General features: G+C 36.1%; 21 protein-coding genes and 1 long non-coding RNA gene across 22 annotated transcripts; 8 read left to right on the top strand and 14 right to left on the bottom strand.

Annotated features, from left to right (window-relative positions):
- Positions 1-7,447: 7,447 nt before the first annotated feature.
- LOC139089721 (2-acylglycerol O-acyltransferase 1-like) lies at positions 7,448-14,276 on the bottom strand. The gene is made up of 3 exons (XM_070639320.1): positions 14,263-14,276; positions 8,294-8,539; positions 7,448-8,030 (listed from the first exon to the last, which is right to left on the bottom strand). Exons 1-3 carry the CDS (start codon positions 14,274-14,276, stop codon positions 7,448-7,450), a joined length of 843 nt encoding a protein of 280 aa, XP_070495421.1.
- Positions 14,277-32,664: 18,388 nt separating this feature from the next.
- LOC139089702 (leucine-rich repeat-containing protein 15-like) lies at positions 32,665-35,886 on the bottom strand. The gene is made up of 2 exons (XM_070639295.1): positions 35,777-35,886; positions 32,665-33,926 (listed from the first exon to the last, which is right to left on the bottom strand). The coding sequence occupies exons 1-2, from the start codon at positions 35,785-35,787 to the stop codon at positions 32,669-32,671; spliced, it is 1,269 nt and encodes a 422-aa protein (XP_070495396.1). The 5' UTR covers positions 35,788-35,886; the 3' UTR covers positions 32,665-32,668.
- Positions 35,887-38,185: 2,299 nt separating this feature from the next.
- Positions 38,186-41,767, top strand: Vhl (von Hippel-Lindau). The gene is made up of 3 exons (XM_070639291.1): positions 38,186-38,544; positions 39,639-39,786; positions 40,202-41,767. Exons 2-3 carry the CDS (start codon positions 39,646-39,648, stop codon positions 40,556-40,558), a joined length of 498 nt encoding a protein of 165 aa, XP_070495392.1. The 5' UTR covers positions 38,186-38,544; positions 39,639-39,645; the 3' UTR covers positions 40,559-41,767.
- A 513-nt stretch (positions 41,768-42,280) lies between these two features.
- LOC139089698 (O-glucosyltransferase rumi homolog) lies at positions 42,281-47,181 on the bottom strand. Its single transcript, XM_070639290.1, has 2 exons — positions 44,515-47,181; positions 42,281-43,433 (listed from the first exon to the last, which is right to left on the bottom strand). The coding sequence occupies exons 1-2, from the start codon at positions 44,630-44,632 to the stop codon at positions 42,367-42,369; spliced, it is 1,185 nt and encodes a 394-aa protein (XP_070495391.1). The 5' UTR covers positions 44,633-47,181; the 3' UTR covers positions 42,281-42,366.
- A 4,517-nt stretch (positions 47,182-51,698) lies between these two features.
- Positions 51,699-55,306, top strand: LOC139089706 (putative leucine-rich repeat-containing protein DDB_G0290503). Its single transcript, XM_070639304.1, has 2 exons — positions 51,699-51,753; positions 53,197-55,306. Exons 1-2 carry the CDS (start codon positions 51,737-51,739, stop codon positions 54,839-54,841), a joined length of 1,662 nt encoding a protein of 553 aa, XP_070495405.1. The 5' UTR covers positions 51,699-51,736; the 3' UTR covers positions 54,842-55,306.
- Positions 55,307-55,835: 529 nt separating this feature from the next.
- On the bottom strand, positions 55,836-59,458 carry LOC139089720 (alkylglycerone-phosphate synthase-like). The gene is made up of 5 exons (XM_070639319.1): positions 59,226-59,458; positions 58,533-59,116; positions 57,689-58,299; positions 57,485-57,630; positions 55,836-56,151 (listed from the first exon to the last, which is right to left on the bottom strand). The coding sequence occupies exons 1-5, from the start codon at positions 59,456-59,458 to the stop codon at positions 55,836-55,838; spliced, it is 1,890 nt and encodes a 629-aa protein (XP_070495420.1).
- Positions 59,459-59,655: 197 nt separating this feature from the next.
- Positions 59,656-63,833, bottom strand: LOC139089719 (cathepsin L-like). Its single transcript, XM_070639318.1, has 6 exons — positions 63,777-63,833; positions 63,182-63,512; positions 61,287-61,435; positions 60,917-61,220; positions 60,180-60,328; positions 59,656-59,808 (listed from the first exon to the last, which is right to left on the bottom strand). The coding sequence occupies exons 1-6, from the start codon at positions 63,831-63,833 to the stop codon at positions 59,656-59,658; spliced, it is 1,143 nt and encodes a 380-aa protein (XP_070495419.1).
- Positions 63,834-65,039: 1,206 nt separating this feature from the next.
- On the bottom strand, positions 65,040-67,603 carry Psn (presenilin). The gene is made up of 4 exons (XM_070639287.1): positions 67,430-67,603; positions 66,741-67,361; positions 65,802-66,015; positions 65,040-65,743 (listed from the first exon to the last, which is right to left on the bottom strand). Exons 1-4 carry the CDS (start codon positions 67,532-67,534, stop codon positions 65,292-65,294), a joined length of 1,392 nt encoding a protein of 463 aa, XP_070495388.1. The 5' UTR covers positions 67,535-67,603; the 3' UTR covers positions 65,040-65,291.
- An 89-nt stretch (positions 67,604-67,692) lies between these two features.
- On the top strand, positions 67,693-70,021 carry LOC139089695 (interleukin enhancer-binding factor 2 homolog). The gene is made up of 2 exons (XM_070639288.1): positions 67,693-67,854; positions 67,938-70,021. The coding sequence occupies exons 1-2, from the start codon at positions 67,773-67,775 to the stop codon at positions 69,029-69,031; spliced, it is 1,176 nt and encodes a 391-aa protein (XP_070495389.1). The 5' UTR covers positions 67,693-67,772; the 3' UTR covers positions 69,032-70,021.
- On the bottom strand, positions 69,984-73,856 carry LOC139089693 (uncharacterized). Its single transcript, XM_070639286.1, has one exon. It carries the CDS (start codon positions 73,463-73,465, stop codon positions 70,082-70,084), a length of 3,384 nt encoding a protein of 1,127 aa, XP_070495387.1. The 5' UTR covers positions 73,466-73,856; the 3' UTR covers positions 69,984-70,081.
- A 1,022-nt stretch (positions 73,857-74,878) lies between these two features.
- On the top strand, positions 74,879-78,175 carry LOC139089730 (lysosomal acid phosphatase). The gene is made up of 4 exons (XM_070639329.1): positions 74,879-74,999; positions 75,191-75,308; positions 75,447-75,700; positions 76,425-78,175. The coding sequence occupies exons 1-4, from the start codon at positions 74,905-74,907 to the stop codon at positions 77,185-77,187; spliced, it is 1,230 nt and encodes a 409-aa protein (XP_070495430.1). The 5' UTR covers positions 74,879-74,904; the 3' UTR covers positions 77,188-78,175.
- A 10-nt stretch (positions 78,176-78,185) lies between these two features.
- Positions 78,186-83,003, bottom strand: LOC139089731 (HIG1 domain family member 1B-like). The gene is made up of 3 exons (XM_070639330.1): positions 82,800-83,003; positions 79,256-79,341; positions 78,186-79,090 (listed from the first exon to the last, which is right to left on the bottom strand). The coding sequence occupies exons 1-3, from the start codon at positions 82,891-82,893 to the stop codon at positions 78,983-78,985; spliced, it is 288 nt and encodes a 95-aa protein (XP_070495431.1). The 5' UTR covers positions 82,894-83,003; the 3' UTR covers positions 78,186-78,982.
- Positions 83,004-84,100: 1,097 nt separating this feature from the next.
- LOC139089690 (heterogeneous nuclear ribonucleoprotein A1-like) lies at positions 84,101-88,264 on the bottom strand. Its single transcript, XM_070639283.1, has 6 exons — positions 87,815-88,264; positions 87,645-87,691; positions 87,245-87,582; positions 86,630-87,013; positions 85,983-86,065; positions 84,101-84,519 (listed from the first exon to the last, which is right to left on the bottom strand). Exons 1-6 carry the CDS (start codon positions 88,101-88,103, stop codon positions 84,230-84,232), a joined length of 1,431 nt encoding a protein of 476 aa, XP_070495384.1. The 5' UTR covers positions 88,104-88,264; the 3' UTR covers positions 84,101-84,229.
- A 3,523-nt stretch (positions 88,265-91,787) lies between these two features.
- On the top strand, positions 91,788-97,766 carry LOC139089689 (very long-chain-fatty-acid--CoA ligase bubblegum-like). Its single transcript, XM_070639282.1, has 5 exons — positions 91,788-91,869; positions 93,168-93,558; positions 94,180-95,147; positions 95,611-96,115; positions 96,723-97,766. Exons 2-5 carry the CDS (start codon positions 93,218-93,220, stop codon positions 96,877-96,879), a joined length of 1,971 nt encoding a protein of 656 aa, XP_070495383.1. The 5' UTR covers positions 91,788-91,869; positions 93,168-93,217; the 3' UTR covers positions 96,880-97,766.
- Positions 97,749-99,950, bottom strand: LOC139089691 (uncharacterized). Its single transcript, XM_070639284.1, has 2 exons — positions 99,350-99,950; positions 97,749-98,518 (listed from the first exon to the last, which is right to left on the bottom strand). The coding sequence occupies exons 1-2, from the start codon at positions 99,654-99,656 to the stop codon at positions 97,773-97,775; spliced, it is 1,053 nt and encodes a 350-aa protein (XP_070495385.1). The 5' UTR covers positions 99,657-99,950; the 3' UTR covers positions 97,749-97,772.
- Positions 99,951-100,994: 1,044 nt separating this feature from the next.
- LOC139089692 (N(4)-(Beta-N-acetylglucosaminyl)-L-asparaginase-like) lies at positions 100,995-102,893 on the bottom strand. Its single transcript, XM_070639285.1, has 2 exons — positions 102,016-102,893; positions 100,995-101,957 (listed from the first exon to the last, which is right to left on the bottom strand). The coding sequence occupies exons 1-2, from the start codon at positions 102,169-102,171 to the stop codon at positions 101,070-101,072; spliced, it is 1,044 nt and encodes a 347-aa protein (XP_070495386.1). The 5' UTR covers positions 102,172-102,893; the 3' UTR covers positions 100,995-101,069.
- Positions 102,894-104,268: 1,375 nt separating this feature from the next.
- Positions 104,269-106,509, top strand: LOC139089718 (cathepsin L-like). Its single transcript, XM_070639317.1, has 3 exons — positions 104,269-105,209; positions 106,101-106,124; positions 106,389-106,509. Exons 1-3 carry the CDS (start codon positions 104,269-104,271, stop codon positions 106,507-106,509), a joined length of 1,086 nt encoding a protein of 361 aa, XP_070495418.1.
- Positions 106,510-106,632: 123 nt separating this feature from the next.
- On the bottom strand, positions 106,633-109,364 carry LOC139089709 (uncharacterized). Its single transcript, XR_011544324.1, has 3 exons — positions 109,149-109,364; positions 108,438-108,514; positions 106,633-107,095 (listed from the first exon to the last, which is right to left on the bottom strand). It is a non-coding gene; the product is annotated as an uncharacterized lncRNA (long non-coding RNA).
- Positions 109,365-111,370: 2,006 nt separating this feature from the next.
- Positions 111,371-112,815, bottom strand: LOC139089717 (collagenase-like). The gene is made up of 3 exons (XM_070639316.1): positions 112,622-112,815; positions 112,294-112,466; positions 111,371-111,795 (listed from the first exon to the last, which is right to left on the bottom strand). Exons 1-3 carry the CDS (start codon positions 112,813-112,815, stop codon positions 111,371-111,373), a joined length of 792 nt encoding a protein of 263 aa, XP_070495417.1.
- A 1,924-nt stretch (positions 112,816-114,739) lies between these two features.
- LOC139089716 (chondroadherin-like) lies at positions 114,740-115,426 on the top strand. The gene has a single exon (XM_070639314.1). The coding sequence runs from the start codon at positions 114,740-114,742 to the stop codon at positions 115,424-115,426; it is 687 nt and encodes a 228-aa protein (XP_070495415.1).
- A 370-nt stretch (positions 115,427-115,796) lies between these two features.
- Positions 115,797-118,534, bottom strand: LOC139089701 (brachyurin-like). The gene is made up of 7 exons (XM_070639294.1): positions 118,400-118,534; positions 117,535-117,621; positions 117,213-117,325; positions 116,654-116,916; positions 116,427-116,594; positions 116,033-116,123; positions 115,797-115,969 (listed from the first exon to the last, which is right to left on the bottom strand). Exons 1-7 carry the CDS (start codon positions 118,501-118,503, stop codon positions 115,893-115,895), a joined length of 903 nt encoding a protein of 300 aa, XP_070495395.1. The 5' UTR covers positions 118,504-118,534; the 3' UTR covers positions 115,797-115,892.
- A 1,041-nt stretch (positions 118,535-119,575) lies between these two features.
- LOC139089700 (brachyurin-like) lies at positions 119,576-121,821 on the top strand. Its single transcript, XM_070639293.1, has 6 exons — positions 119,576-119,736; positions 120,266-120,349; positions 120,420-120,532; positions 121,024-121,454; positions 121,515-121,614; positions 121,674-121,821. Exons 1-6 carry the CDS (start codon positions 119,636-119,638, stop codon positions 121,748-121,750), a joined length of 906 nt encoding a protein of 301 aa, XP_070495394.1. The 5' UTR covers positions 119,576-119,635; the 3' UTR covers positions 121,751-121,821.
- Positions 121,822-138,777: the final 16,956 nt, after the last annotated feature.

Raw genomic sequence — 138,777 nt, 5'->3', positions numbered from 1 at the left:
TGAGATTTAAATGTTGAAATTGAGTGTCAGAACATCAAGTTGAGTGTCAAGTTGAACATCAAGTTGAGCGTCAAGTTGAGTGTCAAGTTGAGCGTCAATTCCTCAAAATGAGCATTAAATCTTTAAGTTGAGCGTCAAGTCTTCAAGTTGAGCGTCAAGTCTTCAAGTTGAGCTTCAAACCTTCAAGTTGAGCGTCAAGTCACCAAGTTGAGCGTCAAGTCTTCAAGTTGAGCGTCAAGTCTTCAAGTTGAGCGTCAAGTCTTCAAGTTGAGCGCCAAATCGTCAAGTTGAGTGTCAAGTTGAGCGTCAAGTTTTCAAGTTGAGCAACTTTCTCAATTCATGAGTCATCCAACAACTCAGCATATCCACCTCCACATCCTGCATTTTATTAAAAATACACTCAATCAATCCCACCCTCAGATTCCTCAATTTCCGATAATCTACACTTAAAAACTGTTCAAATAATAACACAATTAACGACTGATATCAAATTAATTAGGCTTTATTTCCAATCAATCTTATTTTTTGAATCATTAATTGCATTTAAATCTCGAGTTAAATAAATAAGAATTAATTAGGTAAATTGGAATGAGATTAAATAGACGAGGATTAAAATGGAATTGAGACTTGATATATTTGCTGTAAATATTTATTGATGAGAAACTTCAATTAAATTAATTGAAAATTGGTAATTAGAGGCGGTTAGGTGTGTGGGGATCATATTGAGTGATTTTGGGATTTTATGAGGATATTTAGAGGATATTGGCTCCATTTGTTTGAAGACTTGACGCTCAACTTGAGGATTTCAAGCTCAACTTGAAGACTTGACGCTCAACTTGACGACTTGATGCTCAACTTGAAGACTTAACTCTCAACTTGACGTTTAACTTGAAGACTTGACGCTCAACTTGAAGATCTGAGCCTCAACTTGAAGACAAAGACAATTCTTAATGCTGAGCAACAGCACTTGATACCATTTTTCAATCCCACATCCATTTTCACCTTCATCTAACTCCAAACAACCATTTCCCTAACCCCCATAAAAAAAGTCCATCCTCAATATATTTTGTCCCATTCTCGTTAATATCATCGTCATTATCATTATCAGCTTAAATTCATCCTCCATCCAATCCATCCTCTCTACATCCACTCACTCAATTCCATATCGCACTTTACATTATTTTCCACCGTCCTTTTTTCTCGTCCACAACAGCAGAACAGCACAGCACAGAAAAGCTCAAGCAAAAAAAAATTCCTTAAAAGCATTTTTAATTAAAATTTATATTTCGAATGGCGATGCCGTTCCGCTAAGTGTTTATCTCTCACACTCCTCTACTTCATGTACAAAAGGAACAACAACAAAATTTTGTGTGTGTGTGTGTGTGTGTGTGAGCGGCCATTAAAGCATCACAAAGTGCCATTCGCCATTCGCACAAGCGAACCTTTTCCTTTTTTTTTCGGAACATTCCTTTTTGAAAATGAGATGAAGGCACAAAAGTGCCCACCATTCAAGTTCCTCCTCATACTGCTTGTTGTGCCTTCTCTTGATTCGAAGAATGCGAATGAATGGTTTGAAGAAGGTCATCGGAACGGCAATTTTTTTCATCCCAGATCCTTCAAGTGGACGGTTCTTGCTTGTTTGTTGGAGATGAGCACAACATTTTCTAATTTCATTCCTTCTTCTTATTCGACTTGTTTTGTGGATGGAATGGATGGAATTAAAAAATTATCGCGCGGATCCTTCAAGAGGCTTTTGTTGAAGGAAATGAGATGGATGTTGTCGAGAAAATTAGAAATGTGAGATTTAGTGCTTGACTTGGATGGGGATTTTTTGAGGTACTAGATTTCGGAGTACTAGATTTTGTAGTACTAAGCTCAATAAACTAGATTTCAGGTACTAGAATTTGTAGGATGAAAAATTACAGTACTAGAACTTGAAGTACCAGAATTTGAAGTACTAGAATTCGAGGTACTAGAACTTGAAGTACTAGAATATAAAGTACTAAAATTTTGAAGTACTAGAATTTGTAGTTCTAGAATTTGTAGTACTAGAATTTGAAGTAATAGAATTTTAAGTACTAGAATTTGAAGTACTAGAATTTGAAGTACTAGATTTTGTAGTACTAGATTTGAAGTTCTGTTCCTAAAATTACTAAAGCAAAAATCATTTCTAAGACAACCTTCAATTATACACTACAGTCAGAACTCAGTGACCACTCCAAGTCAATCTCCCCAACAACAACAACAACAACAAAAAAAGCAGCTCCAATTCCACCCACATCCAAAAATCCATTTCTTTTATCTTTTTCAATTCCTTCATTTTAATTTTTTTTTTCTGCTCTAAATTTTTTTTCTATCCTGTTCTTGAACATTGCCTGGGTCTATCTCCGATAATGAGAAAATCTCCATCATCAACCAACCCAACCCCACCTCCCCTCCATACACACACCATTGTCGTTCTTGAATTTTCTATTAAGCAGCCTACAGCTGCCTTTGCGCGCAAAATATCCATTAAAATTATATTCCGCTTTTACCCTTATTTTATATATTTTCCTCTTTATTCACTTCCATCGGTCGGAAAAATGAAGAAAATGAAGAAAAAGTTTCGCGGAGGGTTGCGTTGTTTTTTCGACATCCATCCACGGAAAAAATTGAGAGAAGGACGTTGGATAGGAGGCAGAAATGAAAGTGAAGGATAATTTTTCGGGGAGATTTTTTTGTTAAAAATGGAAATAAAGGATGGCAGTTGAAGGGATATGAAGGAGTGAGTGAGAGAAAATGAAACATTCAAATTAAGTGGAATGGGTGGAAGTGGAAATTGGGAAGAAAAATCACCATCAGAATTTTTCGCTTTTTTTTCTTTCTTAAAAACATAGATGAAATTATTTTCGTGCTCGTGGATACAAAATGAAGAGTTTTTTGAAGGAAAAGAGGGATTGAGATGATGATTTGTCCTTAGTTGAACACCCCTTTTGATTATTGTAGTTGTGTATCTTTATCAATCATCATAGTTTCATACACCTTTTGGTCAATTTAACTTATTACTCATTTTGGCCACTGTAGTTGTGCACCCCATTTTAATCACTGTAGTTGTGTACCCTTTTTGATTACTGTAGCTATGTACCCCTTTTAATCACTGAAATTGCATACCCCTTTGGTTAATTTAGTGACCTTCCTTTTTATATCACTGCAATTCCGCCCCTTTTTGATTACTGTAGTTGAGTACCCTCTTTGTATCAAGTGTGATTGCGTACCCCTTTTGAACACTATTGTTGCGTACCCAATTTGATCACTGAAGTTGCGTTTTCGTTAATAACTGTATTTGGGTTCCCTTGTGATCACTGTAGTTGCATACAGTTTTAAATTACTGAAGCTGCAATCCCATTTTTTTCCAGTTGTAGTTTCATACCCCTTTTTTAATATTTCAGTTTCATACCCCTTTTTTTAATTAGTGCAATTTCATACCCCTTTTCAATTTTTGTAGTTTCATACCCCTTTCAATTGGATTTTGGGAATTATTAACACTAAAGTTGATAAAGGATCGATCCACATTTAAATAGTTGTATACCCCTTCCTTTAGTTGCAGTTGTACGCCCTTTCCAGAGTTGAAATTGCATACCGTTTCCTCAATTGTAACTACATACCCCTTTCTTACCTGTAATTGCATACCCCAAACTGAATTGTAGTTGCATACCCTTTAAACTCAATTAATGCGCTCCATCCTCACCAAACTCCCCAGCATCCTTCTAACTTGTCATTTTCCTTTCATTTTCTCTCCTTTCATGGTATTAACCATTTCCATTTACTAAGCAAGCCTTGTAGATGTTTTCATTCACATCTCCACCATTCCTCATACCACATCATCGTCCACGTCCATCCAACTTTTTTATTCCGCTTTTTTTTTTCTCATTTTGCCTGCTCATCGCCCACAGTTTTCTTGTATAAAAAGACATTTGGTGCTGTTTGCCTGTTGCCATCCCCAATTGGAGAGTTGAGTGCTCATTCCATCCACAAATTTTTAAATGAAAAAAGAATAAACAAGTCGAATGGAGCTTTTTTTTTCTCTTTCTTTTGGCGCTTCCGACAACGCACAGCAAAAGCAGCAACGAGAAAAAAAGTCCATAAAAGAGTGAAAAGAATTTTTTTTTGTGCCTTTCGGCCGGTTCGTTTTACTCGCGCGCGCGGGGTGAAAAATGAAAGGAAAGTGGAGGCGAGTGAGAGGCACAATTTTATGTTGGACGGGATGGAGATGGAGATGGGGTACGGAGGAAGAGTGTACGGACAAAAAAAATGAGTGGGTGAACAAATGAGGGGTTGAGATGATGAAAATGAACAAAGAGAAACGAAAGGAAGTTTCCTCGTTTTTTTTTTTTAATTTTTCTGCTGTTTTTATGCTGAGTTGAGCTGGGGTTGGACACCTTATGGAAATTATTGACATAAAGCTTTGTACCTCTTCAAACTGTAGTTTTGTACCCCTTCAAACTGTAGTTTCGTACCCTTTCAAACTGTAGTTTTGTACCCCTTCAAACTGTAGTTTTGCACCCTTTCAAACGGTAGTTTCGTACCCCCTTCAAATGTAGTTTCGTACCCCTTCAAATGGTAGTTTCGAACCCTTTCAAACGGTAGTATCGTACCCCTTCAAATGTAGTTTCATACCCCTTCAAACTGTAGTTTTGTACTTCTTCAGTCTGTAGTTTTGTACCCCTTCAAACTGTAGATTCGTACCCTTCCAAAATGTAGTTTCGTACCCCTTCAAGATGTAGTTTTGTACCCCTTAAAATGTAGCTTTGTACCCCTTCAAAATGTAGCTTTGTATCCCTTTTAGGTTGAAGCTTCGGACCCCATTTTGGATTGATGCTTTGTACCCGTTTTTGGATTAAAGCTTCTTATTTTTTCCAACCTATTCCTTCGTACCCCTTCTATATCGCAGTTTACCTCCCCTTGTCCACCTCGTTTTCATTTCTTCTCATTTTATCATCTCCAGTGTTTGTGCTTTACTTTCTTTTCTTCCATTTCGTCGTGTTTTTTTTTTTAAAAGAAAAATTAAGGACAGGGGTTTGCTTTTACTTTTTTTTTTATTTTTTGTTAGTTCACCCATCCATCCACCCCGCTTTTCATCTTATGGCCATTGAAATAACCTCCTCAACCAGCCTCATCCCACAAACATTCTCTTTAAAGGAACTGCCACCATAATCTTTCTCATTTCTTCTCCTTTTTTACTTATTCAAAAAGCACCATCGGAGCAATGCAAAGTGATGTTTCTTAAATTAACGGTGAAAAACAACATTGGTGAGTGGTGGATGGAGGGAACGAAGTAAAAAAGGTATTGGGAATGGCAGGTTAGGAATGGCTTTACTTTTTTTGGAAATGGAAAGTTTTGTTCTTTGTGGTGATTTTGGGAGGAATTTGAGAATTTAGAAGTACTAGATTTGGGTGATGTGAGGAACTAGGTTAAGTTGATTTGGAGTACTAGATTAGGCTCATATGAAGTACTAGATTAGGACAATTTGAAGTACTAGATTGGGACATTATGAAGTACTAGATTATACCGATGTGAAGTACTAGATTAGAGTAATTTGAAGTACTAGATTAGGACAATTTGAAGTACTAGATTATGACAAAATGCTTCTAAGGACGAAAAAACATACAAAAACAATAATAAGGACCAGAGCCAATCAAGCACTGAATGATAACAAAAAAGTAAGCAAATTTTTACAGGAATAAAAGAAGGCAAAAAAAAAGTCTCAAAACGACTTGATAAACAATCATAATTGCTTTGTTTTTTTCGAAGAAGTTTTCTGCCAAAAGTTTTTTACGGTTATCTGTTCTTGGAATTTTGTCATACTTTTAAGTCAGTCAGTCCAGGCCATCATTTTAAGGAAGGCAAGAAAAAATACTCAAAAATTCAATTTTATTTCGGAATTCCAAATTGTTTGCATTTTTAATCGAAAATACCTCAAAATAACAACAACAAGCTCTAGTTGTGTGAGTAAATAAGCTGAAGGGTGAGGATGTACAGCACATAAAAAAAAAGTCGTGAGGGACACGAAAAAAAAAAAATGACAAAATTAAAAAAAAAAATGCGCGGGGGTTAATGGAAAGATGCGAAAGAAGTAAGAAGATATTAAAAAAAGGAAGCGCTGGATGGGTAAAAAAAAATAGAAAAAAAAATTAAAGGGAAAGTGGATATAAATTATGTAGCATAATGTACATTGTAGAAATTAATGGATCATGGCGAGTCTTGAATTTTAAGGAACAAAATTTTTCTCTTTTTTTGTCATTATTTTTTGGAATTGGTGGCGATTTTGTGAGGGGACAAATGGGATGTGGAAGTATTTTTTAATTAATTTTTTTGGATGCAATTTTGATTGAATTTTGTTTATTGAGCTGTAAGTTGTCATGGAAAGCACATGATGCAGAAATGGACGATAATCTGACTTTAAGGTTGCGTTACTGATGTTTCAAGTAAAATTCAATGAAATCCGGCTTCAGAGCAGAGTCAAGTCGACTTGGGACAGCATTTTCTATCATTTCTTGGTCGTGAACTTGCTTGATGTCCGATTCAAGTAACACAAGCCAGTTAATCTAACAAAAATACGACAAAAGTCGGGCAAGACTCTGATCAAAGTTGCAAAACAGGCACCTGTGACAGGCAGAAATCGTGCAAATTCTTGATAATTGATACTTGATACTTGACTTATGGTTTATAAGAAAAACCATACAAATTATCAAGAACTTGTACAATTTTTTGCTTGTCACAGGAACCTGTTATGCAACTCTGACTCTGACTTAGAGCCTGACTCAGTTTTAATCTGATGCCATGGCACAATCACACCTGTTTTATCGAAATTAGAATCAATTAACCAACTTGTGTTATCCTGACGATCTGTAAGAGTCTAAAAACCACATTTCAAAGTCCTTCCAACTCTGTTTTATTCAATAATATCAAATCCAGAAAGCACAAAGCGTAGAAATGTCCAAAAATCCAGATCTAGGCTGACTTGACTCTGACTTCAAGACAGATTTCATCGAATGTGACCTGAAGTTACATAAAGTCATGCTAACGGAATGAGATCAAGTTTATGACCACCGGTCAACTCTTGGAAGGAAGCTGTCGATAGAGACAGCATTGCATTTCGAATTGACAATTGACTGGCAGAAGCTGGCGATAGATCCAGTTTTATTCGACATCTAAGAGAGGCCATGGATAACAGTTGATTTGTACAGCTATCGAAGTAAGTAAGTAGGTCAGATTTTAGATTCGAGTCCATCAAATCTAACTTAAAGCTATATAGAGTCATGCTGGCATATGGTCAGGTTTTGAACAATCGGTCAGACTTGAGACCAGATTTCATCGAATCTGCCCTGAATTCAGAGTCAAACCAGCTAAATTACTAATTTCCGACCATTCCTACGCCCTTGTGTCTCCCATACAACCTCCAATTCCCTAAACCATCACCAACTCAACATCCTTTGCATTTTCAACATATTTCCATTTATATTTCTCAAAAATCATCCTTATTTCCTCCACATATCTCCCATGCAGCTCATCAATCACATCATTTCCCGGACATTCACATTGAATCACATCAATTGGACATCCAATAACTGTATTAATTGCTGTACGTCTAGGCATCAATCCAAAAAAGTGCAAAAATCCTCTTCCGTTCATGATCATTGGAACTATGCCTGAAGCATTCTTAACAAAATCTTGAAACTTCCGCCATTTAGTTCCAGTGCTGTTGTCCATCAAGTCATACGAGTCATTTTCACCAAATGAAAATACAGGAACAATTGAGGCACCTGACTGAATTGCTAATTTTATGAATCCTTTCCGGTTTTTGATGTAAATTTTGTAGCTGAATGGTTTGGTCATCATTGACTCTTTGGCACCGCCAACGAGCAGGGCGACTCCATTGGATGTGAATTTTCCGGATGAATTTTGTCGGATTTCGGATGAGGATTGGGACAGGATGGACTTCATGGATGAATATTTGCATGATATGCAGTTCCATCCGATGACTATTTGTCTGGAAATGTTGAGTGATTATGAAGCAGGGTTGGAAATTGACGAGGACTTTGGAATCAAGTTTACTTGACTTCGTACAAAATCCAAGTCGACTTTCAACCAGAGTTGGCGGGACTCAAATGTGGTGTTCGGACTTTTGGAGTCTAATTTAGTCCGGACTCCAAAAAAATGGAGTCGGACTCCAAAGTCCTGCCAACTCTGCTTCCAACTCTGACTTCCAACTCTGATATGAACACAGTTAGTTCCAACTCCTTATATTAATACCTGTAAAATGGATGCCAAAGATTACACGGAAGTGTTGACAAACTGGCTTGAATTCCAGGAAACAGCTTCTGAAATTCAGTTCCTTCTGTGGCAAAATGTGCAAATATTCCAAAGCACATGACACCATGTGGATGGCAAGCAAAAAGGTAGTTTTTGTCAGGTGGAAGATCGACAGTTTTAATGAGTTTTATTGGATAATAAGCAGCAAAGTGCTTCCATATGGTGAGCGATCTGAACCAGTTTGAGCTGAAAAAATAATTGGGGAATTGATCGAAAATTGGACTTGATTTAAACAGTATTTAAGGTTAAATTAACCCAAATAACCAGAGCTCGAAGTGTCTTGAATGTATGGAGTCGAGTTTCCTTTTCCATACAAAATCAGAGTCAACTTCAAGCTCTGAAAATTACAATAGACGATTAATGAATCTAAAATCGTGTACCAGTCTGGAAGTGCCCCTAAATTGAGGCCGGATTCGACTTAAATCCATCAAAATCGGATACAAGACCATCGTAACTCCAACATGGTGGATTTGATCGAATGTAGCATTAAGTCAGATCCATTAATGATCCATTAATGATCTGACTTGCATGATTTTGGATCCATTAATCGTCTTATGCTATTCGAGTTACTCAATCACAAACTTACTAGAATATCCTATTGGCTGATTCTCTGGAACAGTCATAGATTATGTAGATAATGTAGGTACAAATGAATATTTTACAGTATAAATTCGCATGAAACTAAAAGCAGAGACAATTAAATTCAAGATACATAATTAGTACTACTGTACTAGGGTGTACTCACTAACAAGTAATAACTCAATATTAAGCTAGCATTTTGTGCAAAATAAAACAAGCAAATTGTGAGAAAAACACTAAAATATTCACAAAATTGTCGATACAATCCGTTAGGCATATTTGTACGTACTCAAATGCAAGCAATATTGGAGAATGAAAGTAAATAAAAATATCTACTGAAATGATTTAATTGATTAGGTTCACTAGTTAAAGTGTTAGGCTTTATGCCTGTAGAAATGCTGATAATGAGCTAATATTGAACTTTAAATTAGAACAAGCAGCACGTTAGGTTAAACACATTAATTATTAGCAGATCTATTGAAGATTGTCACATGATTTACTCATGGATCGGTCTCTTCACAAAGCAGCGATAGAGCCAGCTATAGACATAACCTAAAGGAGGTCATAGATTACTATTGATCAATCTTAACCAGTGGTGTGCAACCTTTTTTTGTCCCACGGCATCCACTTTTGGTAAGCCATAGCCAAAACCGAAGACGACTAGCGATTCATGACTATTCCAAGACACAATTGTACCGCGGCACACAGATTGTCTACAACTGACCTGATTAAATGGTAGTCAAGCTGGTAAGCAAAGAAACTCAACACTCTAACAACGACTAATTTTAGGTACCTTAGTGGTATTTCGGGATGCATCCTCTTTGCCAGTTTTGGATACCTTTACTGCGCATCGAGATCCTGAAAAAATCATAAATTCAATATCAACATCCCTAATTACACCTCAAACTTTCACATTAATCCACAGAAATTTCCACAATTTCCTCAATTTCCTTCAAAATTTTCCACATCCACCTCTCCCCCAATCAACCCCTCTTCATCTCCTTGTATCAGCTCATCGACGCAGAAAAATTGATGATTTTAATTACTTGTCATGTGCATCCTCATCGGCAGTACAACAAAAAAAATATCCATTAATTCTCATACCACTCACAATTTTATCTCAATTTTAACATCTTCAAAGTGCCAATAAGGCAAGAATTTCGAGGAATATCCAATTTTAAAAGCAGAAAATTTCAACTCATTTTGTATTCATTGAACCCGGAAATTGATAATTAATGTTAATGGGAAGGTCGTTAATTATTAGAATGAAGGGAAATAAAATGGCATTGCTGAATAACGGGCGGAACTTGACCCATGTTTGGATGATTTTTTTGTTCAATATTTGTGGATGGAAATTTGTGTTCTTGCGGGGATTTTGGGGGAAATTTGGAAATTTGGTCATCTCGGGTCGAACTGAAAATTTGGTCATCTTGGGTCGAGCTGAGAATTTGGTCTTCCTGGGTCAAACTAAAAATTCAGTCATCTTGGGTCGAGCTGAGAATTTGGTCATCTTGGGTCGAGCTGAAAATTTAATCATCTCGGGTCGAGCTGAGAATTTGTCATCTTGGGTCGAGCTGAATTTTGGTCATCTAGGGTAAAGCTGAGAATTTGGTCATCTTAGGTCGAGCTTAAAATTCAGTCCTCTTGGGTCGAGCTGAAAATTTTGTCATCTCGGGTCGAGCTCAAAATTCGATCATCTCAGACACAAATTCCTGACAAAATCCACCTAATCACTCTTTCAATTCCTTCATTTTGTCAGTTCCTCCTCCACGATCCATTTATTGGATTTAAAAATTAAAATGGAAACCTTTTCACTTCTGTTTTTTGACCTTTTCTTGTTTGTTTTAAATTGAAATTTCAATAAATTAAGAGTCACAAAAAAAAAAGGCATAAGAGATGAGAGAGAAAAGTGGACGAGAAATGGAAGCGACAATTTATATTTTTAATTTTTCATCCTTCGCTGTTTACTTTCTTGTATTATTCATGAGAAAGAAATAGATGAGCTTGTGTTGAGTTGGAGTGGGGAAAGAGTGGGTTTGGGGGTTTTGAGGGTAGGAAGAAGAGGGGAATTTGGGAAATTTGGGAAATTTGGAGAATTTGAAGAATTTGGAGAATTTGGAGAATTTGGAGAATTTGGAGAATTTGGAGTATTTGGAGTATTTGGAGATATTAGGGGTATTTGGGTGGATTTTGGGATATTGAGAGGATTTTTGAAATTTGAGACTAGAGGAAATTCTGGATATTTTGAGGGAACTGTAGAAATTTCGCAGATTGTGGATAATTTGGGGTATTTTGGATGATTCGGGGTAATTTGGGGTATTTGAGTGTATTTTGGAGAATTTGGCGATTTTGGGGTATTGGAGAGATTTGAAGGTTTTGGAGGCATTGGGAGGATTTTGAGGTGCTGAAGGAATAAAGGGTATTGAGTGTATTTGTAAGAATTTGGGGAATTTTAAAGGATTTGAGGTTACTTCTTGAAGGGTTTTTATAGATTTTAATGAAAAAATTCAACATGCGTCATATTCAGGGAAGACAGTAAACTATTTCCCAGAATATGACGCACGTTCTGATCTTTTTTTGGATTTTCTGCCTTTTTCCTTTCAGTTTCCCATTCGCATCATCCACTTCTTCATAAAGTAAGTAAATAAACCACTTGAACCTCAATATTCCCAGTCCAAAAAGACTAAATAACAATTTTTTACAGCAAGTTGAGCCACTCAACCATCTAAATGAGAATTTCAGTTCCCTTTCTTATTGTCAACTTTTTTTGCTGTGTTTTAAACTTTCCAAAAGTCACACAATCTTTCCCTTCCTTTACGTCTTCTACTTCTTGTTAACAAATAAAACAGAAGAACAAACAAAACTTTTTTTTCTGTGCCTTAAAAATTGGAAATGAAAAAAGTACGGAAATTTAAAATTCATCGCAATTTTCATTTTCATTGTTCCAGTTCCAGTAAGAATTTCGTGTAATTAGTGAGCGTAACGAAAAAATGAGGAAGAGGAATTAAGATTAAAATTTGCTATTTTCTTCCTCATTTACTTTACTTTTTTGAGAAGCTTCTTCGTACTTTTGCTTTTGACATGGACACAGTGTGATGCTGCCTGGATGGTCTGAGGTGTAGGGGGAATTGGTGGAAATTTGTGGATGCTAAAATCTACCCGAATTCTCCAAGTTCCTTCAATATTCGTAAATTCCCCCAATGCCTCAATGCTTTTTAATATACCCAATTAATCGAATCCCTCCAATCCCCCCGAACCCCTTAAAACCCCTTGATCTCTATAATATCCATAAATATTCATAAAATTCTCAAAATCCCTCCAAATTCCCTAAATACCCCACATAACTTTAAGCAGCTCATGAGTTGAAATTAGATCCCCTCGGGTCGAGCTGAAGTTAGATCCTCTTGGGTCGAGTTGAAATTAGATCCTCTTAGGTCGAGCTGAAATTAGATCCTCTCGGGTCGAGCTGAAATTAGATCCTCTCGGGTCGAGCTGAAATTAAATCCTCTCTGGTCGAGCTGAAGTTATATACCCTCGGGTTGAGCTGAAGTTAGATTCTCTTGGGTCGAGCTGAAATTAGATCTCCTCGGGTCGAGCTGAAGTCCAATCTTCTCAAGTCCAGCTGGAAGTTAGTTGGGTCGAGCTGAAATTAGATCCTCTTGGGTCGAGTTGAAATTAGATTCTCTTGGGTCGAGCTGAAATTAAATCCTCTCGGGTCGAGCTGAAATTAGATCCTCTTGGGTCGAGTTGAAATTAGATTCTCTTGGGTCGAGCTGAAATTAGATTCTCTTGGGTCGAGCTGAAATTAGATCCTCTTGGGTCGAGTTGAAATTAGATTCTCTTGGGTCGAGCTGAAATTAAATCCTCTCGGGTCGAGCTAAAGTTTGATGCCCTCAAGTCGAGCTGAAAAATCAACCAGAACTGCCATTCATCCTCAAAATTTCCACCAATTTTCCTCAACTCTAGTCCATTCAAAGATAAAACACCAAACAAAAAGAAGAAAGCAGAATATCCTTCAACCCCAACTGGATAACGGCGATGTAGCAACAACAGAAGCGAACACACACAAAAGAAGGAAGAAGAAGAACAACAATGAAGGAGATAAGCGAAAGGAGGCAACAAAATTGAATTAAAAAAAAAGAGGAGAGTATTAAGCATAGCGGACGATGGAAATGAGTGGAAGGGGTTGGATTGTGTTTTGCATTAAAAATTTTTGCTGTGGAGGTGGGCATGGCATGAAGAAGTATGACGCTACTGACTGTTGTTCCTGAAAATGAGGGACACAAAAAAATGGAACTCAACTTTTTTTTGTGTTTTTTTTGTGCCTTTAAATTTATTGGTTTGGAAAGTTCTGCTTTTTTTGTGTGCGGACAGCAAAAAAAAGCATTTGGATGAAATATTGGAACAGCTTCTTGTTTTTGTGGAATAAGTGAAAGTGAATTGGGGAAAAAATTGTTTTAAAACTATAGAAATTGAAAGTTTGTGTCTTAATTGCTGTTTGGAAGTTGGTTTTTGTGAGGATACTTTTGAAGAAATTGCAAAGTTTTTATCGAATTGACTGGAATTAAAAAATCTACCCAAAAAGACCAAATGTTCAGCTCGACCCAAGATGACTAAATTCTCAGCTCGACCCAAGATGACTGATTTTTCAGCTCGACCCAAGTTGACTGAATTTTTAGCTCGACCAAAGATGACCAAATTTTTAGCTCGACCCAAGATGACTGATTTTCAGTTCGACCCAAGATGAGGAAATTTTCAGCTTGAACTAAGTTGACTGAACTCTCTGCTCGACTCAAGATGATTGAATTTTCAGCTCGACTCAAGATGATTAAATTCTTAGCTCGACCTAAGATGACTGAATATTTAGCTCGACATAAGATGACTAAAACTTCCAGCTTGACCCAAGATAATTGCATTTTCAGCTCAACCTAAGATGACTGAATATTCAGCTCGACCCAAGATGACTGAATTTTCAGCTAGACCAAAGATTATTGAATTTTCAAATAGACTCAAAATGACAAAATTTCCAGCTCGACTTAGGATGACTGAATTTCCAGCTCGACCCGAGATGACCGAATTTTTCAGCTCAACCCAAGATGACGGAATTTTCAAAGAATTTTGAATGAACTCTACTGGAACTCTATTTAATCCAAGGACAAATCTTCTCATTTCAACAATATCATGCATTATGACAACAAATTCGTCAACAATGTAAAACAATTCACATCCAAATCCTCAATACAAAATGAGAAGAGACAAAGAACAGCCGTGAGTCAATTTCATTTTCATCATTTCATAATCACGTCTAATAAATAAGAAATCAAATTTACTTGTTATTTACCATGTTTATGATCAACTTTCCATCTACCCTTAAAAACGGCCTTAAAGGCACCAGCAAGCAGTAAGCAGCAGCGAAAACAAAGTGAAATTTCATTACAACAAAATGGACGTTTTTTTTTAATTCCATTCCATTGTCAGTAGACATAAGAGAAGCTTACAGCAACAGCAAGAAAAAAAAGATTAAGCGTTATAAAAATAGGCAACAATAAGTCCATCAAATCTCTTTCTTTTTTTGTAAGCGGTGCCTTTAAGCATCGAGGTGGACATGGAGAAAATAATGGAATGGATGTACATCCAAGAGGCTTCATGCCTACGCCATAGAAATATCCCTCAACTCGGCCATTATGAATTTTTTTTTCTGCCTTCGACGATACCTAATTACTTTTTTTTTGTGTGCTGATGCTGCTACGGCTGCCTGTTTATGTCTTCTTCTTATGCTTTCTACTTTACTCTTATCTTGCCAGCTTCGTAATTTCCATATCTCTTTCTCCTTTCGCTCTTTTTTTCTCTTTTCTTTTTTCGGGGATTCAACTGGACTTTGTGGACTGTTTAATGGTGGAAAATATGGTAATTGTGGCTTGATGTCCATTGTTTGAACTAAGTAGCTAGCAACTAATCAATCTAATTGGATCGAGCTGAAAATTTAGTCATCTTGGGTCGAGCTGAAAATTGATCCTCTCGGGTCGAGCTATAGATAGATTCTCTCATCTCATTGAGTCAAGTTGAAAATTCAGTCATCTTGGGTCGAGCTGAGAATTTAGTCATCTTGGGTCGAGCAGAATATTTAATCATCTTGGGTTGAGCTGAAATTTCTGTCTTCTTAGGTCGAGCTAAAAATTGATCTTCTCGGGTCGAGCTATAGATAGATTCTCTCATCTTGGGTAAAGTTGAAAATTAAGTCATCTTGGGTCAAGCTGAAAATTCAGTCATCTTGGATCAAGCTTTAAATTCAACCATCTTAGGTCGAGCAGAGAATTTAGTCATTTTTGGGTCGAGCTGAGAATTTAGTCATCTTAGTTCGAGCTGAAAATTTGATCATTTTGGGTCGAGAAAAAAATTCAGTCATCTTGGGTCGAGCTGAGAATTTGGTTATCTTGGGTCGAGTTGAAAATTCAGTCATCTTGGGTCGAACTAAAAATTTAATTATCTTGGGTCGAGCTGAGAATTCAGTTATCTTAGGTCGAGTTTTGAAATTAGTCATCGTGATTCGAGCTGAAAGTTCAGTCATCTTGGGTCGAGCTGAAAATTCAGTCATCTTAGGTCGAGTTTTGAAATTAGTCATCGTGATTCGAGCTGAAAGTTCAGTCATCTTGGGTCGAACTAAAAATTCGGTCATCTTAGGTCGAGCTGAAAAATTCAGTCATCTTGGGTCGAGCTAAGAATTTAATCATCATGGGTCGAGCTGAGAATTTTATCATCTTGGGTCGAGCTGAAAATTTCAGTCATCTTAGGTCGAGCTGAAAATTCAGTCATCTTGGGTCGAGCTGAAAATTATATCATCTTGGGTCGAGATAACAATCCAGTCATTTAAGGTCGAGCTGAAAATTCAATCTTTTTGGGTCGAGCTGAAAATTCAGTCATCTTGGGTCGAGCTGAAAATTCAGTCATCTTTTGTCGAGCTGAAAATTCAGTCATCTTGAGTCGAGCTGAGAATTTAGTCATCTTGGATCGAGCAAAAAATTTAATCATCTTGGGTAGAGCTAAAAATTCAGCCATTTAGGGTCGAGTTGAAAATTCAGTCATCTTGGGTCGAGCTGAAAATTCAGTCATCTTGGGTCGAGCTGAAAATTCAGTCATCTTTTGTCGAGCTGAAAATTCAGTCATCTTGAGTCGAGCTGAGAATTTAGTCATCTTGGATCGAGCAAAAAATTTAATCATCTTGGGTAGAGCTAAAAATTCAGTCATTTAGGGTCGAGTTGAAAATTCAGTCATCTTGGGTCGAGCTGAAAATTCAGTCATCTTGGGTCGAGCTAAAAATTCAGTCATCTTGGGTCGAGATGAAAATTTATTCATCTTAGGTCGAGCTGAAGTTAAATCCTCTCTTGTCGAGCTGAAATTTGATTTTCTCGAGTCGAGCTGAAGTTAGACTCTTTCGGGTCGAGCTGAAAGTTGAAATTTGATCCTCTCTGGTCAATCTGAAGTTTCGAGTCGAGCTGAACAAAAGTTAGAAAATGCGCCTTATTCCCACCCTCCAACTCAATTTCAAATCATCCTCATCATCACAAACTCATTTCTATTTTGTTCGGTGCGTTCAATTTACTTCTTTTCTTTTTTTTCTTCCTTTTCTTTTTACTTTGCCACTGCTGCCATCATGTCCCCCCATTATCAGTGAAAAGCAACGAAAAAAAAAGAGGAGATTAAAAAAGAGAAAAAAAAATTTTTTGCTTGCTTTCTGGTGCGCATTTTCATTAAAAAACATCGACAAGGAGAAGTAAAAAGAAGGCACAGAAAGTAAAAAGTTCTCAGGCAATCTAATGGCCATGGAAGAGTAGATAAGTGGGTGACGTTGGGTTAGAAATGAAAGCAAAAAAAAAGGGAAAAAAGTCGTTAAAATACACAAAAAGAGAAGCAGGCCGACTCATAGCCTCCTTTGTTGGATGTGGGGTGTGGGGGGGACAGGGGGGTAAATTTAAAATGAGAAAAGCTCCCCCTCCTTAGATTAAAATGGGCTCGTGTTCATTGTTATGAAAGCCTTTTGGATGTAAGTTTGTAATGAGAAATGGAAATGGCTACTTTTAATGGAACTGAGTTGGATGTAATTGAAGGAATTAATTAAAAAATGGAATGGAATGAAAGTTTAGATTAAGAAATTGACTGTGGGATGGGGATTTTTGTGATTATTTTGTAGATTGTAGCTTGAAGGTAAACTTTTGAGAGATATAATTGGTACATCTTTGGGAATATTTTGATTTTGCTTTTGATTTGTCATGCTGAGCATTGGATTAGTCTGAATTAAATTTTTAAATAAACTATGAATCAGTCAAGTTGAACGTTAATCAAGCTGAGCTCCAGAGAAACTAAGCGTCAATCAAGCTAAGCATAAACAAAGCAAAACATCAATCAAGCTAAGCATTGGTCAAATTAAGCATCAGTCAAGCTGAGTGTTCGTAAAGCTGAACATTGGTGAATTTGACTAAACCTGAGATCAAGAAGCAGAGAGTTGACCAATCTAGGTGTCTTTCAAGTTGAGCGTCAGAAGTGCTTGATATCATTAGACCTGGGCACAAGATAAGCTGAATATCATTCAATCTGTGACAAATAAAGCTGAACGTCAGTCAAGCAGAGCGTCGGTTATACTGAGTGTCGATAAAGTTGAGCATCAGTAAGCCTAAGTACAGGAGCATCAAAACATCTTGAAATCCTAGCGTCTTTCAAGCTGAGTGTCAGCTAACTGAGCATCATTTAAGGTGAGCAGTACTCAAACTAAACTACGGTTAAGCGGAATATCGGTCAAGCTGAACTCCAGCTTAACTGAGCACCAGTAAATCTGAACTTTGGTTAAGTTTGACATAAGTAAAGTTGAACACTAAAAAAGTTGATTGTCGGTCAAGCTAGAGCGTCGGTTCATCAAGTTGTGCATTGGTCCGCTAAGCTGAATGTCAATCTGTCTAAGTAAGTGTCAATCCGTCAAAGTGAGTGAAGGCTAAGCAACTGTCAAGCTGCAGAATATCAATCAAGATGAGCGTCTGTCAGCCTGAGGATTGATTAAGCTGATCATTTTTGAAGTTGAATGTCACTAAACTTGATCATCAAACATGCTTTAGAATCATGTAGACAATAATCATTCAAAATAAGTTGACCATCTGATAAATGTCAGTTGAGCGCCACTCCATCATCAATCCAAACAGTCCACAACACAACACATTTTCCATCTCATCCCGAAATTCCTCAAATCTTTAACAAAAATCCTTTCAAATGACATTCTTATTCAAGAATTTTACTTCATATTCATCCTCAAGAACCAAAAATTCCACTTCATCCCATCATGATTCCCATTTTCTTCCCTAAATCCCACTACCAATACAGCTATACAAAGCAGCAACTTCACAGTCTTTATTACTAACTCTTTTAATGGCAGCACAAAATAATTTCCTTTTAAATACACATCCACAAGCAAAAAAAGCGCGGCATCTCCCCCATTTTCCATTTTCATTTTCTCTTGTTCCTTCACATCCATCCACGACGTCTTTCATTTCTTTAAATTATTTAAATATGCAGCACAAAAAAGCGCTAAAGCACCTCAACCCCATCACTTTATTATTAGAAAAATGTTTTTTTTTTCTTGTTTTCATTTAGACATTGCGCAATAACAGAAGTGGAAGTAACACAACAGTTATAAGTAACGAAGAAATAAATATTAAAAAAAAGGGATGAAAATGAGAAATTTTTATAATGAAAAAAATGTTCATTTTTGGCGTTTGTAGAGCTTCTGGGATGATTATTGAAGTGTGGATGTTGTAGAATAATAGGGGTGAGGATGGGTTGTAGAGTCTACAGATATCAAGCATACGTAGCCCTAGTAAGATTCACCGAACAGGCAAATAAACCGCTTTTAGGTACCATAGTGGTCGTTCTGTACCATGAAAGCACTTTTGGCCCTTTACTTACTTATTTTCTGGAACCATGCTCCATCTTGGAGCCTAAGTTGCTACCAAAGACCTTCCATTTGATTCTTATCCTGTTAGAGAATTCTAAACAGTTCGAAGAAGACAACAAACAAGTCTCATATCGAATGATCTGAACCAGAGTTGGGATGAATCCAAATTAGAGTCTTTTATCCACAGACACAATTGTTTTTTTGAGTCTGGACATCACTACATGCGCTTTTTTGGACTTTTGGAGTCCGGAGTCCGAAAGTCCTGCCAATTTAGCTTTGGATGCAACATGCAATCGTTTAGGTTAAGTTTAGATTGAGTAAATGAAGTAAATCAAGACATTCTACGCATTTCTATGGATTGGATACATTGAAATGAGGGTATCTACGGTATATCTTATCTTTTTGATCGATATCTCTATTACCATAACCTACTTTACCTTGAATATCATCAGTATTCATCAAGGATATAGGAATTCTGAAGTAGATGCAATGGGGTAGATCAACAGATCTATGATCGCAGTTTTAATTCACTATTAGCAAATCTAACATTTTATTACATTCAATTACCTACTCGTTGTATCCATAATTATAAGCAGAATACCTATTGTGATCATAATTATGATGAAGTACTCAGATTGTAGTATGTTAGGATATCTAGAGTGAATTATGTAAAGTAGAGTATAGAGTAGTTTGTATCATACTGTTTTCGTTGCATATATTGAGTTCTGGATAGGCTGTTAGCCTTCAGGCAGGTTTATATGGATAGACTTCAAATTTATCCTTTCAGAATCCAGGCAACAGAACCCGGTTATCAGCGGTGCATTTAGTGGTAACGGAGAATACCACGAGAACGTATGCACTTAACTTTACCCATTAAACTCTTTACATTAACCTTAGATTTCAACTAAGTTGCTTATTAAGAGAAAATACAAGAACTAACCTTAAGGAAGCCTTACAAGAATCCCAACAACAACTACATCAACTTCTTCATAATTTCCCTTCAACAAAAACTGCATAAATTTCCCTAATATTCATCAACTCCTAGACTCTCTCCATGCACCCATCTTATACTTACTCTTACATACCATCTTAATGAGTAGAGTGGGACATTAAAGCAGGCGTCTTTCACCGCCCATCCGCGAATATTTTTTTTAAATGAAGGAACTGCTACTGCACGTAAAATAAAGAAAAGAGATGAAAAATACACAAAAAGTTTTTTGAGGGAGTTATGAAAAATGTTTAAAAAAAAAGGCAAAATGAACAAAAGGGGTTAATTTTTGTGAGTGTAATTGTGACTCATTTGCATATTATTTTGGTGGGTTTTTGATGGTGTGCGTTTGTTGAGGATGAATGAATGCAAATGAGGGAATTTTTTAAGAATTGACTGTGAGGAAAATGATGGAAATTTAGGAAAATTTGAAGATTTAGAGGTTAGAATTGAGATTTTAGTGAATTTTGTGCTTAAAATACATCAAACTTGAGGATTAGTGTATGAATCAGAGGTGCATCATCTTGATATGTTCGTGGCACACTTCAATAGAAAGCTTGGATTGAAATCGCACACGTTTGATGGTTTATGACATTTCCATGGACTTCCAGGTGTATACGGGAATCTATTCTGGTGGATACGAGTGTTTTCGGGTGGATTCGTGTAGATTTGATTGGATATGATTAGTTACGGGTGAATACAGGTAGATACGGATGAATGCGGGTGAACCACGTTTAGATTCGGGTGGATTCGGGTGTATTTGGGTAGATTTCGGTACATATGGATAGATACGGATGGATACGGGTAGATACAGGTGAATACGGGTAGATACGGTTAGATACGAGGATTTACAGGTATATACGGGTGGATATGGGAAGACACAGATGGATTCGGATATATTCGGGTAGATTCGGGTAGATTCGAGTGGATTCGGTTAAATTCGGGTTTATTCTGGTGGATTCGGATGGATACGAGAGAATTCGGATGGATTCGTGTGAATTCGGGTTTATTTGGGTGGAAACGAGTGGATTCGGGTAGATATGGGTAGATACGGGTATATATGGGTATATACAGGTGGATATGAGTATATACGAGTAGATACGAGTAAATACGAGTGGATACGAGTGAATACGGGTCAATTCAGATGAATACGGTTCAATACAGATAGATACTGGTGTACCTCATTACACATATTGCCAATAACTGCCTCAAATCATCAAAATCCATTTCATCTCCACACATTATCGTCTTTAAAAATCACAAAATAACTCCTTTGGGTTCCATTCCATCCACTTTTCCTCCACTCAGACTTTGTCTATTTTACATCCAAATAATTTTATTTATTCCCGTCAACTGCCAATAAAAATCCGACCCATACGTACGATTTTTTCTCACATGCAGCAACGAACATACCGCGACTATAATGTGACATGTCGTAAACGTAAATTAGCGCGTATGTTGCACGCGAGACGTTAAAAAGTCATTTCAAGTTCGTAAAATTTGATGTACGAATGGGCAAATGCACTTCCAGTTTCCTTTATGAGATGAATTGTTGACATTCTCTATGAGATTCTTAATGTCAAAAATCCATTAAGTTCGCTCTTTTTTTTGTGACTGTTTGTCTTTACAGTTTTTTAATGGGAATTGAGATTTTATGGGGAATTTTTATTTGGTTTTTTGGAGGTTTGGTGGAAGTCAGTTTGGCTGAATTGAAGATTTATTGCTTTTTACTCATTGTAGAAGCTGTATACCCCTTCTAGAAGCTGTGTAGCCCTTACAGAAGCTGTATATCACTTACAGAAGCTGTGTACCTCTCACTTGGAGCTTTGTTCCTCTCATAGAAGCTGTATACCCCTAAAAGAAGCTTCATACCTCTTAAAGAAGCTGTATACCTCCTTATAGAAGCTGTATACCCCTTATAGAAGCTGAATATCACCTTATAGAAGCTGTATACCCCTTACAGAAGCTGTAAACCACTTACAGAAGCTGTATAACCTCTTACAAAAGCTGTTTGCCCCTTGTAGAAGCTGTATATTTCATACAGAAGCTGTATACCTATTAAAAAAGCTTCACCCCCCTTACAGAAGTTGTGTACCCCTTACAGAAGCTGTTAACCACTTACAGAAGCTGCAAACCTCTTACAGAAGCTGTATACCACCTTATAGAAGCTGTATAACCCTAATTTGTAGCGTTGTTACTCTCATGAAAGCTGTATACCCCTTCCAAAAGCTGCACACCCCTCATTTGCCACCTTATACCCATCAACTCCACCTTTTAAACCCCCAAATCCCAATCAATTCCTAAAAACCCTCAAATCCCCCCAAACAGCGCCTCAACCACATCACATCACCTTCCAAACCACCACAAAACCTTCCTAACTTTCGTCTATGCATTGCCAAAGCCAAACCAAATAAAATTTGTTTTGTGAGATTTAAATTCACTTTCTTTTTATTCGAATTGAAAGGCCAAAAGACACATTTTTCGTGTTATAGTGAGAAGAGATATAAAAAAATTGTGAAATAAAAAAAGCGCAGCAGCGATTATGATTCATAAAAGTTAACGATTACAATCTCTTTACTGCCTTCTTCAGAAAATTTTCTTATTATTTCTATTTGTTGAGCTTCTAAGTGCCTCATAAATGCTGACAATAATTCATTGTTTTAGTTAAATGTGGTGAAAAGATGAAGAGATGAGTTTTTGGAGATGCCGGGGAGTACTTGAAGTGCATGGAGTGGATTTTAGGAGCTAGAGGTGATGTATGAGGGAATAAAGTGATTAGAATTGACTTTTTGTTTGAGATTTTAGAACAAAATTAGGAATTTTCCAGGGAATTTACAAGAATTTGTGTTAATTGAGAGTTAGAAGCTGGTTACTGGTGTTATATGTAGCCACAGAACAAGTATCTAGTATTTTTTATATTCTTTTATAATAGTAATCCGGAAAATAATTACAAATGGCAACATCATACTCAATATATCGACTCTGACCACCTAACCCACCTTCTCATGGTGAGAGTCCGTTAATTCAAGCCACATATTGAGGCAGAGACGAATAAAGCTCGAAGCTCTCGTTAATACAAGGTAAATTGACCTAACAAGCCGACATCCTTTAACCAATATTCCGAAACCAAAAGGAAGGAACCCACGATTAATCTTGTTATATCAAAGACATGACATATCAAAGAACATTTCATTATTGTCATGGAACAACTTTCTAAAAAACTCGGGAATTGGGTTTCCGAAAACGGGAATATTTCCGTTTCCAAAAGTCATTTCCGTTCCCATTCCCGATTCCCAAAATCTTACAGGAACGTGAATTCTGGAAACCCTACTTGGAACATCTTACTCTATCCTACACGGATTGGCAGGGCTATGCTAGTTCACACTACCCCACCTTATCCTAGGTACCCTTGAACTGAAGAAGCAGTTGGTTAGATGGGTTATGCTAAAAAAAGGCCTGCTTATTCGAGGTGATTAGGGGAAGATTCCCCAAATAGAAAAAAGTAGGATGATTCGAGTAGAGTAGGACAAGGTGGTTTTATATTTTTATAAAAAAAAATCAACATTTTCTAATTAAACAATTTTTCATAAATTTTCAAACATCCACCCATCCCAAAATTCATCCATCCATCCAGTCTTAAATTGATTTATTTCCTCTCATTAAAATTCACAATTTTAAATCTAAACAGTACAAAATAAAAAAAGAAGTTCAATACCCATAAGAATATGATCCGACACTCACAACATCAACAGCAAAAGCAACAAAAAAATTCATTAAAAAATCGTCCCTCACAGTTTTTTATATCCATATTCATCTGCACTGCACATTGTGTACCCAGAAATATTCATTTATATTTTGCATATCGTTACCCAGGAACTGTACGTGCTGCATCATTTACATATTTTTTCAACCCTTTCTGACTGTGGCACACGAAGATGCTTACCCCTCACAAAAGTGTAATTACACTAATACAATCAAACATCTCATAACGGTACACATATCTGCATATCCTGCATATCTCATCTGGAGTGAGATTTTAAAATAAAAAAATAAAAAAAATTTGAATAGAAGCAGCACAAAAAAAATGCTGAGGGTGGAAAAAAGGGTTTAAAAAAAATTGTAATTTCACCCTGACAAATGCACGGTTAAATGAGTTAGTGCTGAACATTAAAGGGTTTTGTGATTATGAAAAAATAAAGATTTTTTTATTTTTAATTTTTTTCAATGCTTTTGCATATGCGATATATACAGTTTTAGGGTATGTACGTTAGTGGTGTCCATATCAGTAATCGGTAACCTGTGAGCCGTTGCAAAGCTTGATGATAAGCCTCGATCGCATTCACACATGGCATTCATTTCATTAAATTTCCAAAACATCCCGATGTAACACAAGAGTATCGTGGCACTCAATTTGAACAGTAATGGTCTAAATAAATGGGTTAGTCTTGGTCATGGGTATAGACAGAGCCACGTTAGATGACTCAGAGAAGCTCTGTGTACATAATATGCCTCCCACAATGCTTCTCTTCTTGCCCTTAATGCGACCAAGGCTCGATTATGATAACTCACTTGAATATGCAACTGGATGTGGAACTGATCGAGAAATCGGATCGATCAAGGCTCCTCCAAATTAGAGTCCTGAAATTTTAGCTATATGCTTCATCATTACCCCTAAAAATACTCAATAATCATAGCTTTCTTCATCAAAAATCAATAACTCAAGTGTCTTAAATTGACTCTAAAATTAAAACAGAATCCACCTTCACATCACTCACGAACAACCCCTATCGTAGTTTTAGATTTGCGATAAATTTTTAATACCTTTTTGTTGATTTATGATAGGAAAATCGAGAATTGCATCAAAAATTTATGCAAATTATTGATATTTTTTTGAATTTTAATTTCGGCAATCTGCTGGGTTATGTGTGTGCGCTGATTGCAATTAATTGGAACATATTTGCTTATTTTGGATGGTTGTACAGATCAATTGATGTTTTAGTTTTCAAGTGATTTTAAGATTTTTCTTGTAATTCATAATTTTATTATTGAAAATTTAAAAAAAAAAATCAGTTTTGGACGTTAAAATTTGAATTTTTTGAAATTTAGCAAATTCAGGTTTAGCAAATTGTTACATTTTTAAAATTTCAAATGTTTTAATAATGTTTTAAAATCGTTTTAAATTTTTTTAAATTTTTTTTTAACCTTTTTTAACTTTTTTTTTTAAATTCCAAATTTTTTTTAAATGTTCTAATTTCTATTTTTTAAATTTCTAAAAGATTCAAAATTTTAAATTTTTTAATTTATTCAAATTTTACAATTTTAAAATTAAATTTTCCCTAATTTTTTAATTTATTCCCATCCAATTCCCAATTCCCCCTTTAGAAAATAGACTCACCCAACCCCATCCCTACCCCACCCTCCTCCTTCCAAAATCTTCAAAATCTTCAAAGCCTCTTAAATTCTCCAACATAAAAAAAAGTAAAAAATTGTTCCTTTTTAAACAATTTTAAGTAAAAAAAAGTAAATAAAAGCATTTCCATTGATTCATTTACATCACCAACACAATCAACCTCCTTCATACTCTTCCTCATTTTCATCCATAAAAGCATTTTTCTCGTCTTGTTTTTACTTTGCATTACTCTAACTCTTCTACGGCACCCTGAACATTTTTTTTTTAATGACGACGCAGCACATAAAAAAAGTATTTCTTACCCACTCATTTCTCCCTTTAATTTGCATATCAAATGTCTGGGTAACGAATTTTTTTTTTTTTTACTCTTACTTCATACCGCGTGTGCCTCACAATTTTTTTTTTTATTTTTTTTTGTGTGTGAGCAGTGAAATTGAGGGACTAAAGAGTTGTTTTTTCTGGCAGATTGGCTGGGTTTGAAGGATGCAGAAACAAAAAATGTTGAGGAATTTGACAAATTTTTGATGAATTTTTTTAGTTTGAATTTTCAGGCAACGCAATGTAACCTATGAAGGCACATGCTGCTGAAATTTAGGTAAATGGAGACCGAGCTGTGGCGTGGCAGTGTCATGGCTTTGGCTTGGCTGTTGCGTGGCTTTGCTGTAGTTTGACTTTGGATCGGGATGTGGTGTGTCTTTGGTATGATTGTGGTGTAGATTTGATGTGATTGTAGGATAGTTGTGGTGTGGCTGTGGTGTGTCTATGAGGTGGCTACGGTGTGGCAATGACGTGGCATTGGCATGGTAATTGTGTGGCTTTGTTGTTGCTATTGTGTGGCTGTGGTATGACTAAGACGTGGTTCTTGTGTTGCTGTGATGTGACTATGGTAGTAATGTGACGTGGCTTTAGCGTTACTGAGATTTGGTAGTGGTGTGGCTCTAGTATGGCTGTAGTGTTGCTGTGGTGTAACTAGTATGGTTGTGAAGTGGCTTATTTGTGCCTATGATGTTGCTGTAGTGTAGTTGTTGTCTAGCTGTGGTGTGACTAAATTTTAACTGTGGTGAGGCTATGAATTGGATGAAGTGTGATTGTATCGCTGTAGTGTGGCTGTAGTTTGGCATTGATATGGCTATGACATGGCTAATGTCTTGACTATAGTTTGGCTAAGGTGTTCATTGTGGCGTGACTGTGTTGTAGTTATGATGCAGCAATAGTGTGACTGTGGCGTGACTTTGACGGTTCTGTGTTGTGGCTGTTACATGAATGTAGAGTGATTCTGGTGTAGCTTTAATGTGGATGGAATACGGTTTTAATGTGACTATAACGTGCCTTTGATGTAGCTATGGTGTTTTCTATGAAGTGACTGTGGTGTGGCTTTGTTGTGGCTTTGGTGTGTCTTCAATGTGGCTATGGCATGCTTTTGATGTGACTATGACAGGGTTGTGAGATTATGTGGCTGTGGTTTGACTATGACGTGACTAAGAGACTAGGACGTAGCTTTGGTGTGGCTTATTTGTAGCTGTGATGTGGCTGTAATGTAGCTGTAGTGTGGCTGCCTCATTTTCTAGTCCCAATTCCAAAAACAGCGCTCTATCCACTCCCCAAGAAATCATCAGCAAGTAAAATCTTCTTCATTCCACGTTCATTCATTTCATCTTCATCGTCTTCCTCATTTGCCTACCCCACACCCCACAACACACAGCATAGCACAGCACACAGCACAGAAGAAAAATAAGAGCATCAGTAGTAAGAATTTAATATCGTAATACACACGAGGCATCACATTCGCATAGTAAAAAGCAGTCGATTCGTTCATAACAGGCAACAAAAGGGGTAAAAGTAAAGAAAATTTTTTTTTAATTCATCTTCTGTGTAGTCGTTGCTGCTTTATGTAAAAATAAGAAAAAAAAGGAGAAAAATCGATTAAAAAAAATTTTTTTTTGTTTTGTGATAAGACAGGCGCGGAATTAAATGTAAAATGAGAGAGAGAGAGGGAGAGATGCCGTAAAAAAGGGAGAAAATGACTCTTTTTTGTTACTGTTTTAATGTTCGATGGTGCTCGTCGTTGGATATCTTTTACATAGTAAGCAGTGCTGCTGTTTTGGGGTTGAAGTCGCTTTTCCGAGGGATGGAAAAAAATGGAAATTTGAGAAGACTTTTTAATGAGATTTGCTTAATTCATTTGGTAAATAGAAAATTTTTTTCATTTGTTTTACATAAATGGATTAAAATGGATGGAGATGATGATGATTTTTGGAATGGCCGGCTCGTGGCTGACTTTCTTGGCTGTTGTGGATATGGAAATTTTTTGTTGTTGACTTAGAGTTGAATTTAAGGGAAGTTGGGGGAGCTTTGAAGGAATCAATCATTTATGACAGTTGAACAGGATGAACAGCCATTGGCATGCTGAAGTGTTGTCAATTTATAGTCTATATTTTTCTAATTAACGGCAAAATAAGGAGATTATTTAGAAGGAATTTAATTTAAACTCGAAAATAACTTAAATTTTATAGGAAGTAAAATTGGTCGAAAATCCGGCTTAAAACAGACTTGACTCTGGCCTAACTCAAGGTTTCATCGAGCCTGGCCTCACACCAGAGTCATATTGACCTTAGGCTGGATTTATGTGCATTTTAACGTCGTTTGCCTTCTTCAATTCCCAAATTCAGTCCATTTGACTCTTCATACTTAAAATTTTAGTCATTATACTCATTTCCATGCAATTTTCTACAAAAACACACATTTTTTCATCCACATCACAAACCCAAGCCTTCCTCTCCCAGTCACAATCATCATCAAATCCAACTAAATTAGTCAAATGTTTCACAATTTAATTTACACACAACTAAATTCTTGATAATCATTCCGAAATGACACAATGCTGACAATAAATTACTAATCATGTCTAGCATAAAAAATAATTTTACATAATTTTTAAATGCATGAAGATTCGAGGCATGATGCTAAGCATAAATTTCAATGCTAAAAATAATTTTTTTGTGCATTAAAAATTCAAAAATTATAAAAAATTGTACAAAAAAAATTAAAATTGGACAAAAAATCCAGAATAAATTAAAAAAATTCAAACAAAAAAATATTAAAACAAAAAAAAATCTTTAGGGTTAGAAACTGCATTTGCGTGAGGGACAGATGAGAACAAAACAAAAACAAAAAAAAAATCGTCACTCACAACTTTTTTTGCTTGTTTGTTTCATCTCAGTATGAATAATTTTTATTTCAATGCCACGTGTGAGGGTATGTATTTGTGTATTAATATTGTACAGGGTTTTCTGATAGGGTTATGGTAAAGATACTCAATGTCGATGCCAATGCCAAGATCGAAACTGACATCAAAACCAAGTCCGATTCCGATTTCGAATCCGAATCCTAATCCGAAACTGAAATTGAGATAGAATCTAAGACCGATATCGTGGTCGGGCCAAGACTGACACCAAAATCGAAACTTTCCGGTCAGTACGGTATCGGTCTCGAAAATTTGCTAATTGACATGAAACAACACTAGCTAGACTACCTTAAAAGAACCAAAAAACTACATCCTCACTAACATTTAAATAACATGCTCTCGATAGCTTACTTTCCAAAATTTAACGCTATCGGGATCAGGACCGGGATATCGAGAAAGCATAATTACAGGTATTAGATCTAGAATACTCCTAATCATTCCTCTCAGCTTACTTTGCACACTCTCTGGCTGTTAGGGTCTGAAATTTCAATTTGAATGATTTTAATAACTTTACTTACTTATTTCATTGGCTGGGGTGCACGAGGGTACATTGTCGCGTTTAGAGAATGTCTGTAGACAGCTCTACCTTTTAATAACTTCTGTCAGTTGGAGATATTGAGAATTTTAGCGTCCTTATCAACACATTCAATTCAGGAACTTTTCGGTCTTCCCTTTGATCTTTTGCCGTCCACAAAGTGTCTTCAAATGTTACTCAATATATTTCTAGGCATCCTTGTGATTTTCCCCAACACTGCCTTTTAATTAGTCAAATTTAAAAAGTTTCTTTTACCTTTTTTAAAAATGTCTTCAAAAAGCATCAACTTCAAAACTTTCCATATTGACAGAAAACTTTTCATTTTTCTCTCTCGTCGGTCCGTGCGTCCCCACTTCCTCCCACCCAAGAAGCTCATAAAAAATGAAAGCAATTTAAAGAAGAAAAATTTTAATTACTTTTTTTTCTCAAATTTTTCGTCAAAGGAACGAAAAAAATTTTTATTTCTTTTTCATGCTTTTTTGCACTTTTACGATTTCTTTTTAATTTAAACGACGACAAGTAATTTCTAAAGAAACACGTGGACAAGTTTCTTATTTCGAATTTTTCAAAGGCAAAGATGGAAAACTTTTCAATTTTTTTTTTGTGATTAGCTTGTGAGGTTTTTTTTGATGATGATGGATGCTAAGTAGCCGTGCTCATTTACGTCTCGTTTGATGTTAAGGAAGCTGATGGAGATTTTTTGAAGCTTTGATCAAAGGAAAAATGCAAAGTTTTTTGTCGATTGGTAATTTGGAATTGGAAAATTGATGAGGAAATGATTGAAAATTTTTGCAATTTTTTAGGAAGTTTTCGAACTTTTTGGCAAGTTTGTCGGGAAATATTGGAGATTTTGATCATTTTTTTGAGTTTTACATCTTTGGGCAGTCACATCATTCAATCTCAGAACCAGAGTGAGAGAACCTTGAGGTGGAGGAGCCAATTTAATCGAAGGAGGCACCAAATGGAGCCTTAAAGAAGAACTAATAAGAATTTATGAAAATTACTGGGAAAAAATTAGACTTGAGTCAATTACTGAGTGCTTTTTCACTGTATTTACTTACTTACATGCAGTATCTGACCGTACCGATCAATTATGATCCGCAGATGATCCATAAAGCTAGTGAAAGAGAAGCTAAAGCGTGCTCTTAAAGCTAACACACAAAGCTGATAATAACAGTGAAATTCAGCATATTTCAGCAATCAAGAGACATAATGCTGAAGTAACCAATACTTATTAACTTACTTATAAGAGCCATGCTCCGATTTGAAGTCTAAGTTGCTGCAAAAAGCTTTCTATCTCACTTAATTGCTGGTCGAATCACATTTTATTGGATTTGAATTCTTAATCAGGCATTCCTTCATTAATATCCTAAGTAATGGCGCTTTCTGCTAACCAACCAATGCTGAGACGTCAATACAAGTTTGGAACACAGTTTTTCTGCTGCAATCAACAAAGAACTTGGCAACCAGGAGCTCCAAATGCAGCAACAGATTCAGATACAGAGCTCAAAGTCGAGTCGGTGTGTGAAGTTGAGTCTACCTTGAGCTCTGGTCAGATGGGAAGCATTTTGTTGTATTTTTCAGCTTCATTTAGTAGCATAGATACAGTAATTAAATAAATACTAAAGCAACCTGTCCATAAAACAGAAAAATTCCTTCTTTAACATTCACATCCACACCTAAAACTCAACAATATTCCCAAAAAGTTCATCAAAAAACCTCCCAAATGATTTTGTAGCCTAATTAAAATTATTTACAATAAATAAAAAAATTATTCAAATTGTCCTCAAACTCCATGTCATCAGTTCCCCCTCACCCACCACCCACACCCCCATTTTTTACCTTTTCATAATATTCATTTCTCCTTATAAATCACTTCCTTTGCAAAGCAAACGAAAAAAAAAAAAAAATAATTTTTTTGGTCCATTCCTAATTAAAATTAATGATGTTCGTCCTTCCAACGCAATGGCATAGCAACATGGATTCTTATTTGTTGGCGGAAAGTCCTCCAATGTGATTAAATTTCCTTTCCACCTCCTTCAATCCGCGCTTTCACTTTCAATTTTTACTCTACCCTCCACCCACACAGCAGTTTGAGGCTCAACTTCTCAATATTTTTCTCTATTCTAAACATTAAATTTGTGTTCATAAGAAAATTACTTTTCCTTTTTGAATATTCACACCGGTTTTGTGTTGTGGATTGATGATTTGTTGTTGTGAATTTTGATGGTTTGTCATAACTAGAGGCAAAGGGTAGTGCATGAACCATACAGGTGTCCATCGTCGTTCAGCTTTTCCTACTTAAACACCTGCTACGCCTACACGTGGTGTATTTCGGCTATGACAAACTGTCCAAACGATGCCATACCAATGGAGAAGGTTGTTTATGAATTTGAGTTTTGTCGAGCCCACCCACGTTAAACAATCATCAGCCACAAATTATAAAAAGAAAAGTCTATGAACGAAATTACCAACGACGACCCCAGCTAAATGAAACCGAAATCCGAGCGGCAATGGGCATGAGTAAATAAGTCATAACTAGGAGCAAAGAATAAAGAGAGAATTTGGTACAAGGAGATATTAAGTGATGGTCAGAGGAAGTTTTCGGATCAATCAGTGTCTAGTTATGTTCTGTCAGGCATATATACCGATCCACGACTCCAATCTCTTGATTACTATTTTGAACATCCTACAAAATCCCGAAAACCGGGATCTAAAAATTGAAATCCCTAGATTAAACACAAACCACAGCAAAACTTGATCTTTGTATTGATTTGTATTTTGTATATTTGACTGTAAATACAGCTTTACAGCACGTGGTTTCTACCACAAAATAATTGTTATCAATATAAACAAGCACATATGATTCACCGATACAGTTGAAATTTAGAAAAAAAAATGATAAAAAACTGTGGACGTGTATAGTGAAAATAATGAGGCAGTTGAAGTGATTGTTGAATAAATCCATTTTGTTCTTTTAGTGCAGTGCTGTTCAAACTATGATTTGTTATGAACTGCATGCTGTTCGGCTTTTTTCGTGGCTTGACACTATGTCCGAATCCGTTAAATATTTTTGAACAACACTGTCCTGATTCATTTTTTACTTCGTAAGGTCATACTGATTATCTGTGATCCATGGCTCATGTGATCCCTCAGATGCCGCCTAATATTGACCCTATCGCTGGCTTTTGCTTTCCATTTGCCAAAATCAAATGCAATACTGTCTTTGTCATCATTATCCTAATGTCAGAAGTGTCAGAATTCCACGACCGTCACTAGAAGAACTCTGGAGTCATTTGGCTTGACAGCATGCTAATCGTAGGATATTAGACATTTGACATGTTCATATGCTTACAAGCTCGCATTTCCGAACAGCACAGGGGCACTGCATCGTTTCCGTATCAATGTTAAGACGATAAGTTGTTCTGACGGTACTGTTGCGACTGATTTCGACATCATTTCGACATTTAACATTTATTTAAGATTTGTCTTGATAAAGACATAATATGTGATCAACAGTAAATTGCCAAATATCAAACTAGTTAGCAATCATCCTTGATTCCACATAATTCCATAATAAACCTGTAAATCATTCAAAATAAAATAAAATACCATCCATAATTTACACATTAACAGTAATTTTATTATTTCTATTTCTTAATTTACGAACTATAAGAACCAGCACAACAAGCAGCACAAAAGCTCCACCCGCTGATCCCAATCCAATCCATACCCACTTTAAATATTCATTTTCACCAAGCTTAACAGCATCACTATATGAATAGCATGCCGTCAACACATCACTAACTTCCTTATCACCAAAATTAATCGGTTCCTCATGTGCTGACAAATATCCATCAATACAGACATTATTTTCAGCATGAAAATATTCAATATTTGGAAATTTATCAAAAAATTTCAAATTAATTGATTGAATTTTATTGTCATCGACAGTAAGGACAATAAGGCTTTCATGCTGTCCAAACGGTTCCGGCTGTAAAGTTTCGAGGTTATTCTCATCTAAATAGAGAAATTTGAGATTTCCGAGCGGCACAAAGACATTCGGACGTAACTCATCGATGTCATTACGTGACAAGTCCAATACCTCAAGTGCTGTCAAGTTACGGAACCAATCAGCCGTCAAGTCATTAATCAAATTAATCCTCAAATCTAAAATCAACAAATTCTTTAAATTTTCAAATAAATTCGCTGGAATTATTGACTGTGTCAGTAAATTTCCCATAAGATTAAGCTCAACGAGGCTTGTCAAGTCATTAAATGCAGCACTATCAAATTCATTAATCACATTTGAACCTAAATTTAGACTTGTTAATCTTATCAGACCCTTAAAATAGCTATCAGTCACTGTCATAATTTGATTGCCTGATAAATCTAAAATTTCTAACGTATTTTCGAGTCCGTGGAAAGTATCGGGAACCAGAACCGATAGCTGTGCCTTAATTGTCAATTCTGACAATTTTTGACAATTTTTGAATAAATTTTCAGGCAGGAATTCAAGTTCTTGGTCCTCAATGATGAATATCCTCAATTTGGCACATGACTCAAGTGCATTTGGCATCAGTTCCTTAATTTCTGACTCAATTGATGAAAACTCTTCAATATTTACAAATGTATTAAAGATGACTGGCTGAAGATAATGAATGATTGATTTGGTGATGAAAACTTTCTTGACGTCACTTGCTGAATAGCCGTTCACGTGCTCACCTTCAATCTCATGTTCGGTGTCGGATGTGAGGACGGTGGCGTTCTTGATGTAGCAGTTGTAAGTATCTTTGCGTAGTTCATATTCACATTCTACTGCTGATGATGAGATTGTGGTGTGAATGAAGGAAAATGCCAAAATTATGGAGATTATCAGTCTGGAAAAGGAATGGGAGGAATTAGATTGGTTGGGATGGAAGGTGATGTTTTGGTATTTAAAGCTAGCCGAGCGTCAAAAATGATGCAGACACCACCACAGAGCTTCTAAAGCTCAACTAATGATCCTTTATTAGCATAAAATAGAAGCTACCTCATAATGGCATGAATTTGCCTACCATGGCTGATAAAAGAGCTTTAGCAGAGCCTTAACAACGCCTTGGTAGAGTCTGCTTCATTTGTGCCGTTCAGGCATTGTGGATTGAGAGATAAAATATGTTAAATCATCAATTTTGAATTTTTAATGTGGTCAGATTTTAGATAAAAAGCCTTTTGGTGTTACTTGGGCTACTAGACATGACCCTAACTCAGAAATCCCGGATAACTACAATCTGGGATTAAGATTCAAGTCAGAAATTAAGGAAGTAGCAAATCTGAAATGCATAAATCGACTAATCGATCAAAAATCCGACCCCAGACCATGTTGGACTCTGAATTGGTGCTCGATTCGGTTTAAACACGGTACTATGAATGCTTCCAAGGAATTCCGGTCCCGAAAGATCCTGGGATTTCCCGTTTCTGGTCCAGGCATCGAGAAACCATAGTTCTATGCCATAGTTACGCTAATCTGATGCCAGAATTCGAATAGATTAGCTAGAACGTCCTATTTAGAATAGGAAATCATCCCTAGTACTAGAAACTGCCTATTTAGCATTACTCTAATTATATAACAAAGCCTGAAAAAACCCAACAAATTTCCATCAGCTCAATGACACATGACTCAAATGACTCAATATAAAATGTTCATTTAGATTATTGCAGATTCATCAAGCAATAAACTACGTTTTAACGTTTTAAAGATTAAAACCTGTAATTAAGATTGATATTTTTGGAAACTCATTTTCAAGTTTTAAACTGGGAATTAATTTTCAAGTGTCATAAACAAGTCATAAATGACGAAGAGATTGGGCTCATCTAAAATTATCTATTCGGAAGGCACACGTCGTTGTAGTGTCAGAAAAAGTAGGACACACCTGCGTGACTTTAGATTCAAGGATGATTTGATGAAATTTGGACTCAGTGAAGGGTCAAGTTGACCTGTGGCTTGATTTTCGGGAAATTCAACATTGTGTGCTTTTTGGACTAGTTATTTTAATAATTTACTTGGTAGCTCTTTTACAAACTGTCAAAAAATATGCTCAGGAGGACGTGTTAAAATCAACAAAATTGATATCTGTCCTTTTTAGCTGATTATGCAACATATTCATATATCAATTTCTAAGGACGACTAATGTCTCTTATAGTGAGATTTTTAATATGCGATCAAATAAAGGAATGCGGAATTTGAGGTTTTTATTAGCAGAACAATTCAGACACTCCAAAAGTACAGTACAATTGTATTTATGAACCTTGACTTACAAATGAAAGTAAGTACTAGTTCTCAATGAATTATTATTGAAAAATTATGTATTACATAGTCAGTTTTGAGGTAGAATCAGATGATCTCTTAGTATGAAAGCCTTTGCAATCATGGACATTGCAGGATACCCGAATGGACAATATAATAACATGGCTGTCTAGTAATTCACTAAAAATGATTGTAAAAGCTTTCATTAGCATGCACTAAGAGATCATTTGATTTTAACTCAACACTGACTATTGCAGTAGCAATATGTAGCGAACAGGTAAGCAGATCCACACTTAACTACACTTCTGCCATATATTAATTAAACCAAAGTTCAAATACTCTTCAGATTTTCATTATCAAATCCACTCAGATTTATCGCTCAAATTACTAAATTTTCTTCACAAAACTAGCTTCTATTCCTCAATATTCCCCAAAAATATTTACCTTAAATCCATGATTTTCTTAAAAATTCTTGCAGTCCAATTATCTTTTGCTCCTTACAACTCCAATTCTCCATTTAAACTAAACTTAAATTTTAAGACACAAAAAAAAAATTATTTCTTGCGGTTGCATTTACAGCTACGATTATTGTTATTATTTCTCAAGTGGCCTCTCAATTGACACGTTATGAATCGACTTTGGCGATTTCTTATCAATTCAGGCATTTAGTGGCACTTAAAATTCAATTAAGTAGTTCCAATAAATCATAAATTATAAGATAAATTTTGATTTTATTAGATTGCGAGTCATGGGAATTTAGAGTCTATTTTGACATCGACACGTGGACTGATGCATCCTTCCTCTGGTGCCATCCTCATATCCCCAATCTCGACCTTAATTGCCCAATTTTTTCTGGAGCCATAATTTGAAATTTATGATATTGTCATGATTAAAAGTTGTCCAATGCTTAAGCAATAATGTTTAATTAACTCTTTTTTTTTTTAATTAATATCTTATCAATTTGGTTTCGTCACGCAATTTATTGATGTTAGGAACTCCAAAAATTTCCTTATTTCATATTAATTGTTGCGTAGTAAATTGTGAGATAATGGGGAAGATATTGATGGAGATAGTTGAGGTGAAGGATTCTTACTTTGTGCGGTCTAAAAATACAATTAAGCCATGCCGGAGCTCAATGTCGAGTAAAATTTAATATGAAATTCAGTCGACTTGAGTTTATTTTTCCTTACAACATCCAAGTCACAAAAATCACAATCTTCTCTCATCAGACAAAGAACATCTTCTCAAAAATAGAGTAAGCTGAAATCACGCTCGTCAACATGCTTAACTGGTATAATTAATTAGATTATGCTCCTTAGAATATCCTCATTGCCTGTTTTGGACCTCCATAGGTCATTAAACCAAGTCAAATTTACGATTAATAATACCTACAACATTAAGATAAAGCTGTTATCATTTAAAATTCAATACTTGTAATCACTTTTTGGATTCTGTTTGGTTTGTCCAAAATTACAAATCTGCAGACAAAAAATGTGGACCTGCAGCCTTGTACTTAGGGGTCCGAATGACGGATATCCGTACCGTCCGTTACCGGTAATTACCGGTAATATCCATTACCGTTACCGTTCATTTATATGGATTATCCAGCGGTAACAGATTTTTAGGGTAAAAACGTTATTTTTAGACATTATTCATTTTTGAAAACTTTTAATGTGGATATTTCCAAAAGAATTTTTAGACTTGTCAATTCCAAGATATATAAATGTCAAAGTCAAATGTAATTTTTGATCAAAAAAATGTTATTTTTGGTCACATTTTGTCACAGTGAGCATTGGATATATTATAACTTTTATTTGCTTACTGTTGAAAAAAATTACCAAAAATTACATCTGAAAATCAGTCATTTTGTATGATGAATCCTGAAGAAGTGCTCTAATTATTTGAAAAGGTAATATCAGGAATTATAGAGAGATGAGAAAGGTAACTTTTCAGGTACTTATTGGGTTATGAAAAACTAGTTATTTAGCGCAAGCGCAAGCTGAAACTAAAACTGGCCATATTTCGGTCATTTTTCAAATATTTTCTTTTTAAAATTTTAAACTGCAGGAAAGTTTTAATGCAAAAGATCTTACTTTTGGATGTTTTACAACTTTTCTTTACAAGCCATCCTTTAAAAACGTTTATAAATGGCTTTTTTTTAAAATTACCAAAAAAGTGACCAAAACTAAAATTTTTTTTTACCCTAAATATTTGGATATATGTAGTTGGACTATACGGATATTACCGGTAATCACCGGTAATTACCGGTAAATATCCGTTACCGTCAAATCCCAATTACCGGTAATTTTCGGACCCCTACAAGTTGTACTACAAGATACAGCCCAAAAACCTGTGACAGGCCACTGCCTACTCCTGTGTAGCATAGGCAGTGCACTTCCTGCACTGGAATCCGGTCTCTAGTAAAGACATCCTTTTTTGTAAATTTAAATTCATCTTTAGGCTTTTTTGGGACATTTGTGTCCTAACTCTTAGAGATCGAAGTCGATTAAAATTTTTTATGGAATTAAATCAGCTTGTGTTAACTTTTCTTTACAAAATCCGAGTATTCTTCGAACTGCAGAGCTGATGCGGAGGTTTGACTCTAGTTGAAGAACTTTTTTCGTAGTTCTGACTCAATTGAAGGCGCTTTTTTAAACGGACGCTTAGAATCCGGACTCTCAAAGACCTGCAAACTCTACTTTCCAATATAAATGACAAATCTAAATCTTTATTCAGCAAAATTCATAAAAACATTCAAATTTCAAATCAACCTAAAAACTTTAACGGTTCCAAATTATTCAAAAATCCCTCACTGTGTCAAAATCCCTCAATTTCTCCCATTTCATACGGAATTGTAAATAAAAAACAAAAGTTGAGAAATAAATTTGTGTGCCGTTCTCGATAAATAAGCATTTTGATGCTTAAATCGTGTCTAAAATTATTAGTAAACTTAAAATAATATTATGAACAGCAGTTCCAGCTGTAAATTTGTGTTTTTAAGATTTAGAGCAAAATTAAAAGAATTTTAATTAAAAAAAATGAACATTTTGCAATATTTTAATTAAATTAACAAAATTTACAATGAGAAATGACTGTAAACAGCCACAAATCCTCAATTAATCACAAAATCAATCAAAAATTTGAATCAATTGCGTGCTAAAAAGAAGAAAGGAACAGAACTACAGTTATATTTTTTGGGTATATGGCAAAAGGTAAGTCAAATTTTGGTAAAATTGAAGAAATTCAGCAATTCGACTGATGTGATTAAGTTTGAACCCAAATTGACCATGACCAGACATAAGATTCAGCCTAATTAACTTGACCTACTGGCATTGCCCTCAAAAACAACAATTTGAGTGATAAGAATGTGACATTGGAGGTCTTTAAGACTCAAATTTAATCAATGTCTAATTTGTCAATTTGTGAGCCGATTCACAGCCTTATTTTGAAAGCTACATGCAGCAATTCCATCAAATGAATGTTTCTGACCAAATTGTAAGCTACAGCTTCATTCAGCACAGTTACAGACGTCCGACAAACCCTCACTGGCTTTAATATAAACTTATCGTCAATCTGCAACGTCAATCTACAGTTCCCATTGTGATCCAAACAACTCATTTGATGGAATTACTGCATGTAGCTTACCAAAGAATTCTTGGATTGGATGTGTTGCAAGGAACACTAGAGTCCTTAATATCCCGAACTGGCAGAAGATTTCGAAGGATAGAGCTGTCTTTGGACATTCCCTTCGCGCGACAATGGGCCCTTGTGCGCCCCGGCCAAGGAAGTAAGTTAGTAGCTTACGAAAGGAAGGCTGTGAACCCGGGTCAAAAGTTCGGGCATTAAATGCCACTCATTAAATTAGAATTTATGGTCAAATTTAGAGTTTAAAGGACTTTTGGGAGTCCTGAATCTGAAATTCCATAATGGAGACCTCTTCTGGAGTCCAGACTCCCAAAAAAATGGCTCCATGAAGGGCCAGACTCCAATGGAATCAATATTGGAGTCCTTTCAAATCTGGACAGTTCAATTCTTACTTATTATCAATGTCAGAGTCAGAAACTCCAAATTACAGCACTTTACTGTTCAAAGAAGTACATTAAGGACTGTACTGTACTTATGGACTGTCTGATCCTTTCTCTAACATCCAACAGCAACTCTCAATTGCTCTCAGCATATTCTGCTCTTCAGAGCACTTCTTTTGTCTGCTACAGCTTATACTAACTTCTACAATCTACTAGTGTCCTTCAATTTTATTTCGAGCCATAAAATATATTAATATTAATAATAATCTACTCATTTTCAGACTACCTATGTTAAGATCACGCGAAAGCAATATCAGAGCGTTTGTAAAATTCATCAACTGCTCACCAAGACGAATTGAAGTTCATTGGATTAATTATCGTGGAAAGAACGTACATTATTCAACATTAGAACCATCAGCCAGTGTTGTGGTGAGCTATTGTGACAAGTTTTTAGTATGTTTGAGTTTGAGAATGGACAAGATGAATTTTGGGTTTGTAGTCCAGTTTTGAAGGGTTTGGTGGGTCTATGGGGTTCAGAATTACTTTAATAGTAGTTAAATTTGCAAGTCAACTTGACTTTGACTTGAGTACGGATTCATGAGTGACTCTGGCTTCAAGACAGTGTAAGACTGACTTGACTTTGACCGACTTGACTTTGACTGACTTGACTTTGACTGACTTGACTTTGACTGACTTGACTTTGACTTACTTGACTTTGGCTGACTTGACTTTGACTGACTTAACTTTGGCTGACTTGACTGACTTGATTCCCAAAATTTCCGCATTTTCCATGCATAGGAATACGTAAAATCCACCAAATAATCAATCAATCTCCTATTTTTAGGTCAACACATTCGTCACACATCCATGGATCTGCCTCTGTCCCGAAACCGGTCAACGTATGTGCATCAACAACAACGAAGTCTTTCTAGGCAAACCATGGTTCAATTTCATCACAAATTCCGAAGACGGTCTTGTGTCCGTTGAGCGACAAGATGCCAACATTCATCTACCAATGAGATCTCTTCGTGAAATAAGTCTATGGAAAGTGCTGTTTTTGATACGATCGCGGAGTGACATTATAGCCTTAGAAATTCCGAAGACATTGAAGGCTGATCTGCTGCATCAATTCTTCTTATCGACTAGATATCAAGAAGCTGAAGCGGAAGGAGATGAGAATGAGGGTGGGAATGGGAATTAGGGGTAGGAAGGGACGAATTAGGATTATTCGAAATAATTGAAATTTAGGATTAATTGTTATTGTAGCTGGATTATTAAGTTAGCTTTTATAAAATGCATCACTGGATTTTGGGAGGGGTTTTGGGGTGGTCTGAAGGGTATGGAACTGAATAAAATGGTTAAAAATACCCTAAATTGACTAAAAATGATCAAAAATGTCAAAAAATGGTCAAAAAATTGTCAAAATTGATCAAAAGAAGTTGAAAATGTTCAAAATGTGATTAGTCAGTTCCTCACCTTTGGGATACCTTAAACCCACCGGAAAGCACATGAAGTCGAAATGGCCAAAAATCCAGCTCTTGACTCATTTGACTCTGGTCCAGTGTTGATATGAATTGCCTTTAAAAAAGGTATTGGCTTCAATTTTGAAAAAGGCAGAATTATTGCAACATTGTTGAGTCTGAGGCCGGATTTCATTGAATCTGACCTGTAATCAGAGACATAATGGACAGGGTCCAGATTGTCGAGCATTTTGACGTCGTGCACCCGGAAAACCTCTCAACCAATTATTTTGAATCTGAATAGCTCAAATCGGTTAATAGATCTAAAATCCAGTCCAGGCTTGTATGACTCTGACTACAGGACTCTGTTTGAAGCCGACACCATGCGAAACCTAGACAAATAAGTAGGATGCTCATGAATATGCTTGGCTCATGAATTACTTGGCGTACAACAGTAGAGAAGGAGGCAGAACAACAACAAAAGAAGTTAGCAGAAGTAGCCGTTATAGCCCGGAACAGAGACCTGTTCAATTGCTTTATTAACGCCCTACGATTCACAGTGGATCAATAGGAACCAATCATCATCATGAATATGCTTGGAATATTGAGTATATCCTTAATTTTGACTGAGTATATTCATGAACATGCTTATTTAGGTGTCATGGGTTGCAGGGCTAGAATAGGTTGTAGAGCATTGTCTGTTAGGAAAAGTCACACTGACCATGGATGCCTGGCTAAGGACATTAGATTGATTGACCCGACTTGTAAGCTATTCAGATTAGCTACATCACTGACCTTATAAACGAATGAATTATTACTGAAAAAAATCTGGAAAAAAATGATTCGAAATATTTTTTAAATTTAAGAAGACACAAAAGAAAAATTGTTAAAATTAGTCTAAGCCTTACTGTAAAATATTTTCTACCTTTTAAGAAACTATGAAATAAAAAGAAAAATGTAATAAGAAATAAGAGAGACAATTTGTGCCTTAATTTATGTATTTTTGTAGTGCTGGTGAACTAAGTTGGTAGAAATGAAGGAACCGGACTTCAGTGGACTAGAAAATGGAGTTATTGGTAATTGAAAATCAGAAACCAGCAATAGAGCCAGCTTTAGGTTCCATCTCAGATAGCCTATGGATCACAATTGATCTGCACGGTCAGCAAAGTCCTCATCAACCTTCGATGTCCAAGAGTGTAGAATCGATCAAAAATGATCAAAAGCTTGTTGATTAGCTCTGCAGTCTTGATTTGAACCAGCTTAGGCTTCCCATAAGCTTAAGAAACAGCCTGAAAAGCACACAGCATGGAAATGACCGAAAATCTTGCTGAAGGTTGACTTAACTTAAGCCTAAGATTGGATATAAGGGAATCTGGCTTAATACCAGAGTCACACTGGTCAAGGACTGGATTTTTGGTCATTTTGCGGCTATTTGCCTGCCATAAAAATCCAAAAACACCAAATTTTCATGAAAAATTCAAAATTTTATTACAAAAATTCCAAAAAATTTGAAAAAATTCCAAAAAACTTCAAAAATTCCCAAAAAATTTCACTTAATTTCAATAAATTCCTCCTTCCTTTTCACCTCAAACTTAATCAACCGTCCATAATATCTCAACAATCTCCTCCAATAACACTCAACATCCTCCATCATCAAATTATTCCATATCATGTCATATCCACGTTCAGCTATTTCCTGTGCAATATCCTGATGATCCACAAAGAATTTTATCAATTTTTGGAGTTCCTGTGGCGTTGCCTTACTGTCAACTGGAACATAATGGACCCATGGCTTAAGTGAGTCATAAAAGAATTCCTTCCATTCATTGCCGACATGAAAAACGAGCGATTTACACAGGAATAGATGCTTAAGCCTGAAGCTTGCAGCCACGCCGCGATAATTAAACAAAAATTTGTATCGGCAGTGATCCTCAAGTGAAATTTCGTCAGCAGGCTCAGCCCCAAGTGTGTCTTTAGGTGACTTCCATCCTTGATTCTTCGTGTACTGAGCATCAACAAGCTTCGGATTCTTTCTGGACAACAGCACCAATGCATCACGTTCATCGGACGTCCTTGATCCTCTAAAAAGCACTTTTGACAACTTTTTTGTCCATGGATATTTTTCAGCTGCTTCCGTTATTGACAGCCGATGCTTATCCCATCGTCCGAGACCTGTTGGATATAACTTGATGGCTGGACCGCCTTCATAAAATGCCCATGCTGGATACATAATGTCCAGATATGTTTCAGTCTTACTGAATGACAGAACTGGACCTTGATGTCCATAATGAGGTAGTATTTGTGGATAGTCACGGACATTTATGACCAGTTCCATATTTGGAAGTTTGACTTTATTTAGAATTTTTTTAATAAAATGCTCAACGCCTGAACATCTTGACGGAAAGTTGCAGTCTTTTTGTCTGTAAATTTTATTGTCAATTATTTGATAGACAGTTCCGTGTGACTTAATGTCGTTTAGCATTTGCTCAGTTATTCCTTTCTCGAATGGCTTAAAGTCTCTTTTGAGGACGTCAATATGACAGGAACAATTTTTTGATTTACATGGTGTATATGATGATAAGGCTGTACTGATTTGGGATGTTATTTTGTTGGTGACTGAAAGAAATGGAAAAGATTGTTGATTTAGTGGCTGATGAATAGGATTATTTGGTTAATTGATCATAATTATGGGTTTAGGAGCCGGTTTCTTGAGGCCATTGACACAATTGCTCTGTACGGCCAGCGAAGTAAGTGAGTAAGCTGGTTTCTTAAGATACTCGTGATATCCTACCCTATTCTACATATGCGTGGCTATTTTAGTGTATCCCACCTACCATACTCCTCCTTCAGCACAAGGGTACCAAGAATAAGATTTGGTAGAGCCTATGGCCAAGGAAAGCCTTGTATATCCATGTAGAATAGTGTAGGATATCTCAGAAAGGCTAATTAACCGGCCTAAGACTGGCGTAACTCTGACTAGACGCTGTATTCGACGCTTAAATCCAGCACTCTGACTAGATGCCGGATTAGGATCAAATTCAGCATCATTCAAGAGTCACACAAACCTAGTGCCGGGTTTTAGATGGACTAACCGACTTATGCCTATTCTGTTGAGGAATCAGACCCAAATAGATGGAAAATATGCAGCAAAACTTGATAAAGCAACTAAGATGGACTGTTTTGGGTAGTAACTTAGCTAGAATTTGACTGTCAATTGATCTTATATGCTCTATGCGACCAATGAGTCTATCTTAGTTGCTTTGATAAGTTGAGCTCATCAACTGACGTTCTGATAGACATGAAATCATCTTCTACCCGAAAAGCACACGACGTAGTGTCAAATGACCAAAATTCCAGTTCAAAACCAATTTGATTCTATCCTGAGGTTGGAGTTCATCGAATCTGGCTTAAAAAAAGAGTTATAATGATCTGAAGCAGAGTTTTTGATCATTTAGCCGTCGTGTACCTGCTGGGCTAGTAGGCGGTATCCCTAATTTCTAATTTGAACAGCATAAGCCTGCTTATTGGTTCCTTTCATGAGTCGAACAGTTAAAAACACTTCTAAACCAGTTAACTTCAAGAATAGCAAGCTATTGTCCAGCCAATGTCAAATTCTAATGCATTTCTGAATCCTCAAGCCTTACATCATCTCATCCTACCCTGACAGACCCCCAAAAACCCATCAATCCCAACTTACATTCATCAAACTCATCCGTCTCTTGTTGATCACAATTTTTATTTTTATCACATGTTTGTGAATTAATTATATTGATAATACTGATTATGCTTAGAGCTACTATCACTTTACTGGTCATCTCATTGAGTTAATGTCTAAATTTGGTGTCAATTAAACTGAGATTCTTAAAAAGTATTTCCAAAAATAGAAAAATCTGGAAAAAAAAGTTGTTATTTTGTATACAAAAAGGGGATCAAAACTATGAAGGATATGCCGAATGTTTTAGTATCAACAGTTGATGTTTTGATGTTGAATGTTTTGTCAATGTTGAATGTTTTGGTGTTTGATTTTGAATGTTTTGATGTTGCATCAACTATTTACAAAGCAATTAGCATTGTATGTGGATTTGTTGTTCTGGCAATTGTTGAAGTAAAGTCAGAAACTCATTGGGGGTCGTTCAATTGTTATGTAACCCTATTAGAGGGGGATGAGGGTCAATAAGTCGATTTTTTGAGATCCATAATAAGTGAACGATTCTTTATGAATTAGAATGAATTAAAAAAATTGGGATTTTTGGCATATTTAGACATTTGGGATAAGATTTAAAGCTCTGGCTGTTTATCTGTAAGCTGTAACTCATAAACAATCTTGATAGGCAATGAGGCTGCTTTAAGATACCGGATTAGCATTACAAATACAATGAAATCTTGTTATTTGCTTGTTAGGGTCACTATTGCGTCATCATATGATGTCAGGTGCGTCAGGTGTCAGGTGTGTATGGATAATACAGAGTACGTTAGCCTAGCAAGTCTCTACCCTTAAGCCAAACGGTAAGAGAACCAAGAGGGATCCAAGAGACCCAAGAGGGACCTAAGAGGCCCAAGAGTGACCCAAGAGTGACCCAAGAGACCCAAGAGGGACCCAAGGGACCCAAGAGGGACCTAAGAGACTCAAGAGGGACCCAAGAGACTCAAGAGGGACCCAATAGACCCAAGAGGGACCCAAGAGTGATCCAAGAGACCCAAGATGGACCCAAGAGACCCAAGATGGACCTAAGAGACCCAAGAGGGACCATGAATTACAATTGAGCTGTTAAGTTCCTCAAAATCTAGGTCAGTAGGCTCTGAATTGTCCCTAAGTCGGTCATATCCACAATATTATACCATATCGGTCATCAACCTAATTTACAGCACCTAAATTACACCTCTAATTGCCCACTAACACCCAAAATTCAACTAAAATCCATAATCCAATTAATCATATCCACATAATTTCACAATTCATATGGATTCTCGATGACGAAAATTCAGAACGAAATCGTGCATGTGTCACATGATTTCAATCATGCGATCTATATTTTGATGACTCACTATTGAGAATGATTTAAAACACGACTTTTGTGTTGATGTTTTTTGTGTCAATTTTAATAGTCATAGCTTTTAAGAACCTTGTTGATATGTGAATGTTGGCTGTAGAGAATAAAGTGTCTTTCCTTCAAAATAAATAAGCATAATGACGTGATTTGAATGATTTAGAATTGTTGTGACAAATGTAATTAATCATGCTGAATGAGGGGATTTTTGATGATTAAGTTGATGTGGTATCTAAAACTGAGTAAATCTAAGGAGGATGCCCATCTCATCAAGCTCTTTAAAGCTCTTGAAAGCAAGCAATTCGTATGTTTTTATTTGTAATTATTTGAAAATTTGGAAATATTGAATATTTTTAATGAAAAATTCAATTTTTTTAATCAATTTCATGTCTTTATTTTTTGATTTCAATGTTTAATATACAATAATAACCAAAAAAAAATGTTTGATAAAATTCGAGAACACTTCCAGTTTTTAAATTTAGAAAAATATTTTGAACGTCCAAGATAATCGATCTGAAGTCCGTCACAAGTCTGGCATGACTCTGTCATGGTGCCAGATTTTGATCAAATCTAAATTCAGCACCAAGTCAAAGTCACAACGACCTAGAGCTGGACTTTTGATAGAGTATTCGACTGTTTTGAGAAGTATTGAAATTTGTAAATGAGATTTAAAAAATTTATTAAAAATTGAGATTAAAATATTCGAAAAAAATCAACTTTAAAAATGCTTTGGATAAGTTCAATAAATCGTGAATTTAAAATTTGGTACAAAATTTCCTTTTTTTATAAAAATTTCTTAAAAAACTTCACTTTACTCTTCCTTTCTGTTAGGTTCCTATATTTCAAATTCCCTTATTCATTGCATTATTATCAATTTATAAAAAATCAGAGCTCGAAGTCGACTCAAATTTCGCATGAATTCTAGTCAACCTTACTCGACCTTCTCCATACAAAATTCAACTCAAAATCGACTTCGAGTTCTGTTTAAAAAACACAACTTTTAAAGCACATTGGTCAATTCTGTCTTATTTTATAGTTTCTGTGATGTCTTTTTTTAGTACGAAAAATTCTATTTGTTAGCCTCGTAAATGAGCATTCGGCACCAATATATGGCTTAGTTTTAATATTTTTAGTTTGATAAATTATGCAGCATAACAAGATTAAAAATGAATGATTATAAATTATGTCTCAAAAATTGAAAAATGGGCTTGAAATTGGACTTGAATTTTGAATGGAAAAATCGACTTGAATCCAAAGTTGCCAAACAGAAACCTGTGACAGGCAAAAATCGAACAAATTCTTGATAATTTTTATGGATTTGTGATTTTCTTTGCATTATTGGAAAATAAAATTGGCGTAATAAAAATTTATTTACGATTTTAACGATTTTGCTTGTGTTGATTTTAATTTTGTGGAAAAAAAATTGAATTTTGCATTTTTTGACAAGATTTCAGCTATGAATCAAGCCTTGAATCAGCTATTATTCATAATTTTTTTGAATTTTGATTCATATTTTTATCAAAAAGTCAAACATGACCTCAGAGCAAGAAGTCGACTAATCATACACAATTCTAGGATTCATACTAAACTGCAAGCATTCAGAGTAGGACGAACTTTAAGGAACAGCCAACAACTGCAGCCCTATACACCAGACTGAGAAACTCCGCGGTAATATCGCAGTATCCATATAAATACCGTCGATACCGTCTAGTTTCTCAGCCTGGCCTATACATATACAATGAAGGAACCTTCTATAATTCTAACACAGAGTTAGTTCCCCCAAAAACTTCTATTTTTGTTTATTTTCATGTTTTGTTGACTATTCTTATCAAAAATGAAGCTTTTTATCTGAACACAAGTGTTATTTATCTTCCGGTAATGTAGCAAGTTCATGTGATGTGAATTCTTGTATTTTGGATAAGAGTCGATCAAATATTATGTTCTGTTAACAAAAATTAGGACTTTTTTGTTCGAATTGTATCAAATTTTTGTTAAAAGATGTCTAAAATGGGGTAAATTTTAGACAGACAATTGAGCATATCCATCAACATGAGCATGTTTATGAGTATACTCAATTAATGTCTCGAGTGAATCAGGCAGAGATTAATTGCTATAAACTTGACATTCTATGTTAAAATCCTCAAATGTCGAGCTTAATTACTAGACATAAGGTTGACTCAGGGGTGTAACCAGTCATTGGGAGTAAGTGCCCCCCTCTGAGAATTGGTAAGGGTTTATTAGAGCTCTGGTATGTTGTGATCATTCTCATAAGCACCTGCACATACCCGAAAATATTCTGTCTAATTTAATTAACATTATTTAGTCAAATTTAGTCAAATTTCCACAATTTTAAGCACTATCACGAGAATTCTAGTTCCTAACAACCCCATTGACACTCATACTTAATTCCCAAAGAACAATTTAATGCCTAATTTGCTCCACTTTCTCTATTAACAGCCACAAAGCCTTACAATTCAGATCAAACTCCAAAAAAAAATTCACACAATTTCCCACAAAACATTTTCACTCACATTTTTCCACATCCCAAAAAGTTTAAAACTTCCATTCCTTATAATCAGCCGTTCCTTTAAAAATAATGAAAAACAGCGCAAATCCACAGCCAGCTAACAGTGCAATTTTAAAGATACAACAACATCCTTTTGCTGCCGTCCAGCACAACAGTGCTATAATGACACACAGGATCACAACACCAGCTATGATGTAAGTTGTGAGATTTTTCTGGACATTTTGTGTAATTTCTTTAATATCTTCTTGAGCATTTGGTGCCGATGAGATGAGGGTGATGGCAAGTGAGATGATGAGAAGGGATGTGATGATTTTTGAGGTCATTTTTTGGCTGGATTTTTATTGCTGGAAATTGGAAAATTGTTAAAGAAAAGTTCAAAATTTGGAAATTTTGCATGAAAAATTAAATTAAATTGAATTTTATGTCCAGAATTGTCTGAGATGTGACTAGCTGTATTTTGGTAGATTGTGGCTGTATTTGGAGATTGTCAACATGGATGACACCTTTGTGCATGCACAATAATCGAGGTCTATTATGGTTGGATGTCTACATATGATATATAATGCTTGAAGGACCCAGCTTGATGAGTCTGGATATTCTGTGATGAATAAGCTATTGTGCCTGCAGTTTATAGTGGAATCTGAACCAATTTGATAGGTATGTGCATTGCTAAGACATCAGTACGTCAATACACCTTAGATACACTGCTATGTACCCTGCTATAGACCATGCTATGAAACCTGCTATGAAAACTGCTATGGAGCCTGTTGTGGACTATGCTGTGTACCCAGCTATGTCCCTGGCTATGTAGTAGTGAAGAGTTTCAAAAACCTCAAAATTGCCCCCAAAAACACGAATCGAGCTTCATAACAAGCAGGATAAAATGGAAAAAAGAGCTTCGAAAATTAAGAATGAACTGGGATCGAACCCATGACCCTGGGCACGTAACGATCTGCCATTTATGCAACTGATGCCATTTTACTGCCCTTAATTCAATTTAATTGACAGCCAAAATTGAATTAAATTCAATTTTCACCATAAATCCACCAATTAATTCAACAAACTAAGCTTAATATGCCTAATTAAACCCCAAATCTACAGCAGTCAATGCCTAAGTAACCCTGAAGGTGATAATTCTGCCTTAAACATCAATCAACTCCATCAACAGTCCATAAACTTCAATATTAATTAATAATCAATTCACACTCACTTCTTTGTTTAATATTAAAAATTATTTTACACAAAATTTTCAATTTTCACTTTAAATTTTTAATTTTTCTCAATTTTTTCAATATTTTTTCATGAAAGTTTTTAACTTTTATTTACAAATATCAATAAAATTGACTTTATTGGCCGTTAAACTAACTAATTTTGTATAAAAATATTCAAAATTAATTTCTAGAGATTCAATTTAATAATTTTTTAAATTAATGCGCAGCTTTCGTTCCTTCACATCGACTATTTTCTTTGTTATTGACTGAATAAACATTCAATGTGACAAATTTATTAAATATTTGTTGATGTTTTTCCATAAATTTAATGTTTTTTGCATTGTTTATTGAATTTTTGATGTTTTTGTTGTGTTTTATTTGGGTTTTTAATGTTTTGATGAATGTTGAATGTTTTTGATTTGGATTTTCAATGTTTTAGTGAATGTTTCAATGGTTTTGTTTAGAATTTCACTGTTTTGATGAATATTCAATGTCCAATTTTTAATGTTTGGTTGTCTCTAATTTAAATTTTTAATGTTTTAATGAATGTTTTAGTATTTTTGATTTGTGTTTTCAATGTTTTAGTGAAACTTAAATATTTTTCTATAGATTTTCAATGTTTTAATGAATTTTGAATGTTGTATGTCATAAAATGAATCTAAAATATTGAACTAGAAAGCCTTAAATGCTAGCTGAAGCTGAATATCTATCAAATCTGAATATCTGTAACAAAATGTCAAATTAAACAATTTATTTTGTGAGATTTTTTATTTTATTTCCTCAAAATTAATCAATTTTACTCCAAAAAACATCAATTAACCCCCACCTTCAACATCATCACCATCCATAATGATCCTTCATAAATACAATCAACATAATTAATGCAAATATGAATATAATCAAAAAACTACATCCAAAAATGAATCCAAAGACATAACTGATGAATCTGCAGCACTGCTTAGGCATCAATACGATGCAAGTTATGACAGCCACAATTGTAATTGCACACACACTTGCAATTACCCAAACTATTTCATGTGAAAGTTCTGTTGCCTCAAACAGCGTGTTGTGAATTCCTTGTGGAACCTCAAATGGCGTTCCTTGACTTTTTGTGAATGTGCAGGTGATGAAGACAAGCAATGTTGTGATTAGCTTTGATGAATCCATGATTTTGATGTTAAGGATGACTCTTGTGACTGTTAAATGACTGAATTTTATGTCTGGTACTTTCTTTTATGGCTCATAGTTTGCAAAAAAACAAGAGAAACTTTAAAGTTTCAGAAATTTTCGGGTAGTAATTTGGCTGTTAATATTTTATGTCAGGTAAAAAATTTGGATGGATTGTGAATTTTGTAATTGCTTTGGTAAGCCTAGACATAGACGCTTACCTAGGCAAGAGACAGCAAAGATAATGGCAATTGTCTAGGCTAAGGCACAGTGAATATAAAAGCACCTGCCTGGGCCAAGGCACAATTGAGATAAAGGCACCTGTCTAGGCCTGGCACAGTCAAGTTAAAGGTACATGCACAGGCGAAGGTACAGCCTAGACATATGCACCTGTCTAGGCTAAAACGCCGCCAAGACATAGACACATGCAGAGGCCATAATTCAGGCACAATTCCTAGACAAATGCAAAAATCCGACTCAAGCCAGTGTAATCTAGGATGAGCTATGACCCCATCCTAGAGCTCATGTTGGTCTCAACATTAGGGGGTAGCCAAAATTCAACATTAGGTAGACTAGGCTCTAGTTTGAGGCAGAATGAAGCAGAATTCCATCTATTTTAACCATGCTGACCTGTGGCAATTCTACACTGTAATACAAATTGTATTAAAATCTGTATTAAGCATATATACAGTAACAATTATTGATCAAATGAGATCCATAAAATACATTCTGCCTTTAAATTGTCACTCAGGTGCTGATTTGACTCAAATCGTTCGCCTTATTCACAATTTTTGCGATTAATCTGTTCAAAAAGGTCAATTGTACTTGTGTACATCGACTATGAGAGTACGGAAAGTCCCCAAAAAAATATTTAATCTCAAATTATTCATTTTATTCCTCTTTATTTTAATCTGTAATCAGCATTTGAAGCAGAAAGGTTCAATTTATTATAAAATTATCAAAAAAATGATGAAATTTAAATTGTGAGTATGAATTTACAAAAAAACAGAAGTGACTGGACTCTAAAGTCCGACTGTAGAGGGCCGGATACTCAATAAATTCAGGATGGAGTAGTCTTAACGGATAGACTGATACCTAGGATAGGATACACCATTTTTATACACCATACTTTCCTAGGTATCCATGGGATAAGGTGGATTTGGGTAGATTGGGTTATACATTAGAATAGTATCAAGTATCCGGGGTAGAATAGGGTTGGATATACCTAGTGGAGTAAGGAAGGATATCACGGATATACCACCATAGCATAGCCATGCCAGATATACCACATAGCCATGCCAGGCCAGACCATGCCACATAACCATACCATTTTATTCTAAATGTGTAAAAATTGGTAATGTTGATGGATCAACTGTATGAGACTAAATAAGCTGATATCTGATAACTGTCAATATTATATATGCTCAAAAAAAATTAAGCATGTTTATGTTTTATATAAAAAAGAAGAAGAATTGGACGTGATTAATAAAAACAATTTTCTTTGAAAACGGTCGTTGACATGTACGGCCGTATTACATACGACACACGTGGTTGTGGATGTTTATGCTGAAAATTTTGTAATATTTACATTTATGGCTGTTGCTCATTTTAAATTCAAAATTTTACATCAAATATGTTAATTTATTTAAGTTTTTTTGAGATTCGATTCTGCAACCTTCATCGATGGTCATTCGTTGATTTATTTTCATACTGTTGGATATACTTTATGATTTGAGATATCAAGGATAGATTAGGGTTGAATCTTCCAAGTGGAGTAGGGTTGGATATCTCGGATGGTGTAGGGCAGGAACTTCCAGGTGGAGTAGGGTTGGATATCTCGGTTAGAGTAGGGCATGAACTTCCAGGTGGAGTAGGGTTGGATATCTCGGTTAGAGTAGGGCAGGATCTTCCAGGTGGAGTAGGGTTGAATATCTCGGTTAGAGTAGGGCAGAAACTTCCAGGTGGAGTAGGGTTGGATATCTCGGTTAGAGTAGGGCATGAACTTCCAGGTGGAGTAGGGTTGGATATCTCGGTTAGAGTAGGGCAGGATCTTCCAGGTGGAGTAGGGTTGAATATCTCGGTTAGAGTAGGGCAGGAACTTCCAGGTGGAGTAGGGTTGGATATCTCGGTTAGAGTAGGGCATGAACTTCCAGGTGGAGTAGGGTTGGATATCTCGGTTAGAGTAGGGCAGGATCTTCCAGGTGGAGTAGGGTTGAATATCTCGGTTAGAGTAGGGCAGGATCTTCCAGGTGGAGTAGGGTTGGATATCTCGGTTAGAGTAGGCTTGGATCTTCCAGGTGGAGTAGTTTAGGATCTTCCAGGTGGAGTAGTTTAGGATCTTCCAGGTGGAGTAGGGTTGGATATTCTAGGTGATCAACTCTGTTTACAAATGTCCATTAATTAATGCTATATTTTCTTTAATTTAGGATTATTTTGTTGCTGTTCATCTCATTCAATGATCAATCAGCATCAAACGAAATTACATGCAAATTTGAATATTTTGAATTCGACGTAATAGGTGACAAATATCATTGTGACGTCAATGAAGATCCACAAATTACTGATGAATTATCAGCTGATATTACATCAATTTATGGATCACATGCTGATTCACATTCAAATTATGATGTAGCTGGACTATACATTTATCAAAAGACAATTCACCAATTTCCTCGTGGTCTGGAAAAGCATTTTATCAACATAGAATTCATTGATATTAGACACTGTGGATTAAAGGAAGTCCATCAATCTGATTTAAAGCCATTTCCCGAATTGATCTATTTGGCACTACGCGGTAATGAGATTCAAGTCATTGAAGCTGATTTATTTGAATTTAATCCAAAATTAAAGAATATCGAAATAGGTGAAAGTCATGTCCTTCATATTGATCTTAATGTCTTTGATGACTTACCAGCTCTTATTGACCTTAACTTAGTGGATGTTCCATGTTTTGATGGTTATTATTATGCTAGATCTGATTTACAGACCATCATACAGAAAGTCAAGGAAAAATGCGAAAATTCTGATTATTTAACTATGGCTGAAGAATTAGCAGAACTGGAAGCTGACCTGGACGCAGATGACTTTGTAGAAAAATTAAGAAAAATTGAAAATTCAAAATTTAGTAAATTTCGATCATTTCGGGACAAAATTAAGTCATTAAAGGCTGAATACTACTTGTACTATCCTCAAGTCACCGTATCACAAGTCCAAGGCACTACTGACTCACCTGATAGAGTCGAGGACCCAAAATCAGTACTGGATAGTGTCATGGACTCAAATGCACCCCAATACAGTGCCATAGACCCAATATCCCCACAATACAGAGCCCTAGACCCAAATGCACAACAATACAGTGCCCTAGACCCAATATCCCCACAATACAGTGCCCTAGACTCAATATCCCCACAATGTCACCTCAACCCCATCCTATCCGACATCAAATCCTCATTAACATACCTAAATAATTCACAAAATGACCAAAAATCAACCTTAACTCAATTTACATCCTCAATATCAACTCAATGCACCAAATCCGACAATCAATCAACATCTGCCATCACGGAATTAACCACAACAGTCAATGACATAATCGTCATCCAAAATACAACAACAAACAGCATCAAGGTCATACATGAAGACATCAAAACATCACAAAACATCCTCAAAACATCACAAGATGTCATCATGTTGACACAAAGTTCAATGAGTGACATGGAAGTGATACTTAGTGATCTTAAAAAGTCACAGACTGATGTTAAGGATGTGCTGATAAAAATTAAAAATTCACAAAATGAAATGAGAATTTCACTAAACAGCATGGGCAGGAATGACGACAATGTGGAAAGATTTGAGAAATTGGAAGTAAAATTGGCGACTATTGAGGGACATTTGACGGACTTTAAGGCTGAAAGTGCTGAAAAATTTGATAAAATTGCAATGGAACTGCTTAATACTCGACACAAAATGGCTGTGAATTTGGACGAAAAGATTAAAGGAATTGAGAAGCGAATTGTTAAAAGATTTGAGGACATTTTGGATGAAAAGTTGGGAAAAATTGAGAAAAATTGAGGATTTTTGTGGTTTAGGGGTATGATTAGGGTCTCTAGGATATACATGATCAAGAACATAGCCAGAAGGGGTGACTCGACCGTTATTTTTTTGAAATTTTTGAAAAATATCAAACAAAAAAATTTAAAAATAAAAAAAAAACGTTACAAAACAAACAGTTTTTCAATTTTCGGAGAGAGGGATGGGGGCATTGGCTTCCCCCAAATACCTCCAATCAACCCAAATGCCCCCAAATGCCCCCAAATATCCCCAAATGCTCTTAAATGCCCTCAAATGTCCCTAAATGACCATAAATTTCCCCAAATGCCCCTAAATCCTCCCAAATGCTCCCCAATGTCCCCAAATGCTTACAATTGCCCCCAAATTCCCCCAAAATGCCTCCAAAAGCCCCCAAATGCCCTCAAATACTCCCAAATGCTCCTAAATGTCCCCAAATGTCCCCAAATGCCCCCTAAATGCCCTCCTCCTCCCTTCCACTTTTCTCTAGGATATACATGATTACTATAGTGATTATGCTCTTAGAACAGTACTGTGGTGGACAACCTTTGTGTCACGGTACACCAGGTGTGCCTATCAAAATAATGCCACGAGCCGTATACTTTGTGCGGTTTCAGTCGAAACACTAAGGTGTAAAGCGAAAAACAAAAGGTTGACCAGCACTGTCTTAGTATGCTAGGGCATGGACGTAGGACGTAGGAGGGAGGGGAGGCATTGGGGGCCCCGAGAATTGAATGATTGGCTTCACTTCTATGCTTTGGTATCCATCTCCATCCAGTAGTTCTCACTGTAGAGCATAATCTTTATAGTGATCATGTGTATCCTAGAGCCAAGGGGCGTAGCCAGGGCTGGCGGGCATGGATTCCTCTTCTCCGACAATTGGACAATTGGCTACACCCCTGTATCCATCTCCATCAACTCCCACAAAATCAAATTTCCTCAAAAATAAAACCAAAAAAATCTTCAATAAATTAAATAACTTTATACTTATTATTCCTTATAACTTAGACACAATCCTACAATCGTCATACTTATCATTAGCAAAAAAATTTTTAACACAGAAAATATTCTTTGGATCAACATGCTGCTTAATACACTTCAGCATGTCCTTCTTTAACGCTGGCATCGTTGCATTATAACGTCCAGTATTTTTGACACCAATTCCATGATGATGCGATAGACTTCCACCGCACTCAATAATTACGGATTTTAGATAGTCGTTAAGCTTCCGGAAGGTTTGAAGCTGATTGTCACATTTGTTGAGACCATAGTATGAGTACAGACAGACACCTTCGGTGTAGACTTGTGATATTCTGGAATTGTAGATGATTATTAGGTTTTGTTCCTGGATATCCTACCATACCCTACCCAAATAGTCAAGGCTATCCTAAGTCACTACACCCTACCCTACCCTATGTGCCTTCGGGTTGACGGAGGTCTAGGGTAGGATAGGGAGTCGTGGATAGGGAGTCGTGGATAGGGAGTCGTGGATAGGGAGTCGTGGATAGGGAGTCGTGGATAGGGAATCGTGGATAGGGAGTCGTGGATAGGGAGTCGTGGATAGGGAGTCGTGGATAGGGAGTCGTGGATAGGGAGTCGTGGATAGGGTAGGATAGGGTAGGATAGGGTAGGATAGGGTAGGATAGGGTAGGATAGGGTAGGATAGGGTAGGATAGGGTAGGATAGGGTAGGATAGGGTAGGATAGGGTAGGATAGGGTAGGATAGGGTAGGATAGGGTAGGATAGGGTAGGATAGGGTAGGATAGGGTAGGATAGGGTAGGATAGGGTAGGATAGGGTAGGATAGGGTAGGATAGGGTAGGATAGGGTAGGATAGGGTAGGATAGGGTAGGATAGGGTAGGATAGGGTAGGATAGGGTAGGATAGGGTAGGATAGGGTAGGATAGGGTAGGATAGGGTAGGATAGGGTAGGATAGGGTAGGATAGGGTAGGATAGGGTAGGATAGGGTAGGATAGGGTAGGATAGGGTAGGATAGGGTAGGATAGGGTAGGATAGGGTAGGATAGGGTAGGATAGGGTAGGATAGGGTAGGATAGGGTAGGATAGGGTAGGATAGGGTAGGATAGGGTAGGATAGGGTAGGATAGGGTAGGATAGGGTAGGATAGGGTAGGATAGGGTAGGATAGGGTAGGATAGGGTAGGATAGGGTAGGATAGGGTAGGATAGGGTAGGATAGGGTAGGATAGGGTAGGATAGGGTAGGATAGGGTAGGATAGGGTAGGATAGGGTAGGATAGGGTAGGATAGGGTAGGATAGGGTAGGATAGGGTAGGATAGGGTAGGATAGGGTAGGATAGGGTAGGATAGGGTAGGATAGGGTAGGATAGGGTAGGATAGGGTAGGATAGGGTAGGATAGGGTAGGATAGGGTAGGATAGGGTAGGATAGGGTAGGATAGGGTAGGATAGGGTAGGATAGGGTAGGATAGGGTAGGATAGGGTAGGATAGGGTAGGATAGGGTAGGATAGGGTAGGATAGGGTAGGATAGGGTAGGATAGGGTAGGATAGGGTAGGATAGGGTAGGATAGGGTAGGATAGGGTAGGATAGGGTAGGATAGGGTAGGATAGGGTAGGATAGGGTAGGATAGGGTAGGATAGGGTAGGATCAGGTCCAAATACTCAACATACCTGTACAAAATGTATCCATCAACGCCATATTTCTTCAGTTCCTCCTTATAGCCATTAATCATCTTCTCAATGCAGCCTTCAAGATTACTCCAAATTATTGATGTCTCGACAGTATCAGCCATGGTTCCAACATTGTACAACAGATCCTTAAATACGAAAATTAGTCAATTTATGCTTAATATCCTCAATAATTCCAAAACTTACCCTCAAATAAATTGAATATGTCGATGATGACTTGTAGCCATGCTTAGCATTACTCTCGCCAACATAAAATCCGTTAAATTTATAAGCAGCTGCTTTTAGCTGCTCATCCTTCCAACTGACCGTTTTATTATCACCCTCAATCATGTATGCAGCCATTGTGAACTTTTCCTCATCATATCCTAATGCATTTTTGATGACGAACATTCGTACGTGATGGTATGCCTTTAAAAACATGTCAGTCTCTTCCAATTCAAGTCCAGTTCTGACATTTAAGTTACAAAATAGTCGAATATTTGATGGAAGCCAGTCATTTTGTGAGCATTTATAGAGGAACTTAATGCCTGATGAATAATCAGGAAATAGAAATGCTGCATATCTGACACATTTTGGTAGTGGATGAATGCGGACAACAGCTTCTGTTACAACACCAAGTGTACCTTCGGAACCGATGAGAAGTCGCTCAATATCAGGGCCAGTTGATGTACGAGGTGCTGTTAAGTCATGATCAAGGACGCCGACAGATGTGACGAATTTCATTTTGACGATTATGTCTTCAATGTTGCCGTACATTTGTTGCTTCATGCCTGCTGACTTTGTTGCTATCCAACCACCTAGGAGGAAAATTTGGAGGTTTGTTATTAATCTAGTACTACAAATTCTAGTACCTCAAAATCTAGTACCTCAAAATCTAGTACTTCAAATCTAGTACTTCAAATCTAGTACTACAAATTCTAGTACTACAAATTCTAGTACTACAAATTCTAGTACCTCAAATTCTAGTACTTCAAATTTAGTACCTCAAATTCTAGAACTGGAAATCTAGTACCTCAAATCTAGTACTTACCAAGTGTAGAAAACTCAATAGAATCAGGCTCATGTCCCATCGTAAATCCCTTTGCCCTCAGCACCTTCTCCAAATCCTGTCCACTAATTCCAGTCTCAAAGCATGCCAACTTTGACTTTTCATTAATCCACATCAGTCGACACATCTGCGTCGTGTCCAGTGAACAAATTGTTCGTTGTTCAGCTGCCGGACATTCCGTTGCATTTGTAACATTGGAACCGCCACCAAATGGAATCAATCCAACATTAAACTCATTTGCATATTTGACAATTTTAACAACTTCATCGTGATTTTTTGGCCATACGACCATGTCGGGTATTTTATCAAATTTACCATAAAGTGCTATGTAAATGTCAACACTTGACTGTGCATGTCCACGATAGAACCGATCCTCGAAAGTGATTGAATGTTCAATTTTGTGACTTGATAGTGCCTCTCGGAATTTGACGTTATCAACAACTGGATAATCACTGCTAGATGGTGGTTCAAACTTTTTTGGATCATAGTCAGAAATGTCAATGTTGTAAATCCTTTTGAAGCCATCCAGGGCACGTCCTAAGGGTTTTGTGCCGATGTCTGAGTAGCTGTGGGGTGGAAAAAGGAGATGAAAATTTTAGTATAGGAATTTTAGTGAAGCCATGCCAGGCCATGCCATATAGTCATGCCAGGCCATGCCACAAAGCAATGCCTGACCATGCCATGCCTGACCATGCCATGCCTGACCATGCCATGCCTGACCATGCCATGCCTGACCATGCCATGCCTGACCATGCCATGCCTGACCATGCCATGCCTGACCATGCCATGCCAGACCATGCTATGACAGACCATGCCATGCCAGACCATGCCATGCCAGACCATGCCATGCCAGACCATGCCATGCCAGACCATGCCATGCCAGACCATGCCATGCCAGACCATGCCATGCTTGACCATGCCATGACAGACCATGCAATGCCAAATAGCCACGCCAGGTATACAACCGTGGCCATGCCAGGTATATCATCTTGGCCATGCGAGGTATATCACTACGGTCATGCCAGTTATGACACTGTGGCCATGCCAGATATCACTACACAGTCCATCACATTATCACAAGATCTTCACTTCTCACAAACTCAACTTACCGTTTTCCATGAAATCTGACTGCATTCTCAGCCTTATCAAAATACAAATATGCATCACGATAACCCCAACCTCGTTCCTTTAGCAAATTTTGTCGACGTTTTGGAAAAACATTATTAATCGTCTGTGGTGCTTGAGATGTCATTTTATTCTAAATGTGTAAAAATTAGTAAATGTTGATGGATCAACTGTATGAGACTAAATAAGCTGATATCGGATAACTGTCAATATTATATATGCTCAAAAAAATTAAGCATGTTTATGTTTTATATAAAAGAAGAAGAATTGGACGTGATTAATAAAAACAATTTTCTTTGAAAATGGTCGTTGACATGTTCGGCCGTATTACATACGACACACGTGGTTGTGAATGTTTATGCTGAAAATTTTGTAATATTTACATTTATGGCTGTAACTCATTTAAAATTCAAAATTTTTAGATAAAATGTTAATTTATTAAGTTTTTTGGAGATTTGATTCTCCAACCTTCATCGATGGTCATTCGTTGATCACTTCTCATACTGTTGGATATACCGTATAACTTGAGATACCACATAAACTTGAACCCATCTGAAGACGCATATAGCCATTTTCCCCCCAATCTGATGACCAGCTATTTTTTAATATCCAATAATCTACTGGTGGGGATACTGTGCTGTCTGTTCCATAGCCTGAAAATTTATATGAAGATTTGTGAGTAAATTAGTTCTTGAAATCATACCGAGATGATCAAATTGGGACTGAGATGATCAAATTATTGACCTAGGTGGAAAAATTGAGACCAAGATGACCAAATTAGGTACCAAGATGGCCAAATTAGGAATCAAGATGACCAAATTTGGAACCAAGATGACCAAATTAGGAACCAAGATAATCAAATTAGGAACCAAGATGACCAAATTTGGAACCAAGATGATCAAATTAGGAACCAAGATGACCAAATTAAGAACCAAGATGACCAAATTAAGAACCAAGATGACCAAATTAAGAACCAAGATGACCAAGTTAGAACTGAGATGACCAAATTAGAAACCAAGATGACCAAATTAGGACTGTGATGGCCAAATTAAGACTGAGGTGATCATATTAGGACTGAGATGATCAAATTAGGAACCAAGATGACCAAATTAGGAACCAAGATGACCAAATTGAGACCAAGATGGCCAAATTTGGTACCAAGATGACTAAATTTAGTACCAAGATAACCAAATCAGAACCTAGATGACCAAATCAGTACCAAGATGACCAATTTAACTTACCAACTAAGCACATTGCATGATTAAGTGTCGCATCACAAAGTGTATCATCATAAATTCCCGAGCTATAATACAAAAACGAGTCCAAATCAGCCCGAACACCAATAGCAAGTGGTCCAATAGCAGCCAACGCACTTTTCAAGTACGCTTCATTTCCAGTAACATAATAGTAAGCCTTTGCAGTCGCACTAAACATTGATGGATTATAGGAACAATTTTGATTGACACCAGCATATGGATATTGTGTATCATTGGCTACACCGGGATTCTTGACAATATATTTGAATGATGTGCCTAAGCTGCCACCCTGAAATTAGTCATGGATGAGTCACTAATATTGGATAGACTCTAGAAAAATCGTCAATGTCATTACCCCACAACCATAATTTCCATATGTCGCATTATACGAACAGTCGAGAATATTCTGCTCGGACATAACCGGTAACACGCCGTGCTTCTTAGCTAGTTGACCTTCGAGTGCACAATTGGCTGCAAAAGCGTAGCAGCTGGAACATGTTGGACCTGGATGGAGAAGGATGAATTGAATCTAGTAAGTAGGGTCAGTTAGGGTACATTAGAGTGCACTAGGGTAGATTAGGGTGCACTGGGGTAGATTAGGGTGCACTAGGGTAGATTAGGGTGCACTAGGGTAGATTAGGGTGCACTGGGGTCAGGGTGGGGAGAGTTTTGTGAAATAAATCAAAACTCAAAACTCAAAATGAGAGTTTGATTTAAATTCATTGAAAAAATGAGTTTGAATTTGAATTTGAATTTTTTTCATTTCGAAAATGAGTTTGAGTTTTTTTTTAAACTCAAAACTCAAGTTGAGTTGAGTTTTGAGTTTGAGTTTAAACTCAAATTCAAACTCAGCTTGAATTAAAAATTCTCTTGCAGAATTTTCTTAAGATTTTTCATAAATTAAATTGAATACTGCAATATGATAGGAATTGCATCTGGCTTTAATTTGTTCCTTCATCTTTTGGTTCCAAAATATTTGAAATAAAAATTACAGCAACCAATGACTTTCTGAATCTTCTGATTCTTCTGTTGTTTGTGGCTTATTGCTTGCAAGAAATGACTGAATATTATGGATTACTGCTGGATATGACCGCAAATGAGTAACTGGTCACTTCCAGTGCTGAAAAATCTTTTTTCATGCAATTTTCTCCATGCAAATAAGACATGTTGTTTGTTATCACTCAGAGTACTGAAAGGGCACTGGAACTGCCTGGTTCCTCTACATCCACAAAAAAATTTTTGTTCCTTTTTCATCAAGGAATCACCTCTGAAGGTTTGAAAATTTTTGTTGGAACTGACCGGTTCCTTTGGTACCTGATAGCTCCATACATCTGAAAATAATGCTGTATGATTTTGGAACTTCATAAAAGTGGTCAATGTACAGCAGGTACCAAAGGAACCGGTCAGTTCCAACAAAAATTTTCAAACTTTCAGAGGTGATTCCTTGATGAAAAAGCAACAAAAAATTTTTTTGTGGATGTAGAGGAACCAGGCAGTTCCAGCGCCCTCTCAGTACTCGGAGTGACTAAATCCAATCAGAACACTTCATACAATCAAATGGATTAAAACAATATTTTGTGTCATTGGAAGTGATCTGTTCCTCACATTCAGCTACTTTTAATCATCTTAGATCACGCTCATCTATGTGGACTCCATTTAATACAAGCAATAAGCCACAAACCACTTAAGAATCAACAAATAATATTTTTCTATTGAAAGTTCAGAAAGTCATTGGTTGCTGTAATTTTTATTTCAGTTGGAACTCCAGAAAACCAATTTGTTGGGCATGAAATGCATAAACTAACCAGGAACAGATGAAATGTTCAGCAAATCATATTAATTCACAGAAAAAGTGAACATCTCTCAAAATTTTTTAGAAATTCAATGAATGAATTTTTTATTCAAGATGAGTTTGATTTGAGTTTAAATTCAAACTCAAAACTCAACTCATTTTGTATTGAGTTTGAATTTTTTTAAAAAACTCAAACTCAATTTCAAAGAAAAAAAAACTCAAATTCAAATTCAACTCAACGAAAAGTGAGTTTATTTTTGAGTTTTGATTTAACTCACCCACCCTGACTGGGGTAGATTAGGGTGCACTAGGGTAGATTAAGGTGCACTAGGGTAGATTAAGGGGCACTAGGGTTGGATTAAGGGGCACTAGGGTAAATTAGGGTTCACTAGGGTAGATTGAGGGGCTTTAGGGTAGATTCAGGTGCACTAGGGTACATTAGGCCGCAAACCCCATACCTTGATCCTTAACACTAGTCACATATCCCATCGTCCTATAATCTAAACTAGCTGGCGGTGTAGGATAGCTTGGTGGAACAGCACGTCCCTGAACAACATTATTCTCATTAGTTCCAACAGTAAAGCTAATGTCTGAGTCCAATATTAAGCCTCTAGTTGCTGACTTTAGGTATGAATCATCACATGAGTGCCTGTTTGGTTTCATTAAGAATTTGGATTCTCCATTGTAATATTTTAACTGCTGTCGTGATAGGGACATGTAGGTGGACGAAAAGATGTTGTATGCTGCTGTATATGTGGCATTGTCTGGAAATTTCTTGTCATATTTTGTCTGTAATTGGATGGAATTGAGGTGACAATTTAGAGGATATGTAGGAACAAGTGGGGTGATTCGTCCGAAATCGGGTAACAGTCTGGCATGAGCCTGGTATGGTGTCGGATTTGAGCCGAATCTGACACGGATGTCAGAGTCAAGCCAACTTTATGCCAGATTTTGACCAAATCCAGCACCAAGTCAGTGTCAAGCTGCCCTAGGACCACAATTTGGACCAAATACCCAACCTGCCCTATTCAGCCCATCCCCAACCCTACTCACAATCCAACTATTAAATGCCTTTTGTATCACTTCATCTGAATTTGCAGCACTTGACATCCAAATGTTTAAAATTATTATAAAAATTAACATGACTAAAATTTTTGGAGTTCCTTTTTGGTCACTTTGGTAGAAAAATTAACACTGATAAGGCAGAGCTAGTGCTTAGTTCCTTTTATTTTAGTTCTGTTCGATGGAACTAAGCCTTGAATATTAATCATACAATTTAGTTAAACAAATGAGAACTTAATTAGTTTTAAAGGATGGATGGAAGGTGGTCGTGACTTAAATAACATTTTGTATTAGGCACATTGACATAGATATTTGTTGGAAGTAATGGCTGTAGGTTCAGCAACACAGAATGGTTACTTTTTATTGAGGAATCTTATGTAAGCATTCCTAATTTGTTGATTTTGACCAGTTAGGCTTAATGTTTCTGAAATTTAGAATTGTATTAACTATTTTCATAAAAAAGTTAGTTCTTCTGACAATTACTTAACATTGTCTCAGTTAGGTGACTCTGTCGACAAGGTACTTGGCTAAAATTTGGTGTCATAACTTGATGGTCATTGGCAGAGTTGGCAATTGTCCGACGACATTTAAACAAAAGCCTATCGATTGTCAGTTATATTACCATCAGTTCGGATCAGCAGTGGTTTGAATCCCACTATAAACTCGAGGTCTAGGTTTGAGACCGGTAAGTTGGCGAACCCTCACTCGTCAAATTGTCATTATTCCCGAGACTCATCTAATGCAATGTACATCTTTCGGATCTGAATACTTAAAGTTCATATTTATTTCCATTACCAACTAACTGGCACTGATCGATGCCAATGGCAGATGTCATCAATAAACGTCGGCTATTAATCACAGCTACTATCGACTGTCAGTAGAACGTTGGTAAAAGGTACCAACAGCCTTGTCGGCAGGCAACTTTGGATGATAGATGGATCTTGGTTTAGGATTGGTGTCAACAATCACTGGCTGATGATCCTTACTACTGTGAATTCCGAAAGGAATGTGTGCACTTTTGAGGGCTTGATCTTCCTTACTTCTTTATCAATTTCAGTAAATTTTGTTCTAAGCTGGTAAGAAATTAGTGGAGTTTAAACCCCCCAAATGCCCTCTACACCTCTTCCAGCTACACCTCCTTATTATGTAATGAATGAACAATTCTTCAGGTGTATTCTGCTACTAAGTCCCAAAACCATTCAAAATTTCCAAATTATCAATTTTAATCAATTTCTTTATTTATTATTGAACCTAGCATAAGATTACAAAAATGTTCATTTCAGAGTTGGCACGACTCCAATGTGGAGTCCGAACTCCCAAAGTCCTGTCAACACTGGTTATTATATCAAGCAACTTATTATTATTAATAAAGTATAAAGTATTAATTGGATTAAATAAGCATCTTTAATGATTAATTTCATTTGGATTAATTAAATTATTTAAATTTGATTACAAAAAAAGTCTTTTTTCATCACTTCCAGTCCTAAACAGTCGGAATGAATATTTTTAAATGAAAACTTGCTCGGCAGCCAAAGTTTCAGTGAATGGCTTAACAAGCACACTGGTTGTGACACAAAAGAAAAGTCCAAATGTGATTGAGATTGGAAGTGCTGGAAGGGCTTTACGTGTGACAGCCAACAGGAGGAGTGTCAGGCACAGACCAATCAAAATGGCAACAAAGCAGGCAATTGTTGTGTTCCAGTCGCCATATGAGCTTGCCTTACCGACCAATACTGAATAAAATATAAAGTCACCAAGTCCCAACTTGATGCCGCGTTCATCTTCTTCCAGTTGCTGTTGATGTCGTTGAGCTTCTGTCAGATTATCACTCGGTGGACGTGTCACAGTTCGGTATTGAGTCGGGTGACTTTGGTCGTTGGCTTGAACTTCAATTTGACGCTGTTGGACACGCTGACGGGTTGTTGAGGCCCATTCTTGATTGAAGCCTGCTTGATCAGCTAGAGATGTAAAATTAGTCAATTTTAAGGCTTAATTCCTCAATTTATTGGCACTTACCATCCTGATTATCATTCAATCTTCTCGTCTCAGTTCCTGTTTCAGTTCCTGGTGTTGTGGTTCCAACAATTGAGTATAAAATAGTTGATGAATAAATCAGTGCTGGGAAAATTTGTTCATTTCGTTCTTGTGCTGTTTCTACGAGAATTCTGAGTGGTCCGCGTGGTGATAAGACAGCTACAAGATCCCAGATTGAGATTACAGCGAGGACGACCTGGGGGGATTGAATGTAAATTTTAGGATTAAAGAAGGTTACTTAAGATCGACCTGAGAGGATTTAACTTCAGCTCGACTCAAGAAGATCCAAATTCAGCTCAACTTGGTCCAAGTTTAGTTCAATTTGAATCGAATACAGCTCGACTTGATCCAAGATCAGCTCGACTTGATCCAAGATCAGCTCGACTTGATCCAAGATCAGCTCGACTTGATCCAAGATCAGCTCGACTTGATCTAAGTACAGCTCGACTTGATCCAAGTTCAGCTCGACTTGAACCAAGTTCAGCTCGACTTGATCCAAGTTCAGCTCGACTTGATCTAAGTACAGCTCGACTTGATCCAAGTTCAGCTCGACTTGATCCAAGTTCAGCTCGACTTGAACCAAGTTCAGCTCGACTTGATCCAAGTTCAGCTCGACTTGATCTAAGTACAGCTCGACTTGATCCAAGTTCAGCTCGACTTGATCAAAGTTCAGCTCGACTTGATCCAAGTTAAGCTCGACTTGATCCAAGTTCAGCTCGACTTGATCCGAGTTCAGCTCGACTTGATCCTAGTTCAGCTCGACTTGATCCGAGTTCAGCTCGACTTGATCCTAGTTCAGCTCGACTTGAACCAAGTTCAGCTCGACATGATCCGAATTCAGCTCGACTTGATTCGAATTCAGCTCGACTTGAGCCGAGTTCAGCTCGACTTGATCTAATTTATAAAACATCATAAACTTACCCAAGTAGTATACTCCGGCAGATACTTAACAAACACCAAAGCCATCAATGCACTAACAAAGATCAAATAAGCCTGCTGCAACCTCAACGGTGACTGCCAATGTATAGCAATCATACCAACAACACCAAAGTTCCACATAATAAAGAGAGCCGTCGGATAATCCATAGGAATATTATAAGCACGCAGAACTTCCTCCAGATACAAATATGAGAACAGAAAGAGCAGCATAAAGGATGACATGATAAGCCATCCATGAATTATTTTATAGCATCGATTCTTATACAGCAGTATAAGCAGTACAGTCATAATAATGATAACAACCATAAGAATCATACTATTAGCTAATGCATTCCATATTTTAACACCTGTATCCTGTGATGTCTCATGAAATGGCGTATAAATCAGGTAGACATCCTTAACTGTATAGAAACTAACAGAATTTATAGTCATGACTACAACCATCATGCACAGTGTAACGGGTACAAATAGCTTGATGACGTGCTTTGCTCCATATTTGAGTATTTCCTTCTCCTCATCATCATCCGTCTCAGTTGGTCGATGATCTTGTGGCTGTGACTGTGACTGTGATGGATTTACAACAACAACATCATTTGATGTCGACTGTGGGAATATTTTGGACATGAAATTAGTCATCGGAAGTGCTATACAAAAATTTATTCATGACTTACACCATAATTACGCTCCCGTGGCTGCTTTATCTTCTTCCTGAGCCGTTCTTCCGACTCAATTGGCTTATCGCGTGTGCCTGATGCTTCCGATACATGACCGTCCATGTTAAGTCACAGTAAAAAAATTGAAAAAAAGTTTTTGTTTCGACAAAATAAAAACAAAAACTGATGCGAAAAATTGGAGATGCGAAACTTTAGAGATGCGAAAAATAGAAGATGCGAAACTTTCCGCATCTTTGGCATCAACTGCTTATTAAGTCGGAAACTTTTAATCAATACAAAAGTTTTTCTCAGTCTATAAAAAAGTTTCAATTCCTTAAAATTCATTAATCAGCATTCAAAGATGGTCCGTGGTAATATTCGTGGCGGTCGTACAGGCGCTCGTGTTGGTATGCGTGGAACCTTCACCAAAAAGACATCCTTTAGTGAGTATTTAATGACTTTATGTCCTCAACCGGAATATTTTGGACTAAACAATTCTCAACTCATCCTTAACAAATATTTTCAGTTCCTCGACATCCATTCGACCTCAATGTCATCGAACACTCGGTTCACTTCCCGAGAGTCGCATCAAATCCAGCACCAGATGATACAGCACTGCTTAATGCCCTGACGAAACGTAATCAAGACTTGACACCGACCGATAAGGAACAGCAGGCACTTAACAATCTCCTCAATAAAGTCACAACAGTTCTGGACAATTTAGTCGTGGCACCGGGTGACTTTGACAAGTGCCAGTTAGAGGAAGTCAGGCAGGTCGGCAGCTACAAGAAAGGAACAATGAGAACTGGCAAGAATATCGCTGATGTCGTCGTGATCTTCAAGACAATTCCAACAAAAGAGTCAATTGAGGCACTGTCGAAAAAAGTTGAGGAACTGCTTAAGGAAAGCATGAAGACGGAAGTCATATCCAAAACGGAAATGATTACTGTCCAGATCACTGAAAAAGGTTTTGACATTTTCAACTGGCAAGCACGCGTTTGCATCCTTATTGCCACAGTTCCACCAAATATCCGTAAAGTTGAGAATCCAGAGATGCAAAAGCATCTCGTCAACAGCTTATCAGCCATTCGGCATATCCGATTTTTTGAAGAAAATTCAAATTCAAGTGTCAAAGTGCTGATTCGTATTTTACGTGACATTGCGACACGCTTTGAGGCATTCTCAGTCATGAATCCATGGATGATTGAACTTTTGGCTAATTTTGCGATTCTGTCCAATGCAAATCGTCAGGCGCTGTCCATAAATCAAGCATTTCGTCGTGTCTTTCAACTTTTAGCTTCCGGATTGTTTCTTCCTGGCTCATCAGGTCTTCTTGATCCATGCGAAAATGTCCCCGTTCGTGTACATACATGCTTAACATTAGAGCAACAAGATAATCTCTGCATGACAGCACAAACATTACTTCGTGTCCTTAAACATGGTGGATATAAAGTCATACTTGGTATTGATAAAAAGGACAATTTAATCACTGAAATGAGTGTCTTTGATGGTGTCGTAATAAGTCCATTGAAATTGGCTTATGAGCCACAAAGTGATGCTGAAAAACAGAATACAGATGATGACATGGATACTGATAATTTGGATGATAGTATGGAGTAAGGATGGGGGGATGAGATGGGGATGGGATAGGCTTTTGATGGGAGTTTAGTGAGACTCTTCTATAGAGGATCGAGCGAGACTCTTCTATAGAGGATCGAGCGAGACTCTTCTATAGAGGATCGAGCGAGACTCTTCTATAGAGGATCGAGCGAGACTCTTCTATAGAGGATCGAGCGAGACTCTTCTATAGAGGATCGAGCGAGACTCTTCTATAGAGGATCGAGCGAGACTCTTCTATAAAGTATCGAGCGAGACTCTTCTATAGAGGATCGAGCGAGACTCTTCTATAGAGGATCGAGCGAGACTCTACTATTGAGGATCGAGCGAGACTCTACTATTGAGGATCGAGCGAGACTCTACTATAGAGGATCGAGCGAGACTCTTCTATAGAGGATCGAGCGAGACTCTTCTATAGAGGATCGAGCGAGACTCTACTATTGAGGATCGAGCGAGACTCTACTATTGAGGATCGAGCGAGACTCTACTATTGAGGATCGAGCGAGACTCTTCTATAGAGGATCGAGCGAGACTCTTCTATAGAGGATCGAGCGAGACTCTTCTATAGAGGATCGAGCGAGATTCTTCTTTAGAGGATCGAGCGAGATTCTTCTTTAGAGGATCGAGCGAGATTCTTCTTTAGAGGATCGAGCGAGACTCTTCTATAGAGGATCGAGCGAGACTCTTCTATAGAGGATCGAGCGAGACTCCTCTTCAATAGAGGATCGAGCGAGACTCTTTCATAGAGGATCGAGCGAAATTCTTCTATGGAAAAGTCGAGCGAGGTTCTTCATAAGAGAGTCGAGCGAGGTTCTTCAATAGAGAAGTCGAGCTAAATTCCAATTTAAAGGCCAACATAATAATCTGTAATTTTAAAGGATATAATTTAAATTTTCAGTAATTAGCACTGCTGTATTTTAAGTGTATTAATATAAAGCTCAGTAAAATAAAAGGATTTAAAGTATCTGAAACTTAAAAGAACTAAAAAAGTAATAGCATTTATAGTCTTTATTTGTCACTTTATAGGCATAAAACATAGATACTGATTAAAAGTTATTTAGGCATGACTTCGCTGTGCTTCTTCCAATAATGCGTAGCAAGTTTCAGCTTATTCTTCAACTTTACAGGACATTTTTCACATTTAAGCCAATTTTTTCTCATTTCTTCATTCTCTTCCTGCCTTTTGTGCTTCATCTCATGCTTTTCTAAATTTTCAGTCTTGTCTGTCGAGTACGGACATGATGAACATTTAAATTTCGGAAATAAATGTCCACTTTCATGTAACTTAATGTGTGCCTTAAGGCAATACTTTTGTGCGAATGCCTTATGACATATTTTACACTTGTAAGCTTCAGGATTTCGGTGCCATTCCATGTGTTCCTTTAAATGTGACTTGTTTGAGAATCTCTTACCGCATTCGGTGCATTCGAAGCTCTTCTCATGTGTCCTGATGTGACTTTTAAGGCACTCTTTGGTCTTAAATGTTGTCCTGCATATCCGGCACTTGAACTTCCTCTCCGTCACATGGACACTCTTCATGTGGACATTAAGGTTGATTCTTTTGACCTTTTTGTCACACAATTTACATTCGATGACTGATTCGTGATTCTTGACATGCAGCCTGATTGATTCCTTAAGTTTGAATCTCTTGCCGCAAATGTCACATTCGTATTTATCCTCAAGATACTTCATGTGTGTCTTTGACATGTGATACAGGACACCATGCCGGTACCTTAACTTCTTACCGCACAGGTCACATTCGTACATTTCCATCTGAATGTCATGCTCTATCCTTTGATGATTTCTTAGCTGCTGCTTAAGGACAAATGTCTTGTCACACAGTTCACAGGCTATGCATTCATGCTTGCTAAAATATCCTTCAAACTTAAACTTCATGCCACATCGTTGACACTCAAATTTTGCTTCCGAATGTGACTTTAAATGATGAATCATGTCAATTTTACGCTTAAATATGGCCATACACATTTTACATTGGAATGGATGTGATGTTGAGGAACTGCCATCGGATGATGTTGTTGACATACGTCTTGATGGAACTGCTGACGGTATGTATGGGATTATTGGAATTTTATGAGAATCTGAAGTGATTTTTGATGAATTCTTGCTGGATTGTGGCTTATTGCTGGTGCTTGCCACCCCAACCTGACTTGTCGACGGATGTGGACTGACATTAACCTTCGACCGATCCATCACACTAAGCTTAGACGATGACTGTACACCATTAGTAAACAACTGACCAAATGTCGACTGCTGTCCCAAATTCTTATGAATCGGTTCCATTGCAGATGACATAAAGTGCTTTTGGATTTGTGTTGATGATGCCGAGTGCTGACTGTCCATTGGAAATTGATATGAAAATTGTATGACTGGTGGTTGTAAGCTTGTTGATCCATCAATTGATGGATATGATATTGAGACATGATTGCTGGATGTGAGGCTGTTTGAGTCTGTGCTGGTCAATGACTGATTTGTGAGATTTGTCCATGAATTTTGGAATTTTTTTGGTGTTGATTCGTCGGGTTTTTCATCATCGGTGTCGGATATGTCTATGGTCTCTACGTCATCTTCCTTAATTATCAGACGGTCGTCGTCGTCGGAATCATCCTCATATTTTGAGGATTCTTGACATTTAGGGACTTGATTGTCGGATATAAAATTGGATAGTGGAGTAAATTTCATGTCATGCTGGACAACTGGTGCTGAATTGTAGCTCTTTGATGGACTAGACTCAATTTTGAAGTATTTTAGAGGACTTGATGTGGTTTCTAGGTTGCTGGACGTGCTGGATGTTGTTAAATCTGTTGGTTCAGGCTTTATTGCTGTTTTTGGGTCAATTTTGATTACTTTTACTGTAATTTCGTCTATTGCTTCGGATTTGATAGTTGGTTTATGCTTGATGACTGGTTCATGCTTGATAGTTGGTTCATCCTTGATAATTGCTTCAACTTTGACAGTTGCAGCATCCTTGATAGGTAAGAATGCTGAATCTGAGCTGTTTTGAGGGTTATTGACTGCCAAGGATCCAATGTATTCAATTTGTATCACTTTTTGGTCAGTTTGAGATAAATCTGGTGTCAATTCTGGTTTTATATCGTTTTCCATGGCTATATCCAGTTCCTCTTCCTTTTTTATATGATTTTCGTCAATTTTTGGGTCAATTGCAACTTCCATTATTGAGGATGACTGACTGAGACTTGATATAATTGATTTTTTGACTATTTGATGTGAATCTGGTGCCAATTCTCCTTTGTCCTCAATTTCTGTGACAATATCCAGTTCCATTTCCTCCTTGATGTACTTTTCGTTCATTTTTAGGTCTACTGTCACTTCCATTGGCGAATATGATTGACTATGATTAGGTATTGTTGATTTTTGGACAATTTGAGATGTCAATTCTGATTTGTCGTCAATTTCCATGGCTATATCTAGTTCCTCTTCCTTCTTAATATGAGTTTCATCAATTTTAATGTCATTTGCAGCTTCCAGGACTGAAGATGGTTGACTATGATTGGATATTGATGAGTTATTCGACACTAAACTACACGAATTGTCAATTTTTAAGGAATTTCCATTTTTGTCCTTCTTCAGCTGCCTTTTCCTTGATGCTTTGCTGGCTTTTGGCTTGTTTGTGGCTTTAGAAGCTGATTTGGATTTAGGCAATTTTGCAGGTTCCTTTAGCAAATCTTCATTTGACTTTTGAGTGGTCTTAGCAGCTGATTTTGAGTTTATCAACTTAGCTCGTTCCTGTAGTGACTCAATTGACATTTGAGTGACTTTAAGAGCTGATTTTGAGTTTTGCAGCTTCGTTGGTTCATTTAGCAGGTCATCCTTTGACTGCTGAGCAGCTTTAGGAGCTGATTTTGGAGTTACTACCTTTATTGGTTCCTTTAATGACTCATCAATTGACTTTTCATGATCATCTACCTTTGGTAGAATTTTCACCAACTTCTTCGACACTTTCGGCCCCAAATGACCTTCAATAACCTGTACTTTATTGCTTTTAGCTTGACTCTTTGAGTTCTTCCTCTTAACAGTCGTTATCCATGGACTTGAATGTCCATTTGTTGGTGACATGTCCATAGACTTTGAAGATCTGTCAACGACCTTTTTAGACATTTCCGCAGGCTGTGATTTGGAATTTCTTTTGGATTTTGGTGGTGCCTTAACAGCCACAGCAACTGCTGCCTTTCCATGACTCCTTAAAACTCTCGTTGGACTGACAATTTCTGTTGATTTTTTACTCGCTGGATGTGGAACTTCTTGGATAATTTGTGAGATAATGTGCAGCTCGTCTTCCTGCTTTATGTTGACTAGCTGTGATGTGCTGTCAGTCGATGGATTTGTCCATGAAATTATTATTGGCTGTTGTGAGGCTGAATTTTCAGTCTCTAAATTTATTTTAATTTGATGACTCATTTTTATTGTTGTGAAATGTTTTGGGAGGTTTAGTGGAACTGATGGGTGTGGAATGGAGATGGGGTTGACGGAACTGCAGTCAACTACTGGAACTAGCGACAATTATTGATATTGTCGGGATTTGTTATTAAAAAATTCAATTTTTTTCACAATTTTTATGAATTTTTTCAATTTTTTTAACGATTTTGTAATTTTTTGGCTATTTACACAACTTCTATGGATTTACTGATGCTTAAGAAGCTAATGATAACAACAATAACAATCTCCGTTCCTTTTATATTCACATTCTCATGAGATTGTTTTGGATTTTATGTCTCATTTGGTGTGAAATTTGTAAACAAAAACACTGAAAATAAAGGAAGTGATGCAAAAACTTATTTACAACACGAAATCGGAATTGGAATTTTGTGGTGAGAATTCAAGTCAATGTTATTGAGATTCTGATGAGAATCTGATTACCTGAATTAGGAGGACTTTTGGTAGTCCTCAATGAAGTCATACCAAGTATGAATCATTTAACTACCTGAAACTTACATTGATTTATTAGTCCTGAAATAGGATATGGTGGATATCTACTGATCCCTACAGCAGTGAAAAAGCGGCAATGGTCAAGTAGTTAGAGCGTCGGACTACCGTTCTAACGACCCAGGTTCAATCCCAGGGATGTCTAGTTGGATTCGGTTGATTTTTCGCTGTTCTAGTCACAACAACTCGGATTGTGTGATTCGCGACACACAAATTGTAGCAAGGTACGCTGCCTGGATCATGCAGCGTGCAGAGTTGGGGAATACAAAACGTCCATTGGAAAGTCTGCAGTAAGCTTGCTTAAAACTACTTGTATAGTACAAATCGATTATCTGTACCAAAATCTAGAATCAGGCCGGTATAACTGATTTGAACTAAATTTGATATCAAGTCAGAGTCACGTTGGTCTAGTAAGGCTTCCTAAAGTCTCGATTTCTTATAGAATTCTAGACTAGACTAGGAAAATCTCGGTAGCAGTCTCGTCATCGTGAATTCTTATGATCTGGAACAAAACATGCTTTACAGTGAATTCAAGACGATTCACTTGACTCGAATAGTACACAGCATAGAAATGACCGAAAATCCATCTTAAAGCTAGCTTAACTCTTGACTCAGGTCAGATTACATTTAATCCAAGCTCAGACCAGAGTTAAATTGACCTGTGTCTGGATTTTTGACTCAATGAGCTTTTCAGGCAGGACTATGTGAATTAAATGAATTTTCCGTTAACTTTGCTTCTTCAATTCTTTTCAAATCCATTCGCATCAGCTCCTTTGCCTCACGTCTACCAACTTCTCTAGATAAATCTCGCATCAAAAACAACAATTTTTCTCTCAATTTTCAAATTTTTCCCGTACACAATTAAAATTTCTCCATTTATTCAGTGATGTAGACAGTGTCAGTTCCAATATTTAATGCGTCAATTACCCCAAAACCTCAGCCAACAGCTTAAAATTATTTTTTATCAAGTTCTTCAATCCAAACTTGTCCAAATCATCCAAAATACCGAGTAAGTGACACAAAAACAAAAAAATAATAAGGCGGAGCTGATTTTTGAGACATTTCACTGTACCCACAGCTGATTTTACTTCTCTCAGTTATTCAGTATACAGCACGATCAGCACAAAAAAAAATTTCTCATTTTTTTTTATCTTTTTTTTTTAACTTTTTTTTAAATTTTGATCATCAAATGGACAACAGACGTGCAATGATGATCTCCGTGACGGTCCTCGGCGTGTCAATTGCTGCCTTTATGTTTGCATATATGGCATTTGGTGACAATACGGACGAGGATATGAAGACATTGAAGCAAGTTAACGTAAGTGAAAAAAATTGGAACTAAAAATAGACACAAAAAAAATAAGAATAAGAAGCAATTGTGTCAATAATGTTGACCTGATGCATGCGTCTAAGCCAGATGTCATTAACGGATATCCAATATTTTTTTTTTTTGTAGATCATTTTTAGACACGGCGCAAAATTTCCCGATCGAATTTATCCAAAAGATTTTCACTTGACGGACGTCCAAAATCATGATTTGGGTGCGCTGACCAATGCTGGAAGTCTACAGATGTACAATTTAGGAAAGAATCTACATCATCGATATTTAAAGTTGTTCCCGAGTAACGGATTTTATTCGAAAAAGTCAATATCGGTCAAGTCTAGTTGGAAGGATCGGACAATTATGAGTGCACAGTCGTTTTTGGCTGGGTAAGTGTTTGAATGTTGGGGTTTTTGGGGATGTAGGATGATTTAGGGATGTAGGGTGATTTAGGGATGTCATTAGGTGTCGATGGAATGTGACTAGATGTGGTTAATGTCATTTTGATGCTTATATAGCGGGTTGAATGGGTTTAAATGTGGAAATGCATCCAGAATGGACTAAAGGTTCACAACGTCTCGAAATTGATCAATTTTGAAGATTTAAGTGGGAATCACATCGGGATTCATATCAAAATCTACATCGAGATCCATATCGGAACCTACTTCGGAACCCTACTTGAGATCTACACCTTCAGAATCATCTTGCAACCCACCTCGAGACTCACTTTGAGACCCTCTTCGAGACACACTTTGAGACCCACTTCGAGGTCCTACTTGAGACCCATCTCGAGACCCACTGTCTTGATGTCAGATTCAGTTTAAGACAGCCTGACTTAATCAGAGTCACGATTGCTTGGGGACGCATTTCGATCCCAGACGTTTTTCCAGTCCTGAAGTCCCTGGATTGGAGAAGCTTCAATCCCGTAATCCTTGGATTGAGATTTTGTCTCGGGATTGAAATCCCTAGTTGCATTACACCCTAACAGCTAAGAAGGCAGCACATAAATATCACAACGATACCTAAAAGCAGTCACTTTGCCTGTCAGCAACAATTCTGTCAATTTATATCCAAAAACCCTAACAATTTCCCTTTCAATCTTCTCAATTCCAGCTTCATGCCACCACTCGAGAACTTCAATCCCCTGCCAATACCATGGCAGCCAGTTCCAATCTACACAATACCACGTAACATGGACGACATAATAGCCCAAAAACGTGAATGTCCAAAATATGATGAAGTCTACGATGAAGTCATGAAATCCGAGGAAGTACGTCAACTTGATAAAAACAATCAAGGACTATACAGGATCCTGTCGCTGCATACAGGCATAAATATCAGCAATTTACTGGATGTTGAGCTTCTTCATGGCACATTAGAGGCTGAAAAGGAAGCAGGATGGGAACTTCCTGACTGGACCGAAGGTGTATTTCCATCCAAGACTTTACCACTTGCTGAACGATACCTAAGGCTGATTACGGAAACTCCATTTATGAAGAGAATTAAAGCAGGTCCATTAATGACTGAAATTATGGAAAATATGTTCAGCAAGAAGAACAGCTTACCGCAAGAATATGCTGTAAATATCTATTCAGCACATGATGTCACGCTTGTTAATCTTATGAATGCAATGAACATCCTGAATCAGACAACAAATAAGCCTGACTTTGCATCGGCATTGGCAATTGAGGTCCATAGCAGCTATACGAGTATCGATATGGATGTTAAGGTTTATTATTATTTTAATTCAAATGATAAATATCCAAAGGCTATTGATATTGGCGGTTGTGACTCGCCATGTACTTTAAATCGATTTCGTAAAGTTATGAATCATTTGGTTGTGAATGATTTTCAGAAGTTGTGTGAGAGGGCTTAGGGTACGAATCTGAAGTTTTGGAAGCTTATGAGAGTTAGAATCAATTTTTTATGTACTTACACAATTTTAGGTGTGAATCTGGCATGATGCTGGATGCAAACCTAAATGTACTATAAATCCACTTAATATACCTTAAAATGTACTTAATATATCATCAAATATCATGGATGGTGCTTTAAAATAAATAATTAGATAGACGACAAGTGCTGAATTTTGATATAGAATACATCTTGGTAAGCACACAGCGTAGAATCAGCCGAAAATCCAGCTCCATATCAACTTGGTTCTGGTCTGAGACCGGATTTCATAGAATCTGATCTGGAGCCAGAGCTTCCCTGAATGGACAACTTGGCATAATGTGTAGCTAGATCTAATGACGACTAATAACTAATAACGATCGTAGGTCTAGCTAGACATTTTGTCAAGTTATCCACTGGGGCTCACTGACCTAGAGTCGAACTTTAGGCTATTTCTACACTGTGTGCCTTCCGGGCATAAATATAAACTGTAACTTAGGTGACAATATTTACTTATCTATGATAATTGTCTTCCTTGTTCTAGCTGGAAGATATCATTTTTTTTTAAATTCAAGCATAGTTCACTTGTTTTCTTCGGTTTTTATGTGAAAGGGGAGTAAGCATAATATTTTGAGACAAGTTTAGAGAAGAGAGGTTAAAGAAGTGGTGGAAATATAAATTCTTATCTCGCGTAACGTAATAAGTGAACGAAATCATGTTGAATTATTGTAAAATTAAATAATATTTAAATTAACAGTTCTGATAAAAAAGTGTAAAGACTATAACAAAATGAAGGCACAAGGGAGGAGCCAAATTATTTTCCAAAACTTCTTTCTTCTCTCTAAGTACCTTGCTGCTTATCCAAAGAAACGTTCTTGACTATTCTTATACTATTATTATTAATAATTAGCCTGAAATATGAATTGTAATCTAAAAGACTAATATACTTGTTGTTATTGTAATTAAATTAATGATTAGAAATGAAGAGAATAATAAAAATTGATTTATTTTTCTGAATAAATGCATTGATATTTTATGACTATAACTAGAGATACTAATGCTGTGAACTTTTTTTGGGTAGGTAGTATGCTTATTAGGACTACAAGTAGTCATAGATGTTGAATTGAGTTGGTTATAATGTGTCTTTGACTTCATATTGCCATTCAATATCAGCTTTGTGGTAGGTGATATCCAAAAGACCAAAAACATGCCGTAGGGACAGCATTGTGCCAACATGGAGTCGGTTCTACAATGAATTCGGCAATACGGCTTCATATTGACTTAACTTCAATTTTTGCTTTGCAGAAAGCATCCAAGCTACCCAAAATAGTCCACATAAGATCAAATAATAAGTTAACATAGTTCCAAAACTAATATTTCATATAAAAAATATTCCATTAAGGCATACGACGTAGAAATACCCAAAAATCCAACTCCAGACCATCTTGACTCTAGATCTGATTCAAATTTATTGAAATCCAGCCTCAAACCAGTTTGTCAGCCAGATTTTCGGTCATATCTACGCCGTGTGCTTTTCTGGATTTTCCAATTTTCAACAATTTTTAACACAAAAATTCTAAAAATAATTCATTGAGTTCATACATCTTAATATGATTCATTACAGCAATTTGGTGAGGTACTTGGAATTTGTCATACACATAGGCAGCACAATAATTCACAACATGACCAATTTTTTCACTCAAATATATTTTTTTCTGCCCTAACATAAATTTGTCCATTAATTCTAATTGTAATCAGCTGAGATACTGTCAATAAATCTATTTGTTGTCTTCATCCTTATGCAGTACATAATTATTAAACATTGTGTATGCAACACCGAGGGCCAGACAACTCACAACAGCTCCTTGTGCAGCGACACGAGTTTGCTAAAATTTGATAAAAATTAATAAAAAATATTGGAACTTATTGAAGGAACTGCTATAAATTCTTGAGGGACACGGTGGGTGTTTCAAAAAAAAGAGATTTTTGAAGCACGTCCAGTTCCGATCCTGAATATGAGCAGCATTAAATTGTCTAATAATTCTACATACCATTAAGTAAACTGATGTTGACATTGATCCACGATTTTTGAATCTATAAGCTGAGTATCCCAAAGCACCAATAAGACCAGTAAGACCTGTAAAAAAAACAAATTCTTTAATAAGTCACGCATGACTAGAGTTCTCAATATCCCTAATTGACAGAAGTTATCGAAAGATAGAGCTGTCTACAGACGTTCTTTAAACGCGGCAATGGATCCCCCGTGTGCCCCAGTCAAGAAAGTAAGAAGTAAGTCACGCATGACTAAAAAATTCTTTTTAAATTAATTTCACATTGAACATAAATTTGATCCGACAGCTTTTAATTGCTCTGTTTGTTGTTTACTTGATAAAACTTATTTATGTCAAAAAGAAGAAAATCGTGTATCACATGCAAATATTTACGTCAAACGGAAGCACACGCGGACTTAAACAATCTCTCTGTTTTTGTTTTGGGTTTTTTTTCTCTCTGTTTTTTATGAGATGAATTTACGACAACAGACACTCACGTGGTGATTGGGAGGAAGAAGAAGGTCGATGTGAACAACATGAGCATGCCAGTTGGCTTAAGGGTCTGTTGGGAAGGCACAAGATGGAGGAAGGGTCTACAATCCGGACTCAAGTCGATTTTACTGCAGCCTGAAATCGGATTTTATCAATTTTTACCCAAAAACAGGGTCAAACTAGCTTGATGCCGGATTATTGACCATTTGACTTGAAGCCAAAGCAATGCTGACTTAGAATCGGATTGTCAGCCATCAGCAGCTTCAGAACAGCATCTTGTGGATTTGACATTAAACCTTAAACCAGTCTAGAGTTGGATATTGCCTTTGCAATGTCCCGCAGGCATTCCCATCATCTCCATAGGCAACAAAACAATTGTAACAATTTCACAATTTGCACAGAAAATTTCTCATCCCAAAAAACATTTATCGCAACATCATTAATTACAGACTGTCTATGGCCAATTCTTCTTTTCGGTCGAGAAACAAAATTATAAAAAATGAGAAAAATTTTCCTCTTTTAATTTTTTATTGCTGCACGTCATGAAAGAAAAGAGCGAAAAGAAGTGGAAATTTTTCTTTTATGATCAGATTGGCCTTCTTTTCTCAAAAATACAAACAAGCACGAGTCTGTTTCGTAAGTGAAATTTATCTAATTTTAGATTAGCATGGAAAGTGACTTTTTGCTGTTGTTTTTTTTTTGCGATAATTCTTATCAGTGCTGTTTATTTTGTATTGATTAAATTAGTGGAAATTGAATGACATTATTGCAATTTTTATGGTGAAATTGAGACACAATTATGGATGCTCATTGCGCCTTGTTCGAATATTGTCGGGTCTGGTGTCGACTTGTTGTTGGATTCATGCTCAAAATCAACTTAAAATGGGTATCAAGCACAGTTGGCATGGCAAAAGGAGTCCGTCATCTTATATACCTAAAAGACGCCTCCATTCCAGTCCGGGCTCCTCAAAAAAGGTCAAGACACCTACTTAGAATGGAATCTACAATAGAGTTCTTCCAGTTTTGGTATGAAGCCGGTTCCAATCCAAATTAATTGGTCTATATTGTTGGAAATACGAATGATAAATTACTGATAAGATAATTGATATGAGGTTGTTAATTAACGACACTTTGACCTCAGATATCGCTGAGTAGTAACAATAATCTTGTAATTTGTAATTTATGGATATTCAAGTTCCTTCAAAATTAAGCTTTGCCAACTCTAACGAGATTTCCGACCTAAAAAAACCCTCATGTTGTCAATTTTAATCAAAACACAGTTATGATCCCTAACAAGAATCCATAAAAATTTCAATTAACTGTCTTAAAGTGCCTCATTATAAGCTCTAATAATTGATAACAATTGTCATATGAAAATAATACAGATGAGTAATCTTAAAACAGCAACAAAATTCAAAACAAATTGTCATGTCGGTTATTAGCACAACTGAATGTCATTTGAGTCAGAACGTCTCTTAAATGTACTTCTCAAGGTAATCATTATGACATAATACTGTGTTGAAATTAATTCAATTTAATGTGATTTTAATAGCAAAATAAATTGTATTTAAAATTGGGTGAGGTTTGTTTCATTTCGTATACACCCTGTCGTACATTCTGATGTACATGTAATAGTTGAAATTTGAGTCTAAGGCAGAGTTGACTGTCAACTCTGGTCTAAGGGTTTGCATAAGTTTGACCTTCAGTCTTGATCATGATTTACGATAATTTCCACGACGTGTGCCTTCTGGTAGTATATTAGTCTTCAATATCATCCGACTGATGACTAAACCTATTAACAACTGATCAAAACAAATTTAAATAGATTAAATTTATGAACCCATTAGCTTCAAGTTCGATTTTATTTGAAGAAAATTCAAAATAACATTTTTGTACATCTTTTTCAAAAATAAATATGAGTAATCTAAGCAACGTGTAACTGCACCTTTCATAGAATCATAAATTTATTCTCATTCTTCAATTTCGAACTTCATCACTTCCCATTCTTATTTGCACGAGCTTCAAAACAACAGAAAAACAACACACAAGAAACGTGCGGAATAAAAACAACAAAAAGAAAAAAAAAATCATTCTGAGAAATAAGGCATGAAATGATGAAATTGCTAACAATTTTATTGGAAGTGGTAAGATATGAGAATATTTTTGGAATCAAGATTTATGGGACCTATTTTTAAGGGGATTTATACTTTAACTTAGTAAGCTCCTTCAAGTATACTCATACATTTATCTATTCATGAATGCCCATCAAAAGTTCATTTACATGTTGTCTACGTAGATGTGCATTCATGTTTACTGGCATGCTAATAATAGTTAATTAGACTGCTTGTAAAATCGATTTTCTACAGTTTTATTTCATAAATAAACCAGACTTTTCAGCAACTCTGTTCAAATTCAAGAAATACCAGAAAAACCCAAGACAATATTTGTCAAATTCCTGTCATTAATCTAGCACGTAGTACTTAGTCGATTAGAATTTTTTATGGTACTACCCTTACCATGACCATGAAATTTCATAAAAATAGGCAAAATCCGATCCGATATTAATTGGATTCTGACCTGAAGTAGGATTCTATGAAGTTAGGCCTGAGTTTACAGTCAAGTTGACCTGAGACCGGATTGTCGACCATTAATACACCATGTACCCTTTTAGGTAGACTAAATATCCAGTTTTTATGAGAATTATTCAATTTTTGGCAAAATTGGACATAATCTACACGAAATTTTTCAAAAATTCACTAAAAATCACTCAACCTTCCTTACGCAACTTTCCCAATCAAAACAAAAATAAAATTTCCACACGCAAAAGTAATAAAAACATTTTTTTGCTCATTTTCTCCTTACACGTGCAGGCTACACGCACCGAAAAAAGAAGAACTTTCCCTTCATGACATTCTGGAAGGTCATATTTATCATAATATTATTGAATGTGCTCTATCTTCATCCAAACTGAATCCACATCAATTTATGTTCACAAAAATTATTTTAATGCACTCAATTTAGTTATTTGTGCTTAATGCCTTAATTTACTCACCAATTATCATAAATGGAGATTCTTTAGCTTTTCGGTTTAATTTTTTTGATGCTTCTTCCTCGTCGGGAAAGACAAAAATTTCCTGTTTTGTCATTTTTTGTGTGGATTTTTCAAATTTAAATCAAATTAAATTAAATTTTTAAGAAATTTTAAGTTTTTTGATAATTTTGAACTTTTCAATTAAATTTTCGATAACAGACTGAATCCGTAGTCAACATACAATGTTAAGTAAGTGGTATTTTGTGTATAAATTGAGAGAACAATTTTAATGCAGCTTTTGAGTAAGGGGAATTTGAGAGAAATTATAGAGTATAGTGAGTAATGTTGGGAATTGAGAGATGAAGACTGAAAGAGAGTGGATTTTAAACCGCGGATAGTGATGATGAGATACTTTTGTTTTGATATATTTTGGAAAGGATGCTGTATAAGAGTCTGATGATCTATATATTGGGAACATGTTGCACCTTGGAAGGAGACTGTTGATAAAGACAGTGTAGCACTTGGTATTGACAATTGGCAAAGGACAGCCATTAATAGAGTCAGTCATGAGCCGATTTGTCGTATTTAGGACTATACATACAACTTGGATTCGTCCAAAAATGCAGTCTAGGAGACAAAAAACGCAAACATCCAAACCTGAACGAACCATAGGTAACATCCGGAAACTGCTAACCTGCACATCTGAAATACAGGCATAACACTACATATAACTAGTCGAATAAGGATCAATACTTACTTACTTACAATACCATGCTCCGACTAAGAGCCTAGAATGCTGCAAAAGGCCTTCTATAATAAGGAACAATCGACTCAGTTTAACAAGCTTAAATGACATAAGTTTGTTAATTGATCAAATATTCGATCTATAGTCGACGTGACTATGACTTGGTAACTTGGATTCGGTTTGAATCAGAATTGGAATGAATCCAATGTTAACAGCACCTTCACTAGAGTCTGGACTTCATTTTAGGTGCCTCTTCTTCTATTTAAAGGCAACTCCATAGTCGAGGTGCCATTTTTGGACTTTTGGAATTCGGATTCTTAAAGTTCTACCATTTTTGGTTTAAATCCGGTTCGAAGTCATGCAGGCTTTTTACCAACCCACTTTTTGGGCATCCCTAGTCTTCAATAAACCCATGTATGCGTCTGAATAAACATAAGGTAGGATACGAACAACAGAATATATTTTTAGTAACACTAGCTTCAGTAATATCCAGTGAATTGTACAAAACAGCTGTAAATTCTCAAAATTCCTCATTAATTCCTGCAATATCTTAAAATCCAGTCAAAAATCGCTTCAATTCTTGGAATTTAAATAAAAATTCTTGGTAAGTTTTAATTTATTTCAATCTCAAAAAACTGACAATTTCCAAATTCACAAGACAATACCATAAGTTCACAAAAAAGTACTTCCAAAAATGTGCTTAATTTCAATCTTTGAGTAATTCATCCTCGTTCATTTCGACATCTTCAGCTTTAGCTGCTTCAGCAGTTGTTGTTGCATCGCCAGCTTTTGCATCGTCAGTCTTTGCCTCAGCCTTATCGTCCATAGCAACATCCTCAGTTTTGGCTGCTTTATCCTCTTTTGGATGCAATTTGTAATATTCGTCACGTTTTTTGAAGACATATTCAGCATATTCCATGAAGAGTTTCTCTTTGTCACTCAATTTGTCAGCGTCCTTTAGTTCCTTTAAAATTTTGAGACGTCTGTTTGCTGCGCCTGATTTATTTTTGGGATAAATGAGAGGATTTATTAAGATTTGTGGGATAGAAAAATTAATTTTTTTTATGGATCTAACAAGATTTGGGTAAAGCTAAGGATATAGATGTGATTAATATGAATTTGAAGTTCTCGAACAGCACAAGCCTGGAAACTACAAAGCGTAGAAATTATGGAAAATCTGGTCTGGGCCAGAATCATGGCGGAGGTCAGAATCGGCTAAAGTTACGTGATATTTCAGCCGAATTGCGGTCGGTCACGTAAACCACAGCTTTTTTGACCATCACTACGCTATGTATCTTCCAGAAAATCGGCCAATCAATTTAAAAATCAAAACACTAACAAAACTGATCACAAGGTTATTGATCTGCACAACACTTTTTGGTATGAATTATTGATCAAATATCTGAGGTTTAGTTGACTAAATAGGATTGATCATATGATTACTCAGGATATTCAACATCCTCGATTTAAAAAGATCTATGTCCAAAATTGATAATTGCTTTAATTTCTAGCAGAGTTCTAGATTGACATATGTTCGTTGTATGTTCTTATTAATGTAAAACTATCCCGAATATCACAAATCAGATAATCAATTCGTCACTAGGTCGGCGTGACTCTGACTTGAGTGTCAGATATCACACTATGTCTAAATCACGTCGGGTTGGTACTAGATTCAGCACTATACCAGAGTCATGCAGTATTTGTGCTAAATTAGGTAACTCAGAGTCATGTTGTCTTAGTGCCATTTTCTTCATTATGACATAATCAAGTCATCTTGAATTCGGTGCCTAATTTGGCACTATGTATGCCGTCTTAATGCCGGATTCGGACAGAGTCAAGTCGTCTTTAAGGTGAATTTATTACAAACTCAAAGTCATGCCGTCCTGTTTCCAGATCGACTAACTGTTTTGTGATATTTGGATATACGCAGACTGTGATTATCTGTACTATATAGGTTCCATAATAGTATTTTCCAAAGTTTGACTTTAAGTCTATTTTTCAATGGTAATATTTGTCTTTTAATTCTATCTTATAATGGTTAAAACATTAAATTGACTAATCTAAATGAAATTTAATGATAAGTTCCTATTGATTCACTGTGAATCATAATTCGTTAAAATAGCAGTTGAACAGATCATCTGTTCCTTGCTAAAAAATAAGAATTATCCAGAAAACTAAATAAAAATCATAAAGTACACTTAATGATAACATTAGTTCAACATTATCCAGATTCACTGACTTTACATCAATAAATCCTTACATTTCCTGTAGATTAATCAGTATTATCCTTACAACAGTAACACATATTCATGTTACTATAATCGACTATACATTTAGGTATCCATAAACCCTAAAAACTACTTTTAAAAATAATCCAAGGTTCACCAAGAACATTTTTTTATGAAATAATTCTCATAAAATTCTCAGTAAGAACCATTGTTGTTGTTGTTGTTACAAACCTGACAAAAGTTTTGGGCATTCAGCATTGCGAGCTTCCTCGTACATGGTTGGAATGCGATCGAGGAATGGTATGCGTGAGTCGCTATAATAAAGAAAAATTCAGAAAGAATTTTTTTAGAAAAATTATTGTAAATTTGGGACATTTTACTAGGTTGTGCCTAGCAATGATGAACCATTCGTAACTAAGTGACTGTGGCTTGATGTTAAGCATGTTTGTTGTGAATCTGTATCGAAATTCTGATGAATTCAGTTCCATTTTGTAAGGTTTATGACTTGAGGGATTGATAGGAGGGTATGTAGGGGGAGTTAGAGGGTATTGGCTGGACAGCCTGTACCTGGACATCACTTAAGTGAGCCTTAACAGTCCAGCATATAGTCTGATGCATTTTCTACCTCAAAATCATCAAACATCACTCAGAAACTGAATATTCAGTCAGATTATAGTCGATTCCATAGATTCATGCTTATTATGTCATGTCTGCCGATGGATAGACTCCATCATGAGTCTCAATTGATGGATAGACTCTCTCAAGAGTCTAAATTGATGGAAATTCCATCAATTTATCCGAAATTCTCAACAGAATATCCATTTCCTCTATAAGGACCTCATCATGAGACCTATCCAAATCATATCTATCAAACTTACATCTCTCCTTCCTTTAATGGCTTCTTTTCTCCAGCTGGCTTCTTCTTCTTCTTCTTCTTATCACTCTTAATTGGATCATTACGTCCTGGATTGCCATTTCTTGGACCCATTCTATTATCCCCACCACGTCGTCCATTTCTTCCATCATTACGTCCATATCCACCATCATAACCACGTCCATACCCACGACCATATCCACTACCATATGGACCGTCATTATAGTTTCCACCATAACCGCCACCATATCCACCACGATTAAACATTGGTCCACACATTGGACCACCGCCTCTCATTGGACCACCCATGTTGTTCATTGGACCGCCCATGTTGCCGCCCATGTTGCCACCCATACCACCGCTGATGACCTTTAGTGCTGTGAGAATGCTGAAATTGAATGGAAATTGGTTAGTGATGTGGGTTTGGTGGTTTGTTGGTGGAAGGAGGAGGGCTGGAAGGTATAGAAGGTAGAATTGGCATAAAACTGACTTAATGTCAGAGTTGAGCATGCCTAGGGCTTGCCAAGATCCAATTCTACCCCCTATATCTTCCAGGACCTTCATGAGGTCCATACCCCACCTCCTACATCCCCTTATATCCAACAGCATCAATACTTACAGCTCATTATTCAAAATATCATTATTTCCACCTCCATTGCCTCTGTTGCCATTTCCTCCATTATTGCCGCCATTATTTCCTCCTTGTCTACCACCACCCTGACTATTGTTGTTGTTCCTTCGTCCAGCATTACCAGCTGCCGCACCAAACTTTGACAATATTGAATTTGCCATCGCATCAGCAGCATTAAGTTGATTGTCAAATGGATTCTTACCGGAACCAGCACGTCCACCTTCGCCGTAAATTTCGCGACGTTTTTTGAGGAGCTTACTGCGTACGTCGAGGAACTTTTGTTCATAGACACGATATTGGTCGGGGTCGGGATGATTGCGGTTGTTCTGAAAATGGACATTGAGGATTAAGGCTTGGGGATGAATTGGAATTTTTGAGGGATTCTTACCAGTTTCCAGTCAGCAAAGCTCTGTTCCCACTTTTCGAACTCATTGTCTGTGGGAGGAAGTGGAAAATTAGTGGAAATTGTCGGAAAATTGAGGGAAAATTGAGGAAAATTCAAAAAAATCTCAAAATGTCAAACAAAGCATCCATTTTGACCTAAAAAACGGAACTTACCAAATGCAACTTGTTCTGGTGTCTTATTGCCCATACCCAATGATCCACCCGATCCATAACTCTTTGCTGGACCGTATGTATCAGCCGTAAAGTCCTCATCATCGTCCATACGTGACGATCCCGGTCTTAAATTTAACAATGGAGTCGCTCGATTATTTGGACGTCCACCGCGATTATTTCTTGGCTCAAAATCGTTAAACATTGAATTATTTCCACTTCCGCTGGACATCATTGTGCCAAAATTTGATTGCTGATTGCGGTTGCGGCCGAAATTTCGATCTCTACCCATTTTTTTTTGATGATTTTTTGATGAGTTCTTGACGACTGAATGTAAAGCTTTAATTGATTTTGTGAGCGTTTACTGAATTTTTATACCGAGTGGAGTGAATCTTGTTTTTTGTTGTTTGGTAAAGTTTCTGACCAAATAATGTTGACGTGAAGTTTTTGAATATTTTTTTTAACGGTTTTTTTATGAAACTTTTTTTGGAAAGTTGAATTTTAAAGACATTTTTTTGATATTTTATTAAGGTGTGATTTATTTATAATTATTTATATTTATTATTATTATAATATCTTTAAAATGAGATTCGATAATTTAAAAAGAAATTAAAAAAAATTCAAAATACTTTAAAAAATAAATAAATTTTAGAAAAAATTGAAAAAATTAAAAAGAAATAACAAAAAATAAAAAATATTTAAAAAAATTAAAAATTTTAAAAAAAAATTTAAAACATTTAAAAAAATTTTAAAACTTTAAAAAATATAAAAAAAAATTTTAAAAATTTAAAAAATTAAAAAAAAAAGTTTCAAATGTTTGTAGTTTTCTTAATGACATTTCTTCCAAAATTATGAAATGACGACTGTGGATTTATCCTTAAAATAATGCGCAAAAAACGTCTCATTCAGCTGCTTAGTGATATTTTCGGGAATTTTGAAGGAAATTGAAACATTTTTGTCGTCACTTACTTTATTTGTTAATGCAATAAAGTCAGTCGATGACAGTAAATTTAGAGCATCAGATAATGTGCAGGAATTATCCATTTTAATGCATTTTAGGGCAGATTTGATTATTAACAGACTATAACCAATTAAATTGCCTTTTATTGCACTTGTTAAACTGCTTTTTACCTTCTATAGCTTTAAAATGCTTCCACAAAACTGAAACATTTACTTCCAAAATCACCAAAATTTAATTGGCTTTCTTTTTAAAATTGATAAGCTTATCAATTAAAAGGTAAATAATGGTTGGTCGTTCATTCATTCATTAAATAACGCATATCTACTATTTTATCTATTCCCATCTTCCACTTTATGTGCATCATGTAATGACAAAGCTTGAAGTCGATTCGGGTTTTTTTTATCAAAAAGTTGACTCGGCTTCATTTAAAATCAGAATCAAACTCAAGCTCTAGGAATGACAATATATATCCTCCCACATTTTTATATGCTGAATATCTGGAATTGTACATACTTATTTATATTTGGACAGCCAGTCCATGACATCTCTTAATTTGGGTCTGAAGCTTTCTATATAACCCTAATCACCCTAATACCCAAACAAAACGTAACAGAAAGAGCAATACGGTACCTAAAAGTGGTATCTTCATTGCAAATAGCCAATGCCAAGTGTAACACCAGTGCTGGGCAATCTATGTACCGTGACACACTAGCTTTGATCGGACCCAGACTATCTTAAATCTAGCTTGATGCCGAATTTTTGGTTATTTCTACGTAGTTAACTTTTTGGAGCTACGCAAAAAATCAGATTAAAAATTTTCAAATTTTTTTTGAAAAATTTTTAAAAATTCTAAAATTTTCAAAAAAAAAAAAAAAAATTTTGAACTATAAAAAATTTCAAAAAATTTAATAAAACATTCTAAAAAAACATCAAATTTCCAAAATATTAGAATTGAGGTCAATAAACGAAAACCAACTTGGAGAACTATGATCTAATTTTAAAGCGATAAAAATCGACACGAGACACAACAAACAGCTTGATGTATAAAAAATAGAGTCCGCAAAACTTCATCCGCACTTCACAATTTTTGGATACAAAAAATTTTGTTTATTTCCATAATTATTTTTAGTTCCATTTTTATGACTTGATAGTCGATGTGATGACGAATTCAATCTTTTAGACATAATATATCTAATGTGACTTGCTTGCCTTGACATTTATATGAAAAATAATCTTTTGACATTAAATCGAGCAATTTAAACTAATTTACAAGTTGCATCTTCTCATTCGTAGGTTTGTGCATTCATATGGCTTATAAAATGAGATTTTATGTGATGAAATGCATGCAGATTTTAATTGTGAAAATTTCAGGTCTGTAGAATTCTGAATTGGGGGCTGTTCGTTTATTGAGTAACATTATATTGCCGGAGTGGGTTATCTATGTGCCGCGGCATACTATTTTGCAGCCCCAATTTTTCGGGAATTTTCGGGAAGACTTTAATCTTTTAAAATTTTAAATTTTAAAATTTTTTTTTAAATTTTTACATTTTTTAAAAATTTATAAATTTTCACGTTTAAAAAATTAAATTTTTATCATTTTTAAAATTAAAATTTTAATTTTTTGGAATTTTAAATTTTTTAAATTTTTATATTTTTAAATTTTTAAATATTTTGAATTTTAATTTTGTTTTGTATTTTTAATTTTTAATTTTTACATTTCTTCTAAATTTTGATAAATTGAATCCTATAAAAATTATTATTATTTTTTTTAATTTCTAAATTTTAAATTTTATTTATTAATTTTTTTTAAATTATTAATTTTTTAAGTTTTTACAATTTTTTTATTTTTTTTTAAAGTTTTTACAATTTTAAAAATTTTTACAATAGCGTTGAATTCACGTTTAAAAATTTTAAATATTTTTGCATTTTACCATTTTTTCTAAATTTTGAGAAAATATAATTAATATAAATTTTTTAAATTCCTAAAATTTGAATTATTTTTTAAACTCTTCCAAAATTTTTAAATTTTTATTTTTTAATAAATGTGAAAATGTTTAAATTACATTTTCTTTTTTGATTCAAAATTTTAGAATTTGTTCAAATTCTTTTCATGATTTTTTAATTTTTTTTTTAATTTTTTTAAGTTTTTAGATATCACCAATTTCACAATTTCATGTATCAATGTCAATTCTTTTATATGTTTTCAGTTCCACAAAACGATATATAATTACCAGCCAGAATCACAATAATTATCATCAACACAATAAAGAGAAATAAAAATAACAAAAAAATCCACAATTAAAATTAGTTAAAAATAAAAATGAGAAATTCATCTGTCAGAACTTGAAATTCTCTCTCAAAATTGACTATTTCACTTCCTAAAACTCCACAAAAAATTCTCAACTGCGTAGCAATTCCGGCATTTAAGTTTCTCACTGTAATGTGCGAACGAGTTCTTATTTTCGGAATTTCAATTTCGAATGGTTCTTATTTTCGGAAACAAATTTAAATTTCAAATGAACGTTAATAATCTAAACGAAAAAAACTCTAAATTAGCGTTTAATTATTGATTTTAAAGCAAGATTATGCTTAAACTAAACTAAATAATTGTAAAAAATTTAAGAAAAAGTCTCAAATAATGAAGAAAAGTTAATTAAAGAAATTTAAGCTTTTCATTGTTTTCTTAGAATGTTTGTAAACAAACAATGAAAACAAAACCAAAAATTTGGAATAATTTTTGAAAAAAACTAACTTTAAGCTGATAAGTTTAGTTTTAAACTTCGATTAAATGATTTAAAAAGCTTCAATGAACATAATTAAATCATTTATCTTGATCTTAATGAAACATTTAAGCTAAAAATCATGAAAAACTAAAAATTTTAAAAATTTTGATGTTTTTCAAGATGGCGGATTTTTTCCGAAAAAACATTCGAAATATGATTCAAATTTCTTCGAATCAACGTCCGCATCAACTGTTCGCACATTACAGGTTTCTCATTTATTCTTTATTCTCAGTCGATTCCGATACGTAGAAGCATAAAGACGAAATTTCTGTTTTGTGCGTAGTTTGTTTAGCTGTTGCTGTGTTTGTATATAGGTAGGCAAGACAGCATTCGAAGGCATTGGAATTGAAAACATAAACAGAAACATTTAAAAAACATTAAAAATTGTTAAATTTGAACAATTGGCGGTGAAATTCTTGGAAATTGATGAAAAAATGTGCTTTATTGGATGTTGAAATTTGGAATTTAATGTTAAAAATATGAAAAGTTAAAGTTAAAATTGTTTAAAATTGAAATTATTAAATTGAAAAAATTGAAAGTTCAGAAGTTAAAAAGATCTTTGTTGAAAAAATAAAATACACAAAAAAATGTGACAATTTGAAACAAAAATTTAAAAATAACACCTGTCGATTTTGAAATTTCAAAAAAAAACATTCAATAAAATTTGAAAAATTTTAAAATTTAAAAAAAAATGTAAGAATTTAAAAAATTTAAAGTTTAAAAAAATTAAAAAAATTTAAAAATTTAGAAAAATTTAAAATTTTTGGATAATTCAAAAAATTTATATAAATTAAAAATTTGAAAAAAATGGAATAAATTTGAGAAATTCTAAAAAACATAAAAAAGAGTTTAAAAAATTTAAAAATAGAAAAAATTTGAAAAATTTGCAAATTTAACAAAAGTTTAGAAAAATTTGAAAAATTTTTAAAAAAATTGAAAAAAATTAAAAAATTTGTAAAAGTTTAAAAAAAATTGTAAAAGTTTAAAAAATTTGAAAAATGTTATGTTAAATTTTTAAAATTATTTAAAATTTTTGAACTTTTTAAATTTACTAAAATTTTTAAACTTTTTAAAATTTTTATAATTTTTGAATTTTTTAAAATTTTTGAATTTTTTAAAATTTTTGAATTTTTTAAAATTTTTGAATTTTTTAAAATTTTTGAATTTTTTAAAATTTTTGAATTTTGAATTTCTTTGAATTTTGAATTTCTCAAAATTTTTCAATTTTTCAATTTTTTTATTTTTTTTAAATTTTTAAATTGTTTCAAATTTTTCATTTTTTTTCAAATTTCTAAATTCTTAAATTCTTAAATTTTTTCAATTTTTTTAAAATTTTTTAAAATCCAAAAACTTTAAATAATTTAAAAATTTCAAATAATTTAAAAATTTAAAATAATTTAAAAATTTAAAATAATTTAATAATTTCAAATTAGGTATTTTAAAAACTTTGAATCTAATAATTTTAAAATTGAACAAAAAATTATCAAAAAATCATTTAAAATCCCCAAAAAAATCACAGCAATCAAAGTTCAAATTTTAATCAACAAAACAGATTTTATTCAAAATATTTGTGCAGATTTAATTTAAATCCTTATCATCCATTCATTTCCAGTTCATTAATTTCACGTCCACATTCCAAAAGTCATCTATCTCTCCCCAATAATGGAATCAAATGAACAGCTGAATCCACACGCCACTGACCCATCACATCGCGTCAAAATCTGCCAAATAACTGACGACAAAATCTCATCAATTAAGCCAATCACAATTCCACAGCTATTTGCGGACATTGTGGCTGAATTTCCGTCCCAGCCAGCACTAGTGCAAAAGAACCTGACCACAAATGAGTGGGAAACGACAACATTTGAGGAATATAAGCAGAAAGTCGAGAAAATTGCCAAAATTTTCATCAAATTAGGACTTAAAAGGCACGGATGTGTTGCTGTCCTGGCTCACAACAGTGTCGAGTGGTTCGTGAGCGGACTGGCTGCTATCCATGCTGGGTGAGTGTCTTGTCCTACCCCAGTTGCCCCAGGCTATCCAACCCCAATTCTACCCTAGTTGCCCCAGGCTATCCAACCCCAATTCCATCCTAGTTGCCCCAGGCTATCCAACCCCAATTCTATCCTAGTTACCCCAGGCTATCCAACCCCAATTCCATCCTAGTTACCCCAGGCTATCCAACCCCAATTCTACCCCAATTGCCCCAGGCTGTCCAACCCCAATTCTATCCTAGTTGCCCCAGGCTATCCAACCCCAATTCTATCCTAGTTGCCCCAGGCAATCCAACCCCAATTCCATCCTAGTTGCCCCAGGCTATCCAACCCCAATTCCATCCTAGTTGCCCCAGGCTATCCAACCCCAATTCTATCCTAGTTGCCCCAGGCTATCCAACCCCAATTCTACCCCAGTTGCCCCAGGCTATCCAACCCCAATTCCATCCCAATTGCCCCAAGCTATTCAACCCCAATTCCATCCCAATTGCCCCAAGCTATCCAACCCCAATTCTATCCTAGTTACCCCAGGCTATCCAACCCCAATTCTACCCCAGTTGCCCCAGGCTATCCAACCCCAATTCTATCCTAGTTGCCCCAGGCTATATCTAATCCAATTTCCATCCACAGTGGCTTAATCACCGGCATCTACTTATCAAACTCGACGGCATCAGTCCAGCACGTCCTTGAAAATTCCAAAGCCAACATTGTCGTGGTCGATGAGCAGAGTCAACTTGATAAAATCCTACAAATAAGGCACAAGCTTCCGAACCTTAAAGCCATCATCCAGACACTTCCACAAGATCCAGCCACACCGCCAACTGATCCACAAATTTATCACTGGACGGACCTTGATTCCATCGACACAACTGAATATGACATCGAATATCAAAATCGTCTATCCAGCATCGTACCAAATGAGAGTTGTAACATTGTGTACACGTCAGGTACGACAGGTAATCCAAAAGGAGCACTGCTGTCACATGACAATATTACATGGCTGGTACGATGTGCACAAGAGTCAATTCCAGTTATACAGCGTGGATGTGAAGTCATTGTGTCATACTTACCATTAGCACATGTTGCTGGACAGTGTACGGACATGTATCTGACGATGTCGGTTGGTGCAACGATCTATTTTGCTGATAAGAATGCACTTAAAGGCACGCTGATTAATACCTTGAAGATTGCACGACCGACTCTATTTGCAGGAGTTCCAAGAGTTTATGAGAAATTTCAGGAAAAAATGATGCAAATTGGGGCGCAGTCAGGTGTTGTAAAGCGACTTGTTGCCAAATGGGCCAAGTCTGTGACACTTGATTACTACTTGCGGTGCATGACTGGCGATCCGGGTATATCACTGCAGTATCAACTGGCTAGGTCACTAATACTTGGAAAGATAAAGGAAGCAATTGGTTTTGATAGGATTAAGATGCTTGTTGTTGGTGCTGCACCGGCTGATATTGAGACAAAGAAATATTTTTGTAGTTTGGATATGCCGTTGGTGGATTTGTATGGAATGACTGAGTGTACACTTGTGCATTGTATGTCGAGACCTGATTATCCTAATATGGAGTCGGTTGGACCTAGTTTGCCAGGTATGTGGTTGAAATCTTTCAAATTTTGACGAAAATCCTCAATTTTCTGATGAAAATCTCAAATTTCTGATGAAAATCCTCAAGTTTCTGATGAAAATTCTCAATTTTCTGATGAAAAGCCTCAAATTTCTGATGAAAATCCTCAAATTCTGATGAAATTCCCAAAATTCGGATGAAAATCCTCAAATTTCTGATAAAAATTCTCAAAATTCTGATGAAAATCTTCAAAATTCTGATGAAAATCCGCCATTTTCTGATGAAAATTCTCAAGTTCTGATGAAAATCTTCAAATTTCTGATGAAAATCCTCAAATTTCTGATGAAAGTCCTCAAAATTCTGATGAAAATCCTCAAAATTCTGCCAAAAATCCCTGAATTTCTGATGAAAATTCTCAAAATTCTGATGAAAATCCTCAAATTTCTGATGAAAATCCTCAATTTCTATTTTTCCTCCCTAATTCCAGGTACCCAACTAAAAATCTCTAATCCAGACGAGAATGGCCAAGGCGAGGTGTGCCTTAAAGGCAGGAACATCTTCATGGGATACAACAACGACCCCCAAAAGACCCTCGAAACATTTGACGACGACGGATGGCTTAAAACCGGTGATTTAGGCTACACAGATGACAATGGCTACTTATACCTAACAGGACGTATAAAGGAACTTGTCATCACTGCTGGCGGTGAAAATATTCCACCTGTACACATTGAAAATCTCGTTAAGGCTGAATGTCCTGCAATATCGAATGCTATGCTGATTGGTGATAAGAGGAAGTACTTGACAATATTGATAACTTTAAAGCAGGAAGTGGATAAGGATGGGAATTTGCTGGATGATTTGACAGTGGAATCTGTCAAGTTTATGGAAAATCTTGGACTGAATTATAAGAAATTGAGTGAAGTGCTGGATGGACCGGATGAGACTGTGACTAAAGCTATTAATGATGCCATAGCTAGTGCTAATAAGAAGTGAGTATTTTGGGGATGATTGGGGGGTAGTTTGGGGATTTGATGAGGAATTCATGGTGTTAAGTCATGGAGACATGTCTGAGCTGGAAAAGGCAGCAAGTCTCATTTGATGCTGTCAATTCTGGTAAGCACATGACGTAGAAATGGCTGAAAATGACCAAAGAACGTTACTTTGTCCTCAAGATCAGATTCAATGATGCTCAGGAGTCAAGTCAGCCTGGAACTGGATTTTCAGCCATTTCTATGTCATTTGCTTTCCCTTTCCAAGTCGGTTCCAGACCTGGTCACAATAAAAGGTGTTTTTGGGTCAATTTTGACAGCTTAAAGTGAAATTTGAAGCACAGCAACCCTAACATGCGACAAGATGCTCACTGAGCTTAATGGAATATCAATTTGCATGCTTATTATGTCCTACAAAAGCATCATTGAGCATATTCCAATATTTTAGGGCCCGATGTCCTCAAAACACCAAAATTCCTCTTCAAACCAGAGTTGCCGGGCCTTCATTTTGAGGCTGTTCCATGCAGCCACTCGGAACAGCCTGACAACTCAGCTTCAATCCCCTATTCCTTCATACTAATTTATCTTATCTCTCTTTTTCTTTCAGTGCCATCTCAAACGCTCAAAAGGTCCAAAAATTTGCATTTCTACCTCATGACTTTAGCCTGCCAACGGGCGAGTTGGGACCGACGATGAAAATCAAAAGACATTTTGTTATTAACAAGTATAAGGATATAATTGATAAGATGTATGCTGAAAATTGACAAAAATTGTCGTTTAAGTTGTTTGTTCCTTGATGATTTAAATTGTGTTCAAAGGGTTTTTGGGGTTGGAAGTGAATTTTTGGGGAAGTTTTGATGAATTTTGAGTCAGATTTTGTCGAATTTTGATGAATTTTGGTCTGATTTAGTCAGATTTTATCAGATTTGACAGATTCGTCCAAATTTTGAAAAATTTTGGTCAGATTTGTCCAAATTTTGACAATTTTTGGTCAGATTTTGTCAGATTTTGATTAACTTTTGTCAGATTTTGGTCAAATTCGATCAAATTTTGGTCAGATTTGGTCAAAATAGTTCAAATTTTGATGAACTTTGGTCAGATTTGTTCAAAATTTGATGAATTTTGTTCAGATTTGGTCAGATTCGTTTAAATTTTGATGAATTTTGGTCAGATTATGTCAAATTCGTTCAAATTTTGATGAAAATTGGTCAGATTTGTTCAAAATTTGATGAATTTTGTTCAGATTTGGTCAGATTCGTATAAATTTTGATGAATTTTGGTCAGATTATGTCAGATTCGTTCAAATTTTGATGAATTTTGGTCAGATTTTGTCAGATTCGTTCAAACTTTAATGAAATTTGGTCAGATTTGATCAAATTTTGATGAATTTTAGTCGAATTTTGTCAAATTTTGCTGAATTTCGGTCAGATTTGGTCAAATTTCGATGATTTTTGGTCAGATTTGGTCAGATTTAGTCAGATTTGGTAAGATTCGGTCAGATTTTAATGAATTTTGATCAATTCTGCTTAATTTCGCACTTCCAGCTCCAATTAGGTTCCTCACCTCCCTAAAATTAACCAAATAAAGTCACCAAAATATGAATTTAATAAAATTTTATTCAAATAAAGTTCTAAAAATTTTCAAAAATCAAGTCTAACTAATTAAACAATCTCTTAAACCACTGGAACGAGTCCCTCCACGTCTGCTTATGCAACTTCAACTCCCTTCCATGATCAACCTTAATATTCAACGTACTCATTCCATCACCTCCCTTACTCCTTACTATTTCAAATAATTTATCACCTAATCGAGTCAGTGTAAAGTCATCGGCAGTTTGTGTAATGATGCTTGGATTGGCATTAATTAAAATCTTGGACAGCTTCGATGCCATTCCATTTGAGAATGACAGGTAGCACTTGGCATCAGGATGTGTAAAATTCAGTTCATTATCGTCCGTCTGAACCATAAGGAAGTCCAATGTATTATCTTTTGTGCCTAACATTGCCTTAATGGTTCCAGCAAATCCAGCACATGAAAACTTGTCGCCATCGGCTCTAATTTGCGTATTTCCTAAAATATTAGCTAATGTCATCTCCAATGACGAACGGAATCGATTGATGGAATTAAAGCAGTTTGCAATTGTGACAATTTTACCAATTACAGTCATTTCTGAGCATCGACATTCACTGACATCGACAGTTCCGTTACTGGAATTTAGTGCTATTTTATCCATTTGTGAACCGAACAGCTCCTTGACTGTTATGTTGTCGGCTGTTGATATTTTAACGTCATTAACTCGAACTGACTTGACTGTCACGTCACCTCGTTCGACCTCAATGTTTAGGGAGTTCATGAGGAGCTCATCGATTGTCACGTTTGCCTTTTCGCCACAAACTCGAACGTCTGAAATGGAATTTGAAAATTTTAGATTTTTAGTGTTTTTTTTTTTTTTTTGGGTATAATTGATAGGATGAGCAGGTAAGGCAGTGCTGGACAACCTTTGGCTTGTGTGATAAGCCAAGGCAGAAACCAGATATGACATGCAGTTTAAGGCATTTTTTATGCATTTTGATGTTCTGTGACACACAGGTTGCTCATCATTGATTTGAGGCAGTGCTGGACAACCTGATCCTTTTCGTGACACACCTTGGTGATAAGAATCGACCAAAACAGTACAAAACATCAGGTTTGTAACTCTTTAATGTATCACGGTACACAGGCTGACCATCACTGTTTTAATCCAGTGCTGTACAACCTTTTGTTCCAAACGGCACACCTTGAGAGCAATTTAAGACAGAAATCGTACATGACATATTGTTCGTGAAATTTTAGTGGCATACTAATGTGTCGCGTCACAAAGGTTGTTCAGCAATGCTCTAATTCAGTGGTGGACAACCTTTTATGCTCCGCGGCACTCATTGGTTTGTAGCCTAGATTAAAATGTCACGCAGCATACGTTTAGTGGCATTTTGGTAACATACAATAGTGTCGTAGCACACAAGTTACCAACCACTGGTCTAAAGCAGTGCTGTACAATATTTTGTTCTTCGCGGCATACTTTGGTAAGCACTTAAGACAGAAACCGGACATGACATACAATTTGAGGCATTTCCAAAGCAATTTATTGTCACACTAAAGTGCCACGGCACACAGGTTGCCCACACCTGATCTAAAAAACCAGAACCTGCATCTAATCTCCCCTAAAAATCCCAAAATCCTCCTCTTAATACTCACCAAAATCCTTAAGTCTAGCAGTAAGTGGAAAATTGACAACCAACTTGTCATCCTCGGATCGATTATAATTCATATAAAATCCATCATCATGATGCATAATATTAACTTGACTTCCATTCTGCAGCCGTCCTTGACTGTCATAAACTTGTACATTAATTTTCTTATTTGGTCCGAATGCACGATCAGCTGCAATTTCAAGTGAATCAATTGCCTTAACATTTAAATTCACGGTAAATGCGTAGTGTCGACATAGGAACTTTGGCAGTGATGATGTGATTAGTAAATTTCTTAGCCTTAATGACTGCATGACTGAGATAAAAAGATAATTAAAGGAACTGAATTCGAAAAAGATTCTTTGTTATGAAAGTGAAATTTTGTGACTTTTTGTAAATAATAACAACAAGGGGAATGGCTACTGTGATGATGATGAGTTTTGGAGACTTTTGGAGATAATTTTGGAGAGAAATTTGGGAGAGGATTTTGAGAGAATTTAGGAATGTTTTTGGAATGTTTTTGGGGTTTTTGGATGTTACTGCCGGCTTTTGGGATCACATGAATCAATTTTGTAAGCTGAGCATTGATTGGGTTGAATATTAATAAGGCTGAGCGTTGGTTTAACTTAGAATGATTGATACTTAGCTTTGGTACAGCTGAACATGACTGAGGCTGAGTGTAGTTCAAGATAAACGTTGATTCATCTGAACGGACTTGAAGCTAGGCATTGATTCAGCTGAATGTAGTTGAGGCTGAGCGTAATTGAGGATGAGTATTGATTCAGCTGAGCATCATCGAAGCTGAGCATTCTTGAGACTGAGCTTTGGTTCAGCTGAATAAATTTGGAGCTGAGCGTACTTGAAGCTTAGCGTATTTGACACTGAGCTTTAGTTCAGCTGAGCACGCTTAATGCTGAGCATGCTTAGCCCTCATAACTGGTTCAGCTGACCGTGCTTAAAGCTGAGTGTTGGTTCAGCTGAGCTTGATTGGAACTGAGCCTTATTCAAACTAATCATTGGTAAAGCTAGTTCAGCTGAGCGTGCTTAAAGCTGAGTGTAGGTTCAGCTGAGCGTGGTTGAAGCTGTACATACTTAAGCTTGATCGTTTTTTAAACTGAGCATTCTTGCGGTTGAGATTTGGTGCTGAGCGTACTTGAGGCTGAACTTTGCTTCAACTTAGCGTCCTAGATGCTGAGCTTTTGGTTCAGCTGAGCGTACTTGAGGCTGAGTATTAGTTCAGCTGAGCGTACTTAAGGCTGAGCTTTTGATTCAGCTGAGCGTACTTGAGGCTGGAATGCTTAAGGCTGATCATTCTTTAAGTTGAGCATTCTTGAGACAAAGCTTTTGTTCAGCTGAGTATGCTCAAGACTGAGCTTTGGTTTAGCTGAGCTTTCTTGAAGCTGAGTTTTGATTTAGACTGAGCATACTTGAGGCTGAACTTTGGTTCAGCTAAGCGCATACTTGAGGCTAAACATTAGTACGACTAAACGTTCTTGAAGCTCAACTTTGGTTCAGTTGAGTGTGCTTACGACTGAACAGTATTTAAGTAAGCTGAGCATCCTTGAAGCTGAACATAATTTCGGCTGAGCTTCATTTTACCTAATTTAAAGCCAATTTTCACCTGATTTAGACACAATAAGACGAGACAACAATTTCTTATTTAAGAATCCTGACTTTATTTTCATCCAAAAATTCACAATATCACATTATCATATCAATCCCTAAACCTACATACTCATCGTACATTCCCTCTTCTCCACCTTCACACCATCCAATTTCGGATGATATATACTAAATGGAAAATAATCAATTCCATGACATGCAGCACCATAATTTCCATTCTTATCAATTACAACAATTCCGCCTACAAATTTTGGATAATGACGTGAGATTCGTTCCATAGCTTTACGTCCAGCCTCATCCGGTGACATTCCGTTCCTCATAAATTCAACAGCCAGCATAGATGGCAAGAACCTCATCAGTATGTCACCGTCGCCAGTTGCTGCTGCTGCACCGACTGTGTTGTCAGCATATCCACCAGATCCTGGAATTGGTGAGTCACCGACCCGTCCGGGTATTTTATGATTTGCACCATTTGTGGATGTTCCAGCAGCAATGTTGCCTGCTGTATCTATTGCGACCATTCCAATTGTGTCATGATTATTGGAACTAAATAAGCTTTCATGATTATCACGTGACGCAGTCAGGAAGTCCTCACTAATTGGCACGTACGGTCCACAATGCTTGTCAGGTGACGGAAGTACATTCTGCCAGAAATTTGGCTGACAATTTTGAGCTTTCCAGTCTTTGTGAATTTTCCTTGACTTTTCCGTACTCAAAGTTTCCTTCCTGAATCCCATTTGGACAGCAAAGTCAGTCGCTTGCTCACCGACCAGCATTGAATGTTTCGTGTACAGCAGGACATGCTTAGCGACAGCAATTGCATCCTTAATGTTCCTGATGCTTCCAACGGCACCAACATTCATCGTCTTACCGTCCATAAGAAATGCATCCAGGCATGTCTCACCATTTTCATTTGGAGATCCACCGTACCCGACGGTACCGTCACATTGCTCACGTTCACAGACACTGCAGCCAGCGACAATGGCGTCGATCTGAAATTGAGGAAGGATTTAGGTATGGACTGGACATTTGAGTTGTGGATTGACTTACAGCTGACTTTTTCTGTCGATTTATCACATCCCATGCCTGAATTGTGGCATTTGTGAAGCCCCAAGTGTTGACGACTATTGGAAATTTTGGATCTTCTGTGACTGTCGGCGATATTAAGTTTAGGTATTGAGAGAACAAAAGGAATAAGTTTCTCATTTTGACTATTCTAGCTTTTAAGTCTAATTTGTTAATGCAGATCAGTAAGTCACAGCTTCACAACTCAACTAAGCGACTAGAATCTAAAACTTAATCATTGATTATGAAATATTTAATGTAAAATTAAGAAGCAAACTTTGTTTTGGAATGTTTTTGTTATTGTTTACTTTATAGTTTTGGAGGGGAGCAGGAACTTGATGGAATTGGTTAAGTCTACAAAAGATGTTTGAAAATTTGGTGGCAGTTGACGTGAGGTAGCATTTAGACACAAAATTGTAGGCTTTTAACCAATTTTGAACCTATTTTTGTGCTTTAGTTTGGATCTAGTTAAGTCTAGTAAGGTCTAATCGGTGTTAGTCGAATTTTATCGAGTCTAGTCGGATCTAGTCGGACCTAGTCGGGTTTGGTCGGTTTTGGTCGTATCCAATCGAGTCTAAGCGGGTCTAATCAAATCTAGTCAGATTTTAGTCGGGTCTATTCCAGTCTAGTCGAGTCTTGTTGAGTCTAGTCGGGTCTAATCGGGTCTATTCATTTTTATTTGGGTCTATTCGTGTCTATTCGGGCTTATTCGGATTTAGTTGGATTTAATCGGGTCTTGTCGGGTTTATTTGTATTTAATCGAGTCTAATCGAGTATAGTCGGATCAAGACGCTTCTAATTGCTGAGTCTAGTCGGCCTTTGTCGGCTCTAATCAGATTCTAGTGCTTTTTCATTAATTTCAGTCTCACCAACTTGATCATCTTTAATTATTCTTGAGACACAAATTGTACTTAGTACATTGCATTAACCCAGGGTATGGTCATGTCAGATTCAACTTAACTCCATCGCAATAGCTGAGTCACGCCAGATTTCTCATTGATTAACCCTTTTTCAATATTCAGGAAGGCTCAATAACCTAGCTTAATCTTACACAGCTGTAAACTTTTACTCTTTTTCTCAACAAATTTTCGGCCTCGATGTTATTCTATTGTGTGAAAATAGAGCCTTAAAAATATTAATTATCTTTAAAGCTATTATTGTAAAAAAACATTTACTTTTAACATTCTGAAACGGATAAAAGTGAAAAACTAATAATGGAGGAATTATTTCAGCACGTGATCCTCGATCACGAATAAATTGTAAAATACTTGAATTGATTTAGGGTTTGAATGTGGGAAATGTATTCAACATACCAACTGATTTTCCTAAATTACAAAACTTATATAAACTCTAAAATTGAGAAAATTCTCAAATTATCAGCACATTTGCAGCTAGAATCTGTTCGCTTCTAACTTAAAGCAAAGATTGAGGGGAGCTTGGGATTTTTTACGGAAATATCTAGTGCATTGAAGAGTTTTATCCAAAATAAGGGGTTGATCCTCAGACACCCACGCTCTTCCCCCTGCCTCAAAACGCTGTTAGTCGAATTTCAGCCCAGATCTTGCGAATTTTTTGTAGTTTAAAGACTCTCGAAGAACATAACTTGATTAATCGACCAAAAAATTGACCATTTGTCAACTTGACTCGGATTTGACGCAAAGTATGGCTTGAATGTGGACATGGAATATAGATTTACTGTTCTGTATCTGTCATTTCGAGATTTTGTTTTCGTGATTTAGGAAAAGGTGAAGATTCTTGAGCCTCGCTCCTGCTACTCCCTATCATGCTGAATGAGATTGTGTCCTAGTATTTAATAGCTTTAAGACCAAATTATATAGAAATACAGACTATTCTCGGTTATATTTCACTGATTGTTCCACAACTTTCTTGCTGTTCCACTCAATATTATGGTTTCCCTAAATTCTGGTCCCTAAATTCTGGATTTTCGTGACTTGGGACGAGACGTGGACAACACTTTCCCGGAACTTCTCGGTTCCGGTCTCGATATCAAGAAAGCATCCTCAATATCATCTCCCATAAATGTCAATCATCAAATTTACCTTCGACATCATTTCCTAACAAGCCCAATATTTACACAAATAACCTATCTAAGTATTTCCTTGCAAGTCGTGATTTCAATTATTTGTAAATCGTTGCACATTCTGTCCAAAAAACCTATAAAAGCTTAACAACAATAAAAATTCAAATGTTTTAAAATAATTCACATCATTCATCGCCATGAAGTCGCGATTATCGGTTGTGCTTTTAGTAGCTTCACTAAATTTTGGCATCTTAGCCGATCCAAGTCCATCGGATATCCAGTCAGAATTTGAAAAATTCAAGGATGAATACGACAAGGAATATGACAATAAATTTGAGGAATATAAAGCCAGACGTAATTTTGGTACGACATTAAGGATGATTGAGAATCACAATGCAGACAGCAGTTCCACATTTAAAATGGACTTGAATAAATTTGCTGACGAAGATCCAGCAAAGCTACGTAAAATAACAACAAATCCAGCACCACAGACACCGCTCATGATGGGACGTGCCATTGGCATCATAAATGAGACAAGATATCCAGTTGGTCCACCAAATGTTGACTGGCGGTCAAGTAACTGCATCACACCTGTTAAGGATCAAAGCTTCTTCTGTAATTCCTGCTATGCATTCAGTGGTGTTGCTGCACTCGAGGCACATTGGTGCCTGAAAACAGGCAGACTAGTCACAATGTCGGAACAGCAAATTATCGACTGTAGCTATAATGCCATTTATGGTAATTGGGCATGTGACGGTGGATCGCAAGCTACAGCTTACGTCAATATCCAAAATATTGGTGGAATTCAGAGTGACTTGACATATCCGTACCTAGAGACTTATTCACATCCATATAGATTTCCATGTCTTTTTAATAAGACTAAAGTTGTTGCAACCACAAGTGGATATTGGCGGATCAGACCAAACAGGGAAGCAGCACTGGCTAATATTATTGCAATTGCTGGACCAGTTTCGGCTGCAATGAATGGAAGTACTCCGTCATTTTGGTATTATTCAAGTGGGGTTTATAGTGATCCACAATGTACACCATCGACGTCACATAGTGTTCTTATTGTTGGATATGGAACGGATTATTCAGTTAGTCCACCGATGGATTATTGGCTTTGTAAAAATAGTTGGTAAGTATTGTGGGTAGGAGATGAGTCATAAGATTAAAAGTGCTTCAAAAAGTCAGAGCTCAGAGCTTAAAAGGCCCAACCTTCTTAAGTAATAAATTCAAAGTTTAGTCCTCGAATGGCAAGTATTAAGATCAGTGCTATGTTATCGTGTTGTTAGTGGAAAATGCATCAAAAGTAATAAATAGATTGTTTAATCAACCTTAAGAGCGAATCCTGAGAGGAAGTGTTAGTGAAACGTCCAAAAAATAGAACTGACTTAACGCTTACCTAAGCACGAATTTCATCGAATCTGACCATGTACCTTCTAGAATAGTGATAGTAAGGAGGGGATTGTTGGCATTTGTATGAGGGAGGGGACGCGCATTTGTATAATGCGACATAAATTCCAGCTGATTCCTTAAGGTCTTGCAATACAGTGCTCAAGGAATCTCATGGAGAAATACTGTCGTTAAAATCGTGAATTTGTTATTTTCAATTTTATTTAAATCGAAATTCATATAAATTGTGGCACTAAAATCACGATTTTCACAATTTTAATGATAGTGTCTGACCCTGAGCTGGAACGACAGTCGATATTTCTTCTTGCTATACATACAAACAGAATTATTTTAAAATAATAAAATGGAACCAGATCCTTGTGTTCCATGCATCCAAACCAAGGAAAGAAAATAATTAAAGATAGAAAGAACCAGCACCTAACATACAATGAGCTTGCTCTCATGGTACTGTAATACCACTACGGTACCTAAACCTATTCTCTTTGTCTTTTGGGGGAGACTTCGAAGTCGACTTAAATTTTGTTTGGAAAAGTCGACTTAAATCCATACAAATTCATGTTTTAGCTCTGACTAGGTATTCAGCATGTAATAATTGTTTATTTTTCATCAACAGGTCCTCAGACTGGGGTGATAATGGGTAAGTTAGCATTATTACATATTAACCAAGTCATCTAATCAACTCTTAAGTTCACCCGAATAACACACGGCGTAGAAAATGTCGAAAATTGAGTCTCAGGTCAATTTGACTTTAGTCTCATGGGTCTTAGGCCGACTTAAGTCTGGCTTCAAGCTGGATTTCATTGGATCTGGTCTAAGACTTGACCTAAGGCTCAATTCACGTTCATTTTTAAGAAGTGTTCCTTCTAAACTAACATTTATCATATTTCTAACTTAATTTTAGATACTTTAAAATTCAACGTGGAGTCAATATGTGCGGAATTTCTGGATTCTTAATTTTCCCTGACATTCCATTAGCCAATACAACACAAACAACAACAACTATCTCTCCGTGGATAACATAACAGCTAGATACATATGTTAATGGGGCGGGAGAAGTAGGGTAGGTTTCAATTCGCTTTAAAGGACCCTTAAAACCGTGACTTAATACCTAAACTGCCCCTATAATAAATAATATTTGTTGAATATTAAGTAAAATCTTGTTTTTTTTTATTTCATTAATTTCTTACATTTTTTGGTTGAATTTTCATAATTTATCAGTTTAATTTGTCATGTGCTGCATATGAGCAAATTAGAATATCCTTCAAAATATCCCAACTTCCTCCTTAATGTCTTTCAATTCGTCGTTTAAAATCAAAATCGTTTCATCGTTTTCAAAAATTCACATTAATTTCGTCACTACACTGTACTCTGAGTTTCATCCATTGATTCCCTGTGAAGTCCTTCGTATACCAAATAAGCAATAACAACGCTAAAGATTTGGAAGCATAGGAGCGAAACAGCAATGGCAATTATGCTTAATTTCAGGTCATTTGATTGAATAATTGTCACATTCATTCTCTCGTCCGGGATGTAGACGAATGCGATAAAGTAGTTTATGGATACGACACATAAGACGGCTATGAAGATTTTTGCCAATTTAGGTTCTCTCTAAAATGAAAAAGGGAAGAATTTAGGGATTTAAAATATTTTAGAACAATCAGGAGTTTGATATTGTTGTAGGATTTGCTAAGATTGTGATTTTATGGGATTAGCCCAAAAACAGCAAATAACCCGAAATGAATAAGAAGGGATTAGTCGAAATCATATCTAGGAATAAACTTGATAATTGGGGAATTTGCCATGATATGTCAAGTTTATTCCTTGACATACAGTCCACTAATTACATCCATTTCTATTTGGGTAATATACTGGTTTTGGACGATCCCTATCTTTTTGTGATTTTAGGAATTACTACGTCAGTTTTTAATTGGACGAAGAGCACGAATAATATCCAAATGCCACAATTTGGCTAATAGATCTGAAATTCGGCACCAAGCCGACATGTCTCTGGGATGGGTATAGATTTAAAGACTTAATCTAGCACTAAATCAGAGTCACGCTGATCTGGTGTCGAATTTCGGATCAATGGAACCGATTTGTCCTATTTGGGATAATATACACAACTTGATATGTATATTTTCTGCGACATTTAGTATCCATATTGTTAAATTTATCGAGTGCTGATTTATTTCAGCCTGGATTTAATTTTAATTTTATAAAAATAATTTCTTCACTAATCACTGCTGAAATAAAATATAACGAACTTACGGATAATTCAGTTGTAGAGCCTGTAATTGACCAAAACTGAATAAAACTAGCAAAGATTTCTTCCTTAAACCTCAAACTTGTACTGGATGTGCCAAATTATCCCGATCAATCTTGATCCAATATTTCCACCTCCTTAATCTGTCTGTCTTAATATAAACCGGCTATTAATCAATTCCTCAATTATTGTTGAGGCCAAAAAGACTTAGTTCTGCCTAAGTCAGTCATTTGTTAGATCCGATAGGTCTACTAGGCTCATTAACCTAACACCAAAAAATTAAATTAATCAATTTGATCTTCTACCTTTTATTTCTCACCAAATCTATCTTACTTTTTTGCGTATCCGTAAATTGGTTTAAAAAATAAATTAAATTAAAATAAATTAAATAAATAAGAAACGCTTACACACGATCTTTACTCTATACGAAAAATTCTCTGATAATCCAGAGTCAATGTCCTAATTTTCCCTCGAATTACTCAATTCAAATTCTACAATAACGGATTAATTTGATATGTATTGATATGTAAAATATTCAAATTTTTGATAACGTAAAAATTTTCGACACATATTGACGCTAAAAATAGGTGTCAATTTAGTGTTGATATTGGAGGCTTGGAGGAAACTTTGGGTTCTTTGGCGGAACCTTTATCATTAACGTTGCTCGAGTTATTAAATTACACTCACCTCTCGAATCGCTCTCAGGAACTGACATGAAAAAATCACATAAAACAATGATATGAATATCTCTAAAATAAGAAGAACTGAAAAGAAAAAGATTCAGTTAGACAAATATTTAATGAAATGAATACAAAAATTGATAAGTTAGTAGTTAGTGTTCTCAAAACCGAAACAGAGACTTCGATTGGAGTCTCGGTTTCTGTATGTGTTAGACTTGGTCTCGGTCTCGGTCTCGGTATCGTTCCCATTCTTGGTCATCCGAGTCTTCGAGTCCGAGAATTCTCGGAGTTCCAATCCGAGACTTCAATAAACCCCTAAAATTTTAGAGGAGCATTTTTTCCGAAAATAATCAAAATCCCGCTATTTTTGTTTGTACATTTTCGTCATGCTTTTCCTTCTTTTCTTCCACAATTCTTTTTGAATTTCATCATAATTTTGTTTAATAATTCTAGCAAAAAATAAATCGTTGTTGCTCCATGAAGGGTGAATGGGACTATGGAAAGATGGGAGCCGATTCCTGAGCGCTATTGGCTCTTTACACACTACTAAGCTAAACGAGCAACTCTCGACCATCAATAATGCACTACACTTCAATAACTATTGAATCCACATTCGATATTCGCATAAATTCACTCATTTTACATGCCAACATATTTAATTCTACTTCATATTTTAATTCTAATTTCAAGTTCATCGCCCATAAGATTGATTTATTACCTACGGTCAAAATTTCATCCCATATATTCAGGTCATCATAATTAAAAGCTATATGAAGTGGTATGCTGATTAAAAACACAATTGTAAGCACCGAACTAATTGACACATGAATTAATCCAACATTTTTTCCATATTTTTCGACCTTATTTTCAAACATTTCAAATCCCATACTTTAAATTTAATTTAAAAACTATCAAAATTTGCGAGTGAATTCGAAAAATTTTTGAGATTAACTGAAAATAGACTTTTTTTTGTACTCAATTTCTTCAACTTTTTCTAGTGATATACAGCATATTTCTCATTTAAAATGAGAAAAAATTTTCATCTCATGAAATATGAATCTGTGAGTATATATGCCTTGACATTGAGACACTTCGTCGTGATGGTGAAAATGAAAACAATCGTCGTGTCGTGTTGGGACGATTATAAATAAACTCTCGGGAAATTTCAGACAAAATAGACAACAAATTTTCTTTCTGTTTAACCTGTGACTTTTTATTGATTTATTTGAGGTTGAGGTTGTCTGATGTGGTGCGCTAGACGTGCAGTGGACTGGTACACGAACACTAACGAGTCGGCCACTAACGAGTCGGACATCAATAAATCGGACACCAATGAGTCGGATACCAAAGAGTCGGACACCAAAGAATCGGACACAAATGAGTCGGACACGAATGAGTCGGACACCAACGAGTCGGACAACTAAATAGTCGGACACCAATGAGTCGGACACCAACGAGTCGGACACTAATGAGTCGGACACGAACGAGTCGAGCACGAACGAGTCGGACATCAACTAGTCGAACAATTACGAGTCGGATACCAACAAGTCGGACACGAAGAAGTCGTACACCAAAGATTCGGACATCAACGAGTCGGACACCAAAGAGTCGGACAAAAACTATTCGGACACGAAGAATTCGGACACCAACGAGTCGGACAGCTAAAGAGTCGGACACCAATGAGTCGGAAACTAACGAGTCGGACAATAACAAGTCGGACACCAATGAATCGGACACCAATGAATCGGACACCAACAAGTCAAGCCACCAACGATTCGGACACGAACGAGTCAGACACGAAGAAGTCGGACACAAACGATTCGGACACCAGTAAGTCGGACAGCAACGAATAAAACACGAAGCAAAATCCCCAAAAAACTCAACAAACTTTATTTAACCATAATAATAAAAGCTATAGCTTGGTCGTCTTACTGGATCATAATAGTAATTTCCATAATAATCCTCAGATGAATATCGCTTCCTATATCCATTTCCCAATCTTCCATTATACCTATTATTATATCTGTTATTGGCAGTTGCAAAATTGAAAAAATTCAATCCATAACTTTGTCCATTTCGTCGATAATAGTTATTGCTGTTGTATCTGCCATTGTAGTAGCCTTGTCCGTTGTTGTATCGGTCAATGTATCGGTTGTATCTTGAGGGATTTGAGGATGATGATGATAGGATTGATAGTGGATCCAAAAAGCCAAGAAAACTCCATTCCCAGGTGCATGATGAGAGGTTTAGAGCCATGAGGAAAATGATGATTGATGGTAGAATTTTCTGAAGGAATTAAGGATTGAATTAGGTATATTTGTGGTAAATTACTGAGTAGGCAGGACTTTGGGAGTATGGAATGAAAAAATCCAAAAAGTTCGGAACTCATGGATTCCGACTCCACTCTTTCTTGGGAGGAGTCATGCCAATACTGATTAAATTGATGGAATTAGAACCGAAATTCTTAATTTAGACAGTACAGCACCAAAATTCAACTTACAGTTTTCATTTTGCAGTACAATTTTACGATTAAACTGTAATAAATTTAGAAACGAATATTTATAGAATTTTTGGGTATCGACTATTAAATCAAGTAAGTACTAATGAGGTTTTAATGTAATTTGGTTAATTTTTTTTGAAACTTTGATTAATTTGATTCAATTTACGTCGTATTTTCAACAAAATAAGTCTCTCAAATGATTAAGTTATTTAGCTGTTTGGGAAACACCTAAAAATGACTCACTTTTTAACAAGGTCATAGCCATGGAAGTAGGGACGCGGAAGGACGAATGGATTGATAACTTTATTACATTTTTTTTTTTCATTTTTGTTTTATTAGTGTAGCATTACAAATTAGGCATAGCTCAAATACAGCACTTTAAATACAATTCTTCATAATTTCATCAAACCCATCGATTGCCATCATGTAGAAATTGTTCCTTAAGAAAACTTCAATCCAGTCGTCTCCTGAATCCAGTCCATGAAATGCGAAACTCTCATAAAAACAACAGGTCCATTATTTTCACTGTTGCAAACTTTGCCAATGTCAACATAACTTGCAATTCCAACCAAAATGTCACCAAGTTTATCATTTCGAACCACAAGTGGAGATCCTGAGTCACCTGGACACGCTGTCTTCCCATTATTAGACGAAATACAAATTTCACTGTCAACAATAGCTGGATAATTAACATTTTGTGCTGAACATTCATCATTTGTTAAAATCTTCTCTTCAATATATTGTAAAATATTTGGTTCCGACTTGTTTCGATTCATGTTGAATCCCCAGCCACTCAAAATTCCTGTTTGACCGTCAAATGACTTGATGTCTGATTCGGATGGTAGACGAATTGGAAGGATGTTTGCTGAAATTATAGATTTTATTGGTAAGTTTAGGGATTTAGTTAGTTTCATTATTTGAAGTCGTATATGCTGCAAACAGCAATTATGACGTCTTTAAGACACCTTCAAGGGTCGGTATCATGGTATACACTTACATCAATGTCTAGACATGCTGTATAACCTTAAGTGCATCTTTGAATCACGGGTAGGTAAAGAAGTACACTTTGAGTAAGGATAGGTTTAGGAGTAGATGAAGGAGTAGGTGTATGCCCAGAAACCAGCTTGAGGAAACGTTTAAAAACTACGTAACTCTCATGGGAAGAAGGAAGTTGCTTAGAAAGCATTATGGTGAGGCAAACGGGAAAGAGAAGCCTTAAAAAAGCCATTTAAGCGTTCCGTAATTTACGAATGTTCCCTCACAACTTTATGCTACTCACTCGATGACGACGTGCTACTCTAACGACTGTTAAGTGCCACCATCCATAAACTCATCAAATTTGTCACAATTTATTACTCACCACTATAAAATATAGTCTTATTAACTCTAATCAATGCTAAATCATTAACAGCCGTATTTCCATCATCAGTGTAATTTTCATGAATCACAATGTCATCATTAGAAACTAATTCCGACCATTTATGGGGACCATTTGTAATGTCAGTAACGCCAAGAGTCACGTTAAGCTCCAAATTTCTGTAATTAATTGGAATTTAGAATCAGGCAGTGCTGGAAGTGGACTTGAATTTTGTATGGAATTGCCCATTCAAGTCAATTTGACTCCATACAAAATCAGAGTCAACATCAAGCCCTGGAATCAAATTTGACATTTTATATCCAATTTTACTCACAATTCCCGAACATAATAAGCACAATGTCCAGCAGTAATGATCCAATTTGAATGAATAAGAGCACCGCCGCAAATATGATAGAACTTTCCATGATAATAAACAGACAAGTCAACCATGTGTGGAAATTGGCCGTCTTTAGCTGCAGTTCCGCCAAAAATTCTCTCATTTTTAATGTTTTTGGAATTTACAGCCATGATTATTAGTGACATTTGAATGATTTGGATGAATTTTAACATTTTTTTGGAGTAAATAAATTGGAACTGTTTTGGAATGAATTGGAACTGATTAATAATAAAATTGAAGGAACTGACTCAGAAATGAATCAAACTAAACTGAAGTTGACATGAAACTTCAAGCATTTTATATGTAATTTTAGTAAAATTTCATTTGAAATCCGAACATTAATTAAGTTTATTATAGCTGTAAATTAAAAGCTGCATGAACTTGACAATGCACAATAAATTATTTTGTAATAGTTTAGAGGAAGCAATTAAGAAGCTTTCATACCAGATGTGCTGGTACGTATAAAATTGTCAAGTAAACTGCAATTACAATTCAAAGGCGTTGAACTGGGATGTACATCAGAATAATTGCTCTAATATCTTCTAGTCATTATTGTCGATGAAGACACAAATGGCTCCAAATTTTTCTTAATTGAGCATGTATCCTTGATTCCAAATTATACATAAAACCACATTCATTGACCCAAATAGCACAAATTAGATAGTCGATCAAATATCTGACCATAGGCTAGCTTGACTCTGACTTGATGTATTCGATTGATTCTGGTTCTATCATGCCAGAGCCAAGTAGAATTGGGGAAGTCGAAGTCTGACTCCGAAGCTAATCAATTGACAAGTATATGCTTTCTCGTGGTATTCCCTGATATTGCTGAATACACTGCTGGCAATCGAGCTATGTGCATTGATAAGTACACTAAAGGATAGAGTGAAAGGCTATCTGAAACACCTTGTCAAATCAGGCTAAAGATGGTATTAATTACAATTATGCTTTCCCAAAGTCCTAGACCTGGAATATTTTCGGGACTCGGGACGGGACCGGGACGGAAATTTCCCAGGATTTCCCGAGAAAGTAAAATTGCAATCGAGTATTTCCCACATCAGCTTCAACAAAGGATGCAACTTACCTCAGAGACACTTCAATCTGCTGATGCATTTTGCATCGATTAACCGATTTTTGCCGATTTTTGCCGATTTTTGCAATCAGAATGATTATTATGTAAATTCAGAGCTCATCTCGGTCTCTGTCTGGGTTTCGGTCCTAGCTTCGATCTCAAAGTCCTATGATTTTAAAACAATGGTGGGCAATCTGTGTGCCGTTGAATATTTTTGGAAATGTCATGAACCCTATACTGTATGCGGTTTGTTTCGAGGCTGACCTCTTAGGTGTTCCTCGATAAGTAAAAGGTTGTCCATCACCGCTTGAAGGTCTCCTGAATCCTTACTAATTACTACATCAACTGACAGAAGGAAAACCAGCGATCGAGCCAGCTTCAGGCGTCATCTGAAGAAGGCCATGGATCACAGTTGATCTGTACAGCTATCTCAGTAAGTAGTAAGTAGCAATCCACATCAAATCACACCAATTAATTCAAATTCCATCCATAAATAGCTCTTATATCACATACCCCAAGCCAATTTCAATACATTTTGTAATAAACAACCATTTCGGAAGTAGTCAAGTTGTTGATAAAATTCTTAAGAGTCACGAATTACTCACGAAACTTATCAAAATCACTTAAATCCACCTTATCAAGCCACACTATGCGATAGTTCTTATCGGAATTTGCCGAATTTTATTTGATAATTTTTCAAAATAAAAACTGCTGGATTTTTGAGCAGCTTTATCAGTTCCAATTCAAGCGTGTTCAGTGACTTTTGTGAAAAAATGAAGCTGCTATTCTCAATTTTCATGTCAGCAGTGCTTGCTGGGCATGCTTACACCCAAACAGAACCAAGTGTAAATTGCACATACCAAAATCAGACATCAGGCTACACGTGCGTGCTTAATGCCTTCAATCCTAACGGAATTGACAATTTTACAGCCATTGAAGGTGAGCATCTACCTGGAAAAATCAGCATGGACGTCCGTAGAATCATGTCCATAAATACAACAACAACAACAAATATTCCATCAATTTTATGCAATTCCTTCCGATTTGCTGATTATTTGGGTATTATGAATAGTTTTATTGGATATGTCGGACCGAATGCCTTGAGAAGCTGCACAGTGCTGACTACTTTGAATCTGTCCAACAATAAAATCACAGATTTGGCGCCGAATGCATTTGAAAATAATCGATTTTTGAGATTCTTAATTTTGGACGATAACTACTTGATGGAACTGCCGGATGGAATCTTCAGACCTTTGGTCCACCTTCAAAGTCTTCAAATTAATCAAAATTTCATTCAAATCATTCAAACTGATGTGTTCAGCTCCCATCCAGTGCTTGAAACTATTTCTTTAAATTACAACATGATATTGGCACTAAGTCCTGCATTTATTGACAATACAGCCGTAAGGAACCTCTACATGTCGTCAAATATTTGCGTCAGTGGATTTTTCTATGACTTACCAAAGGCAAATTTGACAGTTGCACTACAAAGATGTTTGGATAGTTATGCAGCTATGCAGATTCCAACAACACCACTTCCAACACCGCCACCTGGAAGTTGTAGCGATGGAAACATTTATGATAGAGTTTGTGAATTGGAGAGCATTGTTGAGGAGCTGAGTGAGAGGATTAATAATTTGATGACTTATAGACCTGATCCACATAAATAAGTAAGAAGGGATCGAATTTAAGGAGGTTATAGGGGTTAAGTCTAGGGGTTTGGGGTCAAATCAAGGATGTACGTATGATGAATATGGAGGACATATAGGGGGACGTGTACTTATTATGCAATAGTCTTAGAACAGTGTTGAGCAAGGGACTTGACATGGACCATGGACTTTTCATGGACGAGGGACTTGACATGTGGTAAGGGACTTGTCATGAGAGAGAGAAAAATGGGTAAATTGGCTTCAAAATGAAAATTTCTTACATTACCTAATAAACAAACTGTCCCTAGATGTACCCCAAATTCACAAAATATGCCCAAAATTATACCGAAAAATTCCAATAAAAAATTGTACAAAATAAATCAAATTTTACAGTAAAATCCACAAAATTAAGCACTTTTATTACTCCTTACTGTTCATTACAGCTAAAACTTACAACATATTCTACAATTAATCAATTTTTAACACTTTACAACTTAAGTTTGCTGTCAATCCAGTCAAGGAAGTATGTTAATCGAATAGATCCACTTGGACGATCAGCTTCACCTGAAATTGAGGATTAGTTTATTTAAAAAGTAGTTAAAATGAAAATTAATTAAGGATTCTTACATCCTCCAGTAGCAATGAAGCTATGGATGCCAATTTGAGTTACTACTTGATGATCAGATGGTCCTGATCTTGACAATGTGTATGGTCCTCCCTAGAAAATTTAATGTTTATTATGCTATAGGCTTAAATTTGTGAATTAATAGTTTAAAGTGGATGAGAAGAAAGCTGATATCCGAGCTAAACCGAGTATATCCGAGCAGATCCGAGTAGATCCGAGCTGATCCGAGTGGATACAAGCTGATCCGAGTGGACCAAAGCTGATCCGAGTGAATTTTAGTGAGCACGACTAACGAAATACGTTAGAAATAGACATCAACTTGCCATAACGTTCCATTAGCTCTTACACATTTCCATCCACCCAAAACCCATCCCCACAACCCCAAATTCAACTCACCGAATCTCCAAAGCAAGCACCACGTGCACCTTCTGTCCTAATACACATCTGATGATCAACAAATGAATTGTGATAAGGCAGACATGCTTCATTTGCGATAACATAATTTTCAGATCCTCTCAACACCGAAGATGTTTGACATAATGTGCAGGTTCGACCCCATCCGACCTACAAAAAAATTTGGACATAAATTAATTCTAGGTAAAAATTGGCATTTTTGGACTTACAATTGACACCATTTTACCAATAAAAAGTTCATTTTTATAGCCATAAGGTAGCTGAACGAATGCAACCTCACGAGTTTCCGTAAATGGATAGCTTCGGATTAATAGAATTGCAATGTCATTGTGGAAATTTTGTGGGTTGTAATTTTCATGGATTTTATAATCGTAACTTGATACTCGACGTCTTTGTTGTGTTTCCTCAATTGTGTTGACATTATGGACACCAGATATGACAAGGGTACTTGTTGATCCGTCTGGACATTGTGCTGTGAATATTATGGATTGGTTTTAATTGTTTTCTGCATTTAAGTTGGTCGGGGATGGACTAAGGGCTTCTGGTGCCGAGACCGAGACTTCCCGGATAGTGTACCCGCAGTAGACTATATTTTAAAGTCTATCCGGGAAGCCTTGGTCTTAATCCGGATCCGACCGACGTCGGAGAACCTCACTAATGTCTTAACCACTTCTTGATTCCATAAAGTGTCTAATACATGCTTACTAGGTCTGGAGTAGCTTGTATACTGAAACACAAGCTTAATAACACGGATACTCTTCAACTTACCTGCAGTTAATATAGCTGTTGGACTGATTATTGACCCAGAGCATCTCCAAGTGCTTGGACCATTTGTTGAAAGCATAAATACAACATAAGGATGAGAATGAGGCTTAACTTCCCTAAAATAATTGAATTTTCAACAATAATTTGAAGATTTTAAATTATAATTCAGTACATGAACTGCAGATCTGCAGTTCCTGCATTTTAGGGTCGCAGACCGGCAGTTTTCGGCAATATCATACAGTTTGTCCAAGGTTTCATGCCTGCATTTCTTATCTTCAGACCTGAATTTTGGTTAAACTTTATTTTAAATACAAATGAAACTTACCAGCCTCCAACAATCCGAGAAGACCTTAACCGAGGGTCAACTTGAAGAGGTATTAATTCAGGTGCTTTATCATCCCAAAAGCCAGGCCTGCAAAATGAAAAACATCGTAATAAAATTGTAATTTTCCCTTTGTGATTTATTATCGACACAAGCTGATTTTGGTATCAATTGGTTTTTTTCTTTAAACAAGCTTAATGTGTTGTTCTTTATTTGTACCGATAGAACTGGAGTAACAATGACTTTAATCTGTCACTAAACCGGTTCACACATGACAGATTATTCTATAGTCTTATCATTTGAGATAAAATCTGTAAGGAGAGTTTTCAATCTCAGAATTAACTGCAAATGCAGGATTACTGGATTATGTGCATCTAAAACAGAACTTTAAGTCAACTTTAATTGTATCACGATCTTGGCACCATCGTGACTCTGACATGGTGTGATACTCAGTTTATATCTGGTCATCCGGACTCAAATTTTAGCTACTTAATGATCGGATGCTCAGATGATCAGAGCTACATACTACGAATAATTTATTGGATCTAGAACCTAATCGAATTATTAGAATTTTACACTTTTTACGATCAATGTTAAGATTTTTTAATTTTTTTGTTATTTATTTGAAGGATATCCAAAATTTTAACTTTTTTGATTGATATTATTAATAATTTTTACACACTTGTTTAAAAATTTAAGAAGGATTTCGTTTCAAATTCCACTTAAATTGTATCTTGATGTTTAACTTATAATGCACAATTTCACAACTTCAATTTGGAAGGATCAATCCTATTTAATAGTCTGTCACATCCGGCACTTAATTTCATCAATATTCCACAAAACTGAATAAAGTCCTTTAATTTCGTACCTATCCTGAACATCTCCAACAAGTGACAAATCAACATTATCCCAATCATCCGCACTTATTCTGCACACAACACACAAAATAATAAATAAATATTTAAAATTCATTTTTTTTTCACTTCAATTTCAATGTCAACACTAAAACTTTATAAAATTAACTAAAATACTCAATTGCAATTGCATAGACTTTTATTGCAAACAAATAAAGCAGAAAAATTGTGATAAGATTGTGAAATTGTGGAATTCCCTTAAAGAGTTTAATAGGACAAAGACGCAAAAAATGAGTCAATTGAAAATTTTTGATAAAAAATTTAATATAAATCCTTTATTTTACTTTAAGTCTAGATATTGTCAACAAAGACATCAAGACTAGGTCAGATTATATACAAATTAAATTAAACTAAGATAAATCATATCTGGTTCAGAATGTTGATTGTCAGCATTTGAGAGTAATTTGGACCATCCTGAGGGAGGCCATTGATCACACTTGATCTGTACGGCCAGTAAAATAAGTGAGCAAGCTTTGGACCATCCGCAATGGTTATACAGCAAGCCTTAGATAGTGTTTAGAGAATTGAACTTCAAAATGAGATTAAACAGTGCCCAAAGTCGACACGGACCATTGCAGACAGTTGTCATGAGACAAATCCAGCTTTTGACGAACTTTAAGGAAGTAAGTAAGTAAGACATTAGATTTACAGCCAACCAAACAGGACAACATGTTCGCTAGGGCATTGTTACGTGGACTTATTAACAATAAGACACTAAGTTACTCTGATGGCGCCATAACGGTCAATTTCGACTCATATACACGGTGAAAAATGCAAATCGTTGCAATCTTCCGTCCATGTGTATCAAAAATAGCATAAATGGCCGAATTTTGATTCCTACTTGAGCCAAATCCGGCTACAGACTGACTTGAATCTGACCTCTGAAAGGATCTCATTCAATTTAACATAGATCCAAAGTCATGCTGCTCCGGGCTTAGATTGTGATCCATTTCTCCATCACGTACCTCTCGGGATATTTATCTACAAACCAATCCCCAAATTCACGTGAGTTTCGATAACAAATTCTAAAATAAAATCCTACAGATTTCATAATCTTATCACAACTCAACTTCTTAAGTCTGCAGTCGATAACATTAGATTAAAAATATTTTAAAATAAAATCTGTCGTACATTCCCCAAAATCATCAGTAAGTTTTAGTTTGTTTAACTTTCAGGACTGACCAAAAAAAATGGAAGTTAAATTTATTGTGTTACTTGCTTTGGTATCAGCAGTTGCCGCTGATCTTTATGATCCAATTGATCTGTCAAGTATTGCGACTGTTGAGGAAAGGTGAGGAAATTTGGGGGAAATTGTAGTGAAGTGATTGAGGGTTTTGGGGAGTTTTGAGGAATTTTGGATGAATTGGCGGGATTTTATGTGACTAGGATTGTGTTTAATTCTTGCCGTTAGTCTTAACAGAATTGCAGACTTACTTGCTTAACTCACTGTTTATTGAGATCAGTTGAGTTCCATGGTCTGTATCAGAGCTTAAAGTTGACTTGAATTTTGTATGAAGTCGAGTCAACTCAAGTCAACTTTTTCATACAAAATCCGAGATGACTTCAAGCTCTGGTCACTGCCAAATAGCTATTTAAGCTGGTTCTTCCATTTTCTATTGCATGATTAACATCTAGTCACATAGAATCCTATCAACAATGAGTTAATCCCTAACAGACAAATAATATGCTTTCCAACTTACTTCGCTGGCCGTACAGATCAATTATAACTCCATACAAAAATACCAATTTACTAACCAAAATCAGTCACTTTAAGAAATGCCACAATATATTAATAAACTAACCCCATTTCTCCAATTTAGACCAGGATTTTGGGAAAGCAGAATTCCAGAATTAAGACCACGACAAATTGATCCACGTTCAACATCCAGAATTATCGGTGGATGGTAAGTTATTCCTTCACACAATTCATACAGAAAATTCTTAAAATTCCAACTATTTCTATCAATAATCCAGGGAAGTAGAGCCACACTCACATCCATATGCTGTATTTGTATTGTCATCTCTTGGTGGAAGTAGCTGGAGATGTGGTGGATCAATTATTAGTCCAATTGCTGCTTTGACAGCTGGTAAGAATTGAAGTGGTTGATGAAGATGCTAGGATTTATAGGATAGATCCCTAAGGATGCATTCCTAATGATATGTTCTTGAGATATCAAACAAGCAAGCTTTAAATCAGAGTTGGTTGGACTCTACGGGTCATTTGGAGTCTACTGGAGTCCACTGAAGCTCAATGAAGTTCTTTGGAGTCCACTAGAGTCCACTGGAGTCTGCTAGAGTCCACTGGCGTCTTCTAGAGTCCATTTGAATCCACTAGAGTCTACTGGAGTCTATTAGAGTCTATTAAAGTCCAATAGAGTCCATTAGAGTCCACTGAAGTCCTCTGGAGTCCATTAGAGTCCAATACAGTCCACTAGAGTCCACTAGAGTCTGCTGGAGTCAAATAGAGTCTAATAGAGTCCTGTCTCCAGCATTCAGTCCTGTCAATCAGCCCCTAAACCCCAAAATCTTCAATAAATCAATCAAATTCATCAATTTCCCCTCTCATTCCATTCCACAGCTCACTGTCCTGAAGGAACAACATCAGCAATGATTATTGCCGGTGCACACAACATCAACATGGTCGAACCAACACAACAGCGTCGTACAATTCCACTTGCCGACTACAGACTCCATGAAAACTACAATCCACCATCCCTCCAAAATGATATTGCAATTCTCTTGATCAGAACCAATCCAGTTGCTGAAACGCCAGAAATTCGCTTCCCACAATTGCCATATACATTAAGGAATGACTTGTTTGCTGGTGAAATGGTCTCTATTGTTGGATGGGGACGTACATGTGCTACATGTAATACATCACCGGTCCTTAGAGGTGTTACAAACTTGATTATCACAAATGCTGAATGTCGTCAGTTCTACAGCACTGTTGTGGCTCATCAGATGTGTATGCAGACAGTTGGACAGAGAGGAACATGCCCTGGTGACTCTGTAAGACTTGTTGTTGCTTATTATTGAGAATTTGGTGATTAATTGACTGTAAATTTTCAGGGTGGACCTTACACACTTCCATATCCAGGTGCTGGAAATAATTTGCCATTTGTACAAATTGCTGTACACAGTTTTGGTGCTAGTGCTAATGTTGGTGGATGTAAGTTGATGACTTAATGTCTAAATGTTCAGAATTGATGTTTTATTATTGAATTTCAGGTGATGCTCAACGTCCAAGTGGATCAGTTCGTACAAACTTCTTCTTGGACTGGATTGACTCGACAGCAAGATTGTAAATTTGAATGACTTGAATGTGATATTAAATGATGATTTTGAAATAAATTTTTTAATATGCAAGCAAATGAAAGGTATTTTTTTGAAAAGGAAGTCTAATCTAAGGCTTAAATTCAGTTTCAGCAAGAAAAGTCTCAAATCATTGTAAATTTAATTAAATAAGATTTATGAATAATCCTGTTAATAATTGTAGCTGATAAGATAAGCAATGACAAAAATATTTCAGATTTTTTTCGTATTTTTAGTTAAATTTTTATCAAAAATTGTTATTGAAGTGAGAATGTTTGGAAAATCAGTGCCAATCCTATCTTTTCTCTGCTGTCTCCTTACTTTTCTTTTACTCTAGTTTTACTTCTAACTTTTGTGTGAAAACAATTAATATAACTATCATTAAATCTTGTTAGTAAGTTTATCTGCTTTAACCTTCATTCTGTGTGAGATCAAGCATCTTCAGCAACAAGACACAACTGCAACGACATCTTAGTTTGACGACTGTAGCTCTAAGAGTATAATCTTGCCATTATTTTAAATAAGAAGTTCCAAAACAGGCAAGATCGTGAATTAATGAAGTAATCCCTAGAATGACTCATTAAATTGGGTTTTTACAGCTTTCAATTAAATCAAAATTCAGATAAAGATTCAATGACTTTCTCAATCAAACTGATTGCAATGTTTTAAGCACGAATTTGTTGTTTTGTCTTAATGTTTTTAGCGAATACACAATTTTGAATAGTATAAAACCGTTACAACAATTTTTATGAAAAATATTAGAATATTAAGTTGATTTTGATTTGTTTTTAGTAAACAGATGTTGCATATTGGTCGTTGTTGATGATGTAATTCAACTCGGAAGACACACGACGTATGAATGGTCGCAGATCCTACTCCAAGCCAGAATGACTCTGTTTTTAGACCAGACTCTATGAAATCTGACCTGATGACAGACTCAAGTCAACCTGGATCCGGATATTGAGCCATTTCTACTTCATGTGCTTTCCGGGCTTGTTTAAGACAGATCCAGGATGATTTGAGATTATTTTCAGGTATGGTAAGCAGTATATACAGATGGGATGCTTGTTGTCATAACCAAAGCTCCACAAAGGATGAAATTCATGAGTTACAGTAATAAGTATTAGTAAGCAGCATAGATGTATAAAATCAATCATTTTATTCCTTATAATTCCTAATACACCTCTCAAAATTCCTCATCCTAAAAACATGCACAACCGTACCAGAATAGCAAATATTTCCGCCCATCATAATAACTTGTGCCTTAATCTGTTCCGCAAATTTCCTCTCAACTGACTCAATTTGATTATGTGACAAGTCAATAAGTTGAAAGTCAGTCCGTGACCCAAAGGCATCACCACGTAGAGTCTTAATCTTATTGCCTTGAAGACTCAGGTACTGTACATTTCTGAGACCTGAAAATGTTCCGTCCGGGATGTCCTCAAACAGGTTGTATTCCATGTATATAGCTTGAGTATTTTGTAAGGATGTAAACCATTCCGGTACGAGATTCTTCAGGTTTGTGTGCTGTACGAAAAGTGCTTGAAGGTTGACTAGTGGCTTAAAGATTCCATTTGGAAGGCTCTCAAGTGGATTGTAGCTGATTAAAAGGGCACTAAGCTGTGAATTGTTAAGTAACAAATTTTCAGGTAAGGTCGTCAGCTGATTATTGACTAAAGTAAGTCCACTAAGCTTTGGATTGTCCACAAATGCATTTTCTGATATTTGAGTGATCTGATTGGCACCAAGGTTCAGTTCCTGCAGTTCCTTACAGCTCTTAAATGACTCATCATCAACAACCTCAATTCCAGCTTCCTTAAACTCAATCTTGACTGTATTTGGGAACTGACTGCAAATTATGGACGGAAAGTTCTTAGTCACTGTTGCTGGATTGTTCTTGACTTGCTGGATGTTGTTGCTGGTCAAATTAGCGATGTGCTCACCATCAATAGCTGTAAAGCTGTTTGATCCAGTTGGATTTGTTAGTGACATGTAGCATGAGTAGCCAGGCCACTCATTGTTGATATAGTCACATTTTGGGTTTGTGGATTGTGCTGCATATGAGCTTATTATTGTTAATAGCACGAGAGCGTTGCCGATTGACATTTTTTTTGATGTCTAGTTTGCGTGATTTTATAAAAGCAACTGACTGTTTACGTTGTTTTTTTGCGATGTTTTTTGGGGTGATTGAGGCATTGATAGCTGATTATTATTTTGCATATTGAATGTCGTTTGGATGCAGAGTTGGGAATTTGGATTTAGGAGAATTTTGAGGTTTTTGGTGGAATTTTGGGGGTCAAATCTAGTAATTGAGTATATTTTTGGGTCATTGACCCCTAATTATGGATGATAAGGCTCAAATCCAATTTCCAGACACCGAAGTCGATCTACGGACTTTGTACGCAAATGTCGACTCAAGTCAACTCGACTCCAACCTCTGCAGTTTCCCGGATAGTCTTGGGACCGACTCGAGACAAATTCTCAAGACTGACTTGATCCCCAACCCTGCCAATCCCCAAATTCCGACCTACTTACCCAAAATTATCACCAAAATGTTCCCAATCTACAGCTAATGAGACCTAATGTCACCACCTCTGATTAAACAACAGATTATTATTAATTTCAAATGTTTTTTTGCTATACAGCAATGCCATACGAAGAAGAAACAAGACTGAATGATAATCATGTTTATAAATAATTTAAACAATCTCGCTTTAACGCCCAAAACGAATAAAATTTATATAAATGTATGTGAATGCAGAAATGACTTTGAAATTTTTTGAATATATGTACGTATGTATTTAAATGTGGTAATGAGTATTCTGGGAATTTGTATAGCTGTGTTTTATTAATTATTGCGGAATAGTGGAAGTTGGTTAGTTGATCTGAAATGTGGTGTCATAATAGAGTCACTCCATCAACCTGTCACTTCGTCAATCCGTTCATGATAGAGTCAATCTACTCAATTGCAGCATTTAAAACCATTGAGCACCGACAGTCAGAGTCACACCGACCTAAGACTGGATTTTTGATCCATTAGTTGATTTGAGTTATTCAGGATTGTAGTTACAGAGACCTTGACTGCTTCAAAATACGAAATTGTGACCTAAAACGGCACATTGACTTATCTTATAGACAGTTGCTTACTTCTTTGACTATGCACAATATCAGTGATCCATGACCTCTCCCAGTTGGTATCTAAAACTCAATTGGCGTCTAAAACTGGGTCTATTACCTGCTGTCCTTTGCCAATTACCATTAACTAAAACATTTGTTTTAAGGCACATTTGGCAAAGGACAGCTGGTAATAGAGCCAGTTTTGGACGCCAATTGAGTTTTAGACACCTACTGAGAGATTATTTAGATCCAAAATGCCATTCAGGATAGTATCGAGACTCATTGACAAGTAATGTATTGTTGTTGATGGCTGATGACTGTCATTCTGGATAGTAATTGTGAGAATTCGGTTGATTTAGGGCGTATTATCGGTCACGGGGCTGACCCTGACCTTCTCCCCTCTTCCTGCTGCCGATAGACTGCCTTGACACTAGATTAGGGGCAAATTTGTAGAATTCTAGTCTCAAGGTGGACCCATACTGACATCAGGGCATGTTTATTGTCTTTTTAAGCCATGAGCCTTAAAAGAAGTCAATTTAAATGCATTATTGGTCAGTTGTAGATAGGTGTAGGTCTAGAGGACGTCTAGAAGAAGGTCTGAAAAACAAAATGCTTGCAAAGACGAAAAACGTGGCCTGAAGACACTGCCGATGCTCTACACTTCTCAAATTCCACAAATTAACAGATGTTCCATACATCCCAGTTCCTTCAACCCAGTTTGTAATCCAATTAATCATTTAAATTACAATTATCACCATGAAATGTTATTTAATGACGAAGAAAAACGAGTTTTTTACTTCCAAATAAAATTAAAAATGTGAAGGAAGTAATGGACATCCACAAAATTACTTTGTTATTTAAATATCCACACACCTACACGTGCTAAAAGGGTTTCATTTAAAATTTTGTGTATTTTTTATAGGATATTCTTTACAAAAGAAATATTTTGTTTATCGTTAATGAGGATGCTGATACCCTTTTCACCGCCGCCAACAAAACAGTCCAATAAATCTTACTAAAAAATGTTTCTTTTTTTTATAGTAATTAAGAAGTGAAAAGAAGAAGAAAAAAAAGTTTTTTGAAATAATTTGTTTAAATTAGAATTGTTTAAAAGGCTTTTGTAGATGTGAATGAGTTAGTTGGTTTTGGATAGAACATGATGACTTTGCATACTTACTAACATACATCACTCGCAGCACTTCGATTGGATCCTCAACGAAAACGGTGACCAGGAGCTCCAAAAGTTACTTGACCATGAACAGTAATGTCAGTTCTACGTGCAGACATAGAATTTGTGCAAGTTGGGTGACAGAGCCAGCAACAGAACCAAATGGAAAGCCGGAAAAGCTTCTGTTGTAACCTTAGATTCACAAAGGAACAAAAGCAAGTAAGGTACATACTTCAATGGTCGTACAGATCAATTGTGATCCATGACTTTTCTCTGATGGCGTCTAAAGCTGCCTATATTGCTGGAAACTGGAGAAAAGCGGTTTGGAGGGTGAAGGCATAGGAGGTAGGATGTTGACTTTCAAATTTTCCAATTGCAGTCAGAGCATGCACACTTATATTTATTAAAAAAATCATCGACAACATCCAACTTTAACATTCTCTGAATTGTAGCTTTGTTGTAGCTTGCTCTACTAATCGTGTAAAATTCGATCAAACTTCCAATTAAATCCCAAATGATATCCATTCACAACCAATTCATTCATTTATAAAAATAAATAATTTTAAGAATTTTCGTCACGTTTTTGAAACAATTTTTTTTCCTTCTTCTTTTTCTACCCGACTTAGAACAAATAGTGTTGAGGCATGCTGAACATTGATATTATAAAAGAAGAAGAAGCAGCACAAAAAAAGGGGATAAGAATAAGCACTCGAGCTTGCCGACGTGCTGTCAATTTTTCATCTTTTTTTTTTGGTTCCTTTAACATCTTGAATCATCTTTTGCAGCAGCCCTTTTGTGCTTCCTAGTAAAAAAAAGCAAGAGTGTCAACTTTGCACTTGAAAATCATGCACACTTGACACATTTATGCTGTATATCATTGACGACAATGAAGAGCAATCAAATGGCAATGAAAAGGACACGTTATGGATGACAAAATTGCTTCTTTTTTTTTATTTTTGTGTGTACGTACGTTTTACAAGTTGACACGTGGACGAGGATGTGTGTGAGGATTTGTGGATATAAATTGAATGAGAATGAGTTGTTGGTGAGTCTTGTGGATGGGGAAAGAAGGTGGAAATTTGTAAGAAAAATGGTCAAATTTAGACAAGTTCTAGGGACCGAGACTGAGGACTGAGCAACTGAGCAACTTAGTGACTGAGCGACTGAGTGACTGAGCAACTGAGCAACTGAGCGACTAAGCAACTGAGTGACTGAGCAACTGCGTGACTGAGCAACTGAGCGACAGAGCGACTACCAGAAAATCTCAGTCTCAATCTCAGTCCCGAAATCAGTGACCCCCATCCTACTAATTACCACCCAAAAAGAGCTTCCATCAGCATTCCAAACAATCAACCAAATAGAAGAAGACGAGTCAATTGATTCACAAAATAAGATGAAGAAGTCCAAAAAGAATGTGGAACAAAACGAAATCATTATTATGTGCTGAATTAGCTTTTATGGAAATAGAATGTCGCAAAAAAGTTTTATATCAAAAATATTTTATTAGAAAAACTTTTGTGGACAAATTTGTTGTTTTTGGCTCGTAGCTGTGATGCTTTTGGAGGGGAATTGTTGTTACATTATTGACTTTTCTTGAGTTCTTGAGGGTCATTGATGCAGTTAATTGGCTGTGTAATTGGAAAGTTTGAGGGATTTATTGAAGCTTGCTCTAGTAAGTCTGAATTTTTGGGATTTTTGGGATTTAATTGATGATTTTAGGGAACAATTTAAATAGATTGTAGCTGTTACAGTGAAATGAACTAAATCAATTCCGAAAGGCACTCTTGCTTGCAATTAATCCAAAAATTCACTTTCAGACACAGTAGCTAGAATACACCTAATCAACCCCTCAGCCTTCTTAACTACCCAAATGACCTTCGCTCATTCTTATTCCAACTCTTTAATCCATCCTTTGTCATTTTCTAATAACACCCAGTTCCATTTACCTCAAAAAAAGATCAAATCAAAAAGAATCCAGTCCATTTCACAAAATTTGTGAGATTTATTGTGAAGTCACAACAGAGTTGGCAATTGGTATACAGCAATAAGTGAATCATCATCTACCATCGGCTGTCAATTGCGATTGTTGACATTTGCCATTAGGGTTTCTAGAATTTACGATCCCTTGAAATTTTGGGAATCGGGAACGGGAATTCCCGGGAAAATTTCCGCTTTTGGAAATCCTACTTGCCATCCACCGCCGAGTCTGATGACATACATATACCAACTAAGAGGATAGCCAAGAATTTGTGGGGATCGAGACTTCGGGAAACCATTCTACCAACGACTGCAGTCAGTCATCGTTGGCTGTCGATTGTGGAAGACAAAATACAGCCTAAGACAGTCGATTCCCAACTCAGACTCACAACAGACAAACCCAAAATCTCATAAAGTCCAGCTCAGAAATTCTTTGTCTTCCTTTTTTTGTCTCATTCATTTGTCAAAACAGAATTAGTCAAACATGAGAACCAAAAAAAAAAGTAGGGAAGAAACATTGACAGACATAACAATAACACAGCATAAAAGCTTTTTTTTGAAAGCATTTTTTTAAAAAAACCTGAAATGTTTAATCAATGAGAGAATGTTGATGTAGAAGGTTTTATGCTTTATTCTTAGAAAATTACATGAATAATGGAAGCTATTGTCGACTGCACAATAAATGTAAATGGGAACAAAAAAAAACCATACCGTAGATTTATGAGCGAATGAATTGCTTTTCATAAGCTGAAAGCTATTCTGAATTGTGTAAATATTTGTAGAATTTTGAAAATTATATATTAATTCTATTGAAATTTTTAGAAAATTTTGTTCTGCATAATCCTATTAAATTCTAGCTTTTGAGTGGATTTATAAGCCTGGGGAGATTTTGTTGGTACTCATATGATTCATAACGGATGTACTGCATTACAGAATTTAGTGCACCACTTCAGTGTTGCATTTGAATCCCTTATATAATGCCTAATATACCAATACAGCAGAAATTGACCTCAGATCATGCATCATTCAAATGTTGTAGCCATGAACATATCTGCTTCGATAATAATTAGTTGCTGGACGTACAAATCAAGTGTGATTCATGGCCTCCCTCAGTCGGCGCCTGAAGCTGGCTCTATCGCTGGCTAGAGCTTGTCTATATGTATTACATTGATATTCCTTGGTGGGACATTTTGGCTGCCGTGGGTACAAACTTAACATATGGAGAGCTCCTGAGTCAGAATCATCCTTTTGGAGGAAGGGGGCCATCTGCACATGTCGGCTTCTGCGGAAGTGAAGCTAATAATCGGCCACCCTAACATCTTATGGGGTCGGTGAGTGTCCATACCTTCCAAATAAATCACATTTTAATTGACCAAAAATCCAAATCATTCAAAATTTGACTAAAACAATCTGATATCCACCCACAAAAATTCCCCAAAATAATTAAAGTAAATTCTTCACCAAAAAAGTTCAAAAATTCTTCTTTTTATTTCCAGTTTGTCAAATCCATGTCTTAATTAAAAAGATATTTAAACTACATCTTTCAATTCTTTGGTTTCGATCAACTTTAGCTGCTGTTCTTCTTCAATTTTACAACTTAATCCTCAGAAAACTTTGTTCGTGCTCTCAGATTTCGTGAGAAAACTTTCAACAACAGTCACTAATTAAGTTTATTATTTTCTTACAATTGATTAATTTGTTACTATTCAGTATAAGTTTATTGACTTACAACATGTTTGACACGAGCTTTCGATGATATTGGTTTTTTTGGAACTTTCTTCTGATTGTGATAGAAGTGTTGCTGTTGATGATGATGATGACGTGAAATGAAGCTTAATTAAGTTCATTGGTCTTAAATTATTTATGGTGGTTTTGTGATGTTTGTGGTGATGTATGGGGGTTGCTGATGGATTGGATTTGATGAATTGTTGAGATTAAGGGATAAGACTGAAGATTGAAGACGACTGGGAACGACTATAGACGGCTAAAGACGAGTAAAGATGAATATTGATGGATTGGAGACAATTTGAAAGGCCTAGGGACAACTAATGACGACTAGAGGCGATAATAGGCAATTAGAGACGATTAGAGACGGCTGAAGACAACTAGCGACAACTAGAGATGGCTAGAGGCAAGTAAAGTTGACTAGAAACGACTAAAGATGAGTTAGAAGCCACCATAGACCATTAGAGACCACTAGAGATGACTAAAGATGGATGAAAGACAATTAAAGACGACAAGGGACAACTACAGACTACGAGAGACGACTTAAGATGAGTTAGAGACCATTAAGGACGATTTGAGACGGCAAAAGGTGATTAGAGACGACCATAGATAATTATAGACAACTATAGACGACTAAAAATGAATAGAAACGACTAGAGACGACTGGAGGGTAATTAGAGATGGGTTAAAGTTATTGGAGATGGCTAGAGACGACTATTATCGACTAGGGACGACTAGAGACGACTAGAGACAACTAGAGATGAGTTAGAGGCAACTAGAGATGGCTAGAGATGAGTAGGGACGAGTAAAGGCAATTAGAGACGACTAAGAATACCTAGAGATGATCTAGAGACGATTAGAGACGATTAAGGATGGCTAGAGATGAGTTAGAGATGACTAAGGACGACCAGAGACAACTACAGATGACTAGAGACAACTACAGATGACTAGAGACAACTAGAGATGAGTAGAGACCATTGAAGACGACTAGAGACAACTATAGACGACTAAGAATGACTATAGACGACCATAGACTAAGAATCATTGATTTTTACTAAATTAAAATGACATAATTCAACAAAAAGCAATGGGAGTGTCATGACCTGCCCTCAAACATCCTCTTTGACCTTCTAAATCATCCATCAACACAAAAAAGTCAAGTAAATCACCAAAAAAAAACCCAAAACCCAATAATAAAAATCCATAAGAAGATTAAAGCAGCACAAAAAAAAATTCAACAAAAGCGAAATCATCACTAAAAAAAAAGCTAATGACTTTATGAGCGTTCTCTTTAATGTCAAGTGGATGTGAAAAAAGGAACAAAAAAAAGTTTTAAGGTAGCAAAAAAAAGTCATTAAGACGAGATGAAATTGTCATGACTGGAAAAAAAACTTTTCACATTAATACTTAATGTTGAATTAATTGCAACTTAGATGCAAGTTCGGAATTTTTTTGGATGGATTTTAAAGCTTTTTTGTGATAAATTTCGACAGTAACAGAATTTATGCTTTGAACTATGACACGGCAAGCTGGTACACAAAGCAACAAACATCTCAATGACATGATGATATGCGATGTGGGTTGAATAAATTCATGTGTGCATATTCTCGGAGGTGGGAGATGTTTGGAAGTTACGTGATACTGGAAATAGGGGGTTTTGAAACCCCTTCGTCCATGCAAGTCGACTTGAATCCATCAGTCGAGTCCAGAAGCATTATATTGTTGACTGAATTGAGTAATTCGTACCAAAATTTGCACAAAGATCGAAGTCAAGTTTTTGAAGTCAAGTTGACTTTTATGGAATCAAGTTGACTTTAAAGGAGTCAAGTTGACTTTAAAGGAGTCAAGTTGACTTTAAAGGAGTCAAGTTGACTTTAAAGGAGTCAAGTTGACTTTAAAGGAGTCAAGTTGACTTTAAAGGAGTCAAGTTGACTTTAAAGGAGTCAAGTTGAATTTTGTGGAGTCAAATTGAATTTTTTTGGGAGTCAAGTTGACTTTAAAGGAGAAAAGTTGAATTTTTTTGGAGTCAAGTTGAATTTTGTGGAGTCAAGTTGTATTTTGTGGAGTCAAATCAACTTTTTTAGAGTCTAGTCAACTTGTATAGAGTCTAGTCAACTTGTATTAAGTCAATTCAACTTGTATTAAGTCAATTCAACTTGTATAGGGTCTAGTCAACTTGTATAGGGTCTAGTCAACTTGTATAGGGTCTAGTCAACTTGCACAAAGTCTAGTCAACTTGTGTAGAGTCGAATCAACTTGTTTAGAGTCCAGTCAACTTGAATATTGTCTAGTCAACTTGTATAGAGTCTAGTCAACTTGTATAGAGTCAAGTCAACTTGTATAAAGTCAAGTCGACTTGCATAGAGTCTTGACAACTTGCATAGAGTCTAGTCATGACAACTTGTATAGAGTCAATTCAACTTGTATTGAGTCTAGTCAACTTGTATTGAGTCTAGTCAACTTGCATAGAGTCTAGTCAACTTGTATAGAATCTAGTCAACTTGTATAGAGTCTAGTCAATTTTTAAAGAGTCTAGTCAACTTGCATAGAGTCTAATCAAATCAACTTGAATAGAATCAAGTCTAGTCAACTTGCATAGAGTCTAATCAAGTCAACTTGAATAGAATCATGTCAAGTCAACTTGCATAGAGTCTAATAAAGTCAACTTGAATAGAATCAAGTCAAGTCAACTTGCATAAAGTCAAGTCAACTTGCATGAAGTTCCAAACGTCACCCAACTTCCATTAAATCCCTAAATAATCCTCAAAGAATTTTCTATATTTTTATTCTCGAATATGTGCAAAGTGAATATCATTCAATTTTATCACATATAAAAAAAAAGTAGAGAAATGGAAAATAATCGCATCAGTGACTAGAAAATGCATTGGGAAATGTGACAAAGAAATGATGATAAAAATATGCAAAATACACTCCATGGAGATGGATGTTTGGGATTTTTTTAAGCTGATTCTTTTTTTATTTTATTTTAACTGAAATGTGACAGAAATTAAACTATGAAAAATTTTGCAGCAGTGACAAAATGAAAATAATTCTTTTATTTTATGCGATGCGAAATTACATAAAACTTTATGTTGTGAATGTAAATAAGGAAGCTAAGGAAGAAGTTTAGTAATAAATGAAGAAATTGTAATTAAAAATTTAATAAGTTGTAAGAAAAATTCTGGAATTCTTTAAGAAAATTGCAAAAGTCATTTGGGATTCTCTAGCAGACAAAGGACATGCTCTTAAGTGCGGAGTGAGCTGAGAACACGTTTGAGACTCTAACAGGCAAAGAGCAGGCTTTTATGATACAGAAAGACGACTGCCCAACAGCAGCCTCTATGCCTTTTAGAGAGAGTAAGCATAATTCTTAGCATATTCAAGTAGAGGAAGCTTGTTCGGGGTTCTTGTCTAGATTTCCATAAATATTCAAGATTGATCTCAGAATTGGGCTCAGCAGAATTGGGCAGATCTCAGCTAAGCATGGGGGAGGGTGTTGGTATTTAAACCACCCGGTTTAGTCAAAATCCGTCAATTTAAAGACCAAAATCAAGACTTTCCAATAGAGTTGACAGGAGTCCGGACTCCAAAAATCCAAAAAGTCCATCTTTCAGATAAGTTAGTCTTGGTCTTAGCCCTAACAGGCAAGTAGCATGCTTGTATGGTACAAAAAGACCACTACGGTACCTAAAAGTGATATTATTGCCAGTTAGGATAGCCTCGGACTTAGTCTTGGTTGAAACCGAGACTTTGGGAATCCTTAGTCAATTTTCTAAGATTTTTTTGATGCAAAAAGGCCAAAATTTCTTAAATTGTGGTAATTAATACAAAATTCCAATTTCTATGTATCCATCCATCATCAATGTCCATCAACATCCAACTGCCATTCATCCAATTTCCACTTTTAATCTAAAAAGTTATTAAATTACAATACTTTTTTATTACATCAATTCCATCACTTAAATTTTATTACTTTTTTAGTTTTCAAACTTCTTGACTTTCTTGATCTTTACAAAATACAATCAGGAAGTAAGTGCAATGTTGGATAAAAATAAAGTTTTCAGCAAAAAGGAAGGAAATAAAGCCAACCAACTTGAAACGTTCCTTTTTTTTCATTAAAGTTATTATTTTAGTTGTTTTTAAACTTTATTATTTCAATTATTTTCGCTTCCTTTTAAGCTTGTGCTTTTTATATTGAATGTTGAGCAAGCCACATATTCATCGAAGCTACTCGCTTTATTTTTTTAATGGAATGAAATTTTTCATGGTTTCCTCATTTATTGCAACTATGTTATAAGGGGGTGTAGGGAGGAATTAATGGTTGTATTTACTTGAATGGATGGATAGATCAATTGGGGTCTATGGGGCATGTGATTCAATTAATATGAACAATTGTGATCCCTTAGATGACGCCTGAAACTTGTCCTAATGCTGGCATTAATTTCCGGCCTAATGCTGTCAATAAATTCGATTTTTTCACGAAAAACCCTTGAAAATTGAAGATTTTTGTCCAAAAAGTGAAGTAGAATGGACCAGAGTTGCAAAAAACAAGTAACTATGACAGGCACAAGCAACAGATCTGTTACAGCTTTTGCCTGCAAATAGCTATCACAGGCACATTTTTGACATTTTATTTTCCAATGAACTCACAGATTGTCAGTCTAATTTTGACTCCAAACCTCCTCTTACTTTCTTACTTACTTTGCTGGCCGTACAGATTAAGTGTGATCCATTGCCTCCCTCAGTCTAACTCTATCGCTGGCTACCGCTTACCCAACCACCTCCCCTTCCTCCTTAGTACACCCCAAGCTCTCCTTCATCGTAACTCAACAAAGTGCAGCAGCACATAAAAAAACAACCAAACCTTCAAGCCAACTGTTGCATGCAAATGACTTCATTCATTCATTCTTGATTACAAGCGCTAAAAACAAATTATTATGGCACAATTATTACAGTTTTTTTCGCATGCAACAATTTTTTGCAGGTAGGAAATGAGCAGCCACACAGAAAAAAATATTGTTGATGATGTTGTTATGTTTGCAGCAGTTTTGAGGGTTTTTATGGATTAATATGATATGATAGATGAATGAAATGATGTTGAGTGCCGCAGCACACAGATTGCTCATGTATAACCCAACCTTAAAGCTCGACTTCCTTAAAAAAATCAGATAATCAATCCACAACATGAAAAAAATCCCCAACACAATAACCACAAACGAACATGATGATTACATTGCATCGGTTACAATAATTTCCAAGAGCTGCTGTCAACAGTCAGTGGATGCACGATTCGCTTGTTAAACTGACATAATAGAATTTCGTGATAAAATGAAGAAGCACAAAAAGTTTTGTCAGCGGAAACTTTTTTTTTGTTGCGTCACATTTTTTGATGATCTCGTTGTGTAATTTAATCTCCAAAAACTTGGTGGATGGAACTAATAACATTAAAATGTTGCAATAAATTGTTGGACTTCTTGATTTTTTTGGGTTTTGTGGGATATTGTGTCTTTGGTGTGGCTGTGATGATGATAAGAGAGTGCTGTTATTTGGGTAGAGGCATGGCTGGGTAGAAAGAGCTTTTTTTTGGAAATCATCCTTTAATCTGCACTAGTTACATAATCTGAACAGCACAATTCGACTTCCTGTATTGAAATGTATCAAAGTCCGCCGTTACAGTGCCGTTAGGGCAATTTTGCGTCTTATCTTTAATATGCCGACGTAGTGGTGCTCTGGCAAACATGATGTACTGTTCATACTCCAAACTAAGACAATCAACGTCCATTCCTCCCTTCATATCCATAATCAATAGAATCTATTGCAGTTGGGATGAAAAAAAGGACAAAAGTCAGCATTAATGATGTGCATATAGCAACGAACGACAATAACGTGATGCCAAAATGTATGCATTTTAATTCCCTTTTTTACTTCCATTTCTCATCGTAAGAACTTCTGCATGCAACTGTATGTCACACAATAGAAAAACTTGCATCAATTCTTATGCAAAACTAAGGAGCATCTTGAGGGATTTACTTGAATTATGATTGTTAAGGATGAGGGATGAGAAAAATAAAACTTATTGAGAGTTCATGATTGCTCCTTTTTTGATGTACGTGATGTAAACTTTATAGTTTTTTTGATTAAATAACTATCGAGGGTGTCAGCATAAAGTTTTTTGAATCATGAAGTTCGGATTGAAAGATTTTTTAGAATTTTATGTAATTTAATTTAAGTTTTGTGGCTTGTTGGTGATTGGAAATGAGGAAGTAAGTAATTATGCAAATGTTAAAGGATTGAAACTTGTTTTTAAAGCTTCAAGTGTCAGTTTGGGATGTATTCAGGAAGGGAGTGGGAGGTTGGTATTGAGTTGGGGTCCTTATCTACTTTTTGGATCAAATTCATCAATTTGAGAGAGTTTTTGGATGCTAAAAACAAGACCACCCTAAATTATTGCAAATTGCGATTCCTGCCAACATTCCTAGTGAAAGTCATGCCAAAAAATCAGAAAAATACCAAATCTATAGCCAAGTTAGGGATTACAAGCTGATCTCGGAAAGCACACAGCGTAAAAATGACCGAAAACCTAACCTCAGGTCAATGTCATTCTGGCCTCAGGTCAGATTCGATGAAATCCGACCTCAGGTCAGGGTCAATGATTTTTCGGATATTTTACCGTTATGTAGCTTTGGGAAATAGATGTTTAATAATAATATTCGCAATAATTCTATGTCAATAATAGAAAAAAAAAAATTTATTTTGGTCTGTACTGACCTTACGCAAGTTTACTTTTATTGATAATCATTTGGTCAAATAAACATTAAAAATTTGTTATCATGGATTTAGTCAGGGAGAGGGAGTGAGGGACGGAGAAGGATTCTGTTCAAAAAGGAGGTGGGATGGTGTTTGATCCACATTCTTCTCTCTCCTGATCAGTAAAGGTGCATCCAAATCACTTGATTTCAATACCAGGATTCAAAGATTAATAAATCCAAAATCCGACAACAGAAAGGCATGACTCTGACTTGATGCTGATCATAGTTCGCAGGTCATTTTTTGACTTTTTGGACTTTTGGAGTCCGGACTCCAATTCCCTGACAACTCTGGTACTGATTCGAATTATGTTTGAATCCAGCACTATCCTAAAGTCACTTCTGCCAATTGCCAGATTTCCGTTCAAAAAACCAATTCCTCCTATTCATCAATCCAAGTCAAGCCTAACATTCTTCTAAAAATAGCCAAAATTGTTCACTTTCTCTTTATTTATTGACATCCACTGATGAGTAATTTGAATGGCTATTAAATTCATTCAGCATCGTCTTGATTATCTTTCCACGTTTATCTACTTAAGGTAAGAATCAAGCATATTATGTGCTGTGTCTAAATTTAGACAATATTAAGAAGAATTTAAGATAAAGGCTGATGTTATAGGTAGTTTATTTTATTAATGAGGCACTTGTGTGTTAAGAAGGTTGAGCTTGTGTGCTTGTTAAGACAACAATGTATTGAAGATTGCTTGGAATTAATTAAATTTTTGAGTTTTTCAAGGTGTTGTGGTGCTTTATTGTTCGTAATATGCCTTTTTAAATATAGAATTTTGAGATCTTTGAACCTCTAATTGAGTAAACGTGTTAAGAAGCTGCACAGAGTAGACAGAGAACAATCTAGAAGGCACATGACGTAGAAATGGCTGAAAATTCGATTCCAGGTTAACTCAACTGTTGCTTGACGTCGGATATCGTTGAATCTGACTTGTGGCATGAGTAACTTTGACTTTAAATCGCCATTGAGTCAGGCTTTGAATCGGGCTTACAATTTTAAGCATTCTCAGTAATATTGATGGATTATGACAGTGATGGGCAACCTTTGAGTCGCGGTACACTAGAGTGAAGCCAAAATTTGTGTGCGGTTTCGATCGAGGCTTACCACTAAGGTGTATTGTCTCAAATAACAGGTTGTCCAGCACTGAATTATACTCATAAGCTCGAGAAAGACCAAAAAATTCATGGATTGAATGTGTAGAAATGGACGATGATGTTCTTAGCATTCAGAATTGGCAGAAGTTCTCTCCGCGTGCCTAGGAACCCACGTGCGCCCCAGCCTGGGAAGTACGTTCATTCAGCTAATCATCCTCACTGTCTTCTATAGATACATTAACATAAGGTATCAAATCACTTAGAAACAAACACCAAAAAAGGTTATTTTTAGATTATTAGGGTTGCTAATCATCAATCATGTCTACATATGTCTCATTTCATATGAATATCTAATCTACATCAAATAGTTTCAAAGTCATAGATATTATTTATAGACATAGACGGCAATAATTGCCTAGAGCAAAGGCAAAATGTAGATCAGAATAATTAGAATAGAGATGGAAAAACTTTGGATTTTTCGGAAGGAAGGTGGCATGGAAGTGCAAGAAGAAGTTAGGTGATATGATGATGTGATTCTAGAATTGGGTTAGATTCGGGGAAATATGGCATTAAATTAGATTCATAATAGTCACTAGGTCGCATTTTTATGGTATTTTCTATTCAGTGTGGCTTTGACTCATTCAAACAGCATAACTTGGCTTATTAATCGATAAAACAGGTTCAAAAGCCGGTGTGAAACAGTGTTGGATATGGATTGTCTTAGAATAAGGCATTGCCTTTGCATAGTTTGCCTTTTTTTTAAAGTCAAAGGCAAGATACCAACTATGGTGTAAAATGGCTGGATTTTCAGCCATTTCTACATCGTTTGCCTTTTGGGGTAATAGTCAGTAGCTTATTTAGGGGTTTGGGGTGATCAGGCATCTGGCATTTTGGCACCAAGTCAGAGATCACGCCATCTTGATGCTGGATTTTCATCTATTTCTACAAATTATGCTTTCCAGATACTCAAGTAGTACAAATTGATTTATCAGTCAAAAATCAGGCATAAGCTGATGTGGTTTCTGGCTTGGTGTCAAGATTCCAGATGTCAGATCACCCAAAACCCCATCTCCATAAGATATGCTACTTGTTCTAACACTGAAAATTCGAAAATTGCCAAAAA

Source organism: Chironomus tepperi, unplaced genomic scaffold, assembly GCF_022539635.2.
Source record: "Chironomus tepperi strain 1889 unplaced genomic scaffold, CSIRO-AGI_Ctep_v1 contig_195, whole genome shotgun sequence".
In the NCBI taxonomy this organism is placed as follows: Eukaryota; Metazoa; Arthropoda; class Insecta; order Diptera; family Chironomidae; genus Chironomus; species Chironomus tepperi.
This window is presented reverse-complemented; position numbering and strand designations above follow the sequence as displayed.

Excerpts from the sequence above, each read along its gene's own strand:
- LOC139089721 (XM_070639320.1), bottom strand. Across the intron at positions 8,031-8,293 it reads CTTTGGCATCCATTTTACAG|ACAAATAGTCATCGGATGGA; the intron begins GTATTAATATAA and ends CAACATTTCCAG.
- Vhl (XM_070639291.1), top strand. The coding sequence starts at position 39,646 with ATGTTAAGATCACGCGAAAGCAATATCAGAGCGTTTGTAAAATTCATC. Across the intron at positions 39,787-40,201 it reads AACCATCAGCCAGTGTTGTG|GTCAACACATTCGTCACACA; the intron begins GTGAGCTATTGT and ends TCCTATTTTTAG.
- LOC139089698 (XM_070639290.1), bottom strand. The coding sequence starts at position 44,632 with ATGACCAGTAAAGTGATAGTAGCTCTAAGCATAATCAGTATTATCAAT. Across the intron at positions 43,434-44,514 it reads GACGGATGAGTTTGATGAAT|TCACCAACAAAATAACATCC; the intron begins GTAAGTTGGGAT and ends CATTTCTTTCAG.
- LOC139089720 (XM_070639319.1), bottom strand. The coding sequence starts at position 59,458 with ATGGCATGGTCTGGCATGGCATGGTCTGGCATGGCATGGTCTGGCATG. Across the intron at positions 58,300-58,532 it reads TATTGAGTTTTCTACACTTG|GTGGTTGGATAGCAACAAAG; the intron begins GTAAGTACTAGA and ends TTTTCCTCCTAG. Across the intron at positions 56,152-57,484 it reads GATGGATACATTTTGTACAG|AATATCACAAGTCTACACCG; the intron begins GTATGTTGAGTA and ends CTACAATTCCAG.
- LOC139089719 (XM_070639318.1), bottom strand. The coding sequence starts at position 63,833 with ATGTCAAGTGCTGCAAATTCAGATGAAGTGATACAAAAGGCATTTAAT. Across the intron at positions 61,221-61,286 it reads ATGGAAATTATGGTTGTGGG|GGTGGCAGCTTAGGCACATC; the intron begins GTAATGACATTG and ends GACTAATTTCAG. Across the intron at positions 59,809-60,179 it reads GTTATACGGTATATCCAACA|AATAAAATGACATCTCAAGC; the intron begins GTATGAGAAGTG and ends TTACACATTTAG.
- Psn (XM_070639287.1), bottom strand. The coding sequence starts at position 67,534 with ATGGACGGTCATGTATCGGAAGCATCAGGCACACGCGATAAGCCAATT. Across the intron at positions 66,016-66,740 it reads TGCCGGAGTATACTACTTGG|GTCGTCCTCGCTGTAATCTC; the intron begins GTAAGTTTATGA and ends CAATCCCCCCAG. Across the intron at positions 65,744-65,801 it reads ATTGAATGATAATCAGGATG|CTGATCAAGCAGGCTTCAAT; the intron begins GTAAGTGCCAAT and ends TTACATCTCTAG.
- LOC139089695 (XM_070639288.1), top strand. The coding sequence starts at position 67,773 with ATGGTCCGTGGTAATATTCGTGGCGGTCGTACAGGCGCTCGTGTTGGT. Across the intron at positions 67,855-67,937 it reads CACCAAAAAGACATCCTTTA|TTCCTCGACATCCATTCGAC; the intron begins GTGAGTATTTAA and ends AAATATTTTCAG.
- LOC139089693 (XM_070639286.1), bottom strand. The coding sequence starts at position 73,465 with ATGAGTCATCAAATTAAAATAAATTTAGAGACTGAAAATTCAGCCTCA.
- LOC139089730 (XM_070639329.1), top strand. The coding sequence starts at position 74,905 with ATGCGTCAATTACCCCAAAACCTCAGCCAACAGCTTAAAATTATTTTT. Across the intron at positions 75,000-75,190 it reads CAAATCATCCAAAATACCGA|ACGTGCAATGATGATCTCCG; the intron begins GTAAGTGACACA and ends AATGGACAACAG. Across the intron at positions 75,701-76,424 it reads GCACAGTCGTTTTTGGCTGG|CTTCATGCCACCACTCGAGA; the intron begins GTAAGTGTTTGA and ends TCTCAATTCCAG.
- LOC139089731 (XM_070639330.1), bottom strand. The coding sequence starts at position 82,893 with ATGACAAAACAGGAAATTTTTGTCTTTCCCGACGAGGAAGAAGCATCA. Across the intron at positions 79,342-82,799 it reads ATCTCCATTTATGATAATTG|GTCTTACTGGTCTTATTGGT; the intron begins GTGAGTAAATTA and ends TTTTTTTTACAG. Across the intron at positions 79,091-79,255 it reads CAACATCAGTTTACTTAATG|CAAACTCGTGTCGCTGCACA; the intron begins GTATGTAGAATT and ends ATCAAATTTTAG.
- LOC139089690 (XM_070639283.1), bottom strand. The coding sequence starts at position 88,103 with ATGGGTAGAGATCGAAATTTCGGCCGCAACCGCAATCAGCAATCAAAT. Across the intron at positions 87,014-87,244 it reads GATATTTTGAATAATGAGCT|CATTCTCACAGCACTAAAGG; the intron begins GTAAGTATTGAT and ends ATTCAATTTCAG. Across the intron at positions 86,066-86,629 it reads CCATTAAAGGAAGGAGAGAT|CGACTCACGCATACCATTCC; the intron begins GTAAGTTTGATA and ends TCTTTATTATAG.
- LOC139089689 (XM_070639282.1), top strand. The coding sequence starts at position 93,218 with ATGGAATCAAATGAACAGCTGAATCCACACGCCACTGACCCATCACAT. Across the intron at positions 95,148-95,610 it reads GGTTGGACCTAGTTTGCCAG|GTACCCAACTAAAAATCTCT; the intron begins GTATGTGGTTGA and ends CCCTAATTCCAG. Across the intron at positions 96,116-96,722 it reads ATAGCTAGTGCTAATAAGAA|TGCCATCTCAAACGCTCAAA; the intron begins GTGAGTATTTTG and ends TTTTTCTTTCAG.
- LOC139089691 (XM_070639284.1), bottom strand. The coding sequence starts at position 99,656 with ATGCAGTCATTAAGGCTAAGAAATTTACTAATCACATCATCACTGCCA. Across the intron at positions 98,519-99,349 it reads TGCTAGACTTAAGGATTTTG|ACGTTCGAGTTTGTGGCGAA; the intron begins GTGAGTATTAAG and ends ATTCCATTTCAG.
- LOC139089692 (XM_070639285.1), bottom strand. The coding sequence starts at position 102,171 with ATGAGAAACTTATTCCTTTTGTTCTCTCAATACCTAAACTTAATATCG. Across the intron at positions 101,958-102,015 it reads ATCGACAGAAAAAGTCAGCT|ATCGACGCCATTGTCGCTGG; the intron begins GTAAGTCAATCC and ends CCTCAATTTCAG.
- LOC139089718 (XM_070639317.1), top strand. The coding sequence starts at position 104,269 with ATGAAGTCGCGATTATCGGTTGTGCTTTTAGTAGCTTCACTAAATTTT. Across the intron at positions 105,210-106,100 it reads TGGCTTTGTAAAAATAGTTG|GTCCTCAGACTGGGGTGATA; the intron begins GTAAGTATTGTG and ends TTTCATCAACAG. Across the intron at positions 106,125-106,388 it reads TCAGACTGGGGTGATAATGG|ATACTTTAAAATTCAACGTG; the intron begins GTAAGTTAGCAT and ends ACTTAATTTTAG.
- LOC139089717 (XM_070639316.1), bottom strand. The coding sequence starts at position 112,815 with ATGGCTGTAAATTCCAAAAACATTAAAAATGAGAGAATTTTTGGCGGA. Across the intron at positions 112,467-112,621 it reads GCTTATTATGTTCGGGAATT|AAATTTGGAGCTTAACGTGA; the intron begins GTGAGTAAAATT and ends AATTAATTACAG. Across the intron at positions 111,796-112,293 it reads TAATAAGACTATATTTTATA|CAAACATCCTTCCAATTCGT; the intron begins GTGGTGAGTAAT and ends CTATAATTTCAG.
- LOC139089716 (XM_070639314.1), top strand. The coding sequence starts at position 114,740 with ATGTCCATAAATACAACAACAACAACAAATATTCCATCAATTTTATGC.
- LOC139089701 (XM_070639294.1), bottom strand. The coding sequence starts at position 118,503 with ATGAATTTTAAATATTTATTTATTATTTTGTGTGTTGTGTGCAGAATA. Across the intron at positions 116,595-116,653 it reads TTGGTAAAATGGTGTCAATT|GTCGGATGGGGTCGAACCTG; the intron begins GTAAGTCCAAAA and ends ATTTTTTTGTAG. Across the intron at positions 116,124-116,426 it reads GTGCTTGCTTTGGAGATTCG|GGAGGACCATACACATTGTC; the intron begins GTGAGTTGAATT and ends TAAATTTTCTAG.
- LOC139089700 (XM_070639293.1), top strand. The coding sequence starts at position 119,636 with ATGGAAGTTAAATTTATTGTGTTACTTGCTTTGGTATCAGCAGTTGCC. Across the intron at positions 120,350-120,419 it reads TCCAGAATTATCGGTGGATG|GGAAGTAGAGCCACACTCAC; the intron begins GTAAGTTATTCC and ends TCAATAATCCAG. Across the intron at positions 121,455-121,514 it reads GAACATGCCCTGGTGACTCT|GGTGGACCTTACACACTTCC; the intron begins GTAAGACTTGTT and ends GTAAATTTTCAG.